Below are 144179 nucleotides of genomic sequence, written 5' to 3'. Positions count from 1 at the left end.
GACGCAAGAAGCGCTCCGCATCGCATCCATTAGTAGTAATATATACGCTCATGGAACAAGACCATCTCACTCAAAGATATGCTACATGCGACAAATACAGATACCACATTTTTAAGTATAAGTGGACGAATTCCCGTCCCTCTATGGTTACGACAACGTGATGTCACCAGCGTTAGAAATCTGTAGTGGCATACTCCTTAAGGAAGGCATCGTAGCTTCTTTGTGGAATAAAAAGCTCCGATCTTTCTAGGACGGTAGGCTTATTACATCCTCGGCGGCGACTTCAGTTGTGTGCTGGATCCGAAGGATCAGTTCCCACGTTATAACCCATGTCCAGAATTGAGAACATTGATACGAGATCTACAGTTGGTAGATTCGTGGGAACACATCCATGGAGAATGAACCGGATATACATACGTAACTAGCCACTCTGCCAGCTACATCGATCAGGTCGCCTCAACCCTGGCATCCATGACGCAGACTATGCGCAGCGGCCTTCACTGACTACAATGTATGTATTTGCACGACAGCCCTTCAAAATAAAATGTTCAGATGTGTGCGAATCCTAAGGGAGCAAACTGCTGAGGATATCGGTTCCTAGACTTACACACTATCTTAAAGTAACTTGAACTAACTTACGCTAAGAACAACACACACACCCATGCCCGAGGGAGAACTCGAATCTCCGACGGCAGTGGCCACGCAATCCGTGACAGGGCGCCTCAAACCGCACGGCCACTCCGCGTGGCGACAGCCCTTCAAAGACAGTAGGTTTAGTGAAGGCTAGGCCTATGGAAAACCTATGGAAAATTAATGTGGCCCACCTTAAAGCTCGAGAGTGTCACCAAGCTATTGAAGAAGTTTGGAAATCTTCTGAAGGGCTTCGCTTGATATACCCTGCTGCGTTACGTTGGTGTTTGGAATGTATGAAACCGGCGATATGGCGTGCATTGATTGCACTAGGGCGCGAACATTCAAAGTGGAGGCGGCAAAATTTAATCTTCTGTTCCACTATATCATGAGAATGTCCCAAGCGGGCACTTTCGCCTGAATGACGGATGGTCCTATAATGAGCCGAAACAAAAATCATTGCTATTACGTGTTTTCTTCTGGAAGGAGAAGCGATCAGGACAAGGATACTACATCGAGTCGCCGGCTAATGTCCATCGATGCTCTATGTCATTGATGAACGGAAGTGGCACCGCAGAGCCCTAATATACAGGATGAGTCGCGTAAGACGTAACACCCCCTTTTTCCGGGGGCGATTGCACGTATCGGCATGCGGTTTTCGGCGAATCATAGCCGACTATGGGGCACATACGTTGGTACATGCGCAATAATCACAACGTTTATATTGACCGAGATAATGAGGAAAGTACTTGGTTTTTATATGGGACGCTATACTTTTTTTTACCGTCATTCGAACGCTCTGGAAAATACGCGTATAGTGATGTAACGCCTGTTGCTATTGTGATTCAAACTTTACTTAAAAGAGGGCGGATGAGGATTTACCTTTCTAGCGTAGGCCACGCATGCTGCATACAGCACGGCAACTCGGCCTGCGGGTCGTGCGAGGCGTGTTTACAGTCTGCAGCCGCTTCCAACCGCCTCGACCTTCAATCGTACAATATTTCCCAGCGTCTTTTCAGTTATTGATTCAGCATTTCAATCTTCAATTTAACGATTGCGTTTCGGCTTCAACCGATTTCTCATTAGTTTTAATATTGACTAAGGCGATTACCTCCAAGGCTTTTAATAGTGACTAATGCGGTCTCCGATGCCTTTTTAAGATATGTTTTCATCCTCACACTATTAACGTATTCTCCCACTTAATGTTTTAGGTGAGTTCGGGGATCAAAACCTTCATGTAATAATTACTTTGTCACTCTTTGCAGTTAATATGATGAAACCCCAAGAGTGCGAAAAGCATGACCAGTCAATAAACATTGCAACAGAGACTGTCTGTTATTTGGCATATTATAAAATAAAGTTTGAACTCTGATGCTGAAATTTGACTGTTTTATTTGGGAGGGCCAAGAAAATTGTGAGTCGGCCCATCCCTTGCGCTGCCACGGCTCTTTATCATCTGGGGAACTATACTGTCTAGTCACATTAATGTGACCAACTCTCCAAAGCCTGAATAACTACCTTTTACACCACAGACCGCTGTGTGACATGCAGGAAGAGAGTCAACGACTCCCACATCACATGAATATTTTTTCAAGATCCCAACAATTGTTAAATTATCTAATGCTCTCACATGCCGCCCAAGTTAAACCATAATTTCAAAACTGTGTTACGATTCCTGAAATGTAACTGCATCTGTGCTTGTATAAGATGAACTAACTTTTTCACACCGTCCACTGGCTACCAGCTGTCCTCCGGACACCACACCAATGATGCCCAGTATCAGTAGCGTGCGCAACCGCACATGCAGCTAATATATAATAATTATTCAGCACCCGATTCGATACGAAATAGAGAGCAGAATGGGCAGGTTTCAATACAGTTAATTCAAGCAAGCTACAAATAATGGAAATAAAGCAGCTTTAAAATTACTCGCTAACTTTGGTCATTTACTGTGACAACAGTTTCATAACAATCTTTATGATCGAATGAGGAGAGAATTATGAATTAGGGTTGGCCTAAGTACAAGCTGCACCTTGAATCAGCTATTAATGACACTTATCAGCAGATAATATACATAACAGTAGTGTAATTCAAAAATTTGTTGACGCGATAAACCCATGAGAGCGATTTCATGTAATAGAGAATTAATTATGCACCCTATGAGGGCTTCCTAACCGAAAGGTAGCCACTCGACAAACATCTCTAATCATATTAGCTCTACAAATTAGCATTAGCCATCAGAGGAACTCAAACACCGAAATTGAAACAAGCGGCATTTCAATAGCCAAAGGCACATAGAGACGTTATATTTTTAATAATGAAATACCTTATAATATTCAACCTGCTTTCCTTCACCGAATACATGGGCAGGTACAAACATACACATGCCAAAAGCGTCAGACGCTGCAGTCGGATCATACTCCAGCATGCAACAACTCTTAACGGTGCTCGAAGGAGAACAAAGACACACTAACGTTTTAATACTAGAAAAAAAATGGAGAATAGTACCACACACTTTACTGTCAGTATCATAGAAGAGCTCTTACCTTACCAAGGTCAAGTTTACGCGGCAGCAAAAGGCAACGTAAACAACACAAGGAAATGAACTGCATCTTTCTTCCTTTTTTTTCTTTTAAGGTGGTAACGTACAATACATCGAGGCTCTAACCTGATACAAAAGCTTAAAAGGCACTTTCTAAATCACATAAGGCACAGCCCACGATAAAATGAGAAGCAAGCGAAGCATGGAGTGAGATAAAATCCACATACAGGGTGGTCCATTGATACTGACCGGGTCAAATATCTCACGAAATAAGCATCAAACGAAAAAACTACAAAGAACGAAACTCAGTGTAGCTTGAAGGGGGAAACCAGATGGCGCTATGGCTATCCCGCTACATGGCGCTGCCATAGGTCAAACGGATATCAACTGCTTTTTTTAAAAGTAGGAACCCCCAATTTTTATTACATATTCGTGTAGTACGTAAAGAAATATGAATGTTTTAGTTGGACCACTTTTTTCGCTTTGTGATAGATGGCTCTGCAATAGTCACAAACATGTAAGTACGTGGTATCACGTAACATTCCGCCATTGCGGACGGTATTTGCTTCGTGATACATTACCCGTGTTAAATGGACCATTTACTAATTGCGGAAAAGGTCGATTCGTGTTGATGTATAGCTGTTGTGATCAAAATGCCCAACGGGGTGTGCTATGTATGCTGATCGGTATTCTGGACGACATCATCCAAGCGTCCGGACCGTTCGCCGGATATTTACGTTATTTAAGGAAACAGCAAGTGTTTAGCCACATGTGAAACGTCAACCACGACCTGCAACAAATGATGATGTCCAAGTAGGTGTTTTAGCTGCCGTCGCGGATAATCCACACATCAGTAGCAGACAAATTGCGCGAAAATCGGGAATTTCAAAAAAGGAGGTGTTGAGAATTCTAAATCAACATCGATTACACCCATACCATATTTCAGTGTGTAACGCCGGAAATGCATATCCTTCTATTTCCATCTATTATACTATAAATTTTTTTCCTTATTTTGTTACCTGAATATATGACATTTCTGTGCCTGTATATGTTGTAATTGTTTTACTATATATATATATATATATATATATATATATATATATATATATATATATATATATATATGCATTTATGTCGATGTATAATTGGTTTGTTTTGTAAATATTATTTGTATTTTACGCTGGGTCTGGCCTAGGGAAAACTATACTATCGAACGAATACATCGATAGGTCGTGTGGAGAACCAAAGTGTTTAGGATCTTTGGTAGTGTTAACTCTGCCGCGTGGAGCGCGGGCAGAGCAGAGAGGGTCTGGCTGGAGTAGCGAGTGGAGCAGGTGTGTGGTGTGAAGCTCCCGCGAGTTGCCGCGCTTTCGGGGTTTGGCAGCATGTAATTGCGCTCGACTTGCGATGATAGTTTCTGACATGGGGTCGCGGACGGGAAGCATTAGCTGGCGCACATAAAGAGCCCGTTTCGTCTGGTGACCGTGTCGAGAAGAAGGCGCGCCAACATCCAGCTTCTGCAACAGCGACGGCCGACAATGAGTGACTGTCGCCACATCCTCGATCGACGGCTTCAAACCTTCAATCAACCAACAAGGAAGACTGGAAGCACGTAAAGTTTTAGAACTGTATGGCAGACCTCAGCTTTTCAAACTTTTAAAATTGTTGCATCACAAAATTACAGCTACTTAGCATGAACCTTTGTTGCTCATTGTCCCAATTGCATTACCAAGCAGGGTCCCTTCCTTTTCCGAAATGAACCCGAGTGTCGTTGAAATTCAAACGCCAGCCTAATTCCATTTCACTGCTTTAATTTCAAAGTTCACTTTAAGTATTCATAGCTGGCTACAATACTTAGATTACACAAGCACAAATTAAGAGCGCTAGTTTTGTTACCATATTTTAGCTTACCTGTGACTGCAGCTCAGCTTGGTACGTACTAAATTTTACTATTGTTAATTGTTCAGAATCATTTAATTCAAGTTCAAAGTTAAATCTCTTATTTCTAAATTGCGTAGATTCAAGTAGCTTTTGAAATGATTGTTGAGGTAGTCCAAGACTAACCGTATTTTACTGAATTTCGATGTGCTTCAGAAAGAAAGCTCACTATTAACTTCAGTCACTAAATTAACTTTCGATTTTCCGGTTTTATTAATTCTTTTGCTAAATTAAGTGTACCGAAATTTATTACTTCTGACAAACTTTCAGTTTTCACACTACACTTGTCAACCTTCAGTTGCCACGCTTCTAGTGCTAATTATATGTGTAATAATCTTTATTTTTCAGTTACTATAGTAATTGTCCTTAGGACTGGCGACCGTAATTTCCCCCAAATCTCAAATATCTAATTACCGCTAGTTGATTGTTAACGTAACGGCCGCACATTTACTTTCTTTATTAACTTTACCCCTATTTCAAAATTAATTTCCACCAGTTTCATTTGCATTTTTCCTTTCATTTAGATGTAACCCTTTCCTCCCTCTTTACCGACAAATTAACCTCGGTGACGATTGCTTTTCCCAAATTTCCATTAGGTACACGCGGTTTAATTTTTCACTGTCATTAAGGTCGATAAGTGAGGGGGAGGTTACACGTGCACCAGGAATTGCAAGGCGACGACTTTGAACGTCGTGTAGAGTTCTGCCGCTGGGCACAAGAGAAATTACGGGAAGATGACAGATTTTTTGCACGCGTTCTATTTAGCGACGAAGCGTCACTCACCAACAGCGGTAACGTAAACCGGCATAATGTGCACTATTGGGCAACGGAAAATCCACGATGGCTGCGACAAGTGGAACACCAGCGACCTTGGCGGGTTAATGTATGGTGCAGCATTGTGCGAGGAAGGATAATTGGCACCCATTTTATCGATGACAATCTAAATGGTGCACTGTTTGCTGATTTCCTACGTAATGTTCTCCCGATGTTACTGCGAGATGTTTCACTGCATGACAGCATGGTGATGTACTTCCAACATGGCTCGTATGCGGTTGAAGCGGTATTGAATAGCATATTTCATGACAGGTGGATTGGTCGTCGTAGCACCATACCATGGCCAGCACGTTCACCGGACCTGACGTCCCCGGATTTCTTTCTGTGGGGAAAGTTGAAGGATATTTGCTATCGTGATCCACCGACAACGCCTGACAACAAGCGTCAGCCCATTGTCAATGCATGTGCGGAAAGGAAGCCATTAGGATGAGTTTCGATTGCTCATACCTGTGGGGTTGAATTATACAGTGAAAGAAAATATATTAATGTTTCAGTTAGAAAGGTAAGGGTCAAACAAAGTAAATACTGATGCTCGTTATGATGTATCATGCAGCGTAACTTGCTGTGACAGTGCGAGAGAGAGAGAGAGAGAGAGAGAGACAAAAATATTGTTTATTACTCTGTGGCGGTCAGCGCTCACATAATTATTCTTAGGAGATAAAGCTTTTGTTCTTCTTAAGAGTAAATTTGACTAGAAGAGAGACTGTCTTGTGATGTAAAAGTCGACGCCATTGCGAGTTTTTTTATTCACATTGTAAAATATATGTGTATATGGAAGGAAATCAGTTAATAGAACAATAAAATATTGTTCATTTCAATAAGGTACGTGTTAATCTAGACCCAGCGTATACTTCTATTGTAATTTAATAATAAATACCAGCTTGAGAACAGTCCCGACGGGAGCGTTCAGTTCTAGTGAAATAGTTCGATGTTTTCTTCGGTACAGAAGTCACTTCATGGATCATTCAAATTCACAATAGTACCTGGACATTTCTCAGAACTGAAAGCAATCTGATTGCTATGCAACAGAGCCCCGAAGAATATTTCTCCGTACTTTGGTTACCACTTTCAGCTCAACACGGTATCTGCAGCATCTGGAGCAGATTTCTACAACAGTGGAAGCGTGTAATCGCTATCAGTTTCACACACCGCCCTGTGTACGCTGTATGTATTTACCCACAACAGTGAACATACAGTTACTCACATACATAGAAAGACAATACAAGGTGGTGTGGGAAACATTTAAGTATAAAGCTCCTGTAGAGCTAAACAGTAATTAGCCTAGTAGTAGTAGTAGTACAAAAAAATTTCTTTTTTTCAAAGGAGTCTTTATATATGTCCACCGTTAGACAGGACACGATCCTGATACAACACTCATAATGAACCTCCAATATAACTATGTTAGTAATTTAGTAATTAATGTTTCATTGTGTGTATATATGTCTAGTTTTATAGAGTAACTACATTATGGTCCTTTATATGTTTCATGCTAACGGAACGTGCGGGAGTATCTTGTGAAGAGAACGAGTACGCCGTCCCAGCAGCCGAGCAGAAACTTCAAAAAGGCCAGAACATTTGAATTACTAGCTTTCTTGAGCATTATGCATTGTAGTGACCTTTCACGTATTGATTTTCTAAGTATAAACAGTGTTGCTACATTAATTTTACTTGGTTTCCAGTATTTCAGTAGATATAATAAGACATTATTTTATGTTTTATCTATGTACTGTGTTTGTGTCACATTGTAAAGTGTACGTTAACAGCATTAGGACATTAACGTTTTTTGCGTGTGTAAAATTTAATAGTCACTTTTGTAGGACTTATTTAGCGGAGAAACTGTCAATTGTTTATTTACATGGTGATAACTAGGTCTATGTTCAAAGCCAATAAGCAAGCACGCATCACAAAATGAATTAAATAGTGTGAATGCATCGTCAACTAGTGCCACAGAATTTAATACCGCCGTAGTTAGCGATATGTCGGTTACGGCTGAGCAACCAGCAGTAATTAATGCGCTCACGCCGTCGACACAAACGGTTGCTAGTTCCGACATTCATATGTCGAATGAAGTCCAGAGAAATATGCAGCAACCAACAAACAATATGAATTTCATCTCTGACACAGACGCGTGCGAAAACGAAATGACTGTACCGATAAATGTGTCGGTACAATCCTCATTAAGGCCAGTTCAATCGTCAATTGCTGAGAATACCGTTTTGTTATCCCAGCCGATGTCAAGTTTGACTGTCATAACACAAGGGATTAAAGCGTTGGAAACCACGCAATCCACGTTTGAAAATGACATGAATCGTAGATTCCAGGCATTGGAAACCACACAATGTAATCTTGCAACGGCACAATCCACGTTTGCAAACGACATGAATCGTAGATTCCAGGCATTGGAAACTACGCAATCCACGTTTGCAAATGACATGAATCGTAGATTCCAAGTATTGGAGAGTGCGCAATTTAATTTGGCTCAGGAGCAATATAATAAACTAAAAGAAATAAATGATAAGATTACTGAAAAATTCCAGAGTTTGGAAACAAAGCAGAGTCACTTGATTGCCAGTCAGGCACAACTCATAGTTACACAAGAACAACAGTATCAGGAATTAACAACCAAATACAAAGATATATTATGTCGTCAAGATACACTAAATCATCAAGTGCAAGAAGTTATTCATGTACAGAACACTATTGCGCAAGACGTGAATACAATTAAGCACGATAACGAGCAAGCTGTCATTGAGCTTACTCGGAAGATAGACAATCTCAGTCTCGAAGGCGAGAAACACATAGAGAAACTTTTCAATGAACATAAGATCGCATTCTCTAAGGACATTGAAGATTGGGCAAAAGAGCAAACCGAGACAGTGCGAAATTATGCTGACCAAACCTTGAAAGAAACGGTTTCTAACGTGCAAGTTAACAACGAAACTGCACAGAACAACTTAAAGCAGAAGTTAAAAAGATTAAGGAGAATATAGGAGATGAATTTCCTCCTTGGAAAGCAAAGATAGAAAATACATTAAACGCATGCCAGCAGGGTCTAGTTAATACTAGAGGGGCACATACTACTTGCAGTTTATCAAAAGCAGACATTATTCCTGATGAAACCAGTGAAACCGAATCCATGCAACAATATCCATGTACTGGTGCATATTCACGTAATCAAACAGAAACAAATTATCGAGATATCATTCACCGCGAAGTAGCCACCAGAATACACCTGTGGCTATGAATGAAGAAAAAATGCTTAAATAGCGTCAATTCCAGATATTTACTCCCGAAAGGAAGTCGATCAATCCCGTGGTATTTATCAGATTGCCGCGAATGTGGACTGAGCAACAAAAAATTATGTACGTTGCAGGATTCATACATGGAGATGGATCGATGTGGGCGTCAGAAGCATCCGATTGGTGTTAAGATTATGACCAATTTGAACGCGCTTTCTTGCACAAATACTGGAATAAGGGAGTACAAGAAAGACTACGTAAGGAAGTTTTGACCCACAAACTTTTTCTTTCAAAAATGGATGTTTAAGAAAGTATTTCGAGAAGTATATAAATAAAAGCGAATACTGGAATGAACCAATCCCGACGCACGATATCATTCGAATATTAAAGGCCAAACTTCCACATGAAGTTAAGGAAAAACTTCTACATGTGCCTGAACAACATGTGGAAGATTTTCTAGCCACATTGGATTCAATAGACATTCTGTTCGAAGAATCACTTGTGCGCTATAACCAACCAAGTTACCAACCTAACAAATACAATAGTAAAAACAAACAGTACGGAAACAAACCTTTTGCACACAATTCACCAAACCCACAGGTGAATTATTTCCAGAAAAACGTGAAATTTGGTAACGAAAATCCCAACCAGTGTAATCATGACCAACAATGTAAACAAACATATACATGGAAATGGAGGAAGAGTATAAGAAGAGGAAAGGATACTATGAAGAAGGGAATTATCAGCAAAAACGCCGATATCAGCAACCAACCCAAGAATATCACAACCAACCACAAACTTCAGGTTGGGTGCCAAATGCTAATGCAAATGAATGGAGAAATCAACCACCAATAATAACTGACGTAACGGAGCAGACATCTACTAATAATGGACAATCGTCAAACTAAACTCGACTGTCAGAAGCCCCGACGGTGCAGTCGAGGACGTTTTGAGGGGCGAAAATTCATGCGTCAATTTTTTTCGGGACAATGATGGCAGATTATTAATAGAAGAACGTCAGCAGGATATGATGCCTTGTCAAGAGGAACATATCACTGTACCTGTTGCGAAAATTCAGGCGGCAATTGAAGGCATTACTGTGCAAGTTACTTTAGATACAGGAGCAGCAGTAAATGTCGTTTCTGAGAAGTTATTGCAAAGAATACTTCAGAAAGCAAATCCACCGATTTTTCCTGTTCAATGTTGTAGAATTGTAGGTCCTACTAGTCATAAGTCTTCTCAGGTTAAAGTGCAGACTCAACTCCAGTTAGATACAGGAAACGTAGCTACAAATTGCACGTCCCTTGTAATAGAAAAATTGGTTGAGGACTGTATCCTGGGTATAGATGAATTTAAAGAGAGAAATTGGCATATCGATTTTTCTCTAGGCCGTGCCAGTTTTACAATAATGGATCATAAACATCAAGTGAATCTTATCAGGGAATATAGTACCCATGGAAAGTATTGTCAGGGACGAAAGCTGCAAATTAAGTGGATATATAGCAAACCTGCACGGTATTACGAAATCAATTACTTGCAACCAATCTTAAACCCTGAAGATATTGTATATGAAAAGGTGCAAGAACCTGAATATTTGCAACAACACCAAAGAAAGCAATTATATGATCTTCTACAGGAATATCATGAAGTCTTTCAAGAAAGACCTGGTGTAATCAAGGGATACACATACCATTTAGATGTGATACCACACCAAGTTTTCTGCCGTATTTTTTATCCAGTACCGTTGCGCCAACGAAAGGCAGTTGATGGGGAAATCCAAGAGATGCTTGAATGGGATCTGATCGAACCTTCGACGAGTCCATACTGCAGTCCGCTTCATGTTGTCCCGAAAAAGGGAGAGAAAAGTTCGTCTCGTGCTAGACGCACGGCAGATAAAAAAGATTATCGTGCCCGTGCGAACTCGTCCGGAAAATATCGATGAGTTAATTCAAAAGTTCGATGGGATAAAATACTTAACAAATATTCATCAGAGAAGTTAATTTTGGCAGGTGGCTCTAGACGAACCATCAAAAAAGTACACCGTGTTTGTACATGCAGGTAGCAGCTATCAATTTAAGGTTTTACCTTTCGGGCTAAACGTGAGCTCAGGAGTTTTTATAAATGCTCTAGATTACGCATTGGGACCTGCACTTCGAAGCAATTCAACTTTGTTTGTGGACGACATGCTCATAGCTACGACCACATGGAAGGAACACGTTGATCTATTGAGAATAGTGTTACAACGTTTCAAGGAAGCAGGCATAACCGCAAATCTGCAAAAGTCCCATTTTGCTCGAGATAAAATCAAATTTCTGGGTCAGCTTATAAATGGAAAAGGCATCTTACCGGACTCCGAGAAACTAAAGGCAATCAAAAACTTTGCAGTTCCAACAACAAAAAGACAATTATAGGGCTTCCTCGGAGTTGTCTCTTTTTTCAGGCGTTTCATTCACGACCACTCTATTAATGCAGAACCGTTGTACAGCTTGTTGCGCAAAAATACTCCGTGGGTGTGGACGCAACAATGTCAGAATGCATTTGAAGCAATAAAACATGCCTTAGTCAATTCACAAATATTATATCATCCACATATGAGCCAAGAATTCGGTTTAATGGCACATGCTTCGGAAATTGGAATAGGTTCATGCCTCTTCCAAGTAAAGATGATAGATAGAAAATCAACTTTCTGTCCAATATCTTTTGCTAGCCGACTCTTAACTGCTTGTGAAAGAACATATACGACTACCGAAAAGGAAGCATTGGCCGTAGTCTGGTCATTTAAGAAATTTTACTATTGCTTATACGGAGCGAAGACAACAGTATACTGTGACCACAAAGCGTTAAGATTTTTGCAAACATGTAAATTATTACATCCAAGATTAGCAAGATGGACGCTCTCACTCCAAGAGTTTCAGTTTGAAATTAAATACATAAGCGGACAGGATAATTTCATCGCCGATGCACTGTCTACAATGCCAGATGGAGATTTGTCAACTATCAACATCACGGACAATCCATCCGAATTTAATGTTCTTATAATGACTGATAGAATATATAGGAAACATTTTCTTGACATGTGTAAGAACATGGGAAAACTACAGAATGAAGATCCTCGTTGGCATTCAATAAAGGAAACTTTAGCAAAGCCTGGAAACGATGATCTGAAGAGACTGTACAAAGTTGAGGACGACGTATTATTTTTCAAAGGACATCTTGATTCAGATAATTGGAAGGTGTGTATTCCCGAGAAGAATGAGAATGACTTAATTTTGTACACGCACATCACTTGGGGACATTTTGGAGTATTAAAGTGTGCTCGGAAGAGTCAAGCATATTGCTACTTCCCAAATATTCGCAGGAAAGTACACAGACAGTTAAGGAAATGTAAAATTTGTCAGCTAGCCAAACCAGGAAATTTTTGTGTGAAAGATTTCCTACATCCTATTATACCCACTCAACCGCTGTCAATCATTTCGGTCAACGTCTGTGGTCCTCTACCATCATCAAGGGGAGGATGCAAATATATTGTAGCTTTTCTTGATATATACAAACTTTATCCGTTAAAATCAGCTACTGCTGCATCCATAGACAAGAAGCTGGACAAGGATTATATAGTCAAGGTAGGAGAACCAGAGGCTATTCTTTCTGACAATGGGTCAACGTTCACTGGATTTCGTTGGAGGCAAACATTAACTAGTTGTGGTATAAAACAAATTGTAACATCAGTGTACCACCCTTCGGCGAATCCCGTGGAACGAATTTTTATGAATTAAACCGGTTCATGAGAACATATTGCCACAATCAGCAACCCAAATGGATCGATTATCTTGACGATTTTCAGGAAATTGTAAACAATATGCCACATACTACGGCAGAATACACCCCCTACGAACTGACGTTTGGAAAACAGGAACAGAATGACTGGATTCGACCAATTCCTAGAGTAGCTATTATCAAAATAGACCTACAAAATAAAGTACGACAATCTTTACTCAATATAATGGACAAGGCAAGAAAAAGGAAAGTATATTTTGACAATCGACTTGGAAAAATAAAAACATATAAAGTGAAAGACCAAGTTTTAGTAAAAACTCATCCTGAGGCTTCACTTATGCAGAGGAAGAACACAAAATGGCAATTATTGTATCAAGGACCATTTGTGATTACCAAAATACCCCATCCAGGAACTTATGTTTTGAAGGATGTGAAGAATGGAAAGGTGAAAGGAATGTATCCTCATCACTTGTTAAAGGAATTTCATGATAACTGAAGATTCTGAAGATTGAAGATACTATTCTTATCAAATAATATTGATTAGACAATTTTCATTAAACCTATGAATCATTTTTAGGATAGTTTCTTTCTTTTTGCAATTTAGTAGTTAGTTTTTCTTTTCAGGCATAATGTACGAGAGATATGCAGACATTATGCATTTGTTTTTCACTGTAAAGATAAGTTTTCTTTTCAGTATGCAGAGAATTTAGCTATAGTATGAATGATTTCTTTAAAAAAAATTTTATTTAGTTGATAGTAACTTCAATCAGGTTTCACAATACATAATGACCATGGGTTAGTGACTCAAATGAATCTGGTCTATGGCAAGAAATTTTTTCTTATGTCAATTTGACAATGTCATTGTATGTTTGTATTTGTTTTTTTACTCGCTGAGCTGAAGTCATGCTGTTTGGAAGGGGTAACCTGTTCTCAGTTAAAAAAACGCCTATTACTTTGTTTCAATCTTTTGTGATGGACAGTGTCTTTATAATTGTACTATTGTGGTAACATACCTGTGTATGTAAATTATGTTATGTCAATTGTTGCTCGCGAAGTTACCAACGGAACGAATGCCTTTCAGTTACAAGCACATCAACAAGTGTTAAAGTCCATCTGAAAGATGACGAGCATAAGTTGACACGGCAACACCAGTTGGATTTGTGTATAGTGCATGCCATTCTATGGTTGTTGATAGAAATGAAGAACACCTTACGACTTCCGAATATTTCGAATTCAGGACAGAGAATTAGAAAGAACTTTAGATTAGGTTCTATTTCAGCTCAGCATAGATCAAACACCTTTTCCACGGAACTTACACTGACTCTTATTTTCATGTTAACCATATGCGGAAAACCATAATACCCACGAGGAAACGGTGAAATGGGAATAGAATTCAATCAGTTACCCGGAGATGACAGATAGAAGGGAATCATAGATGGACGTAAAACAACGCATCGACGGTTTACCTCAAGACACAGAAGATTAACAGTGTTGTGTTTCTTTTGTGAACAGTGTTTAAATTCATTCAAAAAAAATATCCATATCGTAAATATTCTTTTTCATTGTAATTCAATTAATTTTCTTTGCAAATGAGAAATACGAGGATGGTAAATCTACCCCGAGGTTTTCCATGGTTTTCCTTTGTGGGGCTTGGCCGAATGGCTAGATTACCCGTTTGAGACATCCCAAGGCGAGTGACAGAAGCTTTGAGTGATGATGAAAAAGATTTCTGATCACATCTCATGCCATCCTCGACAAATGAATAAAAGCAAGCAAGTAAGCTATGCATATAAGCTGCGTCAGGAATTTTCAAGCAGCATAAGCTTTGTCAGCAGTATATGCACCCAAATGTGTAATTTCAATTTCGATGGTCATTCACTAATAGCAAAATATCATAAGAAATAGAGTGGACATTAATACTCTAGTGGACATTAACACAGCGTCATAAACAATACCCGATATAGTGTTGTGTGAACGCTCGTGTTTGTTTTTGCCCAAAAATGTTCGTCCACAAGAGGGGCATATATGATGTATCATGCAGCGTAACTTGCTGTGACAGTGCGAGAGAGCGAGAGAGAGAGAGAGAGAGAGAGAGAGAGAGAGAGAGAGAGACAAAGATATTGTTTATTACTCTGTGGCGGTCAGCGCTCACATAATTATTCTTAGGAGATAGAGCATTTGTTCTTCTTAAGAGTAAATTTGACTAGAAGAGAGCCTATCTTGTGATGTAAAAATCGACGCCATTGCGAGTTTTTTATTTACATTGTAAAATATATGTGCATGTGGAAGGAAATCAGTTAATAGAACAAAAAAATATTGTTCATTTCAAGAACGCACGTGTTAATCTACACCCAGCGTATACTTCTATTGTGATTTAATAATAAATACCAGCTTGAGAACAGTCCCGACGGGAGCGTTCAGTTGTAGTGAAATAGTTCGATGTTTTCTTCGATACAGAAGTCACTTCATGGATCATTCAAATTCACAATAGTACCTGGACATTTCTCAGAACTGAAAGCAATCTGATTGCTATGCAACAGAGCCCCGAAGTACATTTCTCCGTACTTTGGTTACCACTTTCAGCTCAACACGGTATCTGCAGCATCTGGAGCAGATTTCTACAACAGTGGAAGCGTGTAATCGCTATCAGTTTCACACACCGCCCTGTGTACTCTGTATGTATTTACCCATAACAGTGAACATACAGTTACTCACACACATAGAAAGACAATACAAGGTGGTGTGGGAAACATTTCAGTATAAAGCTCCTGTAGAACTAAACAGTAATTAGCCTAGTAGTAGTAGTAGTAAAAAAAAATTTCTTTTTTTCAAAGGAGTCTTTATATCGTAAATGGTTCAAATGCCTCTGAGCACTATGTGACTTAACTTCTGAGGTCATCAATCCCCTAGAACTTAGAACTACTTAAACCTAACTAACCTAAGGACATCACACACATCCATGCCCGAGGCAGGATTCGAACCTGCGACCGTAGCGGTCGCGCTTCCAGACTGTAGCGTCGAGAACCGCTCGGATCTTCGTAAAGCTACATATAATAAAATTTATGTGGAGGCTGCAGATTTAATATACAAAGTAAGGATTCTGAATACCTAAAGCACAGAAAATGCAGCATCGATGAAGTGCATGTCTTACGCGCATGTGAAGCAGCATAGACGGCCGTGAACTTTGTGATCTATCGTGGAGCAATAGATTATCCCAGATATTGAGCAATTTACTCGTAAATACTGCACAGTATACTCCCTTGTCGTCGGATTTCAGATGGTCTGCCATAAGCGAAGATTTGCTGGAGGGCGAAGAGAAAGATGATGATGAAGAAGAAGAAGAAGCAATCTGTGACAGTGTAACAAGCCCTGAACATAAGTCTGAGTTTGGAGAAGTTGAAGTTAGAGCTTGTCTGGATAGCTGAAACCTGATTACGGCCACTGAGGAAAAAATTTATTAATCGCTTCCACCGAAGATAATCCAGTTAAAATACCCATGTCGAGTCGGAAAACTGTACGTACCACTGGAAAGGTTTCAAATCCTACTAAGCATCAAACATGACTTACTTCGGTGATAGTTTTACAGGCGGGGGAACTAAAATTTCTCATTATCCCTAGTCTAAATATAAAGGTTGTGTTTGGAGTAGATCTTTAAATAAATATTCCTGTGAACTAGTTTTTCAAGGTAAGAAATTGTACACGTTAATCAAAGAGACTAAGTTCATAGCATTATTGGCTCAGGATCCATGTACTTCCAATGAATATTTAAAAGTGAACATTGTATCTACACCAAAGCTTCTGAAAGGAACGTTAGGACGTCAGACATTGGTAGGAGGGATGAAGAGCACTTAATAAGGATGGAATTAAAAATAGGAGTAACTCATTGGAACATACGTCTTTGGAAAAGAAACTGGACGTTCAAGAACATTCTGCTGCATAACAGTAGTGTAATAGTGTACTTTGTAATTGTCTAGGTATTGTGAAAGGCTTTGAGTGCAAATTAATCATTAAGGCATCCAAGATTTTTGTAGTGAGGTGATACCTGATTCCTCTTTCTAAGAAAGAAACTGTAAGGGATGAAGTTGATCACATGTTGAAACGGGCGTAATTAAGAAAGCTCCTAGTGATTACATAAATCTGCTTGTTACTACTTCAAAATCCAATGGGAGCGTGATCGTGGTCTCAGATGCTCGAAAATTGAAAATAGAATGAAAGAGGGTGAGGCAAAGGGAGAGGGATAGGAAGAGGGGGAGGGAGACGGAAAGGGAGAGAGAGAGAGAGAGAGAGAGAGAGAGGTCCTAAAAACATCGATGACTTACTGCCAAAAATCGTGAAGCCAAGTTTTTATGCTTTCTTGATAGAATACGTTGGCACTGAAACATCCAGTTGGCGTCACAATCCTCCTATACGGAGAACTGATGGAGAACTGTACTATTGGCTTTGTGTTGTACACTTCGGTCTCAATATTTCCATAACTGTATCTGTTCGTGTAATAGAACAAGAGTTTGATACAGGCTTACTGAGCCCGATAACTGTATACGTTCTCGATTTCCTGTTGGCATCTTCCCATTGGAAGGAACACCTTGAACTACAAGAGAAGTTCCTAATAGTCATGCAGATAAGCAGCATGAAATTTGAACTGGAAGAAGCTGGATTTGAAAGAAAGGATAATTGATTCCAAGAGCAAGTTATTAGCGCAAAAAATATTGTTTCCGAAGTGATAAAACTAAGGGCAATAGAAGAATTCTTGAGTCCAAAATCTAAGAAGCAGTCGAAAGCCATTGTTGGCTTCTATCGTGGTTCGGTTTGTCACAGACTTATTATTATCCAAATGTAAATAAATTATTGACAAAGGATATTCCTTAGAAATTTACCAGATAATGCGAGAGGTCTTTTCGGGAATTGAAAGTTGAGTTGTCAGTAGCAGAATACAGAACCGCCCAGATTTCTCTTTATTGTTCTACAGGGTGTTACAAAAAGGTACGGCCAAACTTTCAGGAAACATTCCTCACACACAAAGAAAGAAAATATGTTATGTGGACATGTGTCCGGAAACGCTTACTTTCCATGTTAGAGCTCATTTTATTACTTCTCTTCAAATCACATTAATCATGGAATGTAAACACACAGCAACAGAACGTACCAGCGTGACTTCAAACACTTTGTTACAGGAAATGTTCAAAATGTCCTCCGTTAGCGAGGATACATGCATCCACCCTCCGTCGAATGGAATCCCTGATGCGCTGATGCAGCCCTGGAGAATGGCGGATTGTATCACAACCGTCCACGATACGAGCACGAAGAGTCTCTACATTTGGTACCGGGGTTGCGTAGACAAGAGCTTTCAAATGCCCCTATAAATGAAAGTCAAGAGGGTTGAGGTCAGGAGATCGTGGAGGCCATGGAATTGGTCCGCCTCTACCAATCCATCGGTCACCGAATCTGTTGCTGAGAAGCGTACGAACACTTCGACTGAAACGTGCAGGATCTCCATCGTGCATGAACCACATGTTGTGTCGTACTTGTAAAGGCACATGTTCTAGCAGCACAGGTAGAGTATCACGTATGATATCATGATAACGTGCTCCATTGAGCGTAGGTGGAAGAACATGGGGCCCAATCAAGACATCACCAACAATGCCTGCCCAAACGTTCACATAAAATCTGTGTTGATGACGTGATTGCACAATTGCGTGCGGATTCTCGTCAGCCCACACATGTTGATTGTGAAAATTTACAATTTGATCACGTTGGAATGAAGCCTCATCCGTAAAGAGAACATTTGCACTGAAATGAGGATTGACACATTGTTGGATGAACCATTCGCAGAAGTGTACCCGTGGAGGCCAATTAGCTGCTGATAGTGCCTGCACACGCTGTACATGGTACGGAAACAACTGGTTCTCCCGTAGCACACTCCATACAGTGACGTGGTCAACGTTACCTTGTGAGCAGCAACTTCCCTGACGCTGACATTAGGGTTATCGTCAACTGCACGAAGAATTGCCTCGTCCATTGCAGGTGTCCTCGTCTTTCTAGGTCTTCTCCAGTCGCGAGTCATAGGCTGGAATGTTCCGTGCTCCCTAAGACGCCGATCAATTGCTTCGAACGTCTTCCTGTCGGGACACTTTCGTTCTGGAAATCTGTCTCGATACAAACGTACCGCGCCACGGCTATTGTCCCGTGCTAATCCATACATCAAATAGGCATCTGCCAACTCCGCATTTGTAAACATTGCACTGACTTCAAAACCACGTTCGTGATGAACACTAACCTGTTGATGCTACGTAGTGATTTGCTTGATGCTAGTACTGTAGAGCAATGAGTCGCATGTCAACACAAGCACCGAAGTCAACATTACCTTTCTTCAATTGGGCCAACTGGCGGTGAATCGAGGAAGTACAGTATATACTGACGAAACTAAAATGAGCTCTAACATGTAAATTAAGCGTTTCCGGACACATGTCCACATAACATATTTTCTTTATTTGTGTGTGAGGAATGTTTCCTGAAAGTTTGGCCGTACCTTTTTGTAACACCCTGTATATGTCGACCGTCCCAAGTGGAAATTTGTCGAAGGACTGAGGGAGAGGGATGTATCTTCCCGAGCTAGAGACCATGGATGTGGTGGAACTTTCATACGCTATGGATTTTACCAGCTATAAACTGCAGAAAAGAATTACTGTGCTTCTGAGCAACAAGAATTAGTTATCGTCTATGCTCTTTAGAAAAATTAGGGATACTTGCTAGGTTACCACACAATCATGTTAACCGGCGGCAAAGCCCTTGGTTTCTTGAATAGGTGCCTCTTTAGGCATCCTTACTTATCCGGGATGGCTTATATTTGCAACAATCTGATATGAAAATTAGTTATACGAAGGAAAATAGCAACGTAACTGCAGATACCTTGTCGCGATTACCATTCTGTACTGAAAGTAGTTAATCGGAAAGAGTGACATTCGGGATTAAACTTGAATACTATGAACTTGAGAAAAGGCACTGGTGACCACGCCATTTATTTTCCAACGATATTAATTCCAGATATCCAGCTAAGAAATGAATTTATTTTACTTAAGAGGGGTAGGACGTCCACGGGCCGACTTGGAGCAGGAGAGGCACCACAGGACATTTTAATTTGCACTGTCTATGCTTTTACAGATAAATTCATAAAACTTTGTCAGCATGACCAGGAAGGATTCAAAATTCGCACTCATAGGCGTGGAAGTTCGAAAACATAACGAAATGATTTTTTTGCATGTAAAATTTCATCATTTTTTCACTTACTAATGACACTATTTGTTGCTATAGGCACACCTTTCTTCATAAGTAAGAGAGATTCTTCGATGAATTTTGCACAGCATACAAACCATACACAAAGGTGAATGAAACTCTAGAATTTTCCAAATCTATTAAAAACTGTGGTAAAAATTGAGGTAATTAACTATAAAATTTGTATTTTTTCTAAACATGAAGTTTAAAATATAACAGTTTATTCGTTTTTTCATAAATTAGATAAATTCTAGAGTTTCATACACCTGTGAGTATGGTATGTATGCTGTGCAAAATTCATCAAAGAATCTCTCTAACTTACGAAGAAAAGTGTACCTATAGCAACAAATGCAGCCATTAGTAAGAGAAAACATGATGAAATTTCGCACGTAAAAAAATTTATTTTGTTATGTTTTCAAACTTCCACTGCAATGAGTGTGAATTCTGAATCCTTCCTGATGTTGCTGACAAAGTTTTATGAATTTATTTGTAAAATTATAGACACTGGAAATTAAAATATCCTGTGATGCCTCTCGTGCTCCAAGTCGGCCCGTTTGACGTCCTGCCCCCCTTAAATGGTTCGAAAGTGGAAGCAGAGATACGGAAAGTTTGTAGGAAATTACATATTACAGAGAGAGCAGAATCCAGATGAATGTTTTCAAATGGTGGAACAGCTCCTGAATTCGATGGAATACCTAGAAGTGAAAGCAAACTGAAAACTGCATGACAGAGAGGAGAAGAGAGGCTGATAGAGGAATGGAAAATGTGTTGTCCAGATCAGCATTCTAATGTTTTTGACTACGTACCCCAGAATCAAACCAGAGTTATGAGCATTATCGGGTGCGAAAATGCACCATCAAACTACAGGAGACAGTGATATTTGATGACTCAGAGTACAGAAGGGGGTAACTGCCCGTGACTGTTGGCAGAAGGATATAGTTGTATCCGTACGTAATTGACGGGATGTGCAAAGTGTTTTACCTCATGGAGGCCTCCCCTGTGTCTTGCTCTTTCGGCAGCCGATGTGGTGCGCGCCATCGTCGCCACCCATGCCGTGTTTGTACTCGCTGTACGGCACCTCGGTCGCTGAAAGGACATCGGGCGTTTGAATGGACGCCACTTCCAGCAAACTGTTGGTGCGCATTTATAAAAGTCAAAAATAAGAAATGTAATTAGTTTATCATTTCGTAGTGTACTTAGAGCATTTCTACATGTTTATTGTCGTCACACCTGCCACTTTATTGTATCTGTCATCAGGTGTTTATTTATACTCAATCAGTAGCTTTAATAAAATAACTCTTTAATAAATGAATACGGACTGAAATCTGCTCTTACCTGTCAATGAAACGATTATCGTCTTCGCTCTTGCACTGGACGAATGATTTTCCAGCTATTTTGAAAATATTTATTTTATTTATGAATGAATTTGTAAATTCTTTGCATTGTGTACGTTTGCAGTGTGATGTTACTTTGTACCTCTCATTCAGTGCATTTAGGATATAGTGCGAAGCTGTCAGTAACTCGTTAATAACATTGTTTTTGTTCAAAGTAAACCCGACATTGGAGTTCCTATTGGAAATATTTCATGTCGATGCCTGTAAATTTCTTTGTGACACAAAAAACTGCTGACAGTTTCGGCAAGTGTACGCTCTGCCCTAGGTATTCTGTCCGATCAGTTCTTACCCTGATGGTGTCGGTTTACGATGTTACATTTTACAGCTATGCATTTTTACTCTAGCGAACACTTTTTAGACTATTTGTGTTTTATATTTCATTTTATTATTGATAAATCAACGTGCTTAGCTTTATTATCAATGGAATGTATTACCACTACGTGACTGATATGTATACACTTTAAATTTCCGAAGGTATGTAATTTATTTATTACATATTACCAAAATTCTGGAAATATGTTCTTTTACAGTATTATAAAATTCTCCTTTTAATGTCACTGACTGGTTACGTTTGCACATCAGGTGACAGCAAACTTCAGTCGGAACTGGTCATCGTGAATCTTGGCTTCTGAAAAAATTTCTTTCCGTTAAACTGACAGGTCGCTCCAATCACATAAACAAGTCTTCCTCATTTTCATTGAGGACGATAATGTCATTAGCAAATCTTATCACCGATATCCTTCCACCCCGAATTTTAATGTCACTTCGAATCCTTTTATTTCTCTCATTGCTTCTTTACATATATAAACTGAACTGTAGGGACGAAGACTATATACTTGTTTAACACCCTTTATAATCGTTGAACTTCTTTATGATCTTCCATTCTTATTTTTCCTCTTGGTTCTTGTACATATCCTGTATTACCCGCCGTTCCCTGCAGCTTACACATATTTTCCTCAAAATTTTTATCTTCCCGCAGGGTTTTATACTTTTTGATTTCATTACCAAGCACATAGTTAGAATTGTCTATGGTGTTTCTCTTCTTTAAAGAGAAACTGTTCTTCGTCTAATAGATCTTCAGCTTCTTTTCCATTCGTCTGTATATTACCCTGGCCAGCAATTTGGATGTGGAAGTTGTTAAGATGATAGTGTGATAGTTTCCGCCGTTACTGTCTTTGCTAACTTCGGGATTATGTGGATGATCTTACTCTGAAAGCCTGATAAGTATCCCGATTCAAAGATTCTACAAACCAACAAAAATAGTCGCTTGCTTGCGCCTTCCCTCAATGATTTTACAAATTACAAAGTAATGCTATCTACGCCTTCCACCTCGTTTGGCCACAAGTTTTCCAAAGTCCTGTTAAACTCTCATTGTAATTCCTGATGTCTTGTGTCTTTCATATCGACTATCATTTCTTCGTCTATCACCCCCCTCTTAGATGCCTTCAATGCACTCTTTCCACCTACTCTGTCTCACCTCAGCGTTTAGCAGTGGAATTCATTTTGCACTCTTAATGTTGATGACTTATTTCGCTGAAGGCTGTATTAACTTTTCTAGGTGCAGAATCAGTTCTTCAGACAATCACTTCTTTTTCGATTTCGACTCATTTTTCCTGCCGCTATTTTCCTGCTTCCCTACACTTTCTATTTATTTCATTCCTACGTGGCGTATGTAGCTGCAATTCTTTCCTTTCCTGAACATTTCTGTACTTCCATCTTTCGTCGATTAACTCATTGGCTTACGCAGCCGCCTCACTATCGCCCGGAGGTTTAAAAACTGTTATTACGTTGCTGGCTGTGAGACGGCACGAGGAGGTGTAGCTTCTTCCTTGTGCTTCTTCTCTGTTAAGACATGGCGTGAGGTGTTACATTCCATTGGAAAGTTGAGAAATCAATCTGTTTAGTGGTGTCTAACACCCTAGATTTCTTTATATATTTTGCTAGTTATAATAAATTATTTTCTGTTTTTTTTTTTTTTTTTAGGTTTACCCAAGCCCTCCCCACCAATCGCACCATGAAACACCCTCCAGAAATTGTATAGTGTGCAAAGCAAGGAAGAAGAAAAGTGATACACCTGAAGGGGGGCTGCTCTCATAGTTACTTTTGTAAATTTAATATAGGATTGATTTATTTATTTATGCGTAACGGAATTTATTTGCTTTTTATATATATTTTTTTACATCGCCCTGACGTGATCTTTCGTTATAGCACGCTCCAACCTTCATCACTTCCTACCAATCTCCTTGTTATTCAGACTGTAAATCTCTAAATTAAATGAAGTGGACTATTTGATTAAATTGACTGAAATACAGCTGAAATCCTGACCTAAATATCGAGAATGAATGAAAGTAGCGGGGGGTACGTGCATTTGGGCAGTGAAAGATTTTTTTCAAAACACACAAGAAAATTATAAAAATAATTTTTTATTGCTGCGTACTGTACAGCTCAATTTCAAAGGAAAATACATCCATATTCAGATCCAAAATAATTTTTTTTACCATACATGATGTTTCGTAGTGGTCTCACTAGCACACAAATTTAGTTTCAATTACTTGTTCATTACCAGGTGACTAGGAAATGTGATGGATTTTGTACATTCAGACTTGATTACTAACAAACCTACGTGCAGCATGCCTTAGCATGCACTGATCCCAATTCAAAATGATTTTTTTGTAAAACTGTGCAACCTTTAGATAGCGGGTGAGTTACTTGCTCTTGTGGACAAAGCAAGACTCTAATAAATACGTGGTAATCGCGTGAACGTACGCCACTGAGAGTAGGACAGGGCTGGGAACTGACTGTGCCACATGCAGGCATTTAAAACTAATTACTCTTAACTCCGTGCAAAAAGAAAGAGAATACAGTGATTGATTTATTTTTATTCGATTACGCACAGTTACTGCACACTGTGGCAGCTAGTAATCAAACACGCGTATTACCGTACTGAAATCGCGACCACGTGGGTGATTTAGATTTGATACAAATAAACTGAATACTGTAAACTGAATACTGCCCCCCCCCCTCCAAATACTACGTTACGTTAATGTTTGCCTGTGTCCCGCACCGAAGAATACGGCCAAGTTCATCACAAACGAAAGCCACAAAAAATACTGAAAAAATTACCGAAGAGTTTATACTACACTTTGTCCTGAATTATTACTGAAACGCTTATCGTGGATTTCACTGTAATAGGATAGAATCTAGCAACAAAATGTCGAACGAAAGTGAGGCCTCCGCCACGTGTTCTAATCACCAAGTTATCGTAAGTTCTTTTACCAAAAATACACCAATAATCTTATTGAACAACCTTACAGATTGGTTTACACACTTTGTTTGCTTCCTAAAACACACGCACACATAGTGAGCCTTTATTGGCACCCACACTTCTCATCACGATAGTATTTTCGCGCCACAAATATTCTAAGTCCGAACCGACAAAAAAAAAAAAAAAAAAAAAAAAAAAAAGACCGAAATTACTGAACTGAACCCCATATAATTTACATCAGAGCATTCCGAAACGAAAACACAATTAATTTTCAAAAGCATGACCGCAAACAGTGAGCCTAAAACTCTTAATCGAACATTTCCTTTGCACCAGCACACGCTATCATCACTGAAGTTTTCTATCACTTCTTATGACTCAAGAATTGAAGTTTACACTTTATTCCTTTTGTCATGGTGCATTTTGATATTCATACTCACATTTATTTCCAACAAAACACAAATGCACCACTATTTTTTCAAACTGTTACCCATCTTTGTGCGATACTGTACAGGCTCCGTCCGTCCTCCAGCTATGCCCCGCTCACTGACCAAAGGCGCGCCAATAACTAATCGTTCCGCGACTTCGGTACACAATCCTCCAAAGCGGGAAGACACCCCTCTGGCTGTTGCCAACTTGACTGGCTTACCTGCCGACCGACACTATCTTTGACACTCTAACAAATGACAGTTACCTCACCCTCTCTCTTAGGTTGGCACCGCTCACTACTAGTCACCTATATCAAACGAAACTACACCTACAAAATTTGACTTACCCCATTCACACAAGTTCTTTCACACATACAGGATGGGATGGAAATGGTAATGTAAAAATTGTAATATAATAAAAAAGTAAGTCATCACATTATTTGCCACTTTCAGAATTACCACAGGGGTGATTACCGTAATGTTCATTGAATATAACAACTGGAGAAAATTAAGAAATTAGTTAAACGTCTGACTTAAGTTGTCAAATATCATTTTAACGCACATGAAGCAGCAATTAAGCCACGCTTCAACGGTACCAGTGTGAGAAATGTCTAGAGGCGCTGGACATGTCTGTATTTTTTCAGATATACCATACCAACAAAAACTTCTAAAACAGTTTATCTTCACTTCAGTATATAGTAAGGATAGATTTACTCATATAAAGAATACTTATAAAAATGATAAAATTTTGAGAAAAGCGAATAAGACAAAATATCCTGCCTATCCTAAATTTAAATCGAATATGGAGGAAAATACACTACTGGACATTACAATTGCTACACCAAGAACAAATGCAGATGATAAACGGGTATTCATTGGACAAATATATTATACTAGAACTGACATGTGATTACATTTTCACACAATTTGGGTCCATAGATCCTGAGAAATCAGTACCCAGAACAACCACCTCTGGCCGTAATAACGGTCGTGATACGTCTGGGCATTGAGTCAAACAGAGCTTGGATGGCGTGTACATGTACAGCTGCCCATGCTGCTTCAACATGATACCACAGTTCATAAAGAGTAGTGACTGGCGTATTGTGACGAGACAGTTGGTCGGCCACCATTGACCAGATGTTTTAAATTGGTGAGAGATCTGGAGAATGTGCTGGCCAGGGCAGCATTCGAACATTTTCTGTATCTCGAAAGGCCCGTACAGGACCTGCAACATGCGGTTGTGCATTATTCTGCTGAAATGTAGGGTTTCGCAGGGGTCGAATGAAGGCTAGAGCCACGGGTCGTAACACATCTGAAATGTAACGTCCACTGTTCGAAGTGCCGTAAATGCGAGCAAGAGGTGACCGAGACATGTAACCAATGGCACCCCATTCCATCACGCCGAGTGATACGCCAGTATGGCGATGACGAATACACGCTTCCAATGTGCGTTTACCGCGATGTCGCCAAACACGGATGCGTCCATCGTGATGCTGTAAAGAGAACTTGGATTCATCCGAAAAAATGACTTTTTGCCATTCGTGCACCCTGGTTCGTCGTTGAGTACACCATCGCAGGCGCTCCTGCCTGTGATGTGGCGTCAAGGGTAACCGCAGTCATGGTCTCCGAGCTGATAGTTAATGCTGCTGCAAACGTCGTCGAACTGTTCGTGTAGATGGTTATTGTCTTGCAAACGTCCCCATCTGTCGACTCAGCCGCGCAGGATTAGCCGAGCGGTCTAGGCCGCTGCAGTCATTCACTGTGCGGCTGGTCCCGGCGGAGGTTCGAGTCCTGCCTCGGGCATGGGTGTGTGTGTGCTTTTCCTTAGGATAATTTAGGTTAAGTAGTGTTTAAACTTAGGGACTCATAAGATTTCACACACATTTGAACATTTGTTGACTCAGGGATCGAGACGTGGCTGCACGATCCGTTACAGCCATCCGGATAAGATGCCTGCCATCTCGACTGCTAGTGCTACGAGGCCGTTGGGATCCAGCACGGCGTTCCGTATTACCCTCCTGAACCCACCGTTTCCATATTCTGCTAACAGTCATTGGATCTCGACCAACGCGAGCAGCAATGTCACGATACGATAAACCGCAATCGCGATAGCCTACAATCCGACCTTTATCAATGTCAGAAACGTGGTGGTACGCATTTCTCCTCCTTACACGAGGCATCACAACAACGTTTCACCAAGCAACGACGGTCAACTGCTGTTTGTGTATGAGAAATCGGTTGGAAACTTTCCTCATGTTAGCACGTTGTAGGTGTTGCCACAGTCGCCAACCTTGTGTGAATGCTCTGAAAAGCAAATCATTTGCATATCACAGCATCTTCTTCCTGTCGGTTAATTTTCGCGCCTGTAGCACGTCATCTTCGTGGTGTAGCAATTTTAATGACCAGTAGTCTATTAGCAAGGCAATGAGATAATTGAAGTATATCTCCCGATACTTAAGTTATCTTCCTTGTACCTTATTTGCTTATTCAAGTCCTGTGAGAAACGTCCCTTCTTCTTCAATGGAAATGCCTATTGTGTTTTTCATTACTGTAGTATCATTCCTCAGCGCTTCGCTATCCCACTTCTTTTCCCATTCAATCTTCTGGACGATAATCTGAAACATATGTCCATTTTTCGTTTTTACTAAACTGTGACCTGTGTTTATATCTGCTCCTGGGTACGCCTTACATTTCATTATCTAATTTCGGAATCTCTGTATGATCCAGCTGGAATCATCCGACGTCTTCGGGATATAGTCCAGCTGAAATCTTCCAGTATCCCAGACCTTTTCCGAGTATATCGCCTCCTCTAGTAATTTTTCGACGGTATATTCGCTATTACAATACAAAATTTATTACAGAACATTAGTCTTTCTCCTTTCCCGTTCCTGCTAGCAGACCAATAGTCTACCGTAACACCGTCTTCTTTCCCTCCGATTACTACCGTATTCCAGTTCCCCATGGTTATTAGATTTGCACCTCCATTCATAAAATGAATCAGTAGTTTAATTTTCTCCTGTGCTTGGTGTTGGTTTGCTGTTGAATCTAATTCGATTACTCCTCCCTCCGAAATGCTCGCATTAATGCAGAACTTCCCTTCCTTTCTGTTCATAATGAATTCTTGTCCAGAAACACCATTTTCTGCAGCTGTTGATATTACCATATATCCATTCGACCTTTCTTCTGATTCACTTCACTGATCCCGTTTATATCCACACTGAGCTTTTATTGTCCTTCTCAGATTTTTTAGTTTATGTAGCACATTCAAAATTTTCACATTCCGTACTCTGATTCGTGGAACATTAATCTTTCGTTCCGTGTTAATGTTGACTGTCGGGCCAATTTTCAGGTTCCTTTAAGTAAATCAGGCTTGCCAGTTACACTTAACAAATAACCGCATGCGAGTACTGTCGAATAACTGGAAATTTGGTTGTTAAATCTTTCAAAGCTCTGTTTCGTTTTCTCTATTTTTTTCATTATGTTGTTAAACGGTTACCGCAAGATGACTCTTTACCGGTATTTACTACAGACAGTCGTTATATCTGACGTTTTCTCTTTGTTAAGGCTGAGGAAGCATGGCTGTGTCTTCCGGTAAAAGAGTAGCCGGTGACCAAGAAGCCCAGCTGTTTAGCTTTTCAGAGACTTATTTACATGAATATCAAGAGCTCAGACGGAAACCCAGTTCTAAGCAAAGAAGGGAAAGCAGAAAGGTGGAAGGAGTATATAGAGGGTCTATACAGGGGTGATGTTCTTGAGGACAATATTAGGAAAATGGAAGAGGATGTAGGTGAAGATGAAATGGGAGATACGATACTGCGTGTTGAGTTTGACGCAGCACTGAAAGACCTAAGTAGAAACAAGGCCCCGGGAGTAGACAACATTCAATTAGAACTACTGACAGCCTTGGGAGAGCCAGTACGGAGAAAACTCTACCATCTGGTGAGCAAGATGTACGAGACAGGCAAAATTCCCTCAGACTTCAAGAAGAATATAATAATTCCAATCCCAAAGAAAGCAGGTGTTGACAGATGTGAAAATTACCGAAGTATCAGTTTAATAAGTCACAGCTCCAAAATACTAACGCGAATTCTTTACAGACGAATGGAAAAACTGGTAGAAGCCGACCTCGCGGAAGATCAGTTTGGATACCGTAGAAATGTTGGAGCACGGGAGGCAATACTGACCCTACGACTTATCTTAGACTTAGAGAAAGCTTTTGACAATGTTGACTGGAATACTCTCTTTCAAATTCTGAAGGTGGCAGGGGTAAAATACAGGGAGCGAAAGGCTATTTACAATTTTTACAGAAACCAGATGGCAGTTATAAGAGTCGAGGGGCATGAAAGGGAAGCAGTGGTTGGGAAGGGAGTGAGACAGGGTTGTAGCCTGTCCCCGATGTTATTCAATCTGTATACTGAGCAAGCAGTAAAGGAAACAAAAGACAAAATCGGAGTAGGAATTAAAATCCACGGAGAAGAAATAAAAACTTTAAGTTTCGCCGATGACATTGTAATTCTGTCAGATACACCAAAGGACCTAGAAGAGCAGTTGAACGGGTTGAACAGTGTCTTGAAAGGAAGATATAAGATGAAAATCAACAAAAACAAAACGAGGGTAGTGGAATGCAGTCGTATTAAATCAGGTAATGCTGAGGGAATTAGATTAGGAAATGAGACAATTAAAGCAGTAGATGAGTTCTGCTATTTGAGGAGCAAAATAACTGATGATGGTCGAAGTAGAGAGGATATAAAATGTAGACTGGCAACGGTAAGGAAAGCGTTTCAGAAGAAGAGAAATTTGTTAACATTGAGCATGGTCTTCAGTGTCAGGAAGTCTTTTCTGAAAGTATTTGTATGGAATGTAGCCACGTATGGAAGTGAAACGTGGACGATAAATAGTTTGGACAAAAAGAGAATAGAAGCTTTCGAAATGTGGTGCTACAGAAGAATGCTGAAGATTAGATGGGTAGATTACATAACTAATGAGGAGGTATTGAATAGAATTGGGAAGAAGAGAAATTTGTGGCACAACTTGACTAGAAGAAGGGATCGGTTGGTAGGATATATTCTGAGGCATCAAGGGATCACCAATGTAGTACTGGAGGGCAGTGTGGAGCTCAAAGATCGTAGAGGAAGACCAAGAGATGAATACAGTAAACATATTCAGAAGGATGTAGGTTCTACCTGTACACCTACATCCATACTCCGCAAGCCACCTGACGGTGTGTGGCGGAGGTTACTTTGAGTAGGTACTGGGAGATGAAGAAGCTTGCACAGGATAGTTGCATCAAAGCAGTCTCTAGACTGAAGATCACAACAACAACAACTTGTTCCTTGTTCTCGACAGCATGTAGGTGACTGACAGATGTCGAATGCGGCGACACAAATCGACAGTTTGCTGAGGTGGTTAATATTGTTAGGTTTATTCGAAAACATTGCTTCTCAGTAATGTTTTGTACTAATATTTCGTAATCAGGTTTTCCCCTATTTTACGCTGGTAATTTGGTATGAATCGAGGGACGGAACATGAGTTCCACGTGTCGTTACGATTTCTTGGTGTATTTGTGAAAGCGAGACGGAACCGAGCAGTAATGAATGCAAACTAAACAGGGTGAAAAAATGGTTATTTCTATTGTCACAAAGTAATACAGTGAATGAATGGAATATATTTGTTGCCGGCCGGGGTGGCCGAGCGCTTCTAGGCGCTACAGTCCGGAACCGCGCGACCGCTACGGTCGCAGGCTCGAATCCTGCCTCGGTCAAGGATGTGTGTGATGTCCTTAGGTTAGTTGGGTTTAAGTAGTTATAAGTTCTAGGGGACTGATGACCTTAGAAGTTAAGTCCCATAGTGCTCAGAGCCATTTGAGCCAATATGTTTGTTTCCAAACTAGACATACATCACAGATATTACCAGTGAAATAGAGATAAAAAGTTTAGTGGGGATAAGATATCAAACAAGTTCCAAGTGCTCAGTGACGTTGCTAATCCTTGTTTACTGTACACACCAATAACACCGAATTGTTCTCTTCAGCTTCGTACGTGAAGTGAGTAATGGCTCTGAGCACTATGGGACTTAACAGCTATGGTCATGAGTCCTCTAGAACTTAGAACTACTTAAACCTAACTAACCTAAGGACATCACACAACACCCAGTCGTCACGAGGCAGAGAAAATCCCTGACCCCGCCGGGAATCGAACCCGGGTGATGTGAGTAATTTTCGGGGAAAAGGAAAATCACAAGATACTTGTTAGTTCTCGTATCCGAGACGACTACGCGCACGTCAGCAGTGGGGCCTGCCCGGAACTGACGTGCTGGCAGGTGGCGGAGTTCCACAATAGATGGCAGCCGCTGACTACTGGCTGTCACTCCTTTAACCACAGGTGTCAGCCCACGTGACTCACGGCAGAGTTCTTCCCGCTGGCGGTCATCCGGTAGCTTCGTTCAAATTACTGCAAATGTCAAGGACTCCAGGCCGGAGTCCCGCATATCGCGTAATTAGGCAACGAAGCTGAAAACAGAGCATCAACTGCGTAGCTGTAACTTGAGAACTCGTGCCCTCGGTTTCGCTAATTTAGTCGCTCGCAGATCTCGTCTTCAAACTCCATTCTACCATTAGCCACAAAGTGACATGAAAAGTGACAGTTGTCTAGCGTTAACGGGTCGAATGCACGTGGTTTACATAGCTCATTTCTCTCGTGATGAACTGACGACCAAGCAGTATTATTACCTCGTGCAACCAGCAGTGCAATTACCAGTCTAGTACGATAAATTTCCGCTGAGTAAATTGACAAACATTGTTTTATTATTGATGAGAAAAGTGCGCTCAGATTAATCTTCAACATTCAAGTTTATATACTTTTTGCATGGTTTTATAAGCTTTCTAGTCCTGTCGTACATTTTGTATTTTTACATCCTTGTTCACATAACACACGTTTACACTTCCTCTGGTCCACCTGCCATACAGTATAGGTATTGTGCTGTAGACCTACAGGTGTATCTCTTTCTTCTTTCTTCCATAATGTTAACCAGTTCCTGTTATGGTCGTGTGGAAGGTAGCCAGCGTTGTAATCTGATGTCCTCTATGACATGTGTCAGTCGGATAGCGATGTTTTTCCCATCCGTTTCAACAACATCGTCTTGACTTCTTTTGTTCTTTTCACATCGTCTATCTTAATTTCTTTCCGATATGATCTCTATTCCATAGTTGTGGCAGGCGCCACTGCTGCTTTGAATAGTGTCGTCGCTGTGTTTGTAGAGCGTAGACGGTTGGTTATGTTGGGGATGTTATATGAAGCTTTGATAGGACTGCTGGTTCTCGTTCCTGAACACGCATACCGAAATATGTTACTGTTAGCTGTAACGTAATTCCTTGGAATTTATATTTTCCTATTACTTGAAGTGGTTCATTATATTAAGTTATACTCTCTTTGGGAGATGTTGATATGTTCTTCCTCCCTTCCTAAATTTAATATGAACTGTATTCTCTTAGCTTATTTTTAGATCACTTTCTTTTGCCCAAGATTCTAGTCTTTGTAGTGTCTTCTGTATGTCGTGTCTTACTGCTGATCCCATCACTAAGTCGTCTGCATACACACTGATTTCTGCTTTTGAGTCTTCTCATTTTATGTTTGTTATATCTGCCGTATATATGTTGAAAATTGGTGGACTCAGAGGGTCACGTTAGAGAACTCGATTCGTCTGTAAAATTTTCTCTGAGACTTCAACTTTATTGTTTATTTGGAACAGATTTCGTTAAAGGCGTGCCTCGATTGTTCTCACTAGTGGGTCTCCCTCTCTGGTCATTGTTTTCAGTTTCTCTATTTGTTTTTCTCCATTTATTGAGCCAAACGCTTACCTGAGGTTTATAAAGACTGTGTAGTACTTTTCTCTCCGGTGTCTCAGTGTGTCTTCTACGTGGTCCAGTCAAATTAATGTGACCACCGCTTATGTTCGAGGTCAAAGTTTAGTGACCACTAACAGACAGCAGGTGGCAGCAGAATTAGCAGTGGAGGCTATGTAAAGTGTGTTGGGAGGACGCAGAAAACAGTGCAGTTAGTGTAATGCGAAAATTGAACTATTTAGCTGATGCCCAAAAGGACTTGATCATTGGCTTTAGGCTCAAGGGTGAAAGCATTTTCTCAATTTCTTACTTCTTTTGTTGCTAGTCTGGGTTCAGTAGTTATTATTAATTCATATTTGTGCGTGGTCTCCGTTGCTTCCATTTCATAAGCCTTGATTTTTTTCTGTTAATTCAGTATTTCCGATAAATGTGTTTCGCATTTCTTCATATGAATTTCTCGTGTTGTGGGTGACACTTTCTTCCTCGTTGCTATGAGTGGCTCTTATTTTGTATACGCTGCTTATTTTGCCTCCTCTTTTTCTTTTAATTGAAGATATCTGTCTTCTACTTTCTTCTTCATACGTAGCAAAATCTGTCTGCTGATTGTGTGTGTGTTTTTTTATTATTATTACAGGATTAATCAATAAAAAGATTAACTAATAACATCTTGTTGTATTCCTGTCATCCTCCGCCCAGCCTCTTTATCCAGCGCCTCTTCCTTGTCGATGCTGCAATGTTCCATTACTCCATTTATGTGGTCTGTGCAAGAGCGTCGTAGTCTTCCGCGCTTACGTCTGCTGGGTGGTTTCCATTCATAAACCTTCTTTGGCCACCGATGAACTGGCATTCTCATTCATATGTCCGTACCATTTTAATGATTTTCTTTCAATTCTCTATATCACTGTATTATTTGCCTTCATTCTAGCTCTTACTTCATCATTAGTTTTCCTTTCGATTCTCGATATTCTAGCACTCCTACGCAAATAATCCATTTCCACAGATATTTGTCTTTTTTTAGATCCGCATTTAAGATCCGTACTTCCGATCCATAGCGTAGCACTGATTCAACCATTATCTTACGTACTCTTTTCTTACTGCTGTTGCCACGCGGGGTAGCCGCGTGGTCTAGGGCGTCTTGTCACCGTTCGCGCTGCTCCCTCCATCAGAGGTTCGAGTCCTCGCTCGGGCATGGGTGTGTGTGGTGTTCTTAGCGTAAGTTAGTTTAAGTTAGGTTAAGTACTGCGTAAGCTTAGGGACCGATGACCTCAGCAGTTTGGTCCCATAAGACCTTACCACAAGTTTCCAATTTTTTCTTATTGCTGTTGGAAATATTCTCATCCCACCAAAAAGAATTCATACATCCTAATACTTTTCTGCGTTGCTGTGTTCTATGTTTTACTTGTGTATGGCCCAATCCATTTTTATCAATATGTTCTCCGAGGTATTTAAATTTCTTTACCTTTGTCAACTATGTGTACTTCAAATTTAGCATCACTGATCACCACCAGATACTCTGTTTTGGATAGACTCATTTAAAGTCCCCATCTCTTGTATTTCTGATATAATCGTTATATCATGAACTCAAGGTCATAATCATCTTGTGCTGTAATAGTTCAAATGGCTCTGAGCACTATGGGACTTAACATCTGAGGTCATCAGTCCCCTAGAACTTAGAACTACTTAAACCTAACTAACCTAAGGACATCACACACATCAATGCCCGAGGCAGGATTCGAACCTGCGACCGCAGCGGTCGCGCGGTTCCGGACTGAAGCGCCTAGAACCGCTTGGCCACTGCGGACGGCTATAATAGTTTGATCGTCAGAAAAAATGAAAATATCTGTACATCGTTGACAGCTGTTCTTCCAATTTCGGAGAACCACTGCGTGTTTTTGCTACGTGTAATACCCGTATTATTTCTTTCCTGTTTTCAGAACTCTATTCAGTTTGCACTCTTCTGTTAGTGCTCTTGCTCTTCTGATATTTTCTTTGTTTTACTCTATTAATTATTGTAGTGTTTTTCGAGAGTAAGTGTTTAGTCTAGTTGCTTCTCTTCTCGGTTGTAGTGTTTTGATGTTTGTGGTGTTTTGGTATCGAAGCTTGTCGTTATTGGGAACGCTTTCTTATGGGGGCTGTTGGTGAGGATCATAGTCCTTATTTGCTTATCTTTAAGCTTTCTCCTTTATAAAACAGAAAGTAGACTTTGCAGGTTCCTGTCTGTGCTATGTACGCTGGTACTTCCTATTTATTTGCTTCTAGTGTTTTTAGCAGTATGCTTTGGCGCTCTGCTTATCAGTTCTACAGTTAAGCTCCTAATTTCGTGTAGGACCTCTTTTGCTCGGTGTAGTGCAGCAACTTGTGGCATGGACTCTACAAACTGTTGGAAGTTCCCTGCAGAAATATTGAACCAGGTTGCTTCTATAGCCATCCATAACTGCGGAAGTGTTGCCGGTGCAGGATTTTCAGCACGAAGTGACCTCTCGATTATGTCTCATAAATGTTAGACGGGGTGCACGTCAGGCGATGTGGGTGGCCAGATCATTCGCTCGAACTGTCCAGAATGTTCTTCAAGCCAGTCGCGAACAACTGTAGCCCGCTGACATAGAGCATTGCCATGCATAAAAATTTCATATTTTTTTGGGAACATGGAAAAATGATCACCAAGTAGCCGAACGTAACCATTTCCAGTCAATGATCGATTCAGTTGGACCAGAGGACGCAGTCCATTCGATGTAAATACATCCCACACCATTATGGTGCCATCATCAGCTTGCACAGTGCCTTGCTAACAATTTGGGTCCATGGCTTCGTCAGGTCTGCACCACACTCGAACTCTACCATCAGCACTTACCAACTAGAATCGGGACTCGTCTGGGTTCCACGCGATATGGTCAAGAGCCCAGGAGAGGCGCTGCAGGCGATGTCGTGCTGTTACGAAAGGTAATCGCGTCTGTCGTCTGCTGCCATACCCCATTAACGCAAATATCGGCGCACTGTCCTAACTGATACGTTCGTCGCACGTCCCACATTGATTTCTGCGGTTATTTCACGCAGTGTTGCTTGGTCTGTTAGCGCTGACTACGCGAACACCTCTGATCTCGGTCGTTAAGTGAAGGCTGTCGACCACTGCATTGTCTATCGTGAGAGATAATGCCTGAAATTAGGTATTCTCGGCGCACTCTTGGCACAGTGGATCTCCGGATGTTGAATTCCATAACGATTTCCAAAATGCAATTTTCTCTGAGCTGCCATAATCACATCGGGAACCTTTTCACACGAATCACCGGGATACAAATGACAGCTCCGCCAGTGCAGTGCCCCTTTATACCTTGTGTATGCCATACTACCGCCATTTGTGTACGTGCATGTCGCTATCCCATAACTTTTGTCACCTCAGAGGGCAGGGTGTCTTTCCTGAGGATCATCAGGCACATTCTCTGGTGTTTCGGCAGATATTTGGAACCTGGTTTTTGCAGTGTGTAATTGTGGTCAGTCCAAGCAAATGCACTCCAGCACCACTATCCTGCGATGTCTAGAGTCAACGTTAAAAGTCTATTTGTTTCCTGTTCCGAACAAAATGATTTATAGAGTAGAATTTAACAACCCCTTTCGATAGAGCAGTCCCAAATTAATCTAGTGAAGTATCCCGTTTTATCGGTATATATTAACAGGGACATCAAAACATGCAGAATGATCAGTACTCCATCAGCGGCTGGGTAGCACTGCTTCATAGAGGTAGCAGACAGTACACGCCTTGGCGGCACACGAGACGGGCCAAGTACGACAATGAAGGCGTGCCGGTTAAATCTTTACCGATACGATGATTGCTATGAGACACTGGAGCTGGCAATGGACACATATATCGCTTTTCTTCCTGTCAAGCTACACTGCAGCATACAACATGAGCATGCCTTCGGAAGTAGCAGACAATTTTTTTTCAATGTGTAAGTGCAGCAAAGATCTCTTTTACAAATATCCTGTTTAGGTGTCTTTGCTGCAGTGGATCTCTCTGACAAAATTCCCTACTACGAATTTTATTAGTTTAGGCAAGTGTAATGAGTCTCACAGGGAGGCAGCTCGGGTACACGCTATATTGTATACGCAGTCTGAAGGGAGGCATCTCTGTGAAGACGCGTTTCGGGCTGTAGTACACCAAGATTCAAGAAAGGAAATAGGAATAACCCATTGAATTACAGACCCATATCACTGACCTCAATTTGCAGTAGGATTTTGGAGCATATACTGTACTCGAACATTATGAATCACCTTGAAGAAAATGACTTATTGATGCATAACCAATACGAATTCAGAAAATATCGTTCTTATGCAACAGAGCTAGCTCTTTATTCCCATGAAGTAACGAGTGCTGTCGACAAGGGATCTCAGATCGATTCCATATTCCTAAATTTCCAGAAGGCTTTGTATACCGTTCCTCACAAGCGACTATTAATCAAATTGCGTGCATATGGATTATCGTCTCAGTTGTGTGACTGGATTCGTGATTTCCTCTCAGAGAGGTCACAGTACGTAGTGATAGACGGTAAATCATCGAGTAGAACAGAAGTGATATCTGGCGTTCCGCAGGGTAGTGCCATAGGCCCTCTGCTGTTCCTGATTTATATAAACGATCCAGGTGATAATCTGAGCAGCTTCCTCAGATTGTTTACCGTCTACTAAAATCATCAGACGATCAATTCCAATTATAAAATGATCTAGAGAGAATTTCTGTATGGTGCGAAAAGTGGCAATTAGCACTAAACAAAGAAAAGTACGATGTCGTCCTCATGGGTACTAAAGGAAATCAGATAAATTTAGGGTATAAGATAAATCGGACAAATCTAAGGGCTGTCAGTTCGACTACATATCTAGGAATTACAATTACGAGCAACTTAAATTGGAAAGACCACATAGTTAATATTGTGGGAAGGCGAAGCAAAGACTGCGCTTTGTTGGCAGAATACTTACAAGATGCGATAAATCCATTAAAGAGGCAGCCTACATTACACTTGTCCGTCCTCTGCTGGAATATTGCTGCATGGTGTGGGATCCATATCAGGTAGGATGGAGAACATCGAAAAAGTGCAAAGAAGGGCTGCTCGTTTCGTGTTATCACGCAATTGGAATGAGAGTGTCACTGATATGATACGCGAGTTGGGGTGGCAGCCACTGAAACAAAAGCGTTTTTCTTTGCTGCAAGATCTATTTACGAAATTTCAATCACCAACTTTCTCTTCCTAATGCGAAAATATTTTATTGACATCCACCTACGTAGGGAAAAATGATCATCATAGTAAAATAAGAGAAATCAGAGCTCGAACGGAAAGATTTAGGTGTCCCTTTTTCCCACGCGCCATTCGAGAGTGGAATGACAGAGAAATAGCATGAAAATGGTTCGATGAACCCTCTGCCAGGCACTTACGTGTGAATTGCAGAGTAATCATGTAGATTCAGATGTAGAGCTCGAGATACAGGGGATCTGCACACCGTGAAACGCCAGCGAAGCAGGCCTGTGCAAAATCAAAACAATGTCATTGGATAGTATATGGCACACTCAAACCCACACAGCAGTTCAAAGACGCTGCACGGTGCGTGGCATTTCGAAAGACTGAGACATGTAAGATTACCGACGGCACGTGCACCAAAGGCTTTCAATGGACGACAAAGCCAGTTGGCTGATCGTCTGTGAGTGGGCATTAAATCAACCTGTTCAGTTCTTTTAAAGAGACTCCATTCACAGACGAGTCAACTTTTTCCAGTCCAGTTGTGCCAAATTGTACTGTGCCTCCCTGAACTGCGATTGAATGCGTGGGGCAGATCATCATAACCGATGGATCGTCAGCTATTGTACTATGGTTGTATTATCAGTAAGCGTGCCATTGGTCCCCATTTTTCTGAAAGCAAATTGAACTGGGTTCACCAATTTCCTGCGGAATGAACTGCCTGCTCCGCTCGACGACATTGATTTAGAAACGAAGCAAATGATATGTATGCAGCAGGAAGGTGCTCTCGATACTGCACTGCATCTTCACGCCAAGCTGCACGTGATCTTTTTTCCCAATAAAACAGTAGGTAGACGTATGTGTGTTGAATGGCCATACGTCCTCCAAGATTTCTACTTCTGGTAAAGAATATGGTCACGCAGAACAAAAAACCACACAAGTGAGGCCTTCTCTGCACTTGATGGCTCATATGGTGTTCTGCGTGCTACAGTGGCATCCTTTCTAGACTGGAAATGGTGTCAAGAGTAAAACGGCGGTTTGTTTGAACTGACGCAATGAAATAGGGTTAATTTTGGTTTTCTATTTTTCTGTTTCCCTTTTTCAACCTCGTTTTAATCTAAGCATTTGCTGGCTACTTCGCTTTGAGAAAACTGGCTCACATGTCCACGACGAATAATCTAAAATAAAGTAGCAAAATAAGCTCAACCTTAATTATGGAATGCAAATGAGTTACAGAAAATAGCTCTGGTGGCAATTAGTAAGTAATTTATTGACTGTTTTGTTGGTTAGTAATTGCTTTTTAAATTGACAGTCTTGCCACTCATTAACTGTAATAACTAAGCTATATGAATGGTGTTTCATTTACTTTTTGCTACGTTTTCTTAAACTTAAACATCGTAAGATTCAGTAGATACTATCGTGCTAGTGTTATGGAAAGTGAAACACCTGACTATTCCATGGAATTCTCCTGAAAGTGACGCTGTATTAGATTGCATTACTACTGCGGCTATGTGGATTGCTCTCACCAGTCCCTAACGCAGCTGATACCCACAAGAGGCACTGAAAGATCGGTAAATATATGTGCGCTACGTCTTCCTTGCCCTCTCCGTCCTTTCTCGTCCACCCCGCTGCGTGGTGTTAGCTACCGCGATGCAGCAGCGCTTTACAGCCGCTGCTTGAGTACTCGATTTCTTCGTATCTTCCTGTCTCTGTTAACACATATCGATAAATCAGTATCACTCTAGACACTTGTGAAACCGGTTTATCGAATGAACTCGTTAGATTACACCTCATAAACCACTGTGTTTGTAACTGAAAGCAAACTGACAATTTCCATTGACACTAGACGTCGCAGGAAAGTAGTGATGGACAGCTTTTGTTTGAACTGATTCCAGCTAGACACTGAAAAAATTAAACTGAAAATGTCTGCTGAAACAACAGAGAAAATGCGCCCTACGACTTGTAGCATATATATAATTATCGATGTTGTAGCAGTTTTGATTATTAGCATATTTTCCCCTTTGATAATTCTTTCGATATTCTCCTTTTACCCCTTTAGAAAGCAGGTATCTGCCCTCGTTGGCATTCCCCCAGTTGGCACTGCTAGTGTATGTATCGTGCATTAGTCTTGAAGTTCTATAGCTCCAGTGAGGTAGATTTCTGTGAATATCGTAACATCAGTTTCTTCTGTTACCTCCTCTGATATGTAAGGCTGCCCATTTTTCAATCCATCTGTATTTCATTATAAGCTCTTATTTGGATGTGATTCTTCTCTCCCCTTCAGTGTCCCCTTTGAATTTTCGAAAGTTGTATCTTCTGACAATTCCTTGCGGCCAGAAGTCCGTCTATTGTGTGCCTGTCAGATATCGGAATGGGTAGCCGATCTTGAAGGCTTTCTTCTCTCCAGAAGCTCTTCACATTCTTATTTCCCTCATTACCACTTCTGTTTAGGAATTTTCTTATACTGTTTGTGTTAGTGTTGTTTTGGTATTCCTGTCTAGAGCCAGGCCATCTTATTTGGGGCTTCCAAGTCACAGTCTTCTTTCTTGGATCCTGTAGTGAGTCCATGGTGACTCTAGTGCGTTCTCTTTTTCCTTGATAAATCTTTTCCGATTCTGTTGCCTTCCGATAGCTACTTCTCTTTCTCGTCTTCTCTCGGGTCCACTTCTGTTTCTCGTCACTTTATTCCATTGTATTTTGCTCTTGATCCTCCTCCTCACCCCCTCCCCCGCCCTAGATTTTTGTGTCTTAATATGGTTCGTCTCATTGGTCTCTGTACGTTTATGTAGCCTACTATGTTCCCTACTTTCCATCTTTTCCTCTGTCCTCTTCGATCTTGTGTTTCCTTCGTTGAATACGTTCAACTCCCTGCTCTCTTTGTGGTGGTACTAGTGATTTTTATGCTACGTTCTTTATTTCTTCTTTTGTTATCTTCCTGATGTTTTCTGAAATTTGTTAATTTATGTTTGACTTTTTGGGTGATTATTTTTCCTTCCGCTTCTACATCTGTGAATGACTTATGAGATCAACTAGTAGATATCTCTAGGTATTCTTTGATGCTTTACTCACCGCTGTTGTTGTTGTTGTCGCACCTGTTGTGTCCCATTCTGGTGGCTAATGATAGGGACAGGTTTTTGCTTGCAGCCTTGCGAATTGGCTCCTTAGATGGCAAAACCGTTATTTTGAGTCTTAATTTACTTGCTTCAATACACTGTCTGTTCGAGGCAGTTGTGTTTAAAAAAAGCTTTAGGTCTGTACGATTTCATATCCCACCAGAACGTCATAATTATTAACGAAATGTATCGCGAAAAGTATCAAAAATCATGCGAGATGGATATTTTTTTGCTAACAGACAGAATTGTCAATATTACTAGCGTAACGCACTTATTGTCCAGAGATGTGCCTTACGTTCGTAACCCAATGTGGGGTTTGTTGGGTTCCCCCTCTGTCATTCACCCTAATGTTTGTGTCCATGTTATTTTTCGACTTGATCGATTTGATGGTCGAATACTGCTCGTAGAATCCAGTGTCTTTCAAGCAGATGGATCTTGACATGCTTGAGCTTGCTGATTTTGCTCCTCAGTCCTGGATTTGTTTATGATATCGTCCCAGAAGATAGAGGTCTGCGTTCAGCATTTTCGCTTGGCTGAAATTGACTGAAAATGTAATATATGCGTAATGAGACACCAAGCCCCCTGGAGACTCAGAGACAGCACCAGAACTCGCCGAACAGCGCCCCGCCCTCATCACCCCTCTAAAATGAAACATAATAGAACGTTGTCTGCGGTTTATCTCCGGAGCAGAGACGATATGTTAAACGTTGAACGCAATCTTTGGATGTTTTTCATTTTTAATTTTTTACTTCTAAAACAACTAATAGACACTCTCTGTCTCGTCTCGCCTTGTATTCTTCATAGATAGCCTCTCCTTCTAGTGCCAATTACATAAGGCGCTCGTCAATTGTGTAATAGTATTAATTAAAGATCAAAGAAGTTATTCAGGTAGTGAAAGGAGACGAAACTTTAATAGTCATGGATAACTGGAACTCAGGAGTAGGAAAAGGGAGAGAAGGAAACATAGTAGGTGAATATGGATTGGGAGTAAGAAATGAAAGAGGAAGCCGTCTGGTAGAATTTTGCGTAGAGCATAACTAATTCATAGCTAACGCGTGGTTCAAGAATCATAAAAGAAGGTTGTATACATGGAAGAATCCTGGAGATACTAGAAGGTATCAGATAGATCATATAATGGTAAGACAGTGATTTGGGAACCAGGTTTTAAATTGTAAGACATTTCCAGGGGCAGATGTGGACTCTAACCACAATCTATTGGTTATGAACTGTAGATTAAAACTGAAGAAACTGCAAAAAGGTGGAAATTTAAGGAGATGGGACCTGGATAAACTGACTAAACCAGAGGTTGTTCAGAGTTTCAGGGAGAGCATAAGGGAAAAATTGACAGAAATGGGGGAAAGAAATACAGTAGAAGAAGAATGGGTAGCTCTGAGACATGAAGCAGTGAAGGCAGCAGAGGATCAAGTAGGTAAAAGGACGAGGGCTAGTAGAAATCCTTGGCTAATAGAAGAAATATTGAATTTAATTGATGAAAGGAGAAAATATAAAAATGCAGTAAATGAAGCAGGCAAAAAGGAATACAATCGTCTCAAAAATGAGATCGACAGGAAGTGCAAAATGGCTAAATAGGCATGGCTAGAAGACAAATGTAAGGATGTAGAGGCTTATCTCACTAGGGGCAAGATAGATACTCTCTACAGGAAAATTAAAGAGACCTTTCTAGAAAAGAGAACCACGTGTATGAATATCAAGAGCTCAGATGGAAACCCAGTTCTAAGCAAAGAAGGGAAAGCAGAAGGGTGGAAGGAGTATATAGAGGGTCTATACAAGTGCGATGTACTTGAGGACAATATTGTGGAAATGGAAAAGGATGTAGATGAAGATGAAATGGGAGATACGATACTGTGTGAAGAGTTTGACAGAGCACTGAAAGACCTGAGTCGAAACAAGGCCCCGGGAGTAGACAACACTCCATTATAACTACTGACGGCCTTGGGAGAGCAAGATGTATAAAAAAGGCGAAATACCCACAGACTTCAAGAAGAATATAATAATTCCAATCCCAAAGAAAACAGGTGTTGACAGACGTGAAAATCACCGAACTATCAGTTTAATAAGTCACAACTGCAAAATACTAACGGGAATTCTTTGTAGACGAATGGAAAAACTGGTAGAAGCCGACCTCGGGGAAGATCAGTTTGGATTCCGTGGAAATGTTGAAACACGTGGGGCATTACTGACCTTACGACTTACCTTAGAAGAAAGATTAAGGAAAGACAAACCTACGTTTCTAGCATTTGTAGACTTAGAGAAAGCTTTTGACAATATTGACTGGAATACTCTCTTTCAAATTCTAAAGGTTGTAGGGGTAAAATACAGGGAGCGAAATGCTATTTACAATTTGTACAGAAACCAGATGGCAGTTATAAGAGTCGAGGGGCACGAAAGGGAAGCAATGGTTGGGAAGGGAGTGAGACAGAGTTGTAGCCTCTCCCCAATGTTATTCAATCCGTATATTGAGCAAGCACTAAAGGAAACAAAACAAAAATGTGGAGTAGATATTAAAATCCAGGGAGAAGAAATAAAACCTGCGAGGTTCACCGATGTCATTGTAATTCTGTCAGAGACAACAAATGACTTGGAACAGCAGTTGAACGGAATGGATAGTGCCTTGAAAGGAGGATATAAGATGAACATCAACAAAAACAAAACGAGGATAATGGAATGTAGTCGAATTAAGTCGGGAGATGCAGAGGGAATTAGATTAGGAAATGAGACACTTAAAGTAGTAAAGGAGTTTTGCTGTTTGGGGAGCAAAATAACTGATGATGGACGAAGTAGAGAGGACATAAAATGTAAACTGGCAATGGCAATGAAAGTGTTTCTGAAGAAGAGAAATTCGTTAACATCGAGTATAGATTTAAGTGTCAGGAAGTCGTTTCTGAAAGTATTTGTATGGAGTGTAGCCATGTATGGAAGTGAAACATGGACAATAAATAGTTTGGACAAGAAGAGAATAGAAGTTTTCGAAATGTGGTGCTACAGAAGAATGCTGAAGATTAGATGGGTAGATCACATAACTAATTAGGAGGTACCGAATAGAAATGGTGAGAAGAGGAGTTTGTGGTACAACTTGACAAGAGGAAGAGATCTGTTGGTAGGACATGTTCTGAGGCATCAGGGGATCACAAATTTAGCATTGGAGGGCAGCGTGGAGGGAAAAAATCGTAGAGGGAGGCCAAGAGATGAAAACACTAAGCAGATTCAGAAGGATGTAGGTTGCGGTAAGTACTGGAAGATGAAGATGCTCGCACAGGATAGAGTAGCATGGAGAGCTGCATCAAACCAGTCTCAGTACTGAAGACCACAACAACAACAACAACATTAATTAAAGAAATAATTAGTCCGTTTTATATGGTGTCTTATACGTTTAATGTTTTATCGTTTCATAGCTTAATTGTTTCATTCGAGTGTATTTCAGAATTATCACGGTGAGCTGCAAGAGAATCCGGAAAGTTGCTAATACGGTGATGCGACTGATTAATCGCCACTGCTGCAGTCATTGTTAGTAGTGCGTGATAAAATAGAGAAAAGAAATCTGCGTTTCTTCATAGTCATTATAAGTATTTTGATGATTTCTCCAATAAACGTTATTACGCGATGCAAATTTATGGTGTTAAAATTCAGACGTTTTATTACACGGGCATGCTTCACTTCGTTAGCAAATTTCCGACAATAATCGATTTTGGCAATACTTATTGCCGCTCACCGACTTCAAGATGATTTCCTTACCCTTCACTTCCATTTTCGTCATAAAAGTAATATTCAGTCATTCGCTAAAGAGGAGCACGATTCATAACGCCCCCACACCCCCCTCCACCCACCGGCCCATAGCAAGCAAATTCTCGAAGGCGTTGTATTGAGGTGATATGGAGTTCGCTTGTTTCATATACAGCGCAGGATAAGAATGCACTGTTGCCTCGCAACGACCAACACCAGAGGTCGCAGTCGAAATTCGCTCTGTAGGGTTTGGCTTACTTCGAGGTATTATTTGGTTTTCTAGTTATGGACTTAATAATGTACTAACCATTTTTCGCGTGTGCATGTACTAGTGTGAACTGTTAATTTGAAAGGGTGCGGGACGTTAGCCATTACGTTTAAGGCGGGGAACCGCCAAACACGCGCAACCATTTGTCGATTGTCTTGCTGTTGAGCTCCTGACGAACACAATGTCGATGTATCCGTCAGTGATGTCAACTTAGTCGAGAACCACGAGATGCCAGTCACCAGGCAACCCGCGGAATGGCAACAGGGGGAAGATCAACAACTGTTCAAGAAGGCTGACAAGCTTCCACATGTATCGATCACTCAACCTACAAGGGATACAAAACCGATTGTTCCCGCTGCACTTCGGAACGGAGCCAGCCTACACCGACAGACAGTCGCTAGCTTTGTTGTAGTGTTTATGGAGAGCATAGACTAAAAGATTAGTAGACTGTATCCGGTGGTACTCGGAAAAAAATTCAAACAGCAAGGCAGTAGCATACAAAATCTTGGTAATTTTGGAGGACGCTTGCAAGCGATATACACGCATCGCAGGTGCGACTCTCACAGATGCAGAAATTGATTACGTTTACAGCGATAATAACGCCAACGATAAACCATAAACGATTTCGAGTTTGTTTATATCATCACTAACAACAACGACCATGTACGAATTCATGTGATTGCAGCTACCTTATTTGTCATTGATATTTTCGTCTTGGAAAATTCCGTGTGACGTGTGCAGCCGGTAGGGGTCTTTTCTTTTCATAACCAGGATGTGCTACACCTGTGTCTCGTAAAAAATGGCAAATTTTCTCTAGGAAGTTGTATACCATGTAATCGCAGTTTGTGGAACTAGATACACTCCTGGAAATGGAAAAAAGAACACATTGACACCGGTGTGTCAGACCCACCATACTTGCTCCGGACACTGCGAGAGGGCTGTACAAGCAATGATCACACGCACGGCACAGCGGACACACCAGGAACCGCGGTGTTGGCCGTCGAATGGCGCTAGCTGCGCAGCATTTGTGCACCGCCGCCGTCAGTGTCAGCCAGTTTGCCGTGGCATACGGAGCTCCATCGCAGTCTTTAACACTGGTAGCATGCCGCGACAGCGTGGACGTGAACCGTATGTGCAGTTGACGGACTTTGAGCGAGGGCGTATAGTGGGCATGCGGGAGGCCGGGTGGACGTACCGCCGAATTGCTCAACACGAGGGGCGTGAGGTCTCCACAGTACATCGATGTTGTCGCCAGTGGTCGGCGGAAGGTGCACGTGCCCGTCGACCTGGGACCGGACCGCAGCGACGCACGGATGCACGCCAAGACCGTAGGATCCTACGCAGTGATGTAGGGGCCGCACCGCCACTTCCCAGCAAATTAGGGACACTGTTGCTCCTGGGGTATCGGCGAGGACCATTCGCAACCGTCTCCATGAAGCTGGGCTACGGTCCCGCACACCGTTAGGCCGTCTTCCGCTCACGCCCCAACATCATGCAGCCCGCCTCCAGTGGTGTCGCGACAGGCGTGAATGGAGGGACGAATGGAGACGTGTCGTCTTCAGCGATGAGAGTCGCTTCTGCCTTGGTGCCAATCTACATCTACATCTACATCTATACTCCGCGAGCCACCTTACGGTGTGTGGCGGAGGGTACTTATTGTACCACTATCTGATCCCCCCTTCCCTGTTCCATTCATGAATTGTGCGTGGGAAGAACGACTGCTGGTAAGTATGGTCGTATGCGTGTTTGGCGCCGTGCAGGTGAGCGCCACAATCAGGACTGCATACGACCGAGGCACACAGGACCAACACCCGGCATCATGGTGTGGGGAGCCATCTCCTACACTGGCCGTACACCACTGGTGATCGTCGAGGGGACACTGAATAGTGCACGGTACATCCAAACCGTCATCGAACCCATCGTTCTACCATTCCTAGACCGGCAAGGGAACTTGCTGTTCCAACAGGACAATGCACGTCCGCATGTATCCCGTGCCACCCAACGTGCTCTAGAAGGTGTAAGTCAACTACCCTGGCCAGCAAGATCTCCGGATCTGTCCCCCATTGAGCATGTTTGGGACTGGATGAAGCGTCGTCTCACGCGGTCTGCACGTTCAGCACGAACGCTGGTCCAACTGAGGCGCCAGGTGGAAATGGCATGGCAAGCCGTTCCACAGGACTACATCCAGCATCTCTACGATCGTCTCCATGGGAGAATAGCAGCCTGCATTGCTGCGAAAGGTGGATATACACTGTACTAGTGCCGACATTGTGCATGCTCTGTTGCCTGTGTCTAAATGCCTGTGGTTCTGTTAGTGTGATCATGTGATGTATCTGACCCCAGGTATGTGTCAATAAAGTTTCCCCTTCCTGGGACAATGAATTCACGGTGTTCTTATTTCAATTTCCAGGAGTGTATATTGAAATATGCACAGTACGTCACTTTCATCCCGTGAATTGGAACATCTGAGAACTGTATTTTGAAAAAATGGGTACTCAGAGTGGCAGATGAAACGTGCTCTCCGCCCAACCACTACAGCACAGCCTGTGGAGATGGATGAAATTACGATGGACGAGGTAGGCACTGCGTTTATTCCATATACAGGCGCACTCTCAGGGAAAATCACCCGCATTTTGAAGAAACACCGGGTGGGAACTGTGTTTTGTCCACCGAATAAAACTCGTGCAATGGTGGGGAGTGCCAAGGATGACCTCGGTTTGAGGAAGGCCGGCGTGTACCAGATTCCGTGTCAATGTGGCAAGTCGTATATTGGTCAGACGATGCGTACCGTCGAGGATCGATGCCGTGAACACCAGAGGCACACTCGACTGATGTATCCGAGCAAGTCGGCGGTCGCTGAACATTGTTTGTCAGAAAATCACGCTATGGAGTAGGAAAGCAGGAGGATTCTGGTACAGACGTCGAGATACTGGGACAGCGTTGTTAGAGAGGCCATCGAAATTCGCACCAATGATGACCTCATAAACCGTGACTGTGGCTGTAATCTTAGCAAGGCTTGGGAACCAGCGATTGGGTTAATCAAGAGTAAATCGAGCAAACGTATAGTCGTGACGACCACGGTGGACAGAGCCATCACACCGACGTCATCTCAGACACCGTCGCAATCTGTTCCACCGCGCGACCGTGGCGCGGGGCGCGGACGGCGGAAAGAGCGCGCCGCGGGCGGAGGGTATTTAAATCGGCCGCCGCCGCGACCGAACCCAGTTCCCTCTAAGCAGCCATAGCGTACGGATCTCCGCGCCGGCACGTTCACAGGAGCTCAGTCCGTCAGTTCACCTGATGATGGCGACATGTATGATCGCCGAAATATTGTGCCCGTTGGACGCTGCAGACCGGCGGTACACCCGTGGATATTTTGATTAAGTTCAGGGATTTTCATAGATGCTCGATGTTCTGTGTATGTACAAAGTGGATCATCACAGAACGGGAATTCCAGTGAATAATTCGCAAGATCGTAGTCAAAACCATCGTTCTTGAGTGTTTTGTAATACTTCCATCCGTCTGTAATCACTCACGTTACAGGCAGGGTGAAGTTCTTTACAAGAGGAACTAAAGTTCGTCTTGGAATAAACTTTCGCGATGAAACATTTCTTCGATTCCCTCTCAACACTATCCAATGTCCAAATCTGTTCACATTTGTTCTTCAGAGGTCGTCTTTTTCCGTACTTCCGGTAGTTAGGTATGACTCATCGATTTTTACTGTTTTGTTGTGACCGCCTATCGGAGCTTTGTCATTAGCCACAATTACGTAGCACACTTCACGGCAGATACCCTAGTAATCATACACAGTTTTTACAGGTAATCCTGTTTCTGAGGCTGCGTTCCCCAGTGTGTAATCCTCAGTCCAGAAAGCCACCAAGATGATACTCTGCTGAATTGTCAATGAGGAGTTGTCTACTCATGTATGAGTCCTTAAACTAGTCCTCCGGCATTTTGTGCAATATTCCTGATATGGGAATTACGAATCAATACTTTTTGTACCTAGTTTCACATGCGTTTTCCCATTACAATCCAGGCATGTTGTCGGGTCCTGATTTGGCAGGAAATGGTACTCCTAACAGAAATCTAAGCAATTCGTGGCTTTTGCAATGCAGCGCTTACAGTCTCAAATTTAACTGTATTCCTCTCAGAGGGTGAAATGTTCAATATAAGGTTTTGGTAATTTAAAAGAACGCTTGCACATGATACATACCGAAGATGCTACTGCCAAGGAACCAGATAGCGAATATGAGAATCGTCAATGGTTCATAATCTGGGAATTAAGTCACGCCATTTAAGACTTGCGCTTTTCGGAACACAACTTCCTTCACTTATCTCTAGTACACTAGCACCAGTATGCATTCAGTTGTCAAGGAAACACTACTGGGAACAATCGCATAGCGCTATCAGTGTCGTAGTATAAGAATCTACCGCTCATGAAGTGACGATTCTCACATTCGATATCTGGCTTCTTGGCAGTCGCATTTTCGGTATGTATCACGTGCAAGCGTTTTTTTTTTTAATTTTCAAAACCTTATACTGGACATTTCATCCTCTGGTAGGAATACAGTTAAATTTGGGACCGTAAGCGCTACAATAGAATTGGAGCGCCATGCTATCAAAACCAGCACCAGAGACAGGGATTCATATATAACGTTATTCTCAATGTCTTTCCTGAAAATTTCCAGCCCCTTCTTCACATAAAACAAATAGTGTTAAAATCAGATGCCACAATAAGATTCATAGGAAGAATCTTAAGAAAATATAATTCATCCAGTAAGGAAGTCGCTTTAGAGTCGCTAGTCCGACCTATTCTTGAGTATTATTCATCAAACTGGAGCCTTACCAGGAAGGTCTGATAGAAGAAATGGGGAAGATCCAACGAAGAGCAGCACGTTTCGTTCATATGAGAGCTTTACAGAGATACTCAACAAACTCCAGTGGCGGAAATTTCGAGAGAGTACTTTCTGGGAAGAGTCGCACAACATGTTACTTCCCCCACCCTCACCCACATACGCCTCTCTAAATGACTTCAGCGAGAAAACTCTGGAAATCAGAGCTAATGCAGAGGATTACCGACAATCATTGACCCCACGCGCTATTCGTGAATGGATCAGAGAATGGGGATCTGTTAATGCTAACAGAAAGATCCTCCGCCACATATCGCCAGGTAGCTTGCAACAATTGATCTAGATGCAAATAGTGACATCTGCGATTTAGGTTCAACAACAGAGATCAACACCGGCATTTAGTCAGGAAGCAGTAATGAGCAATGTCAGTAATTAGCTTATGTTCCAAATATTGCAAGAAAGTAAAAGCTCTCGGCCCAAAATTAAAAGGCGAATGAAGGATAGTTACAATAAATTATGGGATGTAATTGGTAGCCTGCGAACGGAGCTCAATAATACATTTAAGCAAAAATATGACGATCTCTGAAATTATGTTCGGGCCAAACATAATGGACTGAAAACAGAAATTTGAGATTTTAAGACACGTGTTTCCGAACAAAACGAACAAACGCTTAACGAGGTTCACGACAAAATTCAAGTCAAAGATAGTGAAACTGTCTACACAAAGAGTGTTTGCAGCAGTAACAAACATACGATTATGAAGTTAATTGCCATCGTTCGGTTGCATTACAATGAGTTAGACAGTGAAGTAGGCAAAATTCTACAGCAAGTAGAATGCGAAAAAGGATTGAGCAAAATAAATAACAAGTTTTTATGGGAAGAGATAGATGGAGTGCTACATGTTATAGTTCATAACATCGTTAACGTGTCCCATGTAACTGTAGACAATGAGAAGAGCATACTAAATTACCAAGAAATTGAGTACAAAACATGCTATCCGTGTCATGCATTTTATCAAACAGCTCAAACATGTACTTTCGAAACCTTACAGATCAGAATAAAATAAACACGTTCATCATCGACGTGAAAGGAGAAATACATAAGTGAGGTCTAAGTGTATTCTAAATTTACTCTATGTGCAAAGTATCTGAAACAGCGTTACTAAATAAATTTTGGTATAGAGAAAAACAATGGAACACAAAAAAATCTTGCATCACTCAGCTGAGCAACACATCCCTTTAAAGAGGTAGAATTAGCGCTAATTCACACAAAAATTACCTCACACATCCTGTGAGTAGTTGTTATTCATGTCGCATTGTCATATGGGGCAGGTGTGTTTAGTGGTAGATCGAACTGAAATCCTCGTAGCAGAAATTGAACAGAGAAATACTGACGATCATCAAAATGGCAATAAAGGTCCTTTGCGAAAAGAATTTCAGAATCGCAGACGATGATGTAAATTCGATCGATGAAACGACGGCATGCTAAGAGGGACGAATGTAGCCCACTGAACATCCAAATCTTCGACAAAACGGGCCACCCCAAGCAGTGGACAGAGCACAGAATCGATTGCCACAGCCACGATAGTAATTCACAAGACCATGCGCTGGTGAAACTAAATAAAGTCTTTCGAATGTCCCCGTATGAAACTAATATTTCACTACAAATTTAATTTAATGTGAATGTATTACAGGCATGAAGAAAGATCTACACACAGAGGAGGACGAAGTTAATAAAGAAATTTTAATGCCCTTTCTAGATGTGGAGACATGCGCAGTAAATATGGATGCCTTAGCAGATTGAGCGAGTGAGATGAACAGTATCGCCGGAAACTTATTTACAACTGAATAGTCGTTGAATTCCTAAGTTTTTTCTGATAACAGCGTATGTTTTGCAGCACTTGCGAGTGGCCATTTATTTAAATCAATGGCGAAAGTTGAAAGTTTCTGCCAGACGGGGATTCGAACCCGGATCCCCTGCTTGCTCGGCATATGCTCTGACCGTTAATTCATCCGGACACAGTGGTCATTGCAACTGCACGGACTGCCGTAGCAGGCCTACCGTTAGATCCAAATTCTCAACTTAGCCACACACTACTAACGCAGTGGACACCATCATTACTCGCGGCATTGCACCTATTCCCCTAGGAGTTCGAGCCTGGTGTGTACCTGCACTGAAGAGATCATTGACCATCCTCACCTTAATTATATATGTGGTGTCTGTTCTTTTGGACAAGTTGCTGCTGGATCAAAATGGTGTCTGTTGTTTCGTACATGCCCGAAACAACAGACACCACATATATAAAATTAAGGCGAGGGCGGTCAATGATCTCTTCAGTGCGGATGCACACCAGTCTTGAACTCTTACGGGTATCGGCGAAATACCACGAATAATGAGGATAATGGACAGGGGGCACTACGTTAGAAGTGTGTGGATAAGTTAAGAATTTGAGTCTAACGGGAGGCGTGCTAGGGTAGTCTGAGCAGTTGCGATGACCTCTGTGGCTGGATGAGTTAGTGGTCAGAGCATCTTCCTAGTAAGCAGGAGGCCCAGATTCGAACCGCAGTGCGTCACAAATTTTGAGCTTTCCCTACTGATTTAATTAAATGTCCACTCGCTGCCAGTGCTTGTATTTCCTTTGCGTTTTAATTTATGGTGGCTCCTGAATCATAATGGTGTCTGTTGTTTCCGAGATGTCTGAAGGAATGGCAACACATATATAAACCTATCAAAGTTCAGTCACTATTTAAAGTCAGAATTCCAGCAGATGACTACGAGCAAAGAGCGCTGAATGTTGGATCTCTTAACACTGGTTTAGTTCTCGGTACCGACTGGCAGACATATATGAAAACTAAAGTGAAGTTTGAAGACAGTTGTCTGTGGGTCAAATTAAATAATGAAAGGAAGGGAGTTAGAGTTTAATGATTTATCGATGAAGGTAACAGGGCTGCTACATGTGTGAACATAAGGTTGAGAAGATGAGCGAACTGCAGTTTTAAGTAATTTAGAGAAAGATCTTGAACTACAAGAAAGTAACAACGATGAAGATGCTTTGATTATTGTTCGAAATAAGATTCTGACGTCAGTGGACCTGCCTGAAGCTAAACGAGAACTGATAGAATGATAGAAGATGTTATGCCAATCTATTTTTTTTTAAAAGACCCTAGTTCGATCAGTGGATGCACCTCCAAAATTAAAGTCAAGTATCATGAACCATTTTGCAATAAACCTTGTTCAATACCTCTGGCGAAAAGCTTGGAGCAATAAAGAAGTGAAGGGGATGTTGGACAGTCAGATATGTGAATAAAATAAACAGATAGAGAGTATTCTAATTCAATCAACACTATAACAAAGGCAGGCAGCACAGTGAATAAAGTCATTGATGTTCTTAAAGTGAACCACATCAATCTGCCACAATGTGACCAACTGGAAAATTTTGAATGTCTTCTACACAAGTTTCATGGGGTTAAACATTTAAGCAGACTTGATCTAAGGAAAAAATGATTGGCAAGTATATGAAAGTAGCAGAAAGTACATAGGCTTTTTACATAATGGAAGATGCTGCCATTTAAAAGAATACTCTTTGATCTCTTAATCTCATCAACAGCCTTAATCAGGGCACTAGATGAAGTTCTGGTACAAGGATTACTAAAGCATATGCCCTCTATGTAGACGATATTCTAATAAGAGCACTTCGCACGAAGAGCACTTAGAAACTTTATGCTGATTATTAGAATCCTTTACAAAACCGGGTAAAACGATCAAAATAGACAAATCAGAATTCGCCAAATCACTGATTGAATTCCTTGGAGGTGTAATGTCTCCAAGTGGAGTTGAAGCTGGTCCAATGAAAATAGAAGCAGTAAGAAACTTTGCAACTCCAGAGTGCTGTAAACATTTCAAATCTTTTCTAGGATTTTGCATTTTCTGTCACCGTTTCATTCCAAGATACTATCTTCAACTGTGCTCATGAAACATTTAGTGAAGGATCCACTATGGAAATCCGGTAAGGAGCATCAAGAAGCATTTGAACAAATTATAAAACAAATGGGTGTGGCATTAATACTTCATCATACTGATTCAAATTAAAATTTTTGTCTAGGTGTGGACTGCTACGATTATGCTCTTTGTTCAGAAGTATATCAATTGGTTGTAGTTCAGAAACTCATCAAACACTATCATTTTCCCTATCTGTGCACTTAATAATTGGCAGAGACGACACACAATCACATAAATAGAATCACTTACCATTGTATGGAGTTTTCAAAATATTCACAGCTACGGGGTAGTAAGAGAGTCTACTGTCATTATAGATCGTAAGAAACTTTCATTCTTGCAAAATTGCAAATTAAACGCACATTATGTTAGGCTGGTGGGCGTTATCCGTGTAGTGCTTCCATCACCAGTGTTTCATGTTGCATTAAAATTAATTTTTTAGTCACCTATACGTGAAGGATCAATTCAAGGTATCTAAATACAAATATTGTTATATAAATAAAATGTTAACGGTGTGACAAGTTAGTTAATATTTCTTCAGATGATAACTTTCAAAAATTTATGAAACTTTATACAGTATATACGTATTAGTCAGTTGTACTTTACCTATACATTACACTACTTTGTCATCTGTTGAACTGTAAGCATGAATATACTTCATCTGGTATGAATGTATCTAGTTTCATATTTGTAAATGTTTATATTTCTTTACGTCATATTCTTTTTCATGGTGATAAGTTTTGTCAACTTAGCACTTTTAACGAATCAGTGCAACGCTGATGCCAAAGTTTACTATTTTCATTATACGATACAGATTATTTGATCACTTTTCTACTTTTATTTGAAACACATGTTTCGCAACCGATAAAATAAGTTTTGAGCACAATTTTATTTTGTATGCAACTTATCTCGTCTTATGACCACACTTATGTACGTCGTTACACCACAAGTCAAGATATGGAAGAGCATGTACAATAATTATGTGCTGTCCTTTCAATTTTTTATGGATATAAAATAATTGGTGTATTGATGCAAGTTGTACAGTAGATAACATAATTTTTTTAACAGGAAATATAGAATTTCGAATCAGCAACGTAATAGATCTTCCATACAGCCATTATAGTGGTGTATATGCCAAGATTTTGAATGCCTCTGTATTGTATTTGTGTGCATTTAATGTATAATTACTCAGTCACACACGCAGTTATTTCATGATCGAGTAGCTACAAGTTTCTCTCTCACTCACTGCGGTTGCTTGATGATTTATGGCGTAATTAATAAGTAAAGTGTGATTAATTACTATTCAATGATTAATTAAAGTACTTACCGCCTCACCTTCGAATTATAGTTTTTAACTTTAATCCAAATTTGATTTCTCAGTTTCATTTGCATATAAGTTTCAGTTTTGATGGGGATACCCCTATGTATAATGAATGCAACATTATCGCTGACACCGACAAAAGGCAAAGACAGCTATGCATTTAAAGAGTTAATCTGTGATACACAGACATAGTGAAGAATGTGTGTATTGAAATGTTAGTGCGATGAAGGGCTAATCTGCATTCATAAATAATATTCAAATATAAGTGATTGACGTAAGTTATCAGTGGAAGAAACCTCATTCACATTAGTAATAAATATATCTACTGGAACCGTCGGAGATTGCCGAACCAGAAATGGAGAATATCAACCACAGTAATCGACGCTTACGTGTTACATCTACAGAAAGCGCTTTTACCATAGGGCGATGGCGTGCGTGGGATTATCATCTCAGCTGGTCCAGAAACCGAAATTGATAAGTAGTTTTTTGGTAACAACTAAGCGGATACTATAAGTTGTTGTGTTCTTTCAGTGGATATGAACACTTTATGAGCGTACCCTGAGAAACTTAACAGTTTGTGAAAGGATCTGCTTCAGAGTCTGAAGGACAAACTGTGATGTGTGACTGTTAACTCGACATTCAGCGTTCCTTCCACAAAGTCCTAGACAAGGATCCTGCATTTCTGCTCTATGTAGGCCCAGCTGCTTGCACATTCATCATTACTAATGCATTCAGGTCTGCAGTGTGGAAGAGATCCTATTTATTGGGGTAAACAATTGCATGATGCTCTTGACACTGAGATGCGGTCCACATGGTGATGGGTGACAGGGATCTTTTGCTGGTGGTGGTTTGATTTCTTCTGTAATTTGCAGAACATTGATAGTGAACATATTATGTACTGATTATGAAAGGCATGTTACTATAGCGTATCATTATGTGTCGTGCAGATGGATGATAGGCGAAACTGAGATAATCACGAAAACCTCGTTCCATCCAAACTATTAAAATTAAAGACTTCATTCCTTTTCTAAAAATAAGAAAAAAATAATTACATGGTATTAATGGCTGAGATGTACACTTCTTCTTATACGTTAAAATCTTAAGTGAAATATTGACTTAGCGATTTTTGCACCAGCTTTATGCAGTTAGCGAGTTTTACAAATATATCGATCCAATTACAAAACAAAAATTTGGGTTAAAAACCCGCTATTCGATAACATGTTAGGAATGACAGAAAGGTGGAATTTAATTGTTGCGAAAATAAACGGAATACGTTTTATTTCAAAATTCTACAAAATTTGCATATAAAAATACGAAGGTGACGTTATTTTACCAGGCATAACTGACTTACTTAACGTCAAGAAGAGCAAAGATATGAATTTTCGACATTAGATTTATAAAAAAGCACACTTTCACGGTTTTGACATCATAAGATATTGTAGAAAATAAAATAAGCACCAAACTGCATCTTGTTAAAACATCGACAAAATCTTAGAAAATAATGAAATCAGCTGAAAGTTTCATCTCAGTTAAAACAGCGACGAAAAACAGTAGAAAATGAATTCAGCTGAAAATTGCTTTTAAGTGACCTCGACCTCAATACTGCCCGTCGACTCAAAATCGCTTCCGGCATCTTCAGATGGTTGGCAGCGGCAGAAGCGATTCTAGCAGTACCTTCTTGCTCGTCTAACACCTCTGTGAAGAATTTGAGTTTGTCGTTGGTCGCCCAGTCTTCACCAGAGTGGAGCTCCAAAAGTTTTTCCACGTCTCCGAGTTTGGCTTCCGAAAATTTTACACCAGCTGTGATTGGCGTTGCTGCGTTCCCTTTGATAAAATTTTTTCCCCTCTTCAGGACGCTCTTCCCGTCTCCAGCTTCAAAGAAGGGCTCTCCACGAGCTAGAAAATCATATTGATTTTGCTTTTCGTGAACATGATTTTTTTGGCTTTTTGAATCTGGAAATGGCAGTTACCAGTAACTTTCATTAATCCTTCCACGTAAGTCATAACAATTACTGTCAACACAGTATTCGTTGCATAACATTGTTTTAATAATACGTTTCATGTTCTTGCCTTTCTGTTGTGGAAACATTTCTTTTCCACTGATGAGGACGCCTCTTCCTTCTCCAGGAAGCTTGAAGCACTTTCTATAGTGCGATATGCGATTTCACTGTTACCTCTCTGGTTACGACAGAAAGTTGTTTTGTGGGCATAAATCCCTCAGTTCCTTGCTTACATGCAAACTCCTGCATTCACAGCCACAGCATCTTGTCTGTATATACTTTACTTCCAATCCATATGATACATATAATTGCAGTTATGTATGATTACAATTTGTCTTAGCGTATGTTGCAGGTCATTTACTGGGTAAGTAAAGAAAGTAAATACTGGATCAACCATTTGCTGCGGAATATGTTGCCATGTTGCATTATGGAGTATGTACAAGAAATCTTAAAGAGTGAAAAATTTCTTTAGTTTAGTAATAATAAGAAGGAAGTGCAGTTTGCAGGACAAAAGTGAGTCATTTTACAAAATAATTGTGTGGGGCTTCGCCTATCACGCCACACACTGAGAACAGGTGGCCCATGATCGTAGTCGCTTCCATAGAACATGGGTTCCCAAACTTATCTTCTGAAAGAACACTAGGTTTGTACTGAAGGTTAATAAAATGAGAAAAATTTGTTTTAAACAGTGGTTGCTTCAGTTTTAAATCACAATTAATAACCTAGAGATCATATTAAAATTGTAATAAAGAAGTAAAATGTTATAAATAGCGCCATGTTATTAATTGCTTTTCGTGGAGAACTTATTTTCTTCCTGTAGGACACCAGTATTTGGCGGAACAATGTTTGAGAAAACTTGCCAATGACATATAAAAGACCTGTACAAAATTTTGTTACCTGTGCTCCATGAATACCATAGAGGACACACGTGGAAGAAAGTTCATGAAAAAAATATAACTTTTTGTAGATGCTTTCTATCAGAACAAAGACGTTATATTTACAGCAAGAGATGTAGCAGATATTAAACTTCAGAAAATCGTAATTGTTGTTAGACAGAATTATTAAGTGCCTTGTCATCTCAATTGCATCTGACTATGAGGGTTATTGACAGCATTCACTTTTGTAAAATTTGTTTCGTTGTAGACAAGAGAGTGATATTCTTTCTATGTAGGTATACTGCTGTTTGCGGTAAACGCATTTTGTCATATGCTGTGTATCGGAATCGTATTTTAGCTAGAGTAAGAGCATTTTTTATAGTTATAAGAGCAGTATTTTCGTTTGTCATTTTGCCTTACTTACATCCAAAACTGAACTGTTACATTTAATTGCAAGTAAAAATGCGTGAAGTATTCCAGAATGAGATTTTCACTCTGCAGCGGAGTGTGCGCTGATATGAAACTTCCTGGCAGATTAAAACTGTGTGCCCGACCGAGACTCGAACTCGGGACCTTTGCCTGCAAGTTTCGCAGGAGAACTTCTGTAAAGTTTGGAAGGTAGGAGACGAGATACTGGCAGAAGTAAAGCTGTGAGTACCGGGCGTGAGTCGTGCTTCGGTAGCTCAGATGGTAGAGCACTTGCCCGCGGAAGGCAAAGGTCCCGAGTTCGAGTCTCGGTCGGGCACACAGTTTTAATCTGCCAGGAAGTTTCATGCGTGAAGTATCTAGGACACATCCATAACTGGTTTGTAAGGCCTCTCTGACATTGTAAGTATGTGAACAACTAAGATTCACTCTTGAGCAGCTGACCTTTTAAGTATCACGAATATATTTATCATTGAATAAAACATATTACAACATGTAAAAATATTATTTATATATATTTAGATAATCTTTTATACATTGTTTACGTACATTTTTGCACTTTATGGAAAATAAATCACAGTCGTTAAAACATTGTCACTCCCTTTTTGCTACGTCAATCCTGTTCATAACATTAAAATATTTTTTACATAACTGTTTTTCATGAATTAAATTCAGATTGTACGGCACGCAAACTAAATGGAACGGTAATAGACTTCGTCATCTGTAAACTCAGTTTGTGTGGAATTTCTGTTCAGAAGAGCAATACTAGCTGGCTCAGGCATGGCGCACACACATGATTTTATACACTTGTCGAACTCCTTCTTCTCCTCATTGTGGACTTTATATTCCAGCACCTACCTGATTATATTATTAAAGAGCAGTTTATCGTATGTGCACCATAGATCGAGTCTGTCCATGGTAATCCACTGCAGCATACAAGCTATGCAGGTCTCCAACACTTGGACACTTTAAATCACTGTTGCTTTAAATAACTGAAGATTAAGGCACTCAAATGAATGAGACTCCAGAATTTCGTTTCATCGAGCACTCTTTTATTGTCACAGCGGAGTCGTACGTTGACGATATTCTATACCCTGGTTTGTTTCCCTTCATGGCAAGCCATCGTGACCTCACACTGCAGCAACATAATGTGCTCTCTGATATGGGGAGGGTTTCTACTGCTTGTCTTCATGCTTGCTAAACCCTACCTTGGCCAGCAAGGTTGCCAGATATCTCACCAATTGAGTACGTTTGGAATATTGTGGGCACGATCGTCCAACCAACACAGAATTTGGACGATATAACTTGCCAATTGGACAGAATTTGGCATGATATCCTTCAGGAGATCATTCAACAACTGTATCAATCAATGAAAAGCCAAATTACTTTTTGCATAAGGACCAGAGGTGGACCAATATATTACTCACTTGCTCAATTTGTGAAGCTCTTTCTCTTGATTATATGATAAAATTTTTCTGAAATCGATAGCATTTGTTTGTCTGTACATGAACATTATATCTACTGATTTCCGCCCCATTGAGATAATTCATCCGTGGTGCACTCTTCATTTATCTTAGATTGTATATGTGTACGGTGTATACCTGCATAGTTTTAAAAAATTAAACTACCCATGACCTCGAATAACTCTTAGATTACGATTGTTGGAACGACACTACTGGCCATTGAAATTGCTACACCATGAAGATGACGTACTACAGATGCGAGATATAACCGACAGGAAGAAGATGCTGTGATATGCAAATGATTAGCTTTTCAGAGCATTCACACAAGGTTGGCGCCGGTGGTGACACCTACAACGTGCTGACATGAGGAAAATTTCCAACCAATTTCTCATACACAAACAGCAGTTGACCGGCGTTGCCTGGTGAAACGTTGTTGTGATGCCTAGTGAAAGGAGTAGAAATGCGTACCATCACGTTTCCGACTTTGATAAAGGTCGGATTGTAGCCTGTCGCGATTGCGGTTTACCGTATCGCGACATTGCTGCTCTTGTTGGTCGAGAACCAATGACTGTTAGCAGAATATGGAATCGGTGGGTTCAGGAGGGTAATACGGAACGCCGTGCTGGATCCCAACGGCCTCCTATCACTAGCAGTCGAGATGACAGGCTTCTTATCCGCATGGCTGTAACGGATCGTGCAGCCACGTCTCGATCCCTGAGTCAACAGATGGGTACGTTTGCAAGACAACAACCATCTGCACGAACAGTTCGACGACGTTTGCAGCAGCATGGACTATCAGCTCGGAGACCATGGCTGCCGTTACCCTTGACGCTGCATCACAGACAGGAGCGCCTGCGATGGTGTACGAATGACAAAATGTCATTTTTTCAGATTAATCCTGGTATTGTTTACAGCATCATGATGGTCGCATCCGTGTTTGGCGACATCGCGGTGAACGCACATTGGGAGCGTGTATTCGTCATCACCATACTGGCGTATCAACCGGCGTGTTGGTATGGGGTGCCATTGGTTACACGTCTCGGTCACCTCTTGTTCGGATTGACGGCACTTTGAACAGTGGACGTTACATTTCAGATGTATTACGACCCGTGGCTCTACCCTTCATTCGATTCCTGCGAAACACTACATTTCAGCAGGATAATGTACGACCGCATGTTGCAGGTCCTGTACGGGCCTTTCTGGAACAGCAAACAGCAAACAGCAAACGACCTCCTAAACAAGCGTCTCTGTCGAAGGAATTATGCAGGTACTCATCACAAAATGATTTAGAAATGATACAGAAGTGTGTAATCTCGCAAATAGAAGACCCACTACCCTACCAATCGATTATTTTCATGAAAACCTGTCACATATCGCTCACACCATCAGATTTCTCCCCTGTCATCGTTTATAAATCTGCCTGAAATTATAGATGCCTTAATTATAACGGAAAACACTTAAAACTTTTGTGGGGGGTCATTTAAAAACCACTTAAGATGGTATCCTCACCATCAGATTTCTCTCTGTGTATATGATCGGAGATTTGAGTTTAATGCTTTGTCTACATTGATATCACATTTTCATCGGGCCAGGGCATACCTACAGTGGAAATCAGTGTTAGTTAAATGAAAATACTGTCAGCTATCAAACAATAAAAAATGTGTTTGGTTATTTCAGTACAGATAGTTGAGAATCAATGGTACGAATCTGTTTCTATTACTGCAGATACAGCTACTTGGGAACCTATTTGAATCTGTAGCATGAACATGCTACTACCTTACTAAATTCACCATGGAAACTGTTTCAGATTTATAGAGTCAATGTACTGCTTTAACAACCACTAGTAGTATACCACTGCGTCACATTGATCACACAATTGTACGAACTATTACAATGCATTTTCCCGCTCAAGCACTCTTGTAACTGACTTGGATATAAGACTAAAATCGTACTATAGTGGTTTGAGGAACACTCATGTTGATGCTTAGCCATCAGATTCATCTGATCCCAGTTCTTCTGGGATGCCATCAGATGTCAGCTTCATGTCCGCAATTTATGGGAAATGATTGTAAACATGCGTCAGATACCTCTGAAAACAGAAAAATTTGTTGTAGCAGGCTTGATGTGCCGACAGTTCTAAGCTGTAATGTGGAGAGCGCTATGTAAATAGTAACAGCAGACCCTAGCTGCCAAGATCTCCACAGTCTTGGCCAGAGAAAGACTTCCACTGCAAGTGTGTTGTTGAAGGAATCACACCTCCAGTCATTAGAAGTGATTTAGAAATCCTATGTCGATGTATGGCATTTAATTCACAGCACATCTTATGCGATACTTCTGGATAGCTATCCTGTGCTGCCATTTATCTATGCTCGAAAACATGTCACACTTGTCATCGCTCATGCAGCATGCAAACGGACAATACGTTCATCAATCGAAAAGGTTACTCCACCACATCTAGAGCTATTTGCAGCGCTTATGGGTACGAACTGATATCTCAGAAACATCGAGTGACCGAAATTACCAACAGAACAGCTTCATCTCAAAGTTTCCTTTGTCCTAAGCAAGGCAGTAATGTCCTCTCGTCCAGTGTGCTACGTAAAACACTTTCAATTTATGAGACGAATGCTTTTAAATAATGCAATGCTTGCCTGAACACCAGATCGCTTTATGTGAAGGATGACTGTAACTCAACGTATTGTCTACATAGATATCATTAGAAACAAACAGCTGGCTCACACTAACGAGTGTAAATCTGTAATGATCTTGCTGAAGAAGCCAATCGACACGGCCGTCAAATTCGTCTCATATGAACACATATGGGACGCGGTTAGACGTCTACACTTCATAGTTCTCGTCGGAATGGTTTAGAAATCTTGTGTAAGCTCTCTAAAAACGTACCTTACTAGCAGTACGCATCTAGAGGTTTGTTTGGTGTGTTTATGAAGTAAGCATTACGACAGATATTTAATAAAATTAGAGACTTCTGCTAGGTTCAAACCTGCTACGTATAGTCCAGACGAAGGTGTAACGGTAAGGAAGAGGTCTGACACGAAATTCAGCGATTTAGCTGCAATAATCAATACTTTCAGTGCAAAATTGACCGATTGGGGCGTAAATTCAATGATTTGTTACATGTGTGCAGTATGCTGTGTGCATTCCAAATCGTTAGCCAACAGAAGCACGATTCAGTGCCAGTCGTTTATGAGCATGAAAACTTCTAACAAAGCTGTTGCATTTTACTCCCGTTGCTACGTCACACAGCGTCGCGAGTCTCTAGCCTAGTGAGCGCCCTCGGTTTCATAGCTGTTGGTGCGTTACCGTAAAGGTCGAGTCACTTCGCGCAACACAAAAGCGTGCCACTCAGTTCTAAAGTCGATGCGTCGTTACAGCCTCAGAAATATGTCTCAAACTGATACATTCCAGGCAGATGAGACTATAGGAACTGTCAAATTCTAAAATGAGAGCGTTTTTCATTGTTAAATGGTGAAGCTTGCTGTGATGATGGTTCAGTGCCCATAAACGTCTATCCCCTTTTAAACTGGAGGTGCAGACACGTCAATTAAGGCATCACATGACGTCATACGGAGCTGTGCTGGCTGATGGGTCGGAATAGCAGCAATACAGCTCTGAGTTGTCAGTCTGATGTGGCAGCCTATATTTGAATGGACAGGGTGGAGCAACAAATCGCCCTCTGTTGGCATAGAAGTAGTGCCCGCGAACTTTACGTGACTTGACGGCGGCAGCACGAGACCTGTGAGTGAACCTGTGCGATGTGTTTAAACAAATAAAATACAAGTGCATAGCACTCCTATTCCTGACCTATTATACATGACAGTGACAAGTGATTGACAACCATACGTGTTTCACTAGTAAGCTATACAGTTTTAAAGCTAGGAAAAATGGTCTAGTTCTAACAAACTCTGATCTTCCCATCTTTTTTTTTTTTTTTTTTTTTTTTTTTTTTTGCACCGAGCGAGGTGGCGCAGTGGTTAGCACACTGGACTCGCATTCGGGAGGACGACGGTTCAATCCCGTCTCCAGCCATCCTGATTTAGGTTTTCCGTGATTTCCCTAAATCGTTTCAGGCAAATGCCGGGGTGGTTCCTTTGAAAGGGCACGGCCGATTTCCTTCCCAATCCTTCCCTAACCCGAGCTTGCGCTCCGTCTCTAATGTCCTCGTTGTCGACGGGACGTTAAACACTAACCACCACCACCATCTTTTTAAATTTAGGTTAATTGAATTTCTCACTGTTTTAAGCGTATTACAAGAACTGGTTCTTACACAGATTATAGCCGTAGAACCCACCAATCATTTGTGCCCGCTTTTGCTAATCGCAGTTCATTGTTTCACATTCACTCTCTGTACAAGATTTTTAATCAAGAGTGATAAGAATTGAAAATGTTAGTCTTTCTCTACAGAAGCAAGGGACACTAGAAAGTCGGCTGCGATGTGCACTCTATCTTATGTGTGGTAACTTTATCGTAGACTGAGGTTAATCATTGAATTACTTCTTGGGTTTTTACTAAAAACCAAATGTGCCGTAACACCTACCTGCGATGAAAGTCAGTAAGCATGTGAGATGTTACATTGACTCCAACCTATCGAGGAATTACTCACTCCTGAATCATTCCTGCCTGTGTACTGACTTCTGTTATTTAATTATTCTTTCTTCACACGTGAAGAGAAAACTGATCTCGTTAGCGAATGGAGCTCTGACTTTAGAGCTTAACAATCTCCCAACCCCACTGATGCCGTAGTTTAAACAAGTGTCTCGTTAGTTTTTATGACGACCGGATTTTCATCCACACAGCTGACGTAGAGCCTTAGTAGCCGGCGCAATAAATTTCATTTGACAGTTTTACATAATCTGATGATGCCCCACAATGGCGTAACGCGTTATTTTTAAATAAAAATAACTTTGCAAACCTGACTGTTTTATTTCTAATATAACCATGAAAGCCGGTTGCTGCATCAGTCAGCCAACGATGAAGTGGGATGAATACTTCTTTTGCGAATGTTTATATTCTTTAAGGACTTAGGAATAACCCTCCGTAATCGCTGTTGACGGAATTTGAGGACAATCTCTTCGTTAGCACTTGTATTCATGAGTTTCGTGATAGCACACATCCTTATATTTAGAACTGCATTCTGTGAAAATTAATTAAGACGAATTGTATCCCCTAGTGATATAATGCGAACATGTTTAAAATATTTAGCATGTTGAATTCCTCTCAAAGTGCAACAGACATGTCATCATTGTAGGTTATACCTGCCAAGCACCATGGTACCCAAAGTTGGTTCTGTGTGTGTCTACTTGTAACAGTCAGGTAGGTATCTTGAATAATAACCACTTGGCTGGTCTTGTAAATAATTTATTTAACTTTTTATTTAATGCACGGTCTCGTGGTTAGAAGCCACATCATCAGGTTAGATATCTTAACTCGTGGTGGAAACGTTAAGTCATGACATTAAATTTGTCTCTCATACAAGATGGTGTGGAACTCTGGTGTATGTCGCTTCTGTTGTCAGTTCTACTCTCATAGACATTTGCCACGCCATAGGGGGTATTGTTGTCGTCACAAATTTCTTACATAACGACCTCACGGAAATTGGTCAATTACAAAAATTGTAATCTTTGACGCCTATTATGATCTCAAGATCCCATGCTTGGTGCGTGGTTTCCTTTCAGTTGTATAGTACCCTTTTGTGACCAAGCTACTATCATACATATTCATATAAAACCAATATTCATAGTAAGTAAGTTCTAGTGTACAGTTACTTTCTCAGCACATATATAATGAACTTAGGAGCTTTAGCGTTATACACGCTGCATGCGATATTTATTCTTTGCCATTATTCTATGATCAATTGTCGCTATATGAGTATCAGATCGGTTTTGTTTCGGATTGGTGTAAGTTTCAATAGAGTTCTGTCTGAAAAGCTATTCATTTCTGTCTTACGTGGTACGTGAAGTTGTGGAAAAAAATTGTAAGAAGAAAGCGAATGAAGAAATACGCCAATGTTGTCGATGGAATTATCTGGCTGTAAGAATTGAATAATTAATAAATTGTCCATTGCTGATGAGGATACACTTCTATTGTGCGCATAACTATTTCATTAATTAATAATAAATGTACCAGATCGAGGGCACGGGCGTAATAGTGAGACCCCAGTTCAGAGGACGAGCCTGCAGTAAACGGTCAATTATATTTCTCCACTCCGCTACGAGAACGTCGACTTCCATATCGGGACTCACACTGCTGAATTAATTTCTTCTATTTCAGGAACGTCGAGGAAAGGAACATTCATTTTATTTCGAGTTGGGAAATTGACCTAGTTACTATATGAGTAGCTTAGGTAAGATATTTCAGTTGGCAGTTCTGCCTTTTGAGTTATTGCTTTACCGCCCCCTTTAGCAGCTCATACACGAATAGTGTTTCTGTATGAGTTTTGTAGGTGTTCTTTTCTGTTTTCGACTGATCTAATTAAGCAGTACAGCGTGGACTCCATCATAGTGGTTCGGAAACACCTTATTCTAACAAGCATTCACTGCTAAGTAAGCCTTATTGCTGCAGATCAACAAATGTATTAGAGAAAATTGTTGCTGTAGAAGGTAGTATGCTGGGAGAGTACTTAACTGACGCAAATCTTAATCTTGATTTTGTGAATAAATGACTCCGTGTTGCGGGAGCCTTTCCACTTCAGCGAGAAAGGTATTCAACTCCTGAAAGCAGACAACCCGGTACAGTCCACTGAGCTGCGTGTTGTCTACATGTGGGGAAATTTACATAGTGAACAACGATGTTCACGCTTGTGTCTTCTGATATTTGCATTTTTATACATCACTTTTGTAGAAACAAAGATTCTGAGAAAAGAGCTCAATGCCACTAACAGCTGTTTATGATTAATAAAATGGTGGATGGTTGTTGGAGCCACAGCTACGACATCTGTTTGGTGAGATCTTTATCCAAATTTTATGCAGACGTTATTTTGTCTGGTCATACCAGCACTTTTCATTTGACTAGGTTTTCTTCTCGATTAATACATTTCTAAAATAAAGTAAGGGATTATGATCATAATGTGTTTAATCTAGAGCAACTGAGTCGACTTTATAATTTAAATTATGTTGAATTTTCTTTGCCATTATGGTAATTATAGCCAGATCATTTACTTGCGTCAGAAACAACGTGTGATATGTTTATGGAGACCTAACATAACTTTTCATTTTCATTTAACTTAACTGCACAAAACATGAATCGTCATTATCTTACTTTCCCAACCACTGTGCCTAACACAGATCACTATACACAGTTACTGGACATTCCACTAACAATTTTTCTCATACGAATCACCGTCTGGGCAATTAGCACTCAAACGAAAACGAATTTCTACTGTATTCAATTAAGTATTGATAAAACGCACTCAGATGCTTTTTTATTGACTTCACGATTATAATACGTACAATTCTTGTGAGATCTCCGTAACTAGATATTTTTGTTCGTCTGAAAATCATCAACTGTATATGCAATAGTGCAGGACCCGAACGCATTAGAGTCGAATGGACATGGTCGCTGCACACACACACACACACACACACACACACACACACACAGGATTCACATCTATTAAATCTGCAAGGTCTTCCTTGTGCTCCTGTCTTATAGACAGACAGACACATTCACGTCATAGAGGGTGCTCATCTGTATAAAATAAGCCCAATTTCGGCTAAAAAACGTGGAATTTGTTGTGAGATATCGTGGAAATTCCCTCTTCAACCCATATCTTTTCATGATGCTCCGATTAAGGTGCGGCACCAGAAGTCTCCTTCAAGTTGGCTAACGGAAGTGCGTTCCCGGCGGAGAGTTGTAACTGAGTTTCTTCTGGGGGAAAACCTGAGCATCGCAGATATTTATAAACGTTTGCAGAATGTCTATGGAGACCTGACAGTGAACAAAAGCACGGTGAGTCGTTGGCGAAGCATCTGTCATCATCGCAACAAGGTCGCGAAAACCTGTCCCATCTCCCGTGTGCTGGCTGCCCGCACACAGCTGTGACTATCAATGTCGGAACGTGCGGACACTCTCATTCGAAGTAATCAACGGATCACAAACCAACAGCTCACTGTTCAACCGGATGTCTCTATTGGTGGTGCTGACACTCTCGCCCTCCAGTCGTGGTACTCAAGGTGTGTGCCCTCCGGTGGTCCTCGCCGTCTAACAGAAGACCATAAAGAGGAACGAAGGACCATATGTATGGAATTTCTTGCTCCTTACGAGGCTAATTGTGCCAATTTTTGTCTAACATTGTACGGGCGATGAAACATGGGCTTATCACTTCCAGTCGGAAACAAAACGGCAGTGCATGGAATCTACACCACGTCTCCTCAGAAGAAAAAGTTCAAGGCCGCAACCTCAGCCGGTAAAGTCATGGCGACGGTTTTCTGGGACTCTGAAGGGGTTACTCTGTTTGGTGTCCTCCATCAGGACGCAACGGCCAACAGTGAAGTGTGTTGTGCTACCCTCAGTAATTTGAGGAAACGACGTCAGCGTGTTCGTTGCTACAAAAATAGAGTAGAATATTGTATACTGGAATCATCAATAAAAACAACCTGCTTTCAGAAATAAAACGTGTTGAATTACTTACTTAACAACTCTCGTACCACGTTTCCGCACAAACGTCATATACAGAAGGTATCTAATCTACAACATGCGGACTTCTGTCGTGGTACACATGGGAAATTGAGACTGTCACAGTAACGTCAACGCTGTTTAGCATCTACGAATTAATCAGCTGTTAATATCATACGACTTAATTTCAGCACTCAGTTTGTGATTCAGGCATACTTGAGTATTTTTATGCGTTTGGATTCTCTTGTATTTTATCTTCGCCTTGTTTATTTTAAATCCAAATCGATACTTACCTTCTGCGAATTACATGTGTTTCTGTCTTCGTATACACCTATGCTTACACATTACGCTTAATGGCGATCAGCTGCATCGGAGACCTGTTGCAGGTACAGCAGTCATGCGACCGTGCCACATGACAGTCGGATCGTCAGATCTTTTACTAGTCACATGAGTAATAAGAGCCGCGAACAGTGTGATCAGGACAGCAGACATCAGAGTATTTGATCGACGCGAAGCCACGTACGCCTTGGAGCTTTAACTGGATTTAGTATCAAAAATCGACCGTTGGTGATTCGGTTCAAATAAAACCATCACTACCACAGTGGTGGCTCTTACCAGGCCACTGAGATTACTGGAGCTGCAGGGTTACCACAGTTTTACAGGCTCTGCGTATGGAAGAAGATCTTCAGGACTGGTGCTTTGGGTTACACGACAGGGCACAGGCATGTTGAAGGGGCGAAAGTTATCTAAATGCATATACAATTAAAGGTATCTAAAATAGTGGCTGTTAAGAAAATTTCCAAAAACAATAAAGTCATCTTGCGAGGTACCACTTTAGTCTTCGGAACTCAGTGGGTGTATTTTGCCCTTTTCCACTTACCAGAACGTCGAGCCTATCATTAAGTATAATTTTTCTGTGAAGAGTTGTGTAAAAAACAAATTTGTATCTTCTACAGAGTATCAATTGAGACTACAATGTTATGTTGCGTGTATTTATAGTACGTCGCTTGAGAGAGCTTTGGCGACAAGAACATGGACCACAGATTCTGCCGGACGTCAGAGACATCGCTCGGGATCGAAATGGCGGCTAAATTTGAAGTCCGTTATTATTAAAAATAACGTAAAGTATCAAAATACTGTTCTTTTGAGCAAGAATTTTTTTAGTGAGAAAAATATTTTTTTTTTTTTTTTTAGTTACAGTAAAGCCTGAACCAGCTCATCGAGCACAACTTTTAAGTTAGTACGTGATAAGGTAAGAGAAGGAGCATACTTTGACTCTCAGATGTTGACGTGTATTCTTGAGTATAATTTACAAAATACTGTGTGAGATAATAGTGGGATAGTTGAATGCAGGTCAGAATGCAACCTCTGAAATGGAAAAAGCTCTGTTCCTTTGGCCGGCCGGAGTGGCCGTGCGGTTCTAGGCGCTACAGTCTGGAGCCGAGCGACCGCTCCGGTCGCAGGTTCGAATCCTGCCTCGGGCATGGACGTGTGTGATGTCCTTAGGTTAGTTAGGTTTAATTAGTTCTAAGTCGCATAGTGCTCAGAGCCATTTTTTGTTCCTTTGGTAGGTGTAAAAGTTGAGAAGTCGTTTAGGATTTGCTCCGATTTTTGTTTTATTCTTTTGAGTAGGAAGCATAGTTTGGAAATACTACAGAATTAGTGGGATTATCAAATGTCTTCTATGGCTCAACACCACGCAAACCGGTGTACTAATTTTGATCGACAAATCGCTAGTGGTCCAGTATCATATATTAATTCCCGTATGAATTCTTTTTATTTTGCATTTTTATTGCGCATTTGACGAGATACACTTCATGCAATGCGTTCTCGTACTAATTGATTCTCATTGAAGCTGTCACCAACTCTGAACCATCTAAATAAAATGATCAGATTATAATTTTAACTTTAAAAACTTCTGTTCGGAGTCTGAATGGGAATTATTTCTAATGTCACGCTAGCTGCCTGAGCATTATCTTTGCTTCAGAGATAACGCAGCGTAGCCGGTTGCACAAAAAGGAATATTTTTACTGTTTCACTGAAGAAAAAACCTTGATTTATACTTTATAACTTCTTTTTCATCCGACTATTCTGACTTAATGGTATGGAAAAGAAAAACGAGAAGCAAGAGCGAACAGAATTGTCGTTCAAGCATTCAGCAAATTTTTATAAAAGTTCACGACACATTATCACTAACTAGCCACAAATCAGCACTGCTAATTTGGACAAACAATGAACTTACTTTCTCGCGGTGATTAACAAAAGGGAACAGCATACATAAAAAAGGTATCGGAGTCATAAAATATGGGCTATCTTTCAAATACATCACAAATGTTCGATGAGAAGCAATATGGACAATGATTCAACAGTTGCAATAAGGGGCAGAAACTTTTCACGTCGTTCATATTTCCGTCGGCGACCCCAGAGGACACTGGCAGACCTTTCGCTTTGTGGACGCAGCAGCATCAATGTGTCTCATTCACAAAGGATTTATCTGCGGAACGATCAGCGGAACTGGCGTTACATTCCTTAAAAACATTACAGAACAAATCAAAGCTGAGCACATGCATGGCTCAGGTCCGAAGACTTTCCAGCTTCAGGTGTGTCGGTAGCAAAAGTACATCTCTTGGAATTTGTGAATATCGACTGCCAGAGCATTAAGAGCAAACAACTACGCATGCAGAATTTTAGACTATTTAGAGGAGAAAAAATGCCATAATGTAACATTTCCCTGTTTGTGGTCCACGAAATTTTTTACTCCAGTGATAGTCAGAGATGGTATACATACTTCCTTCTGATAAATATAGTTTCAGAGATGTTGCTGGAAATATCCGTTTACATTAATACATAACTGGCATGTGCGTGCTAATGAATGTCTAACATCTTCAAAACAAGGAGGTGATTCACAAATAATGGCTGCAGCTTTAGTCAACTGGCCAACGAGCTCTTTTGGAGTGTACGTCGGTATTTTGTACACCAAATTCTTCATCTTCCTCCACAGAAAAAAACACACAGGACTGACGTCAGGAGAACGTCGTGGCCACGGTACTGGCGCCCCTCCTCCCCTACCCAATCCGACAAGTGGTGAAAACATTATCCAAATGTTCTCTGACAGCTGCACTAAATTGTGGCGGCGCCCCGTCATGCTGGAACCGCAGTCGATACCTGATTGCTAGCGGGATATTCCTCAGCATTTCTATGTAGCACTTAACGGAGATAGATACGGTACTTTCCACCACCGTCAGTATTATGTAGAAGGTACAGCTGTAATGAAAACGTACCCTTTCTAGTACTGACACGTAATTTCGTTGCAGATTGGATTCCAATGTCAGAGTATTCCATACGAAGCTAAATGCCTTTCAAGTGTGCAGTTCATGTTGATGATGGTATTATCATACGGGAAACGGGTATTTACGTCGAATGGAACGGAACTTCGCAAGGGTAAACGATTCAGTGATCTCTTACAAATCTCATGCCCTGTTCATTCATCTCCAGCAATGCTCGAGGGACATATACTACAAGCAAAATATTTCTCCTACAGTCGACCAGAGACCAAAACCTTAGCATTTCATACAAGTTTGATGACTGCTGTGCAAATATGAGTATACTATCCTGGCCATCCAGGTTGCCATGTTCCCATCGAGCGCACCTGAAATGTTTTGTTGTTCTGTCCATTCCCAATGAGCTGTACCTAACTGCGGAGCGACTAGATCAGATTGTCTTTCTAACAGTTCGACAGTATTGTGGTCTCCATTCCGTGATGAATCAGAGTTCTTATCAATGATAAACTGAATGAAAAGAATGCCTCTAATCGAATGACTCATCATTCTGTGTTCTAGATAGCTTCACAGAAGAAAATTAATGTCCTGATAACATAAGGGGCGATCAAAAAGTTTCCCTTTGAAGGCAGAGCAGAATCTGTATGCCGATCGGGTAAAATGACTTTGAGCATTGACGCAATCATTCCACCGAAGCACTAGATTGAAGGTACTTGTTTGGTGCTAGCGTTGCGTTGCACATTCCCTGCAGAAAATCCCTCAATCGGAAAATTTTTGATCTCTCCTTATATATCTCAATCACATCGATTAAACTTTAGAGGGTTCATGGTCGATCACTTGGATTAGCTGTTTCACTCCTTGCCCTCTCCTCGTCTTCTACACTTGAAAAGAATGTTCCACCCATTTTAGACAGATGGGTATAAGATGGCAGTAATGTTCCTACATCCAGTTTACTTACGTTTCTGTATCAGTGAAGTAAACTCACCATAAACGTATTACTATTAAAGCCACTGGTGTGATGCCGTCATTCACTTCCATATTTTTTTACTTTTATGAACTTCTTAATTTAAGTATTAGCTATTATTATTGGCAACATCTTGTACCCCTGCTGGTGTAATATTTTCACCCGATGTACCAGTGTGTCTATTGATATTATATAAGATTTCAAAGTATTTCATAGAGCAGGACCTGACACCTCAGTGCTGTATTGTATTCACCTTACAGAGTAGATACAAATTTATCATTTTTATAAACTGAAAGAGTATTTTACCTCTGAAAATGCCGATTTGTGTGATTTTCGTTGCTGCAGTGCTACAACAGCTCTAATTTCAGTCTACATAATTTGTTACTAAAATTCTTAGTCACTAATAAATTTTCTCGTCTGTTTCTTCCCTTACTTCTATTGTATTCCTTACCATTTCAGTTTTTATACCATAAAACTGTAACTTAACCTCTTATAGTATCAGTAACAAGGTCCAAAGTACATGTGCCAATCATGCAAGTTCTGACGCTTTTTATGTGATGTAAGAGGGAGACTAAGGCCATAATCGGGATGTGTAAACAATTCGAGAACAAAATGAAAGCAGATTCTTAATTGCATTACAGTTTAGATGTTCGTATAGGATTTAGCATACATTTAACAGCATTAGCCACTCTTAAGGTAAAGACTTTCCATATACGACAACTGACAAGTTATAAGATGATATACAGCTCAGTAGTAGCTGCACATTGGGCTCCTTTACTTTTCATTTCTGCTTCTCTAATGAATTAATGAAGTAAAATAACTAAATTCTGATCATTCAAGAATGAAAAATATGTTGATGGCTGTGATACTGGAGTAGTTGATGGTGGACAGGCCGACGTAGAAAATGGATCAAAAATGCAGTATTCAGTCATTTTTCTGACAACACTTCGTAGTATGATGAAAATCTGAGAGTACTCGATGACCAAAAACTATTGTCAGTCGTATTAACAACGATGTCAATAAATAAATAAATGTATTTCAGATTTATATATGTCAGTTTCCTCTAAAAAATCCAACATTTTTTTCTGCATCTTTATCTACAACTACCTATCCACCTTTCATTGCGTACTTACCATTTACCTCCTGCAGTTCGTGGTAAAAACGGCATTTTTTTCTGTAAATTGTTGGTTTCCTGGCGTTTTAAAAAATATATTCTCCTTCGAAAACGCAAAACAATTGTGTGTTGATTATGTGATAAGGAAGTTAACTGATGCAGTACAACTTTTGTCTCTCCTTGTACGTCTCTGTTTCTTACCTGCAGATGACTGCTGCAAAAATGTCATTCAACGACAAAATAGTGTAAAATACAACTATATAAGCAATGAATTCTGTGATATCATGCAACAGGAAACAGGAAGAGACAATTACAAGCATAATAACTTATAGGTAAGGTGAAGGTATAAAATAATAAATGTTCCATACTACATAGAAAACCAAGTAAATGAGCAATTTGCGACAAAAAATCCCGAAAACGGCTATCACACATGCAAATAATTATGTGCTAAGTGCAATGATGTTATTACCAAGAACAGAGCATGGGGCAGAAAACTGTAGAAAAACCTACAAAATAAAAAGTTAATAGTTAAAGATGAACTACCATCCTTTGTTGCAAAACAACACATACTAAGTAAACAAGTTACCTTCAGAAACATGATAACTGAGTCATTGTCATCAGGGTACTTTCCAGAGTATTGAAAGCCCACAAAATTTGTGCCTCTGCTACAGGAATGTAATGCAGAAGATATGGAAAGTTAATAAGCCCATTTCCCTGCCATCATCATTGTAAAAGATAAAAGACACATTAATGAATTTTTTAAATACATACAATCTTGTATGTGAAATATCGTTTGGGTTGCGGAGCCGTAGAAGAATAGAATGAGCCATAGCACAGCACAGAAGGGGGTACTTAACGCTCCTGGCAAGGTTGAGTGTCTCACAGGCATAGTCTCGGATCTTTCTACGGATTTTGATGCTGCTTATCATATGATTATACTAAATAAACACGGTGCATGTGGAATAAAACTAGAAGCAGTGCCAGGCATAATGACGCTCCACTGTGCCTTGGCTTCAGGTAATAACATCTTGAAACAGGTTCTGAACTTCACCTGATTTTAATGAAGGACACAGCTGCTTACGATGGGAATGCAGAACTGGAATAAATACTTTGTTATACACTACTGATCTTATTCGACCGTCAGTCGTTGACATATGCACCTACAACATAACATCAACAACCAAAATAGAAAAGAAGTGAAAAGAATGAAAAGAATGAAGGATCTATAAAGTTCAGCTCGATGTAACATTAGGTACGGTGGATGCGGCTACTAATAAACATACATATTATTAGATTTTAGTCATAGCGTGGAAACGGTGTACCAACAAAGATGTTTGCCATCTTCAAAACATTACATACCCATTGGCCTCTGTTAGCCCTCGACCATTTTAACAGTCAATTCAAACCACGAAGTATGTCCAGTGGTACGGAAACGCAATATTAACACAGGCACTCTCTGAATAGAATTTAGCCTTTCCATAGTTCACGGTGGTTTTGAGGGACACGCAGCAGTACTTTTATATTGTCAGACTTAGTGATTCCTCAGAGAGCGCTTTACCATTTACTTATTTTATTGTACGTTATCGATTTCGCGACATCCTGTTCCATCGTCAAATCTATCTGAGTGTTCAGGCACAGCTGATGATGTTCTTAAATCTATGATATGAAATATAATAATAACTAATACAGTGCAGTCTGAGTAGTTATTTAAGTCAAACAACGTCTCTGAACAGACTGCATGACGACTATTTTCGACCGGCCGTTGTGACCGGGCGGTTCCAAGCGCTTCAGTCTGGAACCGCGTGACCGCTACGGTCGCAGGTTCGAATCCTGCCTCGGGCATGGATGTGTGTGATGTTCTTAGGTTAGTTAGGTTTTATTAGTTCTACGTTCTAGGGGACTGATGACCTCAGATGTTAAGTCCCATAGTGCTCAGAGTCATTTGAACGATTTGATTATTTTCGAGCTTATTATGAGGCAACAAATTCTGCATTTAGCACCTTAAGATATACACTTGACAGACAATGAACATTGCACACAAAGAAAAAGAGCAGGCACATACTTCGTTAATGAAAAATATTTTTAGAATAATTGATTGAGTATACTGAGCTTTTCTTTGATGTTGTTGGTATTGCCAGTGATTTCTAAGAATGTCTTGACATGCAAATAAAACCAGTTCTGCTCGTCGTTAAGTAATCGACCTTATTTTGCATCATAGTTATGAGGGTCATGAGAGGAAAATGCAGGTAAAGGTCTGTCAGCAGGTTGCAATATCTGCTAGAATCCTTTAATTATACGGTTACCAACAGAAGCATTTTCTGTGTTTATTGTAAGGAAACATAATCAATACATAATTTACATAGAAAGTCCCTCGCACTACTTTCAACATAATTTCTTAAAACTCATGTATTAAAAATTAAATTCTGAAATGCTTGATACTTTTCCACCTGTCTTTCAGATTAACAGTTGAATCCGTTTTTTCAGCACACCGTGCACAGTTCCTGTCTTGCCCAGTGGAAGTCTCGACAGTTCCACCACGACCGGGAGATGAACGATGTAACAATGGAAAAAGTGTGCGGTGACAAGGGGCATAATAGCGTCAGTTGACAATGATGTTGCTGGCTCATTTCCTTTAACCGCTGAAACAGAGGAATATAGTTGTTAGTTTACAACTTTCCACAAAACATTTAAACAAGTACAAGTCGAAAGAAACAGTAGGACGTTATTTCAATAAGTGTATTATGTTGTCTGCATCTACATCGGCAATCGAAAAGCCATTTTACATTAAGTTGTACAAAGAACTTTGCTTGTCGCTATAATATCCCCATTTATTGTTCCAATCTCAAATGATAACACAGGAAGAACCAAAGTAGGGAAGCCTCCTCATGTGCTCGAACTTTGTTATATATTGTTGTTGCTGTTAAAAAGCTGTTACTTCTGACACCTAATGCAAGTCGTTATAGTCAGAATAAGTGAAACGGCTTGGAGTAAAAGTGTGATCTATGTTTTTGAGCGAGGAGAAATACGACAGTGCAGTGCAGTGTGAGTAATGGAAGTATTCTAGTATGTGAATAGTCAATGCATATCAGTAAAAAGGGAATATACTGGAGTAATATTCGAACTGTGATTCGTGGAGATGAGTTTTATAGGAAGTAGTTCAAGTAGAAGGATACAAAGTGAAGCTAACCTGAAATGTTCGGCTGTACGTAGAAGAGTATGGTCAGGCAATGGGTAATGGTGTCGTGCTAATAAGGGTCGGTAAACTTCAGTTTGAACCATCAGTTACGTGAAACTATTCAGAGGCTGTGGAAGTACAACCGAAAGGCAAAAGAGTAGACTGGAAATGAAAAGACAGAGGTACTTACTGGAGAAGATTTTACGAGCCAGAAGAGAAGAGCCGAAGAAACTTCGGGAACGTTAATGATGGATAGCATTTGTTTTAAATTCGCCAAGTTTAGTAACTGGTGGACACTGCAGCAAGACGTAGGGCTGCAAAGCAGTGGAAGAAAGGATTACAGTAAAGCATTAATACTCTTGTTGGAAAAGGAATTAAAACGTGAACGAAGTGCAGCTACTGGACAACTGTCTATAAGGTTTATGCAATACCAAGTGAACCTTCGAAAAGATAATTAGTCAAATTATCTGTTGTAAGGGAACAATGTAGTGTGCTTCTAAATAAATGTGCGCTAAATAAATTTATTCTTGCGTGTACTGTTACCAATACAATACTGTGTTCTGCTGAAAACAACAAGCCATATCCAGTCCATCAGTTTCCATGTGATATTTAAAACTTTTATTTTTCAACTCAAGACGATTTGGAGAAAGACTTCAGTTACATAATTTTCAGCGAAATTTTTTGTAAATGGCTACGAAGGGCTGCCATATGTATCAGATTGTGGCATTCAGCTATTACGGGAGAGGACCAGAGGTTCACGCAGCATCCTGCTGCAACCAGGTGACGTCATCCAGGTAAGAAGCACAGAAAAAACACTTCACTGGTCAAGAAAAGAGAATAACGACCGAACATGTAAACGGAGTATGAACTTCGCTATTACGATCCCAACTTCTGCAGGTATTCACACTGGCAGCTGCGTCAGTTAAATTATCGAAGCTTAGCAATACATTTAGAAGCAAAATGAAATAGTTAAATAAAATAAATTAAATGTTGTAACGAGAGACCTTGCGATAAGATCACAGAAAAAAAATCTGACAGTTTGACTTGTTTGTTACGATACACAAAGTGTAAAGTTTCTAGCAGTCCAAAACTACCTAAAAACACTACGTAGACCTAGTTAAATTCTTGACAGTCATGGGAATTTTTGAAAGCGCATGCTGCAGCAGTGATGTCGGAAAGTAGGTATCAAAAGTTTTGGGGTTTAACTTTGTCATACAGAGTCCATCCTTGTTCACACACCATTAATTTTAATTTTAATTCGTACATATACTCACATCACATTATATCATATAATTAATTCTGATGTCTACATCTGATTCGACTAATGTATTTGTGGTAGGTTTAGGATAAACGAGTGTGCATGTATGTATAAATTCTAGTGATGAAAACAGAGGCATTGTTTCAACAGAGAACTGGTTACCTTATACATGTTACATTTCATCATATTTCTATATATAGAAGAATAATAGAATTTCGTCAACGTTAGATTAAGCTCTGAGCGGATGTATAAGAATCAGTTTACTTGTGCAGATACAAGAGTTTACAAAGAGAAGGTAGCAGTTTTTTTAGCGAAGGGAAAAGGATTCGTAGAGGGGATAAATTTTCTACACTATATTTGGCAAACACGGTACAGCAAGCTGTTATTTCACAACTGTAACAGCTAACTGTTCCGGGCCAGTTGAGCAATCTTCAGATTTGAAGTAGTAATTGGAACATAATTTTTTATTACTAGGGCCAGAGCTAAATTAACAGAACGCAAGATGTCACCGGTAGAAGAAACAATAGAAGGAATAATTACAGGTAGTACTTTTCAGGAAAAATGGGGGCACGTGGAACATCGAATAGTCAAACCTAATCATCTGTAACAAACACAAAAGTAGAAGCAGATCAGACAGGGGAAATGAACACTAATTTTATATTGTGTCACTTATTTAATATGATGGCAGAGATGAAAGTGGGCCAAAATAAACTAGAAGCTGCAATAAAAGATAAAAATAGAAATAGATTTGAGCAAACTATAAGTTGAGGTGAAAGCAAGCCAGAGCGAGCTAGAAGCTAAAATAGAAAAAGTCAAAGCAAGACAGAAACTGAAATTAGAACGAGTGAAATCCAACTCCAACATAAAAAAAAGCAACCGGTCAGATTAGACTGGAGGGAGCATCGAAAAAGTGCAAGTTGGACCGTAGGCGGAAATAAGAAATGTTAGACAAGAATTAGGACAAATCAATTCAGGAAAGGAAGAGACTGAAGAGACTGGAGAGGAAGATTTCAGATGTCGTTGATCAGCTGAGCACGTTAGGCTGATGGAAGCTAGTGTGAAAGAACTTGTAGGAAAAGGGGAAAAAACCAGAACTGATAGAAGCCTTACAGGAACGAACTACAGCTATAGAACAAGAGATAAATAGGATAAGGCAGGACTTTTGTTGTATTTGGAGTGCCACACGAAAACTTTGAACGGCGCTGTGAGACGCCAAAATTTATCAGCTTGGAATTTGAAAGAGGAGGGTCGGTGCATCTTACGGATTTCCTTCAAGGGCTGAAGAGAAATATACCATGTCATGGAAATGAAGTGAAGAAAATAGAAGTAACTTGCACTTTAATGAAAGAAGCCAGAAAAATCTGTTAAATGTTTATTTGACACTGCAATAGAGAAGCCATATTAACAGTAGATAAAATTTTTCTTTTAAAAAAGGAATTACATTAACGGTTACGACGAACTATGTCATCAATATCAAATGTATAACATCAGTTGGAGAATATACGAGGGATATTCGTAAAGTAAGTTCGGATCGGTTAAGAAATGGAAATCACTGTGAAAATCTAATAAAGCTTTGCACATATGTGTTCGAAAGTGTCTCTAGTATGCCTGTCGGTTGCATCACTTCGCCCTTTTCAGTTCTGAGCGCATGGCGAGCACATAAAGGCGCGTAGAAAATAATGTCTTCCGCCATGTATGACGTCCTTGTGAGAGATTTCGTCTGATGTTATGCAGCCCACGTTACAGAACTGTTATGCAGTCCCACTTCGTGAGAATTCTCGGTAGCAATCTGCAGGGGCAATGAAAATGCTCCTGCAGCGTTTTCGATGGGAAGTGTTTGATCACCCGCACTACAGAGCGTAATTGGCTCCTTCTGTGTTTCATCTCTGCTCACATTAACTACTGGCTATGAAAACAACATTTTCGCACAGACAGCGAGCTATAGATGAGCGTAGAGAATTGGCGGGAAGCACAGGCGGCTGCCTTCTTTGACGAGGGTATTGGAAAGTTGGTACAACGCAATGACAAATGCGTAAGTCGGAGTGGTGACTATGTAGAGCAGTGGCTGGAAGCTGTAACTAACTATTGCAGATAAAATATTTCTGATTATCACAGTGTTTTCCATTTCGCCATCACTCGGAACTTACTTTCCGAATAGTCCTAGTATAATGGGAATTGTGACCGTACATCTGACAACAATTATGAAAAATAATGAGACGAGGCAACTGAGTCAATGGTGGCACAACCACGTCACTACAAGTTATGCCCATGCTTGCCCAACCGTTCATTCCATGTCCTAATGTAGAATAGATTAAAAACTACACAAGGTAAATTGCCAAGGATTCTTGCAGTGTGTTTTGCCATGACACAACAATCGTATGGCTGATTTAAATTCACAAGTTGTAAATGTATCAAGCACAGCAAGCTTCCCTATGTAATGTAGCACATAGTTTTGCTATGTCCCAAAAAAATAATCTCAAAACATGCTGTACTCTCATGTAGGACTACTACTAACTTCCTAACATAACATTGCTCCATTTGCCTGGTAACCCATTCTGTCACTAGAGGGCATGAACATAGTAGAATTCTACGAAAACAAAGTAAGACCAAAACTGAGCGGATCGCTGTGATTAAGGAGGATCATAAAGTAGCGGGTATAACTCAGGCAGACTTTACAGATAGAAAAACATTCAGACAAAAGGTATTTGATTAGAAAGTTGGTCAGAGGAAAATTAGAAAACGGACTGGAACACCGTGGTCTGGTGAAAGCAAGAGACTTCATTCTAAAAGGATAAAACAAATTTGGACACAAAGGAGGGTCAACCATTAAAACTGATGGATGTACCTCGCGTGGTCCTATTGGAGCCATAAGGGAATAATAGTTATAATGGGAGGGTTATTCGTAAAGTAAGGAGCGATCGGTCGCGAAATAGAAACCACAGTGAAAATTTGGTGAAGTTTTGCACAGCTGTGTTGGGCAGTGACTCTAGTATGCCCATCGATCGCGTTACGTCGTTCTTTTTAGTTCTGAGCACACAGGGAGCACATAAAGATACCTAGAACAGTAGTGTCTCCCGTCAAGTACGAGGGGCTGGTGAGAAATTTCGCCTGAAGCTATGCAGCCAACATTACGCAACTGTCTTGCGTTTTCTTCTTCAAGACAATTCTCAACAGCATTCTGCAGGGGCAATGAAGATGCTTCTACATCGTTTTCAATTGGAAATGTTTGATTGCCCAGAATACAGCCCGTAATTGTCTCCCTCTGAGTTTCATCTCTGCTCACATGAACCGCTGGCTATGAAGCCAACATTTTGGCACAGACAACGAGCTGTAGGCCAGCGTAGAGAATTGGCGGAAAGCACTGGTGGCTGCCTTCTGTAACGAGGGCATTGGAAAGTTGGTACAACGATACGACAACGTCTATGTCGGATCAGCGACTATGGAGATAAGTAGCTGGAAGTTGTAACTAACTGTTGCAAATAAAACAGTTTTGATTTTCACTTTGGTTTCCATTTCGCGACCTATCGTTCCTTACTTTCCTAATAGCCCTCTTTTAACCCTATAATCAGTCGAGTAGCATGCGTGGGACGTTTTAGCATTTTCGTAACGTTTGCTACTTCTTTTTTAATAGTAGTACAAGAGAACACGTTTGTAAAGAAATGGGGTAAAGAACTGGAATCGGTGTATTCCGCGAGTAACGAGAATAATGGGCAAGGGGCACTACATTAGTAGTGTGTGAGTAAGTTGAGAGTTTTGGTCTGACAGAAGGCGAGATATGGTAGATATTGCAGTTGCGATGGCCACAGTGGTCAGTAAAAGAAGAAGAGCCGGGTTCGAATCCCGGTCTGGCACAAATTTTCAACGTTTCCCATTGATTTAATCAATGACCATTCCCTGCCAGTGTCTGTAATTCTTTTGTGTCTTAATTAATAGTGGTTGCTGGATCAAGACAGAGTCTGAAAGAACCAACACTAAATATACAAGGGTCGTTCAGTAACTAATACTCCACTTTTTTTTTCCTCAGAACATATTTATTGTTAAGCTTCAGAACCTGGTGACAATAGCTACTGAGAATTCTTCCGGGTTGTATGGTCGCGCCGGCCGTTGTGACCGAGCAGTTCTAGGCGCTTCAGTCCGGAACCGCTCTGATGCTACAGTCGCAGGTTAAAATCCTGCTTGGGGCATGGACGTGTGTGCTGTCCTTAGGTTAGTTAGGTTTAAGTAGTTCTACGTTCAGGGGACTGATGATTTCAGTTGTTAAGTCCCATAATGCTCAGAGCCATTTGAAACATTTCTATGGCCATGGTGGATGGAACTCTTCTATCCCTGACGTTTCATCCAAGGCTACGTTGGACACTGGAGGTGCTTCAGAGGTGGTTCAGTCAGGTAATCACGTAGTGAAATATTCGGAAACTGAAGTTTTATGTAGTATGACGAACTATTATCCACGGCTATTTAGAGAAGCCAACAAATATATAAACATGGGCATAATTTGAACAGAAAAGAAGGAGCCATGAAACTCGGCGGTATATGAACAGTGGCGCTACAGAATCGGCGAGGTGTTTTTATCTTTGACGTACAATGATCGATACTTATATTTTATATTTGGCAAGGTTTATCTCTGCTGTCATGTGAAATCCAGACCATTCCCACTTTCCACGGTGTTGAGGCCGCTCTTCGACGTCCGACTCGTCTGTCGACAAGACTCAGCACAACCAGGAGTACCTCCGAGGATGTCCAACGTAGCCTTGGCGAAACGTCAGAGATATAAGAGTTCCATCCACCATGGCCATACAAATGGTTCAAACGGCTCTGAGCACTATGGGACTTAACATCTGAGATCGTCAGTCCCCTAAACTTAGAACTACTTAAATCTATCGTAAGGACAGCACACACATCTATGCCCGAGGCAGGATTTTAACCTGCGACCGTAGCATCAGAGCGGTTCCGGACTGAAGCGCCTTGAACCGCTCGGCCACAACGGCAGGCGCGACCATGCAACCCGGAAGAATTCTCAGCAGCTGAAATATCCGGTCGTGAAAGTCTTCATTGTATGATTGGTAACAACATACATCGACATGTCTTGTCCATGTCCTCTTTTTCTAGGTAGTCTTCATCAAGTTCTATGGCCGCACGTCAATGTTGTGGAAAAACATGTATTCCCTGCTGGTAAAAGCTCTTGTCCTGTGGGCAGAGCCATGTTTTCACTCCATGACTGACACTCTCGTCATCTTCAAAGTGTGTTCCCCATAGAGAATCTTTAAGCGGCCCAAAGAGACAGAAGTCCGTTGGTGCCAGGCCTGACTGTAGGATGGATGAGGCAAATATGTCTAACCCAATTTTGCGATGTTTTCCCGAGTTCTCAGACTTGTGTGTGGGAGTGCATTATCGTGTTGGAGCAAGATTTCTGCTGGATTCTTGTCCAATCGGACACGTCGGAAACGGTTCTTGAGTTCATTCGGAGTCTTCATGTATGCCTCTGAATTGATGGTTGAAGCTCTTGGCATCACATCCACCAGAATGAAGCCATCACAATTTCAGAAGACTGTCACCATGACTAGCAGAAGGGGGTTGTCTTGAATTTCTTCTTTTGTGGTGAATGAGGATGATGACAATCCGTGGACTGCCTTTTTGTTTCCGGCGCAAAGTGGTGCACCCAGCTTTCGTCCCCCGTAACGACCCGTGACAAAGGTCTCTCTGTTGGTTCAAAACGCTAAAACAATTGAGATGAAATGGTCTTTCTTTGAATCTTGTGGTCCCCTGTGAGCATTCGTGAACACACCATGAGCACCTCTTTCAATATCATTGCGGACGCATTTCCAATGATGACCGCCAACTGTAGAGCCACTTGTCGAGTTGTGATACGCCGATCGGCACGAATAACGGCATCCGCACGATCCAGCATGTCTGGAACAGTGGCTGTGACAGGACGTCACTAGCGTGGCTGATCATGGAGTCCTGTTTCTGCATTTCCTGAGACTGTAACTTACTTTACCCATCGCCCAGCTGTACTACGATCAACTGCAGCATCGCCGTACACTGTACACGAACGTTTATGTATGTTCATCACAGTTTCTTTTCTGCACACAAGAATTCAATAACAGCACGCTGCTTGTAACGTTACGCTTGACGCTGTACTACGGCTCTGACATCTGCCAGAACGGTTCGAAACTTCCTCGGTGCACTGAACAAACATCAAATGTTAAGCACTAACAAGGACGTTGATCTATGAATATTAATGGCTTTTCTAAAGAAAATGTGGGGCATTACTTATTGAACGGCGTAGCCTCTCAGGCCGTCACCGGTTTGTCATGGAACATTGCCATCTGTGTACTTAAACCTGTGTGGCTGAAATATTTAGGCGTTTGCTGGATACTCAACACTTCTGGTATCCCGGTCTGAAAATGCTGACAGCCCTCCAGAACACATGGACGTAGACTACAGTCGCTGGACGGCGCCCCCATAACCTGAAAGCGCTGCAGTCGCGTTATGCTCAGGCAACGCCCGCCACGCCGGCCTATCGCCACTCACAATGGTCCTATAAAACCGGCGCACAGGGGCTCAGACCGCAATCGTGATCCGAAAGCGCTCGTGATCGTTTATCTACTTATCGTTGCTCTGGTCGCTAATAGTTGCTACGTTTGGGTATCCGATTTGGTTTTTCTCTCTGGTCGCCATGTGGTCTGTGTTGCCAGCCGTCCCTTTTGCTAGTGTGTGTCCGCGTTGTACCGGCGATTCACCGTTTATGCCGCCGACAGGAGTGCTCTGATCTCGCTCGATTCCGGTCCCTAGAACATTGTCTGCATTTTCAGAGTTCGAAAGACTGTTGAATCTTGGATGGTATACCAGAAAAGTGAATTTCTTCAAAAACAGTCAACAAGTCTGTAAAATGATGCAAAATTTTCGATGTAATTAATACAGAATTCTCTCAGTTCATCCCTTAGGTGACTGTTAGGTCAAATTCCAGCAAAGTACTCCATTTTCTTTCATTGCGGTTTGGTGTAGGTTAACACCACACCAAAGAACTTCCTCCACAATGAAAAACCATATGTACAAAACAAGCAAAATGCAATTTTAAACGTGAACAGCCTTCTGAAAAAAAAAAAGGTTCAAATGGCTTGAAGCAGTATGGGACTTAACATATGAGGTCATCAGTCACCTAGATCTAGAACTACCTAAGGACATAACAGACGTCCACGCCCGAGGCAGGATTCGAACTTGCGACCGTAGAAGCAGCGCGGTTCCGGACTGAAGCGCCTAGAACCGCTCGGCCACTGCGGCCGTCACAGCCTTCTGAAGATGAACTTTTCGACTTGGAACCGGTAACGGTGCAATTTATTTTTGAGAAAGAGCGTTATTAACAGAGATTGGTGCAGTGTCGACGGTATTTTCGTCCACGTCACATGCATACTCTAAAACATTTCCGTCGACGACGGCTCGCCATCTTCCTCTACCAGAGGAAGTCATCTTCGCTTCTACTCATTGCTTGCAAACGTGTCTGTACGCGCGTCTCTTTAAGACCACGCATACCGAGCTCCAGATCTCGGAAGACTTACAGTGAGACAATAAGAACGTATTAGCACAGTCTAATACATAAAGTCGCGACACTCACTCCAGTGAAAACTGTTATTGTCTGACGTTTAGAACGACAATAGCGTTTCTAGCGGCGCCAGAGCCAGACGCAAGATTAATGTTTGTTTTTAATTACTTTCTTACAAATGATCTATATACATGAATGACGTGAACGGTCGTGAGATGAATGCAAAAATCACCGACTCTTACTAATTCAGTGAGATAAGTTAGAACTCATGAATGCAGAAATAGTTTCGAACATCCATATAATTACAGCTTACACCGCTGAAAGCAAGAGAATATAGACACATATTTCACGCTTGAGAAGCATGTATTTCTATTGTCCGTTCCCATTACGACAGGCACTTCCCCTGACACGAAATGGTTTTCTATGGAGTCTCATCATTCGCACATTCTTACACTTCATTCGACTTTATAATAGAGGCATATTTCTATAAATGTAATTACTTTTGCTTCAAAAGATAATTCGTTGCGGATTCTTGCCGTTTGTGGCTCAGATACAGCTCCAACTGTGGAATTGGTTTCTTCTGTGCTGGGAAACATTTTTATTACTTTTGAAGTTTTGTTATCACGTCTGTGTGGTTTTCCTCTACTATGGGACTTAACTTCTGAGGTCATCAGTCCCCTAAAACTTAGAACTACTTAAACCTAACTAACCTAAGGACAACACACACATCCATGCCCGAGGCAGGATTCGAACCTGCGACCGTAGCGGTCACGTGGTTCCAGACTGAAGCGCCTAGAACCGCACGGCCACACCGGCCGGCCTACTATAAGTGTGCTGCCTTATTTGGTACGTTAAATTATGTAAGTACTGCAATCCATACAATATTCCCTAGTGATTGATTTGATTGGAAATGTAGTGTTACTTCACGTTGTTGACTAGGTATAAAACATCTTTCTGCAAAAGCTCGTCTTCTGCCGTTTAGGACTTATTCTATTGTTCTTAAAAGAAAACGACAGTCTTCAGTAAGTACCTGTAAGTTACAAAAGAATTGTAAATAAACTGCTCTGTAATGTACCATTTCATACCTCCCAAGGGCCTTAGGAAACTATCTAAAGACAAATGTGGTGTTTTTTTAGTTAATATTGATTTTATAGCAGTACATACACTCCGGATTATAGAAAGTATGTTGCAAATCAAATTAAATGATAGTATTCGCACTCATGTGATAGCCTATGCAGAATTGTAGCTTTCAGTCCGCTTGGATCACTGCCGACCCACTGCGTAAAACGAATGAGTAGGAGTAGCGTTACTATATGTGTTAGATTATTGTATTAACATGACGCTATTGATAAAGTGATAGAGACTGCTAACAAATGATCTATTTTATTGCCGGCCGGGATGGCCGAGCGGTTGTAGGTGCTTCAGTCTCGAACCGCGCGACCGCTACGGTCGCAGGTTCGAATCCTGCCTCGGGCATGGACGTGTGTGATGTCCTTAGGTTAGTTAGGTTTAAATAGTTCTAAGTTCTAGGGGACTAATGACCTCAGATGTAAAGTCCCATAGTGCTCAGAACCATTTGAACCATTGTTTTGATCTATTTTATTGTATCAAATATAGAACAGAGAGTTTGCTGAAGTGAGCTCACAGGATACAGAGGTATGCACACTGATCAGCAAGAACCTTATGACCACCTACCTAATAGTCGGTATGTCCACCTTGGACACGGACAACAGCGGCGACGCGTCGTGGCATGAAAGTAACGAGGCCTTGGTAGGTTGCTGCAAGGTGCTGGCACCACATCTGTGCACTCAAGTCATCTAATTCCCGTAAATTCCGGGTAGGTGAGCGATGAGCTCTGGCTCCACGTTCACTCACATTCCAGATGTTTTCTATCGGTTTCAGATCTGGCGAGTGGGGGACCAGCACATCAACCGGAACTCGCCACTGTGTTCTTCGAACCACACGCTCACATTCCTGGCATTGTGACATGACGCATTATCTTGCTAGAAAATGCCACTGACTTCGGGAAATATGGTCTGTAACCGGTGTACGATAGTCCTTGGCCTTGATGGTGCCTTGCGGAGCTCCACTGCACCCATGGATGCCCACGTCAATGTTCCCCAGAGCATAATGGAGCCGCCGTCCCGCAGTAGACGTGTCAATGGGCTGAAGCCCTGGAAGATGTCGGATTCGTAACCACCCATTGGCTTGATGAAGAAGGTGTCGGGATTCATCAGACCATGCAACGATCTGCCACTGCGCCAACGCCCAGCGCTGATCGTCACGTGCCCATTGCAGTCGTCGTTGCCGATGTCGTGGTGTTAACATTGGCATATGCATGATTCGTCGGCTGTGGAGGCCCATCGTCAGGCGCGTCCGGTGCACACTGTATGTTCATAAACACTTGTACTCTGCCCAACAATAAAGTATGAAGTTAGTTCCGCCACAGATGACCGCCTCTCCTATTTTAGCTGTCTACCCAGCCTACGACATCTGTAATGCGGAGTGACAGCCCAACCCCACGACATCTGGACGTGGTTTCACACTGGTTTCGCCACGCGTTGAAGACACTCACCAGAGAAATCCACGAACACCCGACAAGTCGTGAAGTTTCAGAACTGCTCATGCTGAGCCTCCGGGCCATCACAATCTGCCTTCGTTCAAACTCAGATTGTGCGACTTCCCCATTCTACACACGGACAGTACGCTCACTGTTAGTCCTCGCCAGATGTCTCTGCTACCGCATGGACGGGTACATATCGATAGTAGGCAGGTGGTCGTGATTTTCTGGCTGATCAGGGTGTGATTTTAACAATTTGTAAATATTGTAAATAAATATTGTCATGTTTTACTCATTTATTGATTGTTTGTATTGACTACGCCACTTCTTGTAGCTATGGACACTAAAATTGGTTGCTGGTTTCACAATAAAATTATTAAAAATAGAAATAGCATTGATACAGTACGTACCATCCATCGTATGACTTTCGAATAACAGAAGCAGATGCAGAACTTCAATTTCTGGGTAAGATCAGGGCCACCATGCATCTGAGTGACAGCGGTTAAGATGAAGGTAAAAACTGAGCTTCCTACAGCGAAGTTGCCAAGTTTCAACTGCGAAACGCAAAAGGCCATTCGCGGTACCGAAGCTATAAGACTCAAAACAATAGTCGTCTATACTGCTACAGCAACACACAGTCTTTGCCACAGCGATATATACAGAAGCGTGGTACACAATTGGTTAAGGTAGAAGCGCGAAGCTGCTGTGCCAAGCCCAGTTTAAGTGTCAGGTCTCTTCTTTCACCGTAGAGACAGTAAAATGTGGTCAGGAACAATCTGAAAAGCCAGTCGGTGTGGCCGAGCGGTTCTAGGCGCTACAGTCTGGAACCGCGCCACCGCTACAATCGCAGGTTCGAATCCTGCCTCGGGCATGGATGTGTGTGATGTCCTTAGGTTAGTTAGGTTTAAGTAGTTCTAAGTTCTAGGGGACTGATGACCTCAGAAGTTAAGTTCCATAGTGCTCAGAGCCATTTGAACCATTTTTTAACAATCTGAAAAGGTTGTAAGGATGTTCACGATAGATTGTGGAGAGAAATAATTGTTATAAAATGCGGATTTAATTAGCACTGCTATGCGGCTGGTCAAGGCGGAGGTTCGAGTCCTCCCTCGGGCATGGGCGTGTGTGTTTGTCCTTAGGATAATTTAGGTTAAGTATTGTGTAAGCTTAGGGACTGATGACCTTAGCAGTTAAGTCCCATAAGATCTCTCTCTGACACACAGACACACAATTAGCACTGAAATTATCCTATCAGGCCGCTTCGCGTGCAATTTCAAGCAACCGGGCAGACATTTTGTCGCCAAATGTGATAATCGCTTGGTTTCCTAAAAACTGAGAAGAGAAATACACAAAAATGGGCAGGGGATGGCAAGAAGGATCGAACCCGAGCCAAAGGGTGAGCAGTATCGTGCGCTGTCATAAGCGCTGTGAGGACAACTGACACTAACTATATCTGCTCGATTTGCGCACTCATATGGCTGATTGGCTAACTTGAATCCTAATGAGCCTGCAACATCCTTACAAGCTTTTCAGCTTGTTTCTGACCACTCTGTATTGTTACATTTGACTCTGTAGAGTTTGTGGATGCTGTGCTTACTAGCTGTAGGAGCGGCTGTAGCTGAAGGACTCGGCGTAGGAGCCGCCCCCGCCGCCGCCCCCGTAGTAGCGCCTGCGGCTGCACGGGTCGCAGTAGCCGCCGCGCGGCCGGTGACGGTAGTAGACGGGGCGCGGCTGCACCACCACCAGCTTCACCGGCACCACGACGGCGTACGCCTGCCGGTAGCCGCCCCCGTGTCCGCGGTAGCCGCCGCCGTAGCCGCACTTCTTGCAGAAGAAGGTGCGCTTCTGCCGGGGGCTGACTGCCCCGTCCGTCGATTCCGCTGTCAACACAGAAGGCCATCTGAGGCGTTCAGATCCACTCCAGTAGTGAAGTTGTACGGGGTTTAGCCATAAAGTTTTAATTATCATCTCGACAGAATAAAGCTTTATTTTATTTTAGTAGATCCTGCATGTAGGCTTGCTACACATTGAAATTCATGCTCCACATATCTGTGAATATTTTGTGGCATTCGTTTTCTGCATCTTAAGGAAACAACACTGCAAGATTTCGTATTAACATGGTTGAACTACAAGGTGCGATAATCAAGTAATGAGACTGATTTTCTTTGCGAGATGTGGCAACCCAGCAGGCATAGGTAGGCCTTTGACCTTTGTCTATAAGCTGCTTCTAGTCCAAGCGGCACATCGATGCAACTGCTCAGGCGTGAGTTGTGCTGTAATAAGTTAACACGTGTTTGTGTCTCTCGTCACGGAAATGAAACCGCGTAATATTGCGCAATGGTATGCCATTTCTTTCTGCGTTAAATTGGGTAAAAACGTGACGGCAACTTACGGTAAGCTTCATAAGGCTTTTGGAGACGATCCAGAGAGAAAACGCCAAAGTTCGCAATGGTGCTCAAAGGGATCACCCAGACCAAAAAAAGCTCGCGTATCAAAGTCAAAAGTGAAATGGATTCGTGTGTGCTTCTTTGCTTCCAAGGGAACTGTTAATAAAGAGTGGGTACCTCCTGGACAAACAGTTAACCAATATTACTACAAAGAAATTTTAGAAAGACTTCGTAAAAGTTCTTCGTGCCCTGCCAACATTGCTCATAATTGGATTCTGCATTACAATAATGCGACATCCCATACTGCTCTGTCAGTACAACAATTTTTAACCTCAAAACAAATTTCAGTACTACCACAGCCACCTTATTCACCAGATATCGCTCCATGCAACTTTTTTTTCCAAGACTCAAAACGGCGGTCAAGGGACACCATTTCCAAACACAAAATGTCCACGAAGCTGTGACGAGGGTCTTGGAGGACATTACAGAAGATGAGTTCCATTAATGTTACCATCAATGGCAGAAGCGCTGGAAAAAGTGTGTGCAATCATAAGGGAACTACTTTGAAGGGGACAACACTAAACTTGAATAAAACGGTAAGCAACATTTTTCTTCAAATCAGTCTCATTACTTTATTGTCGCACCTCGTACATGGCAACACTGTGGTATCATATGACACAGTGGTTAACTAGCGCAGAAACGTCTAGTACAATATAGAAGTTATTCGCTGTGGAATCCCCCTCGGCACATATAGCCGGTGAGTGTTCTATCAGCGGTCCATAACGCTCTTTTGCCAAGAGCTATTTAAAGAATTTAACAAGGATGAGACAAAGAGCATGAGACCTGATTAACTATTTTAAATTTAAAAAATCAAAGACGTACATCTAAAAAACCGGAAATACATTTTAAAAACACAGTACAGAATGGTGAATTCTTCTAGGAAAAAAACACGGAAGCACAGGACTTTTGCTTAAAATGTGAAGGATCTGCATTCGGGAGACAGAGCATCTTTCCCGAGCCGTGGCGTGCGATTTTTCTATTAAGGTTGTGGCTAGTAAGATATGTTTGCTCTTGATTCATAGGTGCATATTAGATGGTTGTCACCAGGGGCAGGCGGAAGATGGGTAGATCTCTCTGACGACAGCGCTCTTAGAGCGGTAACAAGTAGTCGTGCTTTGGTCTGCAAGCAGTGTGGGGGCGGTGTTCACGGCAAGAACGCTCAGCTGTGTTTCCGGGTTTGGCCTAGTGCATGAGAGGCCAGTGCAGCGTGGAATGCAGCTGATAGCCGGCAGTAAGCTTGAATAATTCTGTACAAAATTTTCTCTGTGGTCATACCGTGTTGAATCTAAGTTGCAACCTGAGGTTTCGATGATGATTCAAAATGGTTCAAATGGCTCTGAGCACAATGGGGCTTAACTTCCGAGGTTATCAGTCCCCTAGAACTTAGAACTACTTAAACCTAACTAACCTAAGGACATCACACACATCCATGCCCGAGGCAGGATTTGAACCTGCGGCCGTAGCGGTCACGCGGCTCCAGATTGTAGCGCCCAGAACCGCTCGTCCACCCCGGCCGGCTTCGATGATGAGTATTCTTCGTTAGGAGATGACTGTCTCACAAGAGAATAGTTTGCTTCTTTTACAGTGGCGTTCAAGCCTGTTATTGGTCGTACGACGTCACTTGGTATTCTGATTTCTATCCGCAGAGGGGCACCTCCTGTAGGGTGGGCTCCACATGTGCAAATGTGAAAAATCGGCAGCGACGCAGTAAAACTACCTCTCCTCTCATATTAATTACATCTTTGTTTTGTTTTATTTCTTTCAAGATGCTCCGACAATCGGTAAAATTGTTGGTGCGTAAGGGAATTTAGAGAGCTTCTTTTATTACAGAATCACACCAAGGTGATGTGCGAGAGAGGATCTTCGTATTCTCAAGGTTAATGCCCTTCCGTAAAGCTGTGTTCCGCTATCGCTAGTGATTCAAAATTTCTGTACTTGATATACCGTCTTCTTCAATGCAGCGTGTTTCTTTTTTATTTTATTTTTGTTTGGAAAATAGAAAAAGGAAACGGGCAGATGGAGCCCCGGGTGCTTGAAGATCAAAGCATTAGTATCGAGGCGGTAGTGGAGAAAATAGAATTCAGTTTCCAATGTCGAGCATGCCATAATAGGACGAAGCAACGCTTACAGTTTTGTGGTACTGCAGTGGTATGATGCTAACAGATTATGCTCGTCTGGAGTAAACAGTCACAGAGGAGCGTGGTAGCACAGTCTCCAGCTGAGTTTGCGGAAGGCTGTAAAGACGAAGGGTCACAGGAAGTTGTCCAAGCGAGAGCTTTGTGCTCCACAGGACAAAGTCAAACGTGCTGCTTGTTTGGACTATCAAATTTCTCCTCAGCCGGTACTCTCGGTACATGGCACCCAATGACTTGTTCCTATTTCCTCCGATGAAGAAACCATTACAGGTCGGGCTTTCTCAGAATGACGACTAAACTATTTTCGAAGTGGCACGTCCATGAACAACAGCAATGCAGACTGCTACAAACTTGTCATTCAAGGTTGGGGAGAAATATGTCGCACTGTAAGGCGAATTATGTAGAGGAAGACTAACGTCATCACCAAATTTCATGGTAGCAGGCTTATATTATCAGGGTGATGATTAAAAGTTTACCGCACGTATGTGGTTCTCTACACGGGCTAAGGATAGGAAATGTTATAAATGGCTAGAAGGTGACTGGTGTTAGGATCACCGGCAAGCAACATATAAAAAATTGGTGCGCGGATAATTGCTGGAGTGAGTGAGATATCACTGCTAAAGGCTGAGTAGCTTACTTATTCCAATCATCCTGTACGACACACACTCAGAGAGGCGACTGTGAGTGCTGAGACCGTAGAAGGAAGACCTGCAGATTATCAGTGATTTATTCAGGGACTTGCAGTTGCCGAGGAAAGTAAATAAATGTAACACCCACATCTGCTTTTGCGTGAATACTTCGTGATTCACACTTAAGAGCCTGGCAGAGGAGTTTCGAAACACCTACCGCTCCACGCCTGGGAAAATTAACACTTAAATTTTTCCGTACCAGCTCTGATTTCTCTTACTTTTTTACGAAGAACATTTCTCCCCATGTAGGTTGGCGAATGTAAAAGATTTTCGCATTGAGACAAGAAAGTTGGTGTTTGAAATTTCGTCAAAAGATCTTATCGTAATAAAAAACGCCATTGTTTTAATGATTACTACCCCAAATCGCTTATAATGTCCAAGACACTCTCTCCACTGTATCACAGTAATAAACGACCTGCCCTTCTTTGAACTTTTTCGGTGTACTCCGTCTATCCCATGTGGTAAGCATCCCACACTTCACATCAATACTCTAGCAGAGGACGAACAAGCGTAGTGTGGGCAGTGTCTTTAGTAGACCCATCTAGTAAGTGTTCTGCCAATAAATCGTAGTCTTTGGTTTGCCTTCCCCGCAACATTATCTACGTGATCGTTTTAATTTAAGTGTTCATAATTGTAATTCATAGATATGTAGCCGAAATGACGTTTAAATTTGTGTGATTCATGGAATGCCGAAATTTAAGATATTTCTTTTAGTATCCATATCGATAACCTCACACTTTTCGTTAACGGAGACAACTGCCACTTTTCGCACCATACAGATATCGTTCCTAAGTCATTTTTCAATTGGTTTTGATCTTCTCATGACTTCACTGGACGGTAAATGACGTAGATAAGGAAAAGCAGATGCCCTGTAATACTTCCTTGGGGAATGCCAGTATCACCTCTGTTATATTCCTGTTAGGTTCGATAAGTTTCCGTCGATTACTGCATACTGTGATATTTCATCAGGAAATCACGAATACAGACGCACAAGTAATGCTCTGCTCCATATGTACGCAGTTTGATACAAGTCTATTGTGAGGAACATCCATGGAAATTTAGAAATATGGATTCAATTCCCCCACGGACAGCGCTCATTACTTTTGCGAATAAAGAGCTAGTTGTGTTTAACAAGAAAGATATTTGCTGAATCCATGCTATGTATTATTAGACCGCTGGCTTCGAGATAATTCATAATGTACGAACAAAGCGTATGTTCCAAAATCCTACAGCCAGTCGATGTCAGTGTTATGGGTCTGTAATTCATCGGATTACTCTTGTTTCCTTTCTTGAGTATGGTGTGACCTGTTCAATTTTGCAGTCTTTTGGCACGGATCTTCCCTCGAGAGAGTGGTTGTATTTGCTTGCTTAAGTATGGGGCTATCGTATCAGCGTATTTTGAAAGAAACCTAATTGGTATACTATCTAGACCGGAAGACTTGCCCTTATTAAGCGGATTAAGTTGGTTCGCTACACCGAGAATACGTGCTTCTAAATTACTCTGTTGGCAGTGCTCTGTTGGCAGTGCATTTGCTTACTGTTCGCTTAGGTATAACCGGTGAGATCTAGTAAAAATGGAATGACCACATGGAACTGCAGGGAGTGCAAAATAAAACTGGCCCGCACTATATTTCATGCACCGAAGACAGGTATCCCACATACATCATCTACATCAGGGGAGGGTGATGTGCATAGGGTTTCCCACCCCGTAGAAGTCAATTGTTGGGAAAGTGTATGACATACATTATTTTAAGGAAAAGTAATTTGTCTACCAAAGAAGTGGTCTACTAAATACTTGTAAGATCGATTACTAAATACCGCCCATGTCTGGAATCCTTACCAGTTTGGGTTAATAGGAGAGATAAAGAAGATTCAATGAAGAGCAGACGTCTCATTGTGTCTAGCAAGTGCGACAGCTTTTTGATATGCCCGACAAACTCCAGTGACTGACATTACATAAAAGAGTTGTGAATCACGGAGAAGTTTACTGTTGAAATTCCGAAAACGCGTGATCGAGGAACAGAGACGTAAGTCTCGTGAAACGACCACGACCAGAGAAATTAGAAGTAGTACGGGGGTTTGTCAATAATCGATCTTCTCACGTAACATTCAATTGTGGAACAGAAGCGAGGTTATGATAAAACACTCATACTCATAAATTAAGGATAATGCTGATAAATGGTGAAACAACGCTCTAGTGGGCGGTTTGCGGGTTTAAATCACCTAGGGGTATGACCATTTGACCTGCGGTCGTTGCGCGGTGACGCTGGCAGCATTCCACATATGTAGAGGTGTGTTGGTGCATGTCAGAGTACGGTGCAGCGAGTAAGTGTGCAGACGTTTTCAGACGTGCTAATCGTTACTGTGTGTTGAAAATGAGTCAAAGAACACATGTTGATGGCGTTATGAGGGGTAGAATACTAGGGCGACTGGAGGCTGGTCAAACACAGCAGGTCGTAGCACGGGCCCTCCGTGTGCCACAAAGTGTGATCTCAAGATTATGGCAACGATTCCAGCAGACAGGAAACGTGTCCAGGCGCTACAGTACGGGACGTCCACAGTGTACAACACCACAAGAAGACCGATATCTCACCATCAGTGCCCGCAGACGGCCACGGAGTACTGCAGGTAGCCTTGCTCGGGACCTTACCGTAGCCACTGGAACAGTTGTCTCCAGACACACAGTCCACAGACGACTGAACAGACATGGTTTATTCGCCCGGAGACCTGCAAGGTGCATTCCACTGACCCCTGGTCACAGGAGAGCCCGTAAAGCCTGGTGTCAAGAACACATTACATGGTCATTGGAACAGTGGTCCCAGGTTATGTTCACGGACGAGTCCAGGTATAGTCTGAACAATGATTCTCGCCGGGTTTCCATCTGGCGTGAACCAGGAACCAGATACCAACTCTTTAATGTCCTTGAAAGGGACCTGTATGGAGGTCGTGGTTTGATGGTGAGGAGTGGGATTATGATTGGTGCACGTACACCCCTGCTTGTCTATCGGGTCATGTCTATCGGGACGTAATTTTGCACCAGTATGTCCCCATTTTTAGGGGTGTAGTGGGTCCCACCGTCCTCCTGATGGATGATATCGCACGGCCCAACCGAGCTGCCATCGTGGAGCAATACCTTGAAACAGAAGATATCAGGCGAATGGAGTGGTCTGCCTGTTCTCCAGACCTAAACCCCATTGAGCACGGCTTGGATTCTTTCGGTAGACGTATCGCTGCACGTTTTCAATCCCTGGGACACTTTAGGAGCTCCGACAGACACTGGTGCAAGAATGGGAGGCTATTCCCCAGCAGCTGCTCGACCATCTGATCTAGAGTATGCCAACCCGTTGTGCGGCCTGTGTATGTGTGCATGGTGATCATATCAAATATTGATGTCTGGGTACATGCGCAGGAAACAGTGGCGTTTTGTAGCACATGTGTTTCGGGACGGTTTTCTCAACTCATCCCGAATGCCGTGGACTTACAGCTCTGTGTCGCGTGTGTTCCCTATGTGCCTATGCTATCAGCGCCAGTTTTGTGTAGTGATACGTTGTGTGGCACCACATTCTGTAATTATCCTTAATTTATTAGCATGAGTGTAGTTTCAGAAGTACCTACTGTTACACGCCGTAACGTAGCTTTTGGAGAACAGATGTTGATGTAAATGTACATGTAGATGTACAAGGTCTCCAGAACTTATCTTCTCCTGTGCGTTGTTTATCACCTCTAGACAGAACATCCCGTTTCCATGCGATGTACACAAGGCTGATGGCTGCGTTGGAGACTTCACCCAATATCTCTTCCTATTTTTTATGCTTTGTTTTCTCTCACTCTCTTTCACGTAGTCCTCAGTTTTCCGCGTAGTTCATATGTTTTAGATTAAGTAATAATACACTTCACAAATCACAACTGGGTTGCTGTTATACCATCATTCTAATTTCATACTATAAGAGGCGGTCAAAAAGTTGCCGTTCGAAGACCGTACAGTTCAGTATCGGTATGCCAGTCAGATAAAATCGCCGTAAGCATTGAGGCAATCATCCCACTGACGCACCAGGTTGAAGATGCCCGTTTGGTAGAACACCGTGTCCTGCTGTACGAAGAAGACCGTAACTGCCAATGGCACATCCTCGTCAGACAGGAATCGTCGGCCCTCCAAGGCCTAGTTAAAGGACACAAAGGCTTGATAATTGCATGGGGAGGGATCAGGACTAGAAGGCGGGTACTCCAGTGTCTCCCACTTGAGTTGCTGTAACTCCGGCATTACGAAATATGCGACGAAGCGAGCAGCTCTCTTTGTCGCAAAACTTGGCGCACCAGTCCAAATCGGTGGGTTTTGACAGACACACTGCCCCATACACATTTTTTATTCTCTAATGGAGGTCTACCGGCGTTTGCCCTCTAGCAGCCAAGAAAAGAACAGCAGCACGTTGGTCCTGTTTGGACGCCTTTGATAGTAACGATGCCATAGTTCAAGTTTCCACATTTACCGACGCACATTGGAGAGGCACGAATGCCACACCAATCCCTTGCCTACATGCCTATACCCGCATCGGAGTCACACTTCGTTGTATATACGCGCAGCAATGCCCTCAGTCAGAAACTTTTTGGTCGCTCCTTATCCACTTTAAACATGAGTTGTGACTGACTACCATAATTGTACACTGAAGCGCCAAAGAAACTGGTATAGGTATGTGTATTCAAATACAGAGATATGTAAACAGCCAGAATATGGCGCTGAGGTCGGCAACGCCTACATAAGACAAAAGTGTCTGGCGCAGTTGTTAGTTCGCTATCTGCTGTGACAATGGAAGGTTATCAACATTTAAATAAGGTTTAACATTGTGTTGTGGTCGGCGCACAAGCGATAGGACACAGCGTCTCGGAGGTAGCGATGAAGTGGGGACTTCCCATATGACTATTACATGAGTGTACCGTGAATATCAGGAATCTGGTAAAACATCAACTCGCCGACATCGCTGCGGCCGGACAAAGATCCTGCAAGAACGGGACCAACGACGACTGAAGAGATTCGTTCAACATGACAGAAGTGTAACATTTCTGCAAATTGCAAGTGTCAGCGTGGGAACCATTCAACGAAAGATAATCGATATGGGCTTTTGGAGCCGAAGGTCCACTCGTGTGCCCTTGATGACTGCACAACACAAAGCCTTACGCCTCGCCTGGGCCCGTCAAAACCGGCATTGGACTGTTGATGACTGGAAACATGTTTCCTAGTCGGACGAGTTTCATTTCAAATTATATAGGGCGGATGGACGTGTACGAGTATGGAGGCAACCTCATGAATCAATGGACCCTGCCATGTCAGCAGGGAACTGTTCAAGCTGGTGGAGGCGCTGTATGATATGGGGTCTGTGCAGTTGGAGTAATATGAGACCCCTGATACAGTTAGATACAACTCTGACAGGTGACACGTACGTAGGCACACTGTATGATCAGCTGCATCCATTCACGTCCATTATGCATTCCGACGGACTTGGGTAATTCCAACAGAACAATGCGACACCCCACACGTCCAGAATTGGACAGAGTGACTCGATGAACACTCTTCTGAGTTCAAATGCTTCCGCTGACCGCCAAACTCACCGGATACGAACATTGTTGAGCATATCATTTATGCCTTGCAATGTGGTGTTCAGAAGAAATCTCCACCCCTTCGTACTCTCACGGATTTATGGAGAGCGCTGCAGGATTCATGGCATCAGTTCACTCCAGCATTAATTCAGACATCAGTCGAGTGCATGCCATGTCGTGTTATGACACTTTTGGGTGCTCGGGGGTGCCCTACACGATATTAGGCTGGTCTAGCAGTGTATCTGAATATATTATTATAACTACTATAGATGTATCGATTATGGAATCTATAGTCCGTATTAATCTGTAGGCGGGCGGAGTATGAAGTGCTTGCCTCAAGTAAATAATAAATAAATAATAATGTCAACACATGAACTTAATTATACAACTATATTGATAACGTCAGATTTTTGTAGACTTACGTAGCATGTTTTATGCTCACACATTGTCAGTTTCAGAGAACAAATATTCCTCTACAAAAATCAACATGAGTTCCGAAGGCAGATGTCGTGCGAAATTCAGCTCGATTTTTCGTCGTTGTACATCTACATCTATACTTCGTAACTCATCTGACGGTGTATGGTGGGGTGTACTTTATGTACCACTGTCACTTAGCAACTTTCCTGTTCCAGTCCTGTATGGCTCGCTGGAAGAAAAATTGTCAGTAAGTCTCCCTGTGAGCTCTAAGCTCTCTAACTTTATCTGCATGTTCTTTTCACGAGATATCCGTAGCATGGATGTTCACTTGATTGATCTAGGAATGTATGCACTCCAAATTTTAAAGTAGGCCATATCGCGATGCAGAACGCCTCTCTTGCAGCGTCTGCTACAGGAGATGTCTGAGCATCTCCGTAAAGCTTTCGCGCTAAATGAACCTTTCACCAAATGTGCTGCTCTTCTTCGAATCTTGTCTACTTCCACTGTCAATCCTATCTGGTACTAATCCCACACTGACAAGCAATACTCAAGTGTTCCTATTTGTAGAACGAGCATTTCGTACGTTTCCTTTGTGGGTGGACTACATTTTCTGAATATTCTTCCAATGTATCTCAGACAGGCATCTTCATTACCCGCGATTAATTTGATGTGGTCACTCCATTTTAAATCGCTCCATACGCGTATTCCTAAATATTTTATGGATGCGTCTGCTTCCGGTGATTGTAATCGTTTAATCATAAAATAATGCGTCTTTCTGAATATATATATGCGCAGTACGTTACATTTGCTTAGGATGAGAGTCCGTTGCAAATCCTGCACCACGCGCCGATCTTCTGCAGGTCTTCCTGCATTTCGCTACAAATTTCTGGCGTAGCGACTTATCTGTATACGACAGCACCATCCGCGATAAGCCTCGTGGAAATTCTGACTTTATCCACTTGGTCATTTGTATTCCGAAAAGTAATGGGCCAATAACAGTGTCCTGCCGTACGCTCGAAACTATTTTTTACGCCTGAAGTTATTTTTCCGTTGAGAATGTTTTCTGTCTGCTAAAAACTCTTTTATTCAGTCACACAGCTGTTGTCATATTCCGTACTCTTGTATTTTGTTCATTAGGTGGTAGTGTGAAACTGTACTGAACGCCTTTCGGAAGTCGAGGAACACGGCATCAACATGTCTGCCGGTATCTATTGCTTTCTCAATATCGTGGAGAAACAGAGCGCTGTATACGACTGCACCCAGGCTGCAGCCATGTCCCCTGAGGATGGGAAATGAAAGCGACTCTCTCGAGAAACTCGAGAACTTCCAGAGCCGTTTCTCTCAAAGCGTGCGACATGAGTATCGGAAATGTAGCACGCTTCTGATTTCGCGATTTTGTGCCCCTCTGAAATTTCTAGGAGAACCAGAGGGTCATAGGTATAGCAGAATGGACCAATAGCCTGTCATGGACGGAGTTGTGGCTTTCTGTTCTGAGAGAATAGCTTGCGTTTCATATGATCGGCTTACAACAGTAAACACCACGAGAGGAAATTTTGTACAATTCATTCAAGCTTCGTGCGATTGAGAGAGAGCTCTGAACGGACTGCAGTGCATATCAGTGGCAACGATGACGGCAGCATGGGCCAGGGAACATTTCGTGGTAGTCCCGGAAAACTAAAGAGAAATACTGTATTCATACACGATATATTAGTTTATAAAATCGAATTACAACAGGCGTCATTCACCATCAGAAGTACCAAGAAATATGTTTCGGCAGTGAGCTGTCGACTGATAGCCCATCGTCTTAGCAGGTTTCTACTTATTGCACTTCTGGCACATAACGGCAGTGTGTAACTCATTTTCTGGGGGTGAACTTTGTGTACGTTAGGGTAAAAATCATTTCATTATGTCGCCATAAGTATTGCAGAATGAATTTGCTCGATTTTCTTTGTAACAGGCTTATGTAATTAATTTACATGCTCTATCTTCACGTATATTAGATGTAAAATGTATCTGAACCCTTAGATTTTCATCTTGGTTTAATTTATTTTATTTGGTTTCAGGGAGAGCCCATTTCACTAGATATATTGATGCTTGTTTAAGTGACAGGTCACTCTGTTAACAAGAACATACTTAAAATAATAACAAATGAAGTAGTTGGTTAAATAATACAAATTTTAAGCAGTTATCCATTTTAGAATCGCATCAAACGTTCACACACTATTCTTATTTCCATTTCCGGTAATTAAATGTGTATCGTGTCTGTTCTTTCAGACATGTTGCGTAACCAAATCGACTGATTGTATCTGCCAGAAAGCCAAATTGAGGTTAAAACTTGCCTGAGAATTTTTCGTGTGGATGAATAACTCTATCTACACACAGAGAAAAGTGAAAATTCGAAATTGTGACAAGAATAGACACAGGAAACTTAAAAAGCGAAATACAGCGAACATTGTGTCAGTTTTAATTGGAAGAGTCTGAACCACACAAGAAAGTAGTAGGGCAAAGCCACTTGTAGTAAATTTTGTTAGAGTGGGTTGCATATGTTCAGGGCCATACTTGATTGATATATTATACCCTCCCTCTCCCCTTAATCTGTTGTTTTGTTAATTGGTTTGTGACACCCTGGGGTTTGATTTATGACCTCTTGGGGATAATCCTTCAGAGAGACTCCCACCCCTCCTTCTCCACTTCCATCACCCCTCTACGAACTTCCAACCCTCACCAATCCGGCCGCCGTGGTCTCGCGGTTCTAGGCGCGCAGCCCGGAACCGTGCGACTGCTACGGTCGCAGGTTCGAATCCTGCCTCGGGCATGGATGTGTGTGATGTCCTTAGGTTAGTTAGGTTTAAGTAGTTCTAAGTTCTAGGGGACTTATGACCACAGCAGTTGAGTCCCATAGTGTTCAGAGCCAGCCCTCACCAATCCCCCACACCAATAAAAGCACACTTTCATGTCTGAGGTATTCCAATAGCCACCTCCAATTCCATAAATCTGATTACTTAACTACTTAATTAAATTAATCACTTAATTAACCCCTGACAGTCTGGGAAATCCCCCAGACCCCTCCCCTCCCCTCCACCACTAGGAAACGTGGGAAAAACACTCAGTTGACTGGCTATTTAATGGGAAATCGATTACAGTGCATGGAATATTGTTAAAACAATTTCTGGTAGATAAGGAAATGTATGGAATATTCTTTATTTAAGCAATTTATTGGATACAAGATGGTGTCTCGAATTTACTTTATTTATTTAAATAATTTGGCGAGATATCGATTGCAGTATATGGAATAATGTTTAAACAGTTTTTGGTAGACATGTAATGCATGGAATATTGTTTATTTAAAAGATGTATGGGATACAAGACAGTGTGAAATATAATTTATTTATTTGTTTAAAGAAATTGTTGGGAAATTTTCTGCAGTGTACGGAATACTGTTTATTTAAACAGTTTGTGGGTGACAAGGCAGTATGAAATATTTAAACAACTGCAGCATTTATTTTCAAATCCTGCAAGGAAGACCATCACAAGGCTGATGTCAACATAGCTCATCACATGTTAAAAATCTTTCACACCGACCACAGAGCTTTGCATGCTCGTGCCCTGACCATTTCTCTGAGCTGCACCTTGCACCAGTGTCCAAGAAACCAAACTAAGCGTGCTCAGCCCCACGACCACTATCGGCTCCTGCACCACCAGCCAGCTCATGCAGTGCACAGACCACGAGTTGCACTAATCCCCAAACAAAGCGTAAGGTGGCGGCAACCCTTTGATATTGATACCTGAGAAATCCAGTGATACTGCAGAAGTCAATACATTGATTGATAAATTATTTAAATCTATACCCTTCGTGTGCAGCCAATTTTTCCTTGCCTCCTACTGGTGGATACCGGCACAGTAAGGTCACTCGGTAGGATATCCATTACGTTTGAGGAAGCTGAAAATTTCAGATTTCAGCTCAGTTACATGCTATCTCCTTAAACAATTTGCTGGAGTGGCTGGATAGACGCGTGCTCGCATACCACTATCAGAAACAATAATTTGAACAATTGGGAATTTTACATTGTAACTGGGTTTTTAAAGCACTACAATTCGCAAATTGGTCCTCTCTGCTTCATTTGTAAGGATAAGGAAGGGTTTACTGCGTGATAGCATAGATACAACAACAAATACCACTGCATGATAGAAATGGTTCAAATGGTTCTGAGCACTATGGGACTTAACATCTGAGGTCAACAGCCCCCTAGAACTTAGAACTATTTAAATCTAACTAACCTAAGGACATCACACACATCTATGCCCGAGGCAGGATTCGAACCTGCGACCATAGCGGTCGCGTGGTTTCAGACTGAAGCGCCTAGAACTGCTCGGCCACATCGGCCGGCATTGCATGATAGAGTCCACTGCAATGTATTAAGAAACACTGAGCACAACACACTTAAACCACGATCCACTCTGTAGTAGTAGTTGTCGTGGATACATGACAGACATTGCTGAAACACTTGTACATTCTATGCGCCAATGTCCTGATATCTAAACGCTGCGCCCGTCCAGAGAGTCGTGCAGTGCTAGATTACTCACAACACACGTGATCGCGAGGACAACCCAGTGCATACTGACTACTAATTCGCTGTTCACCGACCAGAGGGCGACGTGGTTGTTCCCCACCTGACCAGTTCAGGAGACTCAGTGACGGACCCTGCCTTAAGCTGGAAACGTCAGTTAATTCTGGTCACAGGCTACCTCTGCCACGCAGCCACACTCCAGGCAGAATAGTCCTAGAACACCAGCCACATATTTTTCAGTGTAATTACAATTAAATATCACGATCGTAGCGCCGATCTGGTGTCACTCGACGTGAGCGAAGTATCGTAAATACCTCCTCCTGACGACTGCAACTCTGCAAATATCGATATCTCTACAATTTTTATACCTGTACATAATTTTTCACGTAAAAGCTTTCATCCTCCTTAGCTATCGATGCACTGAAATCGCAATTTTCCACGACAAATCCCTACCTCTCTTACAACCGGACACAGTCATTTTCTTTGCACATGTCGAAAGCCAGACCACAGTAATTTTGCATCCAAACATATACTGTATAAGCCTGATGACCACAGCGAATCTGTCAAACATCCCCTACTAAGTATTATGCTTTGCCAGTAACCGAATGCTGGTGACACCAAACAATATTGATCGAATCTACGTGATCGATGGACATGATCCATTTGTTTTTCTTGTGAGTGGTACCAGAGCGTCTTGGGAAGAGAGACATAATCGCTTTATAAGCGACCGGCTATTAAAGAAACGATGGTAACGACTATATCACTCTCACCCTGCATAAAATGTGGTCTTGGTTCTACAGGCTCACAAGTATCACTAACGATTTCCATGTTAAAAACTATATATGCTTTATAAATCGAGCTATGGTATTGCTTCAAAATCAAGAGGTGTTCACACAAACACAAAGACAATGAGTAAAACTTAACAATCATATACAACCGTTCGCTCGACGAAGCTCCCGTACCCAAAGACTGAAAAGTTGCACAGGTCACACCAATATTCAAGAAAGGTAGTAGGAGTAATCCACTAAATAACAGGCCCATTCCGTGAACGTCGATAGGATTTTAGAACATATAGTGTGTTCGAACATAACGAATTACCTCGAAGAAAACGGTCTATTGACACACAGTCAACATGGGTTTAGAAAACATCGTTCTTGTGAAACACAAGCAGCTCTTTATTCACATGAAGTACTGAGTGCTATTTACAAGGGATTTCAGATCGATTCTGGATTTCTGGATTTCCGGAAGGCTTTTGATACTGTATCACACAAGCGGCTCGTAGTGAAATTGCGTGCTTGTGGAATATCGTCTCAGTTATGTGACTGGATCTGTCATTTCCTGTCAGAGAGGTCACAGGTCGTAGTAATTGACGGAAAGTCATCAACAGAAGTGATTTCTGGCGTTCCCTAGGTAGTGTTATAGGCCCTTTGCTGTTCCTTATCTGTATAAACGATTTGGGAAACAATCTGAGCAGCAGCCGTTTTCGGATGTTTGCAGATGACGCTGTCGTTTATCGACTAATTAAGTCATAAAAAAAGCCTGCAAAACGATTGAGAAAAAATATCGGAATGGTGCGAAAAGTGGCAGGTGAGCTTAAATAACGAAACGTGTGAGGTCATCCACATGAGTGCTAAAAGGAACTCATTAAACTTCGGTTGCACGATAAATCAGTCTCATCTAAAAGCCGTAAATTCAACTAAATACCTAGGTATTACAATGACGAACAACTTAAATTGCAAGGAACACATAGAAAATGTTGTGGGAATGGCTAACCAAAGACTGCGTTTTATTGGCAGGACACTTAGAAAATGTAACAGACCTACTAAGGAGACTGCCTACACTACGCTTGTCCGTCCTCTTTTAGAATACTGCTGCGCGGTGTGGGATCCTTACCAGATAGGACTGACGGAGTAAATCGAAAAAGTTCAAAGAAAGGCAGCACGTTTTATACTATCGCGAAATATGGGAGAGAGTGTCACAGAAATGATACAGGATTTGGGCTGGACATAATTAAAAGAAAGGTGTTTTCGTTGCGACGGAATCTTGTCACGAAATTCCAATCACCAACTTTCTCCTCCGAATGCGAAAATATTTTGTTGACACCGACTTGCATAGGGAGGAACAATCACCAAGAAAAAATAAGGGAAATCAGAGCTCGTACGGAAAGATGTAGTTGTTCATTCTTTCCGCGCTGTACGAGATTGGCATAAGAGAGAAGTGCGAAGGTGGTTCGATGAACTCTCTGCCAGGCACTTAAATGTGACTTGCAGAGTATCTATGTAGATGTAGATGTAGATAGTGATTGCGGGGTGTGTATTAACAGACCGGAAATGTGGGTGCACTACGCCAACGGTGTATACTCGTAATAAAACCACCCTTCTCACCGAATTTAGAAAGCGATTCGACTAAGAAAAGTGGTATTAAGCCGATATTTGCAACTCCCTCATGCTGCTGCTAGGTATTTCCCACTGTAACAAACAGTATTTGTAGTGCATTCTATCTCGATGACATGTAGACAGTGTAACAGAGGTTCTGCGATATATGCACAGTGTTACAGGCAAGGTAGGACGATGGTTGATAGAAAATGATCACATACAATAGATGGTGTGCTATGTGAGGAATCACTTAAAAAAATGCACCTCTAGATGGAATATTAAGAAATGTACGAAATCCTATGATCAATACATCAACTTTTCAGATCTATAGTGTTACACTTTCTTGTAGAAAGTCTCTCCATACAACTGCACACTTGCGTCGTATCCTATGGAGATGCCTTTTAATGATTACAACCACTGGTGAGTCATATTGGTAGCACTCTCATATCTCGAAACGAATCATCTTTATCCATCCTGTTTTTTTCCCATTGTTCTCTTGGAGTATACCTGTTGTGTGGTATAACTTGCATCTGACTCGTTTACTGTTGCATGTTCTGTGTGTGACTTAAAGCGTTGTCTACCTGCAATCGTTCACAGCACACCTGTCCATACCACACACAGCAAAGGACTTCCAATGCATGTCTGATGAATCATGTCCATCGATGGAAAACCTATTTCAACACCCTCCTCTAGATGAACAGAGGTGTATCTGACGTATCCATTTATCTCCCACTGCCTGGACATATATTAAGTCTACTTTTTCTCAACTGTGGCGATTCTAAATTTGTGACAGAGATACTGCAAACTCTGTGTACAGGCTTGCTTGACAGTTGTCCTGTTTATTGAGTTAGTGCAGCATGGTATGTAATTTCACATTTAAAGCACATCTGCTATGTGTTTGTCTCTTATCTTGTAAAATGCATATTCTGTTACTTATGACCATTTCATTTGACTCATACGAGCTCAGTATGATTTTTGAACCAAAATAGAATGTGTATCATGGGTGCTATCCACCTCCAGGAAGCTATATTGAGCATGTATCACAAAGAATCTATGTTTTTCTTTGGTGTAGGAGGAAGTAGTTTCATCATTTTAAAATTTGTCACAGTAGTGAGTAGGATGGAATACTTGCAGGGTAAATGTATGTCAGATGTTAGACATATGTGTCCTGCGTTAAAGTATTAAGGACGTTTCACTCCATGTGACTAGTATTTCAGAAATCACATGCATTTAACATTAGAGTGTGTTTCAGTGTGCAGTCGTGTAGTCTTAGGAGTGCATGTGTTTATGTTTCACGATCATTACTCTCACAAATATCTTCTTGGTACTGACCTCAGACACTAGTACAATACTTTAGAATTCATAACACAGTTGATTTACGTAAAATGCTTCAAAACCCTGTCCATCTAGAGCTCCACCATGCATAAACCTCACGTTTTCCCTTATCCGTCTGTTATATCACCAAAACACTCTCATATCTTCTATACATCGATAAGGGATGCTAACATCCTCAACGTGTACGCACCTGGAGAGATCTTGTGCGCTTGGATGGGTTCCGTGAGTAAGGTTTGCGCAGAACAATCTTCGCTGGACAGCAGTTACTGACTCAGCTAGCTCTGTTCCTTAATGAAATGTGGAATGTAGTGGGTATAGTACCTTCCTACTAGCCAGTGGCAAATTAAATCAGCGATAATGTTGCATGGAGGGTTGTTCAAAGACGATGCGGAGGGATCTTTCAATCTTCAACTTTATCCTGTAAGTGAGAGAATACTCTATGGTACCCATTCACATAGCGAAAGATGGGGAATCGTAATCATAAATTCCAAACTACGATCTAAGAGTCAGAAATATGTAGAAAATCTAACTACATCGGCATACAACACTGTCGGGTATACTTTGGTGTATATGTTTACGAATTAACCATGAATGGATGTACTGCACAGTTCTCTATCTGCATTCACAATCTAGTATAAGGTACACTTAAAGTAGTGGAGGGATGATTTAGCGATGATACAGTAATTGGTAAGCATGATGGCGTGTCATTGGTCAGTGTTCAAATTGTGGAAAGATAGTAAAACTGCTAAAATTGATTGCACATCAACTCTCGTGCTTATCTCAGTGCATCATCCCATATTGATGGTGTCTTTTCCATCCCATCCGTCCCAATGGTATACTGTTGATAATCATGTAATGACTGACTGACACCACTTGTTTGAGATGGAGAGAGACTTGATGGGAGGGAACCTTCTGGGGACGGCCATCACTGAAACAGCGATCATGTACATAACTGCAATATGAGGAATCAATGCTCTTGGTATCATTGAAATGAAACACCTAGACATTTGCTATCCTGGCAATGTGAAAGATGAGATTAAATGCACAGGTCATCATCTTCAGACGGCTGCTTGTAAATGCTCCACAATGCCACAATCGCTTCCAGTTTCCATATGTCCTCCACATTTTTATCAATAAGAAACACAACTGCAATGTGTTGTGGGAGCAGATATTTTACAGCATACGATGTCTGTGAGAGCAAATGGATCGAAAATGTTAATGTCGGTTTAGCACCTGACACAGACTTCGAAGGTGTGGTGGAAAAACAAAATGTATGGTGGTGCCAAAAGCTTTTGTCATACACTGATCTATGTGTTACAGCAGAAAAACAATGTATCAACTGCTTACGAGAGAACAACGTAGGGAATCTCTCTTGTGACTGATAGTCTGTGTTATGGTCCTCCTACAGAAAAGTCGATGAAACTTTACATTGGTCTGTGAAAGTGACTTCTTTCACTGGTCACCTGCTCCACTGTACCAATAGATGTATATTTAACAGGATCGTCACATATACCCGATGTCAGCATAAAGATGGTATTTCTTTTTTGATGTGTCACAAGAGAAGGATGTGGTAATATCTTACTGAGTTTTCTACTGGGTAATGTTAGCGAGGTTTTAGTAGTTTGTAGTTTTCCTCTGTTGGATGGTACAAAATAATGAGGAGGGAGAGAATGTTCAGGTGACAGATGTGAATGCACCATGAAAGATGAAGATCTCCTTCGAATTGCCTGTATGTATCTAGGAAATGCACCACAATGCAGTTGCAATATCATGCTTCTTACAGATCCCATATGTGTTGAAGGAGAAAGCTTCTTTGGTGCTGGGTGCTGGCCTTACACATTGTACGCTTTTGGCCGATCTAAGACAACATGTTCCTGTTTCCACAGAGTGGTCCAAACATGGACCCTGTCACTTTAACTCATCTCACCCTCTTTCTCCATGCGATGCAGAATGTGGCAGACATAGCGCTCTTGGTCTTCCGCTCAGTTCCGACTTAAACTGGAACGATCATATCGACAAAGGTGCGAGGACGGCGGGGCATAGACTGAGAAACAACTACAAGATGTAAAAAGCACTCCGTCTTCAGGCCACAAGTGGCCCATAGGGACCATCGGACCGCCGTGTCATCCTCAGCTGAGGATGCAGATAGGAGGGACATGTGGTCAGCACACGGCTACTATTTGATCAAGGAACTCCTCAATTGGCATCACAAGGCTGAGTGCACCCCAAAAATAGCAACAGTGCAAGGCGGCCTGGACGTCACCCATCCAAGTGCTGGCCACGCCCGACGGCGCTTAACTTCGGTGATCTGACGGGAACCGGTGTATCCACTGCGGCAAGGCCGTTGCCTACAAGATGTAAAGAGACTGTCTAAAACAACGCTGGAGTTGTGCTGCATGGGGTCTGATGTGTCGCAAATGCCATCAAATGCCGACACTACAAGTCAATGCACCGCCATTGGGTTGGTTCTCACCAAAGCCCCTGCGACTACCTGACATACCAACTCTGTTATTTGCAGCGCGACCTGCATAGAGCTTTCACATACACTGGAACACAGTACAGAGGGCGTGTAAAACACCGAGAGAGTTTGCTCCCAGCACATACCTTTCGCTACACCTGCAAGTGTCATGGGCAGCCAATCAGGAAGAGGTGTACCTTCACCATGTGGGTATACTACAGAACTCTGTTATCTACATGTTATTAGGATAGAACTAGGCACCATCGCTGAGATGTGGATCCACAATGCAACTAGGGCTGCGCAATTCTCTGGCCTGAGTCACTGAGTGTAGACATTTTGAATGAGCGTGAGGGATGTACAAGTGTATCAGTGATCTCCTACATTTAGCCATGACAACAACTGCTAAGGACTGGATAACTGTTTAAGCGTGTTGTGTTTCGTGCTTCTCAATACATCACAGTGGACTCTATCCTGCAGTGGTACTTGCTGTTGTCTCTATCCTAACACATCCTAACACGTGGTAGACCCTTGCTCCTCCTTCCAAATGAAGTAGAGAGAACCATCTTATGGATTATATAGTGTTTTAAGAACGCAATCGCAAAGTTTGAACATTTTACTTTTTCCAGTAGTGGTATTGCGAGCATGTATCTGTCCAGCCCTCGTGCAATTGTTTAATGACGTAGTCCAATTTGAAATTTACAACTACCGCCAATGTAATGGACTTCCTACCAAATTACCTAACTTGCAGTATCCACCAATAGGAGACAAGAGCAAAAAAAGTCCAGAAAAGTTTGGAAACTGGACACTTGCCAGGATCAAATCCCACCAAATGTACTTGTCCTAGTATTCACCAATAGCATGGAAGGAAAAACTAGCCACATGTATCGATTTCATTAATTACTCACTCAGTGTACTGACTTCAGCAGTATTTCCAGATCGATTCCCAGTTAGGAATTTGCGTTGGAAGGAGTTCTTGCATGCACTGATACCCCACAGGGGAAGGCTCTGGGGTCTCCCAGGTAAACCCTGATTTGTTTGTGGATTGTTCTCACTGTGGCTTATGGTGCACGCAGTGTGAGCAGTGGCACATGACAGGACATGGTCACTTGAGAGAGAGAGAGAGAGAGAGGGAGAGAGAAAAGGAGGGGGGGGGGCCGTGATCTGTGTTTGGACAGGAATTTCTCAGCTGTCGATATCAAAGGTTTGCTGCCACCAAACACTTTGTTCGCAAACTAGCACGACGTCTGGTCTGCAGGCTACACGAGCTGACTGGAGATGTAGGGTCTAAGCATGGGCAGCGCAGTCTCCTGGACGCCAGAGCATGGTGCAGCCTGGCGAGGTGGTCAGGGCATGGACGCGCAGTGCCCTGCAATCTGTGTAAAAGATTTTTGAGTGCGATTACGTGAGGTGAATCATATTGACGTCGATTTCGTGACGGTATTTCTTGCATGATTGGAAAAAAAGCACCATAATTGTTTAAATATTCCAAACTGTCTTGTCACCCACAAATTGTTTAAATAAACAGTATTCCGAACACTGCAGTCAATTTCCGAACCAGTTCTTTAAATAAATTGCTAAACTATATTCCAAACCAGCCTTGTATCCCATAACATTATGAAACAAACCATATTCCACGTTTTCTTTGCCTACCAGAAATTGTTTAAACCTTATTCGATACACTGCAATCGAGTTCTCCACAAATTCTTTAAATAAGTAAACTATATTCCATAAACTGCCTTGTACCTAATAAATTGTTTAAATAAACAAAATTTCAAACATTACCTTGTGCGTACACTGCAATCGATTCCCCACCAAACAGCCAATCATATGAGTCTTTTTACTGCCAATTTCCAGGTTAGGGAAGGTAGGGGTACTGGGGCCAGGGGAGGATGGCATGGGGATTTCCCAAAGTGGAAGGGGTTAATTAATATATCAGTTTAATTAATTAGTCAATCAATTTGATAGAGAGGGAGGTGCTTATTCGAATAACTGAGGCCTGGAAGTGTGCTTGTATTGGCAAGGTGGAAGGTGGGAGGATTAGAGATTTTCAGAGAGCAGGGGAGGTCGAGGGGGAGGGGAAGCGGTAGTTGGTTTCTCTGAAGGGTGGATTATCCCTAAAAAAGTCAAAATCAACCCCCAAGGAGTCATAAATCAATTAACAGAACAATAGGTCAAGTTGAGGGGGAGGGGGCCATAAATCAATAAAGTCTGCCCCTGAATGTATGCAACCCACACTAACGAATTGTGTTACAGCTGACTTTCGTCCTAGTACTCACTACCACAAAGTGTTGCTTTTCCTTTGCGTGTGGACAGGTACGATGTGTAACAGGTCCACTTCAGCTTGCCTCTATCCCTTTATGGTGGAAATAGTTAGTACCTAATCAATAAAGTCTGCCCCTGAATGTATGCAACCCACACTAACGAATTGTGTTACAGCTGACTTTCGTCCTAGTACTCACTACCACAAAGTGTTGCTCTTCCTTTGCGTGTGGACAGGTACGATGTGTAACAGTTCCACTTCAGCTTGCCTCTATCCCTTTATGGTGGAAATAGTTAGTACCTGATTAAATCTTAGTACCATCAACGGAAATTAAAATGTTTCTTAGTAGAAGCTGTGGTGATGTTTTAAAAACACGTATTGTGGCACCATAATGGAGAGTGAACATAAAATTACTGAGTACGGTACATTAGCTCACAGAAGTACTAACAAACCACCGTTTGCTTACCTTCTAAGGGGTCTTGACCACTGAACTGGCTGAGCAGTGGTATGACGTCTTCACTAGTGGGATGACTACCCTGCTCACTCTGAGATGAGATAACCGATGTCACATTTGCGTTGGCACCTGCAACATCAGCGGCATTTTCTGCAAAAGAAGTATTTTCAAAGTATACGAAAAACCTAAATTACATCTTTAATTTGCCTACAGATTTGGAAATGTAATGCTCCTGTAATAAACAGTTGTGATAAAATGAGAACGTCATCAGTGTAATAACGTAGATCCAGAACGTAATTGGGGGATGTCAGTTAAGAAGTGGCTTGATAAAATAGAATTTGAATTATAAAATCCAGAAACGATTATTCAGTGCATTTATGTCTGTAGTGATTAAGTAGTATTTTCATGCATTAAAACATATTAATTAATCCTCACACGGTAATCTAAATAAAATACTTATTAAATATGATGGGAGGGACTTAATAAATATCTAAGTAGCTCTCCCGACAGGTTGTATGTAAGCATTACAACGTTCTCAATTGGAAGGAGTGAAACTGATCCACGCTATTAAACTCTATTAAGTGATGAGGGGAGGAGACACAATGTGTACAGAAAGGAAATGATTAATTTATGTAAATGATTAATTCATATTACTTCCGATAATTTAATATTTCTCATGGGGCTTTAAATGACAAACGAATAAAACGAATTCAAACGATTATTAATCTCCTTGTCGTATTGCCAATCCAACACATAATACTCCCATGTGCGTGGGACACAGGGAAAGTGGGTAAATCAAGAGAGTTGGAAGTCCGTCCTCTCTAGTAACAAGATCTTAAGACTCGTATGATCCGATAGAAACAAAAACAGTTGCATGGATCATCATATTATGGCTACTTCAATGTTAATCATGGATCTAAAGGGTGAAACGTCCCCTTAGAATAATTTATACATGACTGTGCTTAAACTTACACACAATATTTTTAGCGCAACGCAATCTGACTTTCAAAAAAATCCCTACAAAAGAATGGCCCTGACTAACATTAAACTATACCATTCACAAATCACTTACCTCACAAAAATCTTCGCTACTCAAGCTACTGCAATACAGCGAGCGCCACTACTGCCAGCTAAATAAAAGATTCAAAGTACTGAAGGCACTAACTACTGATAGGCATAGTTAGCAAATGAAAGATTTTGATAGAGAACAACCAATGTATTTACCTCAATAGTCATAATATATATAGCAGTTCATGACAAGTTTCAAAACTCCGCCATCTCTCTCCCCACATCCACCACTGCTGGCGGCTCACCTCCAACTGCGCAACGCTACGCGCTGTTCACAGCCAGCTGCCTAACACTACAATGGCGAGTATTACAACAATGCAAAGCAGCCACAGACTGCACACAGCACAGCCAGTGATTTTCATACAGAGGTGGCGTTACCAATTAAAAAACCTAAACAGCCTACTTACAAGGGAACCAAAACCACGCATTCAGCATCTGTATGAGCAGTTCTTGAAAAATAACTTCGGGACATGAACTGCTAATTCATAATCGGTTCGTGAACGAAGTTTCAGGACTTTAATGAGATTACCGAAGTTTATCTGGATCAAAAATTGCGTCTCTGAATGAAAGAAGTCAACACACAACTCTCAGAGCTGTGCTTCACATCAAGCAGTTGCTGCACTGCAATCAGAACTGTCATCCATCAGGACCTGACTTTCTCTTAGCCCAACGGCAGTGGTCGCAATGCTGGTAATATCAGAGTTCCGCGTCTCCCTCCAATATCCAACAACTGAGACCTTCTGTTTCAGAATCTGAAACCTGAATGAAGCTGATATTTCCTAAGGCTCTGCGAAAGAAAGTGCATACGTTAGTTTACTAGACGATAATATTCTGTACATGGTAGCAGCCAGTCAAGGGTATTTAGTATTGAAAAAATAAATTATTTCAAAGGCTCCAGTAAATTCTCTACAAGTTTCTTTCCAGAGCAACTTCCACCGTGCCTACGAGAAACAAGTTGCCTGCCTTTCAGAACTGGGCAGTTCTGTCCAGTTAAAGCTGCTGACAAGAGACGCCTTGCGGCCTCTGCTGAAACTGCTAGGAATTCATGCCATCGGTTTTAGCCAATAGCGTGCGTAGGATACAGGTCACGTGTGTGGACGCTGGAGTGTTCTGCAGTGGAGAACACAGTTGCTTCCCTTTCTTGTGATCAAGACCTCGAGCAGAACAGACGCTTTTCTTGGGGGGCAGAGCCCTATGGCCGGCCGCCTACATGAACCACCTCCCCTTCTGTTGATCACTATTTAGTTTTTCGTCCTGCTAGACTGGCCTATACCCGGTATCTTCCGGCCCTAGGGGCGCCCCTTGTATTCCGTACACTGAAATATGTACTTTTTTAGACTTAATTTCCTGTTCTGTCATTTGACGGCAGCCGTGGATGCCCACTCAGAAGTCCTGACAGCTCGACCTCCTGTACACTGTCGTCGTCAGCCGACTGCATCAAACTTCCTGTCTCTTCCTGCACATGTACAGTTCTAACAACAATTGCTCCGTCAAGCAAAAGACTGTTTTCAGTTCATATTCCATCTAGGTTAAATTTTCGGAGACTGGCCTATGGGGCAGACAGAAGCCGACGTTCTGTCATGCCATGCTAATGAGATCGATTGGCCGGCCGTGGTGGCCGTGTGGTTCTGGACGCTTCAGTCCGGAACCGCGAGACTGCTACGGTCGCAGGTTCGAATCCTGCCTCGAGCATGGATGTATGTGATATCCTTAGGTTAGTTAGGTTTAAGTAGTTCTAAGTCCTAGGGGACTGCTGACCTCAGATGTTAAGTCCCATAGTGCTCAGAGCCGTTTGAACCATTTGAGATCGATTGGAAATTTCCTATGAATGATGACTAGAGAGGGAAGTAGGAAAGTAGCGAGAGAGACAGCTTGTGTTTGTGCAACAAACCGCCCTGGCGCCTGCTCTTCAAGGAATTTGGGTCCTTTCAGAAAATTTTCTACTGTTACACTTTCATTGGAAATACAGAGAGTGCTTCTCTTTCCCCTGCTTAATCTGAGACGATTCCAAGTGTCTGTTTGGAATAATTATTCCTTTATTCGGCCCTTCCTCTCTAGACGCCTTCAAGTCACAGCGTGTGAGAAGCATGTATTATTAGAGAGATGGGGCATTGCTAAAGCTTGGCACTTTTTCTCTCCGTCACCGGGCAGCCAGACACCTGGGGAATAATGTTTCTGTCCAACTCACCTCAGACCACTTACGTAGCACACGTAACCGTGGTCTTATTGTCTAAGCGTAACTTCCCGCGGCGTTGGCGCAGTGAGAACGGCCTGCCTGTCTATTCACAGTGCTTTCGAGGGGCGCGGCTCTGTCTCCCGTGACCAATACGTTTCTCCTCCGTAAGGACTAAAACAAGGGTGAAGCCAACACTAAAATTAAATTACTAGTTAAGAATTCGTTCTCTTACACAGAGTAATAAAAACTGCTCATACACTGTCCACACGAAGGATTCCATCTACGAGGGTTGCCCAGAAAGTAATGCTCCGCATTTTTTTTTCAGCGCTACGGATTCTAAACGTTACGTATGTATTATCATAAGTCTCCTGAGTGAGCGAAAAAAGTCTGGAGAGATAAAGCAAAAGAAAGACTAATCATAGAAAGACTCAAAAAGGTAGAAAATGCATCAGATTTGGAAAATACATTTATGGAAAATTGGAAAGAGATAGTGTTGATGAAAGTGTTAATGTCGAATGGATAAAAATGAGGGAAGTACTCATGACTCTGCCAAAGAAGTACTAGGAACTACAGTATCCCAAAGTGCAAGGAAAGGAAGGATAACAGAAATCATATTGAAAAAGATGGAAGAGCGGAGAAAGTGTAAAAATGTAGAAACTGAAGAAGGCAAAAGTAGGCACATGAAACTGAATAATGAATTAAGAAGAGAAAGTGAAGAAGCAAGGGAAAAATTGATGAAACAGAAATGCGACGAAATAGAGAAAATGGAGAAAGGGGGAAAGTATGAAATGATATATAGACTAGCTAGTGAGATAGTTTTTGAACATAAAAGAAATAGGAATAAAATGTAAATAGAAAAAGCGGATGGTAATATAGCAGAAGAACCACAGGAGGTTTTGAACATATGGCAAGAATATACTGAATGTCTGTATAAGGGAGACGAAATACAAAGCGAAATTAAGGTTGATTGGGAGCAATATGTGCCGGTAGATGGGAAGGGATTCACCATCTTGGAAGCAGAAGTAGAAAAGGCGCTGAAGGAGATGAATAGAAGGGAATGTGGAACTGATGATTTGTCAGCAGAACTGTTGAAGAGTCTGGGAAACAAGGCAAGAAAAGAAATAGTCAACCTCAGTAATGAGATATATGACAAAGGGGAATGGCCTGAGGACTTCCTTGCAACAGTTATGATACTAATAGAGAAAAAGAGGATCACTAAAAAATGTGAAGAGCATAGGACCATCAGTCTAATTTCCCACGCAGCTAAAGTGTTGCTGAGAGTGTTAAATAGAAGACTATATGACAAGCTTGATAGAGGGATTGCAGAGGAGCAGTTCGGATTTAGAAGAGGAAAAGGAACAAGAGATACTACTGGCCTGTTAAGAACTATAAGGGAAAGACGTATGGAAAATGGTAGAGAAATCTTCGCTGTTTTTATAGATTTATGGATCAAATGGCTCTGAGCACTGTGCGACTTAACTTCTGAGGTCATCAGTCGCCTAGAACTTAGAACTACTCAAACCTAACTAACCTACGGACATCACACACATCCATGCCCGAGGCAGGATTCGAACCTGCGACCGTAGCGATCGCTCGGTTCTAGACTGTAGCGCCTAGAACCGCACGGCCACTTTTTATAGATTTAGAAAAGGCTTTTGACAGAGTTCAGTGGAACAAGCTGAAGGATATTTTGAAGAGGAAGGGGTAGATTGGAAAGAGAGACGACTGATACAGAATCTATATTTACACCGCAAAGTAAGGATAAGGAATGGAAGTGAAATGTCAGAAGGAAGCAGCATGTTGTTGTCTTTCACCCACTGTTGTTTAACATACACCTTGAAGAGATTATTGCAAAAGGCTTAGATTGGAAAAGAGGAATACGTATTGGTGGAAAGAGAATAGAATGTATAAGGTCTGCTGATGACATGGTATTAGTGGCAGAAAGCGAGTGGACAGTGAATAACATGCTGAAAGATCTGAATGAAGCTTGTGTGGAATATGGGATGCAAATAAACACAGAAAAATCAAAGAGTATGGTCATCAGTACAAGACGCAGACTGTCCGATACTAAAATAGGACAAGCTACCATTAGCCAAGAAAGTGCATTTACATGTCTTGGAAGCACAATAACTGAAGACTTGAGATTTCACCAGGAGGTGAAAACTCGAACTGCCATAGCGAAGGAGGCATTCAACAGAAAGAGGAGATTTTTATGTGGCACATTAGATAAAGGTCTAAGGAAAAGGCTTGGCAAATGTTTTGTCTGGAGTCTGACACTATACAGGGCAGACACATGGACGCTGAGACGAGAGAATGAAAAAAAGTTAGAAGCATTTGAGATGTGGATGTGGAGGAGAATGGAGAGGAAAAGTTGGATGGAAAGAGTAACGAAAGAGTATTGGAAAGGGCTGGTGAGAGAAGATGTCTGCTGAAGTGTATAAGAGAAAGGAAAAAGAACTGGTTGTGACATACATTGAGAAGGGAGAGCTTGTTAGCAGGTGCTTTGGAACAACTGGTTTGTGGGAGAAGACTGAGAGGAAGAAGGAGATACAAGATGACAGACGACATAAAGGGAAGAGGCAATTATACGGACCTTAAGAGGATGGCAGTAGATCGGACACCGCTGGAGAACTACCATGTGAAAAATTGCCTTTTGGCAGAACACTAATGGTGATGATGATGATGATGATGATGAGTGAGCGCGCCAAGTTTCCGTCACTTCCGACAGATAGCGTAGGTGCAGGACAGTTTCAAAATGGCCTCTGTAGGTGATGTACGTTACAAGAAACGTGCGGTCATTCACTTTCTCACTGTAGAGAAAGAAACTGTGGGGAATATTCACAAACGCTTGTGCAAAGTCTATGGAGCACCCGCTGTCGACAGAAGTACAGTTAGTCGCTGGGCACGGAGGATGAGGTCATCAGAAGGCGGTTCGACGAAGCTCCACGATTTGCAGTGGTCGAGGAGACCATCCACGGCTGACACACCTGACACGTTTAGCGAGCTGATGTCATTCATTAAAGGGAGCAATTCGTGGAAAACATTTTGAGGACGATGAGGTGAAGCACTGGCTCCGCCTCCAGGACAAGGATTGGTACCGACAGGGCATACACACCCTTGTTTCGCGCTAGAGGAAAGTCGCAGAACAGGATGGAGAGTGCATGGAAAAATTTGGTGTACAGATAAAACACCATTCTTTCGTTTGTATAACTTTCATAATGTTCAAGAAAAAATGCGGTGCATTACTTTCTGTGCAACCCTCGTATAAGGTGCGACCAAAAAGGTTTTGTTCGAAGGCCGCGCATCCCAGAATTGCTACACAAATTAGGCAAAATCGGCGTCAGCACGGAGGCAATCATCCCATCGACGCACCACGTTATAGGTATCCTTTTGGTAAAACACAGTGTCCTGCGTCATGAAGAGATCCCCAACTGCCTACTGTATATCTTCGTCTTGCAGGAAACGTCGACCTTTCGAGGCATTTTTAAGGGACAGAAGATGTGACAATCACGTGGGAGAGTTCAGGACCATAGAGTGGGTACCCCAATGTCTCCCACTCCAGTTGGCATAACTTCTGCGTTACGATATTTGCGATATGGCGACTTGCGTTATGAAGCGGCAGCACCCAGCACGGAATTTGGCGCACCATTCCACAATAGTGCTTTTCGACAGACATGCTGCCCCGTACACATTTTTTCATTCTCAGTTAGATGTCCACTGTTGTTTTTAGATGTCCGCCGTCGTTTGCGCTTCAGCCAGCCATCCTATTAGTATGCATTAGGTAACAACGTCACCATAGTTCACGCATCCGCAATGCCACACTAATCCTTTGCTTGCATGTTGGCGCTTATGTACTCGCGTCGAAGTTGCGCCACGTTGCATATACGACGCAGCAACGCCCTCAGACAGAAACTTTTTGATCGCTTCTTATGTGTTAAAATCAGAGAACTGAATGACCGAAATCTCACACATCGAACTTCCGTATTTTCTTCTGAGAGTAATCATCATTGGCTTGCTCATTCATTTCCTATTAGAGGGCGCAAAAATTAGCCGACCAACACAAGAATGGGCTGCATTCAATGTAAGGACCTAGCTAACAAACAACAGGACCCTTCCAGAATATATTCTTACTTTCATCTACATCTACATCATACTCCGCAAGCCACCTAATGGTGTGTGACGGTGAGTACTTTCAGTACCACTATCTGGTCCCTCCAACCCTGTTCCACTCGCGAATAGTGCGTGGGAAGGATGACCGTCGGTAAGCTTTGTTGTCACAGCTGATGCATTTTCGACATTGCATCATATAATATACTTTTGTCCCAAGCGTCTGATTAAAAATGGTTCAATAGAACAGTTCGTAAAATGAACTAAAATTATTCTGTTGTAACTAATTGGGCAGAAGGTAATTTGTTTAGTTTTTAGTAGAATTAACTTCATGATAAAAGAAAAATTCATGACGATGAGTGAAATCCATGAAAAATAGGAAATTGCCCCTGATAGATAGACATAACTATCTGAGAAAAGGAGTGCTCCGAGACTGGCTGAAAAGAAGAAGACACAATCTTTACGGGTAATTATCAACAACTGAAAGAAACAAAGAAGAAATTGTCTGCACTGAAAACATATCTTGTGGGAATTCTAGTTAAAATTAGTATAGACTGCTGAAATGAAATTAAAAAGGTTATGTACGGTTTTGTATAATGCATTAAGGTGTCTGTAAAGAACTAAAGTGATCGCGAATGATGATAGTGTGGCACTACATTTCACTTACCGAAAATGAGTACCTCCAAAAGTATCTTCAACTCATTAAAACCTATGCTTTTTGAATGGGTATGCGGTGCACAAATTTAATGACAATGAATGAGAGAAGGAAACGAATCTTACCCCGTATTACATGTTCTAAGCACGATGAGTTACAGAACGCAGTTGGGAGTGAAACTGTTTCTCAACTATCATCATCAAAATGTCCACAATCATATCAAAGTTTCTCACTGTGAACTGGTAGTACGCTTACGAATGATATCTCTTGCCGTTTTCGTAGATTCAGCTGCTATTATAGCACGTCATTGCATTTATCTCTTCTACACAATTTTGTAAAAAGGTTGCTCTAGATTCCTTACTGTCGAATGTGCAGTTTGAAGTGGTTACAAAGAGATCGCAGTTAATGTATTCATCACTCTCTTCAACAAACGGGTATCACAAACTGTTGGCTCTCTCGTCTACACGGAGAAGTAATCGATACCCTTATCTTCTATTTATGTATAATCACTGTCATTAGATATAAAATTCGAGATAATAGTCTTTAAGGATCGCTGGCGTCACACTCAGAATAGATTCTCAGAAGGGACCAGTTCATTTGATCTCATTGGGGCCCGTCTTGAACTCTGAGTTCCATTGTGGAATGTACACTCAGCAAGAGAAGCTTCCTCTAAATAATTTTAAACATAATAGACGTCCCTGTGCAATGTCTGACACTAGCGGAAAGACGACGGGTTTCAGCCCATTCCTGCCCTTAAGGGTAAGAGGAGCAGCAAACCGTGTGGAATGTCTTTGAAGAACAAACTTCATGAGTCCTGTACTCTCGGTTCAAAAATAAGGACGTTCGGATGACATTGTAAAAAGTATGACATTAGACAAACAAAAGAAACGCGGAATGTAAGAGAAGATTTTTAACAAGATCTGTAATTGGAGCAAAGATGCCATTGTCCTGCCGTTTCAGTAAACACAGTGGCAGAGCTTCTAGAGGGGAAATAAAATATTTGTAAATAGCTGACACTCGTCTGGATGGGCTTACTTTTCAATATATTCAGCAACTGAATCGGCACAGAAATCTCGATGTCAAGAATTGCCTGTGTTGCGAGACGATATGGCAAACTCTGGACAAAACTGACGATACTCTTTAAAGAAACTTTTGTGGAGCGCGGCACTTTATCAGTCAACCCTACTCTACTGAACAACAGAAGGTTTCCACAGAAGATACGCTATGCGATCAGAAGTATCCGGACACCCCAAAAACATACGTTTTTGATAGTGGGTGCATTGTGCTGCCACCTACTGCCAGGTACTCCATATCAGCGACCTCGGTAGCAATAGACATCTTGAGAGAGCAGAATGGGGAGCTCTGCGGAACTCACGGATCTCGAACGTGGTCAGGTGATTGGATGTCACTTGTGTCATAAGTCTGTACGCGAGATATGCACACTCCTAAACATCCCTAGGTCCACTGTTTCCGATGTGATAGTGAAGTGGAAACGTGAAGGGACACGTACAGCACAAAAGCATGGAGGCTGACCTCGGCTGTTGACTGACAGAGACCGCCGACAGTGGAAGAGGGTCGTACTGTGTAATAGGCAGACAACTATCCAGACCATCACACAGTAATTCCAAACTGCCCCAGGATCCACTGCAAGTACTATGGCAGTTAGGCAGGAGGTGAGAAAACTTGGATTTAACGGTCGAACGGCAGCTCATAAGTCACACATCACGCCGGTAAATGTCAAACGATCCCTCGTTTGGTGTAAAGAGTGTAAACATTGGACGATTGAACAGTGGAAAAACGTTGTGTGGAGTAACGAATCACTATACACATTATGGTGATCCGATGGCAGGGTGTGGGCATGGCGAATGCCCCGTGAACCTCATCTGCCAGCGTGTGTAGTGCCAACAGTAAAATTCGGAGGCGGTGGCGTTATGGTGTGGTCGTGTTTATCAAGGAGGGGGCTTGCACCCTTTGTTGTTTTGCGTGGCACTATCACAGCACAGGCCTACACTGATGTTTTAAGCACCTTCCTGCTTCCCACTGTTGAAGAGAAATTCGAGGATGACGATTGCATCTTTCAGCACGATCAATCACCTGTTCATAATGCACGGACTGTGGCGGAGTGGTTACATGACAATAACATCCCTGTAATGGACTGGCCTGAACAGAGCCCTGACATGAATCCTACAGAACACGTTTGGGATTTTTTGGAACGCCGACTTCTTGCCAGACCTCACCGACCGACATCGATACCTCTCTTCAGTGCAGCACTCCGTGAAGAATGGGCTGCTATTCCCCAAGAAACCTTCCAGCATCTGACTGAACGTATGCCGCCAAGAGTGGAAGCTGTCATCAAGCCTAAGGGTGGTCCAACACCATTTTGAATTCCAGTATTACCTATGGAGAGCACAACGAACTTCAAAGTCATTTTAGCACGACATCAACATCAATATCTATATGATTACCTTTCAGTTCACAATTAAGTAGTTCATTAAACTATCTTCAAGCTGTTTCTTTACCGTTACACTCTCGAACACCGCGCAGGAATAACGAACATTTAAATTGGGGCTCCGATTTCTGTAATTTTTTTTTATTATTATCATACTTACCTATGAAGTGCCATTTATCGCCGAGTGAAGAACTGCGATTCTTCGCTGAAGTCAATGTCTCGAAACTCGTCAGCAGTCCATGCTTCTCGGTCACGAGACCAGTCCACCCACAGCCGTTTTTGTTGCTGTGTTAACGCCAGCCTAGGATTGCGAAGGTAATTTCCTTGTCCGGCTGCTGCTATTCTGCGACCAATGGTGAGGGATGACACAGGCTGTTGCTGGGAGCCCATTACCTATTCTCGGATGGAAGACGTAGGCATGGAGGCGTTAGGATGCATTTGGTGCACTATACGGCAATCTTCGCTTATGGTGATGACACTTGGTCAACTTGGATCCTTGACGAAGAGTATACCTGCCCTAACGCTACCATGGAGTTCAATGTAAGGTCACTGTCACATACAGTTGCCACAAAAAAACTGGACATTCCATGATTCGAAAAACCAGCCAAATGGAGACCCACAATGACGCCCCTTTCGAACTCTGTGAGACACTGAAAACGCTGTCTCTCATGATTACGCGGCATCTCTCTGTCCTTCACAGTAATAAGTCAACTTCTACTGCCCCTTACGTAAGCTACCAGGCCTAGTATCAACACTAAACACAAATGACAACAGCGGTAATACATTCTGGTGGCCGTTCTACCTGTCACAGAGAACCATAATCGTTTACATATCCGCCAATTGCGTGTTCGTGTACGAAAGTTGCATGTGAGAATACTGTTCTATAGCACACAAATTTACTTGTTAGGCACATTCACGAACAATGGACACATACGTGATAGGATTAGTTTCAATACAGTGATAAAATTAATAGGCATACAGGTACGCTAGAGCATAGTTTTATTCTACGTATTTGTAATGCAGTGTCCAGAATAGAGATGTTGCAAGTTTTCGTAGCTTTAAGATGCCACGGGACTACCGACATAAATATTCCAGTTCCGTTTCGCTTTCTGTTTTCATGTACGTTAGCCTGCAATTTCGCATCAGTTACGGTAATTACGAGTTGGCCTTTTTGCACAAAAAGCTCAAGTTGTCCAGGATCTAGGGAGTAGTAGTCGGGTTCTAGCACGACCGTCAAATAATGACTGTAATTCCTTCACCAGATATTATACATTCGTGTCGACCAGTTTGTTGCACAGTAATTAGTCTGACTATCAATGGATGTCAGACGTAAATGTAACTTCACTACCAGTGAACAGCATTTTTCATGCAGTTTTTTGTTGCCCCAGTAGGTTTCCAAGATCATGATTTACACGGTGGTTAATTTCCTCGGACCTATGGACGGCTGCGGTTGTTCACATGCTCCCGGGTGCGTTAGCACCAAGGTTCCACAGTCCGTGACCGTAGTGACGCTTTTATTGCCCATCTCGCCAGCCAGCGCATGTCAGTTGTTGGAGGAAAAGACAACACAAAGAGATGAACAAAACGGAGGACACACACACACAAACACACACATCTACACTCACATACACACGGTGAGGGAGACCAAGTAAGAACATAGTCGAATATTGATTTTCCTCCCTTAAGCGAAATGAATAAAATAAAAAATAAAAGAAAGCAAAGAAAAAGCGGACACAGAGAGAGAAAATTGTACTTATGTCTATATGGGAGGAATGTGAAACATGTACTGGGAATTGAACCCTGGTCCTCTGCATTGCAGTCACATGCTCGGAGCACACACTCAGACGCGGAGGTGGACTGTGAGATGAAAATGTTACCGGAAATGAAATTGACAGGGACTTCCAATTCATCAAAAAAGACTTGAGGGAAGCGATGACCTGCTTGCTTCATCAAAATATTAATGGAGTTAAAATAGAGTAAATTTATTGGTAATTGATTTGGGAGAGTTGTTTTTATAAACAGTTAATATTGATTCCGACTTATAGAAATAAGTAAATTCTGCACACATCAGGATACAGAAGCACGTGTTTGCGGGTTAATATTGGACAATTTAATACTTGTCGTTTTTACAGTACACAGGTTCCCATTGGGTAACTGAGGAATTTCCATGAAAAATTTTAACATTTTAGTTTGATGTCTGTCAAATAGAAAGAATGGTCTATTGATTTTCATGATGTTCATGTAATGTTTTAAACTGATCTGGTAAGAAAAGTTATCTAGACATGTTACGAGCCAATTACAGTTTACTTTATGTTATACTATTTCCTACACGAGATGCTTATGTAGCAGTGCTCTGATAGATAATGTACTGATACACCCTCATAACATGATATAGCAACATTTACAATCTACATTCATCTAAAGAAAACGATGATAATGGTTCATGAAATACACAGTGAGAAATTTTTGAGAAAGTTTAAAAAAATGTTGATTGAGGTGAGGTTTACAGTGAGTCTAATGTTAGCTCTGAAATGAATATATCTTAAAAGTTTGGAATCTTTCCGAAAGAATTTTTTCCAAAATGGTAATTAAAGAAGATACCAGGAAGCTTCTAAAAACACTTGTATCGTTATAGATGATCAAGTTATCTCGAGAACAGAAAGGGAAATTTACAAACTAGCACGATAAAGTGATAATCCTGAAGTAATTTCGTGTTAGGAGTACTATTGTCACATTTTAAGGAAATTTGTAAAAGCCCAAGAGTAGGCCTACGCGTACCTTGCCAGAAATTTTCTTTGCACTTTTCTATAGGAAGAGTGTTTGTACTGGCACTCTTCTTCGTATTTAATAAACATCAATAACAACTTGACATTGTTGTTTGCATGCTGTCAAAACAGTCACCACCACACAATACACCTCGGCGTACGTAGTAGCCAATATGCGCGAAGAAACAAAATATTTCCGCTCCAGCAGCTCAGCCTGTTACGCGGTTCCTCTCAACCAACAGCTTTACTTCTTTATATGACTAACAAGCAAAACGTGTTATTTCACGTAGTACCGGCTACAGAGATTTCGTCGTCCCGTGCGCCCCGGCGCCCCCTTCACATTTCCTGTGTTTTCAGGCATAGCCAACCTTTTTCACAATGTTGTTCATTAATTAGACTTATTTTCACTTATAACTCATATGTTTTTCTGACTTGGATACGTCTTTAAGACCAGAGACAGGCATGGGGCACCAGCGAGTGTTGCAGAAGTGAAATGTTTAGAGGGCATATTTCACTCATTCTTTGCTTACTGCAGAGTGTTTTTCTCAGTTATAGGTATTTAAGGTTGCCATATAGGAACCGTTAAGTCATCATATATTGACATTCACCTTTATTTTGTCATTGTAATGTTTTTCGTTTCTCTTGGGGCTTTAGAGCTGGCTTATGAACATTTCAAGTGTTGCATAGTTACAAGGTATTGACTGAGGTGGCAACACTATCATTACCAAGCTTTGCTATTTTGAAAGACGCAGCCCAGGAGACTAAATACAGCGCCTCATTTGTCATCTGTTCCAAAATTCCGTAGATACTTTCTGGTAAGACACTAGATTTTGTGAATGGTTTGTATTTCCAATTTATTCTCACACTTCTTCATTCCTGTAACGAGTTTCAGAGTTTTGTCCAATTCATCCTTTTGGGACCATATTAACGAGGTGACCAGCAACAGAATCCCAAGCCACCAAAAAAAATCCCTTTTTCCTCCTCCTCTTTTATGACGTGCTGTTTTGTATTTCACCATCGTTCGGCAGTGACGTGCGTCAAATCTTCGTGCATTAGTTCAAGTACCTTTGGAAGCTTAAGGGGAAGTTTACTATCTTTTCGTTAAAAAAATCGATTTTTTAAAAATTGGATCTACAAAAGTGTTTAGAATCCAGCCCTGAAACGGTTTTTCCGAATACGGGACGGAAATGTTTGTTATTCGCTGTTGAACAAAAAAATGCACCTGCCTGAAATTGGCCTTTTTCGCGCACCAGTTTTTTTTTCGGGCATTTCGACTTTGTAGTAGTGAAAAATTATTCTATGTGCTTGCCCAAGGATCAAGTGATCAAGTGATTAAGGAGCTTACGACGTACTACGGCTAGGCAATCCGACGGCATTCCAATTCGGTGGAACAGATGAAGTAGGCAATTTGGGCAACATATATCCACAAGTATTCGACTGATGACCACCCAAAACAGCGAAATTGTCCGGCTGGGTAAACTGGTTGGTGCAAGTGGCGCATTGGAGAGGCTACCGGACATCTGGACGAATATCAACACGACCAGCCGCTCTCCAAAGAAGTTCAAAAAGTGATTCATCTGATCTACGAGTCCCTTTCGGAGGACGAGCTATTCTACCGGTGCTTGGGAGGAAACGCATAAAATTGAAATGAAAGTTTGAACGCGTGTGGTTGGAAGTTAGCCCCCAAGCATTTGCATTCTGGTGCGAAGACTGTGGAGACTTTCCTGGCAGTGAGCAGCTTCAACGAGGGGTATTCAGCAAGTCTGAAGACAACGATGGACGTCACCCTTGGACTCTATTCGATGTAGTTCGCCAAGCATTCGGACGACCACCGGATTCAAGCAGCCGAAAACCGCTTGTAACCGGCCGTACGAGCGGCTCTGGAGCAGCGCAGGGTGGCCCAGATCGAGCAGAACGCCCTCTGTGAGGAAGAGGAAGGACTGGTTTATGGACCCGGAATAGCAGATTGAACGTAAGTTGCATAATATTGCATTTATACGTAGTGAAAACTTCAAACGCGTTTTTCTCGAAATGACTTTTTTTTATCGCGCGGTATGGTAATTTCAAATCTGCAGAACCGATTTGCATGATTCTTTGTTTCCGACGAAGCTAGCTAAATTGTCTAGGAGCTGTACCACTTTTATTCCGACCCATCAACTATAAATATCTTTACCTGGCCGACGAAGTCGAAAAATCGATGAAAAAACCCTATTTTGTTTCAGATGGCAGCCATTTTAACCAAATTTGTTATTGATATCTATAACACATCCAGAGAAAAAAATTCTCAAAGAACATGCTTTTATTGGGCGAAAGATAGTAAACCTTCCCTTACATGTCTTGTCCTTTCTCGCGAAAAAACCCTTAACTAGGCTCCAGATCAGCTGTGTTGGGTTCAGATACAGTGTTAAGGTGAAGAAAACTGTAAAAATGTAGCTTTTGTATAGTGTGCTCGAAGCCGTGAAAATTATTGTTTTGCATCATTTCTACGTCACTTATGCACTTTGTGAGACGACATCTGTCCAAAAATTTTGTTCTATATTGTTTTTTTAACTTCAAAAACCTTTAACAATCTTTTATAAAATGTCGATAGTTGAAATATGTATTTACAATGAAAACCAGAATTTTGCGTGCAGTAAGTCATTAGAAACTAAGAGAAGTACATTTTTCTTGAAAAAATTATGGTTACGTACGAGTTAACTCCCACACATTTGATGAATTTCATATCTGAATGAATTAGGTATTCTAATCGAACAAAAAAAAAAATTGTAAATCACAACGGTTTTCGAATAGCTGCCCGACAGCACACGTGGCTCTGCAGATTACGCCACCCATTAACTAAATAGCCTTCCCTTATAATCTTGTGAAAAACATTGAGAACAACTAGTTTCTAGCTATTAACGGTGTTGCGCGCCCGTGTTTCGCTACGATGCAAGAAGGAGTGTCATCTATTTTTCACAGTACGCATGAACAGCAAGACAATCGGAGCACAAGTAGCGCTGACAAGGATTGTGGCTGTACACGATTTTTGAAATAAAAATTACTTCGCTAAAGTATAATTAAGAATAACGTTGGTGGCTGTTAATACATCAGAATATCTAAAAGTTTCATTTATTGTGACGTAGTAATAAGATATCTAATACATAAGTTGGATCTATTTAAAAGAGCGGAACAACACCAGGGTACGAAAGCTACAGTTGCTGACAAATCATCGCATTTGTGTTTGTTTGCATCAGGTTTATTCTCATGATGAACAAAGTATACAAACGAAGTAAACATTTCTCATTAATTTCTTGTTCCTTCCCTTCACTATGTAATTGCTATTTTTTTATAAATCTGTTAATTCCGTCTTCGCAGTTATGTTTCTTCTGTTATTGCTTGTATATTTCATTCGAATTAAACATCTGGCTAGCACCGAAACCATCAAGAGCACTGAAGATGGTGGGTACTATCGAAAATTATAGTGCAGTACAGGTAGTACATGGCACAAGAAATGTAAGTAGAATCCCGCTGTCCGTCTTTACTAAAAAAAAGTATGATCCAGGAAACTGGTCCCCTGAATTCCTGGCACAATCACATGGAAACCTATGTCTATGTAGTGTACGGTACAGTGATGACGCACGATCTGAAAGTAGCTGTCCAAGACCACTTCTGGGTAAGAAAGGGATGTCAGAACAGTTACTACCGGTAATCCTCTGATTTAGTACCAGTGGTTGTGGAACAGTGCTACCTGCGTTTTGTGCCAAAGAGTTTTGGGCCGGCCGAAGTGGCCGTGCGGTTAAAGGCGCTGCAGTCTGGAACCGCAAGACCGCTACGGTCGCAGGTTCGAGTCCTGCCTCGGGCATGGATGTTTGTGATGTCCTTAGGTTAGTTGGGTTTAACTAGTTCTAAGTTCTAGGGGACTAATGACCTCAGCAGTTGAGTCCCATAGTGCTCAGAGCCATTTGAACCATTTTTGAAAGAGTTTTGTAAACAGTGACATCTGTTATCTCCAAACATCCCTCTTTTAAGGACCTAACGATTCTGATTACGAAAACATTTAAGGAAGTCATACCTTGTTAGATGAAAAACAGTTACAGGTAAATAATGGCCAAAATAAAATGGTAAAATAGTTACTAGAAAGCGGCACACCAAGTTTTATGTGAAATGGGTAACAAGACAGGGTTCATACAACACTGTCAACAGTTCATGAGGTTTTTTGTGAGAAGAGGAGAGGACAGTCATCAAAGGCAGTGATGCATCCTGACTTCCCATACTGCCTTATGTCTCTCCCTGTGATTTTTCTCTGTGGCCCAAGTTTAAAGCTAAGGTATGCTAGCATAATCCCACACGATGAAAAATCTGAAGCAGAACACTGAAATCGTTATTGCTGCCACCCCTCAGGCGGATCTGGTCCTCACAATCTGACAGATCACGTACAGCGCTGTATCGACACAAAGTAGCGTTCTATTCATTTGGATATGAAAAATTGATTATAGAAGAAGTTGGGTGAAAGACTTAGGTCGAAATTAAAAGGTTAGGAGGAGCTGGGAAATAATGGAGGACAGCATCAAAACATACGAAAGACTCATGAACTGAAGACGAAAAGGTTATTTAGTATCAAGCTTACAAATATTGTCTTGGCTAGTATTATTCTGACCACTCCGCACTAACCATACAGCGGACGTTAATGTACTACCACTAGGTGAATCCTTCTTACACTGTATTGAAGTATTCGTGAATATCAGTAGTCTGATTTAACTAGGACATTCTGCATACCGAAAATAGACAGGATCATTTTGTCTTTCAGAGTGTGTCCACAATGTAATCTTTGTACTGCTGTATATTTCCAGTCTACAACAACATACGTAGTCTACATGCCGAAAACTCTCCGAACCAGTTACTTATTTGCGGAGGTACTTTGTATCCTGTTAATCTGCCCGTAGATTTTCCTCCCTTCAGGGATCCATTGCTGCTACAGTCTATTCAAATTGGCCTTACTTACTACTCTGGTCTCTAAGACACAGATACTTGTTGCCTGAATCTGATTCATACTTTTCCCATTATTATTATTGCTATTATTGTTATTATTTTGTTGCCTTCATCTATATCTACTCAAGGCACCTTAGAGGGGCGAAAACCTATAGTGTACTTCAGTCCATTCCTCTCTTTACTCTTTCAATCCCCAACGTTGCATGGGAAGAACGATTACTGGGAAACTTCTGAGTGTTACCTTCATGGTCTTCTCGCGATGTATAAGCAGACGGAAGTAATATATTGGTTGATTCTTGTAGGAACTTCTGCTCCTGGAATTTTAACAGTAAACGACACAGTGATAGAAAACGCTTTTCTTACGGCGTCTGCCACTAGATTGGGCTTGAGCATCTCCGTGACGCTTTCACGCTTACTAAACGAATCTGTGAAGAAACGCACTGTCCTTTTTCGCAACTTATGAATTTCATCTATGAATGCCACCCTGCAAGCATCCCAAATTGATGACTGCTACTCAAGTATCGGTCGAACGAGTGTTCTTTAAGCTACCTCCTTCGTTGATGGAGAATACTTTCCAAGGATACTTCCAATGAATCTCAGTTTGATATCCGATTAATTTTACGTGACAGTTCCACGTTAAATCGCTCTCAATTATTTAATGGACGTAACTGCGTCCAATGATTGTTCGGTAGTCCTGTAAAGAAACAATTATGCGTCTTTCTGTCTAGTTGTGCAGAATACGTTGCAGGTGTTTATGTTGAGGTCAACCGCCAACGCTTGCACCGAGCGCCGATCCTTGGCAGCTCTTCCTTCATTTCGCTACATTTTGCTACCTTTGTGACTTGTATATGCACAGCAGCATCATCAGGAAACACCCTCAATGACTATCTGTTATTAGTAATTATTACTAACGCAATCATAAACTGTTGTTTAGTTTACTTATAACTTACATCTTTTATGTTATTACAGTAGCTCAATTTATGAAGATAACGTATTCAGCGGTAACATGTAGTCCCTCGGCAATCATCTGGCAGGTGAAAATAGCAGGTGTACCGGTATGAAATGAGCGTTAAGATACAAATGTGTCTATACGGAACATTTGTTGTGAACGAGCCTTAATTTTTTGCTTGTTTGGTTGGTATGACATCTGTCAAAGATATTTAGTATAAATCAAGTCATGGAACAAAAAACATCATACGTTTTCATCGTGGTAACAATGTCGAATTTCGTACCAGAAAGTGATGATTTGCGGAAAGCATTAATTTTTTTGTTTTCATTTGAAAAAAGGTGCTGCAGAGTCGCATCGAATGCTTGTCGAGGCATATGGTGATCATGCTCTATCAGAAGCAACATGCAAAGGATGGTTTCAACGGTTCAGAAATAATGATTTTGATGTAAGAAATGAAGAACGTGGAAGACCACCAAAAAAGTTCGAAGACGCCGAATTGCAAGCAATATTGGATGAAGATCATACATTGAGTCAGAAGCAAATGGCAGCAATGCTAAATGTTGCACAACAAACAATTTCTGACCGTTTGAAATCTATGGGAAAGGTCCAAAAGTGTGGAAAATTGGTGCCACATTAAACTGAATGAAAAGACAGATGGAAAACCGAAAAATCATTTGTCAAATTTTGCTTCAAAGACATGATAGAAAATCAGTTTTGCATAGAATTGTCACAGGCGATGGAAAATGGATTTATTTTAAGAATCCTAAACGGGAAAAATCATGGGCTGATCCGGGACAACCATCAACATCGAGTGCAAAACCAGATCGATTCGGCAAGAAGACAATGCGCTGTGTTTGGTGGGATCAGAAAGGTGCGGTGTATCATGAGCTTCTAAGACCCGGTTAAACTGTGAATAATAATCGCTACAGACAACAAATGATCGATTTGAATTATGCATTGATCGAAAAAAGACCAGAATGGGGCAGAAGACATGGAAAAGTAATTTTTTTACACGACAATGCACCTGCACACAAAGCAAAACTGGTTCAGGATACAATCAAAACACTTGGCTGGGAGCTGCTACCCCACCCTCCGTATTCACCAGACTTGGCCCCTTCCGACTACCATTTGTTTTCATCAATGGGACACGCATTGGCTGAGGAACACTTCGATTCCTACGAAGAAGTCGAAAATTAGGTGTCTGATTGGTTTGCTTCAAAAGACGGACATTTCTAATGGCGTGGTGTCCAGAAAATTAGTGTTTCATTAAAAAAAAACGCACGTTTCATACCGGTACACCTGGTAAATAGTTTTAATCTGATAATTTCAAATATGCTGGCTGTTAGGGTTATGAGTAGAGCTAAGTGGAGATATTTTGATCAGTGGTACCTTAATATGTACCCACGTCAGTGTGTTAGTTGTTTCCTCTGCATCTGGCGGTCTTCTTGCAAACACATCGTATAATTTAGTACATGGTGTTTTGTGCACAGTTGTAACGGCACCTCTAAGTGGATTACGCCTGTCAGAATAGATCAACCATATTGTGGCCACACCTCAACACCTTATCTGCTGTCCACGGGAAAAGAAAGCGTTGATGTCCTTATCGCATGTGCTTGGAGGTACTAACCAACCTAAAAACATATCACTCCTAACAGCTACAGTTATTAATCTGAAAATGAATTAAATACTGATGTAATGTTCAGTACGCTGTCCTCAGTCAAAAATGGTTCAAATGGCTCTGAGCACTATGGGACTTAACATCTGTGGTCATCAGTCCCGTAGAACTTCGAACTACTTAAACCTAACTAACGTAAGGACATCACACACATCCATGCCCGAGGCAGCATTCGAACCTGCGACCGTAGCGGTCACGTGGTTCCAGACTGAAGCGCCTAGAACCGCACGGCCACACCGGCCGGCTGTCCTCAGTCACCAATAAAAATATATGTTAATACCCGGTATGAAAGATGACCTCCTCTTGAGTGAGATGAGAGTGCCGGGTGGAAATGTTTCCAGCACCATTAATCGAGCAGCCACTGACCTGCTGGAGCGGCGGTGGCCAGACACAGCGCCGACAGACAGCAGAGGGCGACCAACGCGGCCGCCATCCCTGGGCGGTGACGAGCGGCGAGTGCGGCCGGCGTGCCTGCCTGCGTTGTGCAAGCGCGGGTCATACCGTCCGCAGCGCCGTGTTTTATAGCGACGCCATGCCGCGCCACGTCATGGCGCCCAGATCACTGCTGCATGACAGCACTTCACTGGCGCCGCAGACCTCGCTGCCCTGCTTCCACCTCTATAGCGTCGTCACCAACACTACAGCCTTCGAGAATCGCGGAATTAACCCTTCGTTCTGGAGCGTCCGCAGTAATTAAAGTTCGTAGCAAATAAGAGTTTGTGATGAACCGCAGTCTGAATACTTACCTTGCTGTGCAACTAAGATTGGGAGGAGCACATCACAGAACTGCAGAAACGCCTTAACAAATCTGCATTTGCAATTCGAGTGTTAGCTGACATATTAGACATAAAAATGAGAAAGCTTGCACTTTGCCTACTTTCATTCCATAATTTCATATGGTATAATATTTTGGGGTAACTCTTCAAGTCAAACAAAAGATTTCAGAGTCCAAAAGCGTGTAATACGTATCAAACAAAAAAAAAAAAAACAAAAAAAAATGGTTCAAATGGTTCTGAGCACTATGGGACTTAACTTCTGAGGTCATCAGTCTCCTAGAACTTAGAACTACTTAAATCTAACTAACCTTAGGACATCACACACATCCATGCTCGAGGCAGGATGCGAACCTGCGACCGTAGCGTTCGCCCAGTTGCAGACTGTAGCGCCTAGAACCGCTCGGCCACTACGGCCGGCGTAATACTTATCATTTGTGGAGTAAATCTACGGACGTCCTGTATAAAACCTCTTCAAGAACTGGGTATACTAACTACTGCCTCTCAGTATATTTACTCCTTAAAGAAATTTGTCCTAAATAATGTATCTCTTTTTTTCAACAAACAGCTCAGTTCATACATACAATACCAGAACAAAACTGATCTGCACAAGGACTTAAAAGCACTTACTTTAGTTCAAAAAGGGGTCCACTACTCAGGAACACTCATCTTCAATAGTTTGCCAGCAAAAATAAAAAATTTAATCATACAATGAAGGCTTTCACGACCGGATGATACTGTTGTTGATAATTCTTCCGGGTTATATGGCCGTGGTCCATGGAATTCTTCTATTCCTAACGTTTCGTCCAATACTACGTTGGACATCCTCAGGTGTATGGCTGGCAGGACTCAGCAGGACCAGCCATACCTCTGAGAATGTCCAACGTAGTATTGGACGAAACGTTAGGAATAGAAGAATTCCATGCACCACGGCCATATAACCCGGAAGAATTATCAACAACAATAAAAAATTTAGTTTCAAATAAAGATCAGTTTAGAAGGAGCCTGAAAGGCTTACTAGTGGCCAACTCCTTCTACTCCATTGACTAATTTTTTAATAGAAGCACATGATGTATTGTATATATTCATACTACTAGTATTGTTATTTCAGCTTAAAAAAAATATTGACATGTTCCACATCCACGAGGATCTCTTCAGCACGGACATATGAAACGAAAAACTAATCTAATGTAATCTAAGATATTCAGCTGTACCTACAGTTGAAGTTTTGGAACTACGCAGGAGGCACTTCTGGTTAACTGAGTGGATAAGTAATAAATTATGGAAAGTCCAAAGCAGTTCGGCTCCGGATCATCGCACAGGTTTAATCTGTCAGGAAGTGACTTCGCGAGTTATCTTTACGGTGTGTTTACAGGCTATCTGATGGTTTTGCTACCTGTATCATTTCAGCCGTTCCTCCACGACAGATGTCTTGGTTGGTTTACACTGGGCCAATTAAATACGATGATTTTTCTGCCGCTAGTTGATCTCAACACATATGGTAGTGATAATGAGTAGTTTCAGTGTTTAACACCCAATTGATATCGACGTCATTATAGACGTGTACATTTTTCACTGGGAGAACGATCAGTGAGCAGTCAGTTGTCGCGCCGTTGAAGCGATTTTTATAATATGCGAAATAATTTGGGAAAATTAAGTAAACTATGAACCACACTGGTCTGCCAGGGATTTTAAGGCCACCCCTCGAGACAACGAGTCACCCTGTCGTAATATTTCGAAACTTCTCGGCAATTTCTCACACTCCCAACCTAAATGTAACTGGCTATTGGGTCCAACTATGTAGACATCTCATGCATTTTCTACATGCAAAGGCAAATGATTTTCCCAATTTCCACTCCAAACTTCAAAGCACTTTCGAATTTTCTTGACATCATCACTTCAGCTGTTCCGAGATCGTCTTGGTGTTTCCTTTCTTTCTTTTTTTCTCTTTTGTTTCAGGGCACTATTAGTCACAATCTGAAAGATCCATTCGTCTTTTGTCCGACCATACAGGCAAAAATCAAAATCATTAATGTCTGGGTACTTTGGTGACCATGAAACGTGATCATTTCTGCTGAATTATATTTGGGTGGAATGTAAGGTTTTCTGGATGTACCACGTGACGACTAGAATATGAACAGATTCCGGATTGCTGGAAGAGTACCCCAAAGGAACGCCTTCCTATAATCCTGGAAACTCGTTTGCTAGTCTCTATGACATGCTATAACGCAGCAGGTCCAATCGACTGATTGTCCATAATTGTCTATCATACTATACCACACATTTACGGAGAAGCATTTTTGAAGATGTGTCTCCTCAGAAAACTGTCTGTTTTCATCATTAAACATTAATGATATTAATCGGTAAGTGTAAATTCACCAATGATAAAATTTCTATCGTCTACCATTGACTTCTTCTCCCCTCTCTCCCAAGTTACTGAGGTGATGACTCTACTGAAATTGTAAAGGGTGGAGGTCGTGCATAAGTAATGTCTGACATTACTGTCTTTTTGTCTAGAATTACTGATACGTCTAGAAATTCTGCATGTGGTTGCTGAAAGACTACCTTGTACCTACTGAATAACGTCTTTTACTTCACCCACACGCAGTTCATCCGCACTTTCGGATGAAACGTGCCTACTGACACACCACACACGTACGAATTAGCGAAAATGTGAGTTGACAGTGTTAAATCTGGTATTCTGCGTTTAGAAAAGTAGCAGTGGCGTCTCGATTACAAAACCCGTATCCAAATATCATACCAGCATAGTCAACATTTGTGAATACGTGTGACGTATTTAAACGATACAATAGAATTGACCAACAAATGGTCTTGACAATCAGTTGAACTCAAGCACAATGACACAACCTGAACTTTAAAACAAATAAGACGACTGATGAAGAAACCCAAAGCAATTGCAATACCTACACGTGAAAAGAAAAATTATCTTTGGATCCATGTGTATCTAGCTACACAATAAATATTGGATATCTACATCTACATCATGAAGATGTCGACGTAAAGGTGCTGTGCACCAAGCACGTCGTAACTCCTTCACATACGGACCTGTCATCAAAGAACAATCAATGGACTCCCTGCAACGACCTGTGTCATCCCACATGGTTAGTCGGAAATTAGTATCAGCTTTACTAGGGACCTACCGTCCCCTGTGCCTACTGTCCCATGCATCTACCGTCCCCTGTGAATACCATCCCCAGTGCTTACCGTCCCCTGTGCCTACCATCCCTCGTGCCTACCATCCCCTGTGCCTACTGTCCCCAGCATCTACTGCCCCTGTGCCTACTGTCCCCTGTGCCTACCGTACTCTGTGACTACCGTCCCCTGTGCCTACTGACCCTGCACCTACCATCCCCTGTGACTACTGTACCCTGTGCCTACCGTCCCCTGTGCCTACTGTCCCCAGCGCCTACCGTCCCCTGTGCTTACCGTCCCCTGCATCTACTGTCTCCTTGCCTACTGTCCCCTGTGCCTACTGTTCCCTGTGCCTACCGTCCCCTGTGCCTACTGTCCCCTGCGCCTACCATCCCCTGTGCTTACCGTCAACTGCATCTACTGTCCCCTGTGCCTACTGTCCCCTGCGCTTACCATCCCCTGCACCTACTGTACCCAGTGCCTACCGTCCCCTGTGCCTACTGTCCCCTGTGCCTACTGTTCCCTGTGCCTACCATCCACTGTGCCTACTGTCCCCTGCATCTACCATCCCCTGCGCCTACTGTTCCCTGTGCCTACTGTCACCGGTGCCTATTGTCCCCTGTGCCTACCATCCCCTGTGCCTACTGTTCGCTGTGCCTACCATCCCCTGTGCCTATTGTCCCCTGTGCCTACTGTCCCCTGTGTCTACTGTTCCCTGTGCCTACCGTACCCTGTGCCTACTGTCCCCTGCGCCTACCATCCCCTGTGCTTACCATCCCCTGCATCTACTGTCCCCTGTGCCTAATGTCCCCTACACTTACCACCCCCTGCACCTACTGTACCCTGTGACTATCATCCCCTGCGCCTATTGTACCCTGTACCTACCGTCCCCTGTGCCTACTGCCCCCTGTGCCTACTGTTCCCTGTGCCTACCATCGACTTTGCCTACTGTCCCCTGTGCCTACCATCCCCTGCACCTACTGTTCCCTGTGCCTACCATCCCCTGTGCCTATTTTCCCCTGTGCCTACCATCCCCTGTGCCTACTGTTTCCTATACCTACCGTCCCCTGTGCCTACTGTCCCTAGCGCCTACCATCCCCTGTGCCTACTGTTTCCTGTGCCTACCGTCCCCTGTGCCTACTGTCCCCTGTGCCTACCATCCGCTGTGCCTACTGTACCCTGTGCCTACCGTCCCCTGTGCCTACTGTCCCCTGCGCCTACCATCCCCTGTGCTTACCGTCCCCTGCATCTACTGTCCCCTGTGCCTACCGTCACCAGCGCCTACTGTCCTCAGCACCTACCATCCCCAGCGCCTACTGTTTCCTGTGCCTACTGTCCCCTCTGCCTATTGTCCCCTGTGCCCACCATCCCCTGTGCCTACTGTACCCTGTGCCTACCGTCCCCTGTGCCTACTCTTCCCTGTGCCTACCGTCCCCTGTGCCTACTGTCCCCTGTCCCTACTGTTCCCTGTGCCTACCATCCACTGTGCCTACTGTCCCCTGCGCCTACCATCCCCTGCGCCTATTGTCCCCTGTGCCTACCATCCACTGTGCCTACTCTCCCATGCGCCTACCATCACCTGCATCTACTGTTCCCTGTGCCTACTGTCCCCTGTGCCTACTGTTCCCTGTGCCTACCATCCACTGTGCCTACTGTCCCCTGCGCCTACCATCCCCAGCGCCTACTGTTCCCTGTGCCTACTGTCCCCTGTGCCTGTTGTCCCCTGTGCCCACCATCCCCTGTGCCTACTGTACCCTGTGCCTACCGTCCCCTGTGCCTACTGTTCCCTGTGCTTACCGTCCCGTGTATCTACTGTCCCCTGTGCCTACCGTCCCCAGCGCCTACTGTCCTCAGCGCCTACCATCCCCTGCACCTACTGTTCCCTGTGCCTACTGTCCCCTGTGCCTACTGTTCCCTGTGCCTACCATCCACTGTGCCTACTGTCCCCTGCGCCTACCATCCCCAGCGCCTACTGTTCCCTGTGCCTACTGTCCCCTGTGCCTGTTGTCCCCTGTGCCCACCATCCCCTGTGCCTACTGTACCCTGTGCCTACCGTCCCCTGTGCCTACTGTTCCCTGTGCTTACCGTCCCGTGTATCTACTGTCCCCTGTGCCTACCGTCCCCAGCGCCTACTGTCCTCAGCGCCTACCATCCCCTGCGCCTACTGTTCCCTGTGCCTACTGTCCCCTGTGCCTATTGTCCACTGTGCTTACCATCCCCTGTGCCTACTGTTCCCTGTGCCTACCATCCCCTGTGCCTGTTGTCCCCTGTGCCTACTGTTCCCTGTGCCTACCGTCCCCTGTGCCTACTGTCCCCTGCGCGTATCATCCCCTGTGCTTACCGTCCCCTGCATCTACTGTCCCCTGTGCCTACTGTCCCCTGCGCTTACTATCCCCTGCACTTACTGTACCCTGTGCCTACCATCCCCTGCGCCTACCGTCCCCTGGGCCTACCGTCCCCTCTGCCTACTGTCCTCTGCATCTACCATCCCCTGTGCTTACCGTCCCCTGCATCTACTGTCCCCTGTGCCTACCGTCCCCAGCGCCTACTGTCCTCAGCGCCTACCATCCCCAACGCCTACCATCCTCTGCATCCTCTGCATCCTGTTAACATGACAACAGAAAAGGTCGTTTTTGAAGTGGTGCTGTGACCACGAAGTGGTGCTGCACTCTTACAGATAACCGTCGTCGGCGATTAGAGCTGCAACGTGGAAGGAGACCCCATTCGTCCTGTTTTTAGCAAGATCCAACGTTTGTCCTCGACGCGACATTTTCAGGACAATCTGGAACGTCAACTCCGCCCAGTAGTATCAACCATTACATCAGGGACCAGTTACAACAGTTCTGGACCAGCTTGCCTCAGGAGAGGATTCGAGGCCTTATAACACCTATCTCAACAGAATCAGCACATACATCCAGACCAGAGGCATGCAATGTCGTCCCAAACGGCCCAATTTTTTTGTAAATTTGTTATCACTGATCAATATCATATATCCTCTCAACCACTGAAGTTTCATTTCCTTCTTCCCTTCTGGGTGCTTCACTTTTGTTTGTCATTTAATAAATCTATTTTGCTAAATGCTGACAAAACGCAGGAAACGACTCCTCAGAGCATAAGGAGCAAAGAAGCTCTCCGGACATTCGGCAGGAATTGCATTGCAAGGGAGGTTCACATACTTTGCTAATAAGTGATCATTGATAGTATACGCTGCAAAGGTTGAAATCGCACATTCTCATGTGCGATTTCACCTTTGCACCAGACAAATGGAAATGTTCTGTTCGTCTTTTAGCTCCACACTGAACAGGTGGTCGCCAACAATCCCAGCCCACGCTTAGGGGCTCAAACCTTGCTGACGCTTCGCTGCCACCACACATGGTGGATCGTTCGTGTATCATTCTCCGAAAAAATGAACATAGTTTATTTAGTATATTTTATCAGAGAGTTAAAACTACTAGCTGTAGTTCTTCTAAAGAGAACACAATTTTCTCTCTCATGTATCTCATGTATTTAAACCAACAGTTTCTGTCAGTTTTAGTAATGGAGCTAAGTAATGTTTAAAGTTTTAGCCTTGGATGTAATTTGATCTACACAATTCGCTGCACTGAGATGGATGTTCTGGTGGAGGGATGTTCATTTATTTGAGGTGCATAAACGAGTGCCCCTTTTTCTGACTGCACGACTCAGTGCGCCCTGTGAAAGACCTGTAGACGAGATCTAAAGCTGCTGGTGCCACGGGGCGACAAGCTTCGGCGATGCACTGTCGTCTGGGGCTGTGAGCTCGGTGACTTAAACACGATTCATTAGATGGTTCAAATGGCTCTGAGCACTATGGGACTTAACTACTGTGGTCATCAGTCCCCTAGAACTTAGAACTACTTAAACCTAACTAACCTAAGGACATCACACACATCCATGCCCGGGGCAGGATTCGAACCTGCGACCGTAGCAGTCGCGCGGTTCCGGACTGCGCGCCTAGAACCGCTAGACCACCGCGACCGGCGATTCATTAGAGAAGCTCACAAAAAGGTCGTGTCATCCTTTCGGTATTCGTGAAGCATCAGCAACATGTTAACGTACTCGTTTGTGTCATTTTTATCCCATTTTAATGTCAGTGACAGAGCGAACTTCGTTTACTTACTTCCAGAATGCTGGATGGCAGTAGGCAGCAATTTACTATGATTTAGTAAAATGTAAGTGGTGACCTGGGTCCGACTTTAGTTCATTATCAAGCTATCGACATAAGTCTTACCATAACTCCAAACCGCGTGTACGCTGACCGCATAGCTTGTATGAGTAGCTAAGTGCAAGGTACTACTTGCATACGAGAGTCTTGTGCAGCAAAACAGGCTCGTCTGCGCTTTAATTTCTACGACAGCTATAATAGTTGAATGTGAGGTCCAGCAGTTATTCAAAACACCGTTTTTTCTCGGTACCCAAACATGTTTCGGCACCACTGTGCCATCATCAGTGGCTTTTCGTTTTTATTTATTCTGTAATGTGAACATTTTTGTCAAATGATTATAAAATTATGTGCATCTTTAGTTCAAACACTAGATCGTTTCTTTTTGTAAATACCTTTACATTTGGTGTGCATCAATTTTCTGGATCACTTGTGTGTTAATTACTACAGGTAGCTTGTCATCTGCAACCAAACGATGTTGATGAGAAAGGTTTTGCTGGGAGTTTAAGACCTTCAATAGCAGAAGGAAAACAGGTCATAAACGAATACACTACACTGCAAGGGCACACTATTTAATACATTAAAGGAACTTTACAGTTGAAATGAGCACAAACAGATTAAGTCAACACATACGAAAAATAGATACACTAAAATCTGTAAAGACGCACCATTTACACACAAAAGGAATACCATATAAAAGACAAAACACAGAGCTTAGAAGCGCACAGAATACACACATACACGCACGCACACACACACACACACACACACACACACACATACACACACACACACACAAAGATAAAATGCAAACAAAATTCAAATTTGGCGCCGAACTCTCTGGTGAACAAATGAACACTGACTGGGCTGGGACACACAACAAACCACAATCACACTGTTTTGGTGAGATGAAAAGTGTTTTACTAGGTCATTTGGTGAAAATACTTGTTATAGTTACGTGTGCATCACAACACCTCAGCATGATGAAGAGAATGGAAGTGCTTGCCACATGAAAACATAAGGAAAAACTAATATAGGCGCGAAAGCATAGCAACAAACTAAATTACATTCTACAGGATAGGTTAACTCCCAGCAAAAAACTTTCCCATCAACATCGTTTGTTTGCAGATGACAAGTTACCTGTAGTAATTAACACACAAAGTGATCCAGAAAATTCATGCACACCAAATGTAAAGGTATTTACAAAAGGAAACGATCTAGTGTTTGAACTAAAGATGCACATAATTTTATAATCATTTGACAAAAATGTTCACATTACAGAATAAATAAAAACGAAAAGCCACTGATGATGGCACAGTGGTGCCGAAACATGTTTGTGTACTGAGAAAAAACGGTGTTTTGCTTAACTGGCGGACCTCACATCTAACAATTTTAACTGTAAACACGGCCAACTAAGGAGCTGCAAATCAAAATGATAAATATAGCTAAAATATTTTCCGTTCTGCACTCAGCACTGGACTGTCGTATGGAAATAGCACCTTGTACTTGCCACTATCACAAGCAATGTAGCGAGCGTGTACACGTTGTCGTGTTATGGTAGGACTTATGTAGATGGCTTCATAATGCATTAAGGT

The 144179-nt window shown here is 41.8% G+C and overlaps 1 protein-coding gene across 2 annotated transcripts; it reads right to left on the bottom strand.

Moving 5' to 3' along the window:
* Positions 1-76705: 76705 nt before the first annotated feature.
* On the bottom strand, positions 76706-134964 carry LOC126234973 (uncharacterized). 2 transcript variants are annotated; one of them, XM_049943722.1, is made up of 4 exons: positions 134845-134964; positions 113679-113795; positions 90534-90816; positions 76706-77045 (listed from the first exon to the last, which is right to left on the bottom strand). In XM_049943722.1, the coding sequence occupies exons 1-4, from the start codon at positions 134909-134911 to the stop codon at positions 77039-77041; spliced, it is 474 nt and encodes a 157-aa protein (XP_049799679.1). In that variant the 5' UTR covers positions 134912-134964; the 3' UTR covers positions 76706-77038. The 2 variants fall into 2 exon arrangements, with proteins under 2 accessions (XP_049799679.1, XP_049799672.1); XM_049943715.1 differs by having other exon boundaries at positions 113679-113816; positions 134845-134959.
* Positions 134965-144179: the final 9215 nt, after the last annotated feature.

Source organism: Schistocerca nitens, chromosome 1, assembly GCF_023898315.1.
Source record: "Schistocerca nitens isolate TAMUIC-IGC-003100 chromosome 1, iqSchNite1.1, whole genome shotgun sequence".
NCBI lineage: Eukaryota > Metazoa > Arthropoda > Insecta > Orthoptera > Acrididae > Schistocerca > Schistocerca nitens.
The sequence above is the reverse complement of the archived record's forward strand: the minus strand, read 5'-3'. Positions and strand labels throughout refer to the sequence as shown.

What these genes read in the sequence shown, in the direction of transcription:
- LOC126234973 (XM_049943715.1), bottom strand. Translation starts at nt 134,911, where the DNA reads ATGGCGGCCGCGTTGGTCGCCCTCTGCTGTCTGTCGGCGCTGTGTCTG. An exon ending in GGCCACCGCCGCTCCAGCAG is followed by an intron (nt 113,817 to 134,844) that starts GTCAGTGGCTGC and finishes CTTCTTTTGCAG; the next exon opens with AAAATGCCGCTGATGTTGCA. An exon ending in TGGTCAAGACCCCTTAGAAG is followed by an intron (nt 90,817 to 113,678) that starts GTAAGCAAACGG and finishes CTGTGTTGACAG; the next exon opens with CGGAATCGACGGACGGGGCA.